Here is a 144,179-nt window from a genome sequence, read left to right on the forward strand (position 1 = left end):
CCTCTTCCAAATTTATTTATATAGGAACTTGGGCCCTATTAGGGACCACTATAGCTAAAAGTAGATATGCCTTTCTTCGCATTAACCACTAATTTAAAAATGAAATGGATTTTTATCAAACTCGATGTGTAACAATATCATAAGGTCTCCTGCTATTTTGTTACAAATGGGGATAGGGACCAATTTAGCTAAAAATATAAACACGTTTAATGACCTCTCTCGTGAACCGCTTCATGAATCTTCATCAAACTACTGCTGTAATTATTCGTCTAAGGATAAACGAAACAAAATTGCAACCCTACGAAACCATTGCGAAAAATTAAAATAGAACCATTTAAATTGTTAAAGTGCGGTGTTTAGTTTTGCAATTTGAAAAATGTTAGATGAAAGATGAATGTTAGACGAAAAATTCATAAACTTCTTTCCTTATTACAATTCGCCGACCATCATTTTTAAAGATATTTCTTGTTTCTTACTATATAAATGCTATACCATAAGGATACCGTTAGATGGGGCCTGTGGGTACGGTACTCCCCTCTTGACTGGGGGGTCAGGGGGATCCCCCCTGGAAAATTTTGAAATACATGTATGAAATGGTGGCCTCTGATGCATTTCTGGATCTAAATTTTGAGGTACATCTTTGATGAGTATAAGTCACTTCTCGGCTAACTGGGGGAGGGAGGGGGAGGGGGCACGGGCCCTCCGGTCGGGCCCTGGGTCCGGGCCTGACGTCGATTTGTCTATCCATTACCTCTTAACTTAGTTATTCAGTTTATTTCTTTTATAAGTATTTTAAATTACAGATTAGTATTCGCAAATTAAAAGATTGTGTTACGATCATTAATTTATACACTACAAGGAAAGATTTCGGTTTATCTCATTTCATTTCTTTTGCATAGGTAATTAGTACACCTATTCAGCTATGTTATGTAAATAAACGTGATGTGTCAAGCTACACAACTAGCGCTTACATTACTGATAAAGCTGGGACGTTTACCTCCCGTCGTATGTTGTAGAAAAAAAGATAAACTGTTAGTTGTTCTAAAAATTATTTCCATTAACACAATGCATTTGTAGATTTAGAGTAGGGTTTTTTTTTAAATGAAAAAAAAATGGTTATCTACATTTTACATACTATTGTTAGACTATCTTTTACTTTAAGAAATATAGATGTAATTGTAATTTTTCCTGTAAACAAAACATATTATATGAACACAGACTACAGACTACAGACGTGTTCGCGTCGCTACCACAGTAGCTTGACATGGCACAAATCAGCCACCATAGTTACGTATCAGCCAGTATATAATATGACTGATACATTCTTTAGAGCGTACAACATTGTGAGCATTATATTATGCTGTTTACTACGTGTAACATATGGCCAGATATCAGTATATATCTAATGTAAATGACCTAAAGCATTTGAAGGCATGGAAATGTGTGATAAAAATAATTTGGAATTATACCTGAATGATGTTTTTGAAAAGGAATGTGTGTTCAAAATTGAACAAAATGAAGTGGAATTCATTCAAACTGGCATAGAAAACCTTGCTCAAAGGATAGTAGACTTGGTTCTAGATGATTTGAGCAGAAATCAAGAAATGAAAGAAAGTTTACCAAAGAACTCACTTCTTCGCAATTCGGAAATTATAAAAGTGGGTAGTTACTACGAGGGAACAAAAAATAAATTCCCAGATGAATTTGATATCATTTTTTGTTTTTATGAGCAAAAAGGATCTACATTTTTTAGTTATGCACCCGTTACTAACGTTATTAAACAAGTGTGCAACAAACATAAACGTGTCTTAAGGTACACAGACACCCGTTGCGCAAAACAGAAGATTGACTTTAAGAAATATGTTGAAAAACATGGCCCAGCAACATGGCTGCGTTTTATTTACACGAGTAGAATGGGTGAAAAGAAATGCATCGATGTTGATCTTGTCCCTGCCAGTCGAGTGTGCATTACAGAAAGGGAGCATATATTAACTGTGACTGAAATTTGCCCATTGGTGCCTTTTCGGCCGGAAATTTTGTCAACCGGAAGTTTCTTAGTCGTCGAAGACAATTTCTCGTTCACCGAGACGGAAGTTCATTTTATGAGGAATGTATTGTCTAGAAATCACGCCAAGGTGTACAGAATCCTTAAGCAGCTGATAAACGGGCACAGCGCCGAGAAGGTTTACAGAGACGGTTCAATGTCTTGTTATACCTCGTATGTGATTAAGTCCATCATGATAGAGCATCACTATCGGTGTAAAAGATCCGTTACGGCAGATATCCTAGTCGGACCGTGTTTATTGCAGGTTTTAGACACACTAGGCTCTTTCGAGTACGATACCCACCTGCCCAAATTGGTTGCACAAAGGATGAGGGGACCATCGATCGTACCCGACTTCTTTTCAGGACTTTTTCTCAGGAGTTACCTACAGTCTATGACAACAACATTAAGGTCCATGCAAAACTCAAGAAGTGGATACGATTATGAAAGAGATCGAATTACGAAGTCTTTGTTGGAGCAGTACTTAGACGAAAATGGAAAACCGGAGATGCAGTTTGATTTTTGCACATTGTTATAGTTATTTGACACACATCCCGTCATGTGCAGCAGGATAGATTTTCTTAAAGACCTGCTCCAGTCCTACCTTTTAACCCTAAATTGTCACTGAAAAAGCATGAAAATCCTGACTATGAACAGTGACGCCTGTCAAATTTTATATAAAATTCTATATAAAATACCTGTGGTTTTGCGTGCTTAAATGTTGCGCGTGGCCGTTAACTGTTACCTATTGTAATCATGGGTCGCATACACATATAGAATTTGAATAGCCGCGGAGCAGGGCTTTAAACGCAACAGTAGTATAACGTTGATACTGTATAAACTAAAAAATTGCAAAACATTAATACATGCATTCTTCTATCAGAACTTTTTTAGTAATCATTTAATTAATACTACTTCAAATGTATAATATATATATATAACGAGAGTACATTTTTTTTTAGTTTATGTTCATTAAAACATCAATGTTGTTAATGAATCTTGTTGATAAGTGTTGTTTCTGCTGAACTACAAAATATGACTTTTGAAATGTATATGATTTTACATTGTCTATATACATATAATACAGCGCAGACATGCTTAATATATTTGTAGTATATCGTCGGAAAAAAATGAAGAACAATTAAGCTTAAAGACATACTTCACTTGTTTCATTCAGGGACCGAAGGAAATATTAAAATACTCGGTACTAAAATGCACATTTTGTTTTTTGTATTTGCTATTTTGTATTATAAATACAAAATATATTGGCAATAAAATTGATTTTATCTGTTGAACTTCCAAGTATACTGCTCAATGTTTTGCTTGTATGATTAGCTCAGTGAATAAAGCTTAAGATTTTCACGAGTTTAGTTCAGGGTCAAGCAAAGATTTTCTATTGACATTTTTACAATATTTTACAGCCGAATATAGGCTTTTCCCCTAGTCCTAGCCAAAAAAAAGCTATGTTTTCGCCTTAAGTTGTCTTTCCCTTGTAATTAAAACAAAAAGGTTCCGTAATGTACATAGTGAATCATTTTACGATTGTTGGAGTTTATACATTTTCAAACTCCAGTCATCAAATTAACGACTCGTGACTGCTATTTATGTCCCGCTTACTGTATTTACTTCTCATTACATGCCAAAGTTCAAAAGTAAATTGGCATCAGTTCTTCCAAATCATTGTAGGACTGTTTCTGTTATGATAACATTCTAAGGTCTATGTTTTCAAATTTGGATTTCCCCTGTTTGGAGTACGTAGCGCTCTATTCTTTTCAAAAGAAAGACACATGTCGTTTTAAAATATCAAAACCAATCACTTTCTGTGTAGAACCACTAACCCTCTGGAAACCAATTAAAAGGCTTCCTCACATGACGACCCGAGCTCATTGTCACAGGGGCAAATATTTTTTCAAAATTAAGTTTAAGTGTATATGGCTCATGGACCAATACTGTATCCTAGGTACGTTACTGCCACCTGTGTTACTGACAATTGTAAAAAAGGCATGCGCGCCATCAGCTCGATAAGGTTATAACATGAAATCGAACAATTTTTGTTATAATCTGTGAAGAAAATATAAAGTCTTTTTCTGTTCTCTCAAAAGTATTATTTTTTATTTTCGACCTTTTATTTCTGGAACGTCGATATGTCTATGCATTACCTTTTCACTAAGTTTCAGTTTATTTCTTTTCTTTTTTTTAAGTATTAAAATGCAGATTAGCCTTCGAAATTAAAAGATTTTGTATCGATCATTAACAATTTATACACTACAAGGAAATATTTCGGTTTATCTCGTTTCATTTCTTTTGCAAAGATGATTAGTACACATATTCAGCAAAGTAATTACACTATATTACATATTAAAATAAACGTGATTTGTCAAGTTATACAACTAGTGCTTACATTACTGATAAAGCTGGGACGTTTACTTCCCGTCGCATGTTGTAGAAAAAAAGAGATGAACTGTTACTTGTTTTAATCATAATTTCCATAAACACAATGCATTAGGACCTTTTTAGATGAAAAAAGTGGTTTCTACATTTCTACATACTATAGTTAGACTATTTTTACTTCAAAAGGTTAGAAATATAGATGTGATTGTAATTTTGAGAATTCATTTCATAATACTTTGAGAAATTGTTGTTTAAACGTTTGTGAGTCTAGTGCATAGAAAACTGAACTGATTATCAGGCGTTAATTTAGCACATAACTATATAACGTGCAAAAATATGACAAAGTCGTTCATTCTCTGGTTTGGCGTATTCTTCCATAAGTTATGGACAACTTCCCCACATTATTCACTGGAAGAAGACGAATAAATTCAGATGCATTGTCTTTTGTCAAATAGTTAAAGCTACTCGCCCACTGTTTGGGTTAAATTATTCAACATGTTAATTTCCACCAAGTTTGGCATACAATGATTATACGACACTGAAAAATGATAAAATGGGTGTAGATAAAAGTAAGATATTGGTGAAATTGCAAGAAGAATGTAAATAATCTGTATTACTTTTGCAAATATCTTGCTAAAATCGTATTGTTAGTTAGTCCCTTTTTATATATCATTGAACTTTGCACAACAACTTACTGAGAGAAATCTAGAATTATTCACGGAAGGTTTTGAATATTATCTGCAATGAAAACATTTTATTCCCGCGCATCTTTTATTGATATAAATACCAGTAATGCCGACTAGGTTTACAATTATTTTATCTTTTTGAAAAAAAAAATCCTGACATTTTTATAATTTTGTAGTCTGGGTTTATTTTTTCTTGGCACATAATATGCACAATTTGAATAGCCACAGGAGCTATATCCTATGAACAAAACAGTGTATGGACATAGACTACACGGAGACGTGTTTACGTCACTAACACAATAGTAGCTTGACATTGCACAAATCAGCCACCATAGTTACGTATCAGCAGTATATAATATGACTCATACATTCGTACAACATGATATATATGTTGATTACTGCGTGTAACATATGGACAGCTATCGGTATATCATTCACGTACGTTTTAAACTAAGCATTTGAAGGCATAGAAATGTGTGATAAAAATAATTTGGAATTGTACCTCAATGATGTTTTTGAAAAAGAATGTGTGTTCAAAATTGAACAAACGGAAGTGGAATTCATTCAAAATGGCATAGAAAATCTTGCTCAAAGGATAGTAGACTTGGTTCTAGATGATTTGGGCATAGATATAATAAAATGGAGAGGAAGTACAGCATACAAGACACTTCTTCGCAATTCGGAAATTATAAAAGTGGGTAGTTACTACGAGGGAACAAAAAATAAATTCCCAGATGAATTTGATATCATTTTTTGCTTTTATGAGCAAAAAGGAGATGCACTTTTTAGCTATGCCCCCGTTACTGAAGTTATTAAACAAGTGTGCAAGAAACATAAACATGCCTTAAGGTACACAGACACTCGTTGCGCAAAACAGAAGATTGACTTTGAGAAATATGTTGAAAAACATGGCCCAGCAACATGGCTGCGTTTTATTTACAGAAATAGAAGAGGTGAAAAGAAATACATCAATGTTGATCTTGTCCCTGCCAGCCGCTTTTTCATTACAGAAAGGGAGCATCTGGTAACTGTGACTGAAATTTGCACGTTGGTGCCTTTTCGGCCGGAAATTTTGTCAACCGGAAGTTTCTTAGTCGTCGAAGACAATTTCTCGTTCACCGAGACGGAAGTTCATTTTATGAGGAATGTATTGTCTAGAAACCACGTCAAAGTTTACAGAATCCTAAAGCAGTTGATAAACGGGCACAGCGCCGAGACAGTTTACAAAGACGGTTCAATGTCTTGTTATACCTCGTATGTGATTAAGTCCATCATGATAGAGCATCACTATCGGTGTAAAAGATCCGTTACGGCAGATATCCTAGTCGGACCGTGTCTATTACAGGTTTTAGACACACTAGGCTCTTTCGAATACGATACCCAAGTGCCCAAATTGGTTGCACGAAGAATTAGGGGACCATCGATCGTACCCGAATGCTATTTAAAACTTTTTCTCAGGAGTTACCTACAGTCTATGACAACAACATTAAGGTCCATGCAAAACTCAAGAAGTGGATACGATTATGAAAGAGATCGAATTACGAAGTCTTTGTTGGAGCAGTACTTAGACGAAAATGGAGAACCGGAGATGCAGATTGATTTTTGCACATTGTTATAGTTATTTGACACACATCCCGTCATATGCAACTAGATAGATTTACTTAATGACCTGCTCCAGTCCTACCTTTTAACCTTAAATTGTCACTGAAAAAGCATGAAAATCCTGATTATGAACAGTGACTCCTGTCGAATTTTATATAAAATTCTATATAAAATACCTCTGGTTTTGCGTGCTTAAGTGTGGCGCGTGGCCGTTAACTGTTACCTATTGTAACCATAGGTCGCATACACACAACAGAATTTGAATAGCCGCGGAGCAGGGCTTTAAACGCAACATTAGTATAACCTTGATACTGTATAAACTAAAAAATTGCAAAACATTAATACATGCATTCTTCTATCAGAACTTTTTTAGTAATCATTTAAATAATACTACTTCAAATTTATAATTTATATATATAACGAGAATACAGTTTAATATTTTTGGTTTATTTTCATTAAAACATCAATGTTGTTAAATGAATCTTGTTGATAAATGTTGTTTTTACTGAACTATAAAGTATGACTTTTGAAATGTATATGATTTTACATTGTCTATATACATAATACAGCGCAGACATGCTTAATATATTTGTAGTATGTCGTCATTTGCTATTTTGTACTATAAAATACAAAATATATTTGATATAAAATTGATTAAACTGTTGAACTTCTATGTTTATTGCTCAATGTTTTGCTTGTATGATTAGCTCAGTGAATAAACATGATAAAGCTGAAGTTTTTCACGAATTTAGTTCAGGGCCAAGCAAAGGTTTTCCATTGACATTTTTACACTATTTTACATCCGAATATAGGCTTTTTCCCTTAAACATAGCCAAAAAAGCAATGTTTTCTCCTTGTAATTAAAACAAAAAGATTCCGTAATGTGCATAGTGAATTATTTTACGATTGTTGGAGTTTATACATTTTCAAACTCCAGTCATGAAATTAACGACTCGTGACTGCTATTTATGTCACGCTTACTGTATTTACTTCTCATCACGGGCCAAAGTTCAAAATTAAATTGGCATCAGTTCTTCCAAATCATGGTAGGACTGTTTCTGTTATGATAACATTCTAAGGTCTATATTTTCAAATTTGGATTTCCCCTATTTGGAGTCTGTAACACTCTACTTTCTCCAGCACAAAGCCACAGGTCGTTTTAAAATATCAAAACCAATCACTGCCCGTGTAACTATTAACCCTCTAAAACCCAGTTGAAAGGCTTCCTCACATGTCGACCTGAGCAGGGATCGAACCCGCAGGAGTGCGGGTAAAGTAATTTGAAGACAGCAATACACTTAGCCCTGGAGGCTCCCTCACTTCGATTTAGGTTTTACAAGTACAATGTTAATATAATTATAATCATTATTTGAGTCATATCAATGTACATACAGTATATTATACAAACTTAAAAACAAAAAAGCAATATAAAAGTACATTGCCACTCGTGTAATGAGTTTTAAGAGGCCTTTGGAACACTTAACATTACATAATATCACTATACTATTTACATATTATTAAAGCTAAGAAGTAGACGCTAATCCATATATCAAGAGGATATTAAAATGAGCGATTAAAACACTGATGTTTTAAAAAATGTACTTTTGCGCTGATTCAAAAACGGGCTGAAAATCAGATATCACCCCAATCAGATCGTAGATGAACTGATAAGCACTTACTTTACAGGTACAAATATCATATAAAAAAGAAGTTACTTTATTTACATAGATGAAGCTGTCTTCTGTTTAAAATGTCATCACATGTTTGGGCACATATTCTAATGAGTGAATGATTTGTAAAAACATAATCGACATCTTACATATTATTGAAGTTTGGTTCTGTTAATAAAACTAGCACTGGAGCTGCTTCTGCTTCTTTTGCTGCTTCTGCTTCTGCTGCTACTGCTTCTCTGCTGCTACTGCTTCTTCTGCTGCTACTGCTTCTTCTGCTTCTGCTTCTTCTGCTGCTACCTCTTCTGCTGCTACTGCTTCTCTGCTGCTTCTGCTTCTGCTGCTGCTGCAGCTGCTGCTGCTACTGCTACTGCTTCTTCTTCTGCTGCTGTTACTGCTTCTGCTTCTGCTGCTACTGCTTTTGCTTCTTCTGCTGCTACTGCTTCTCTGCTGCTTCTGCTTCTGCTGTTGCTGCTACTGCAGCTGCTGCTACTACTACTACTGCTTCTTCTTCTGCTGCTGCTGCTGCTACTACTGCTGCTGCTACTGCTACTGCTTCTTCTGCTGCTGCTACTACTGCTACTGCCTCTGCTGCTGCTGTTACTACTGCTTCTGCTTCTTCTGCTGGTACTGGTACTGCTACTGCTACTGCTACTGCTAAAAGTGGTAGAACAGTATATTTCACTGTATTTCACTAAATAACAGTATATTTTACCTGTCTTTTAAGGGAAATCATCTAAAAATAAACTTTTACAAATATTCAGTTTTGATATTTCATTTGCATTAACAGGTCTGGTTTTAGCTTCAAAATTAATTTTTCATCGAATTGTGTTGGTTAAGCTACAGACATCCTCTTAGCGTTTTCTCTTGAGTATTTTTATATATATGTATAATATGGATGGAATTGTGTAATGTTTACGGAGAATTCAAATAAAAAAATTGCTATGGAAATGTTGATATTCAGAATCGAGCAAAAAACCCTACACATGTTGCATCTGCTGTTCATGTGCTCGTGGTGTTAGGGTTGGTCGGTTTATGTGTTTCCCGCCAATCCAAATATTTTTAGGCTTGCCTTGAGTTTTTTATTCGAAATCTTTAAGCTAATAATTTGATATTTTATTAGTTAATTATGTTACAATTTTCTAAGTGCAAATGTATCTGAACATAACTTTTACTACATGTTGCATTTTCACTATCAAATGGTAACATTATATTGGTTTTTCAATTTTTTATTTCACTTTAGAACAAATTAAACAATTAACAACATATACTATTCTATCTGACAATACAAATAGAAGATTATTCAGTTATATATATCTATAGTTCTGAACTAAACGTTGTAACAATGACAGACAGTAATAGAAATAAAGGACATGTATTTTGTTTTTGTTCTAAAATGTTTTTCTCTATGATGAATAATGGAAAATGATGATAAATGAAATGAAATGATGAGGAAATGTCGTGAAAAAGGAGAGGGTGTGTGTGTGTGGTGGGGGGTCTCTATTTGTAATATAATGTAAAAAAAAAAACAAAGAGTAATCAGAGTAGAGTATTTGTTTTGCTCACAAATTATATATATACAAATACTCTACTCTGATTACTCTTTGTTTTTTTTACATTATATTACAAATAGAGACCCCCCCCCCCCCACCTCCCCACACACACACCCTCTCCTTTTTTATATATATCTATATTTGTACATTGTATTTGGTACTGTTTATGCAACATCAAGAAATTATTTCCATTTCGCATTAAACGTGTCCGTTTTATTCTTTATGCTTGCAATTGTATATTCTATGTTTATTCTGTATTGAAGATATACTCTGAATAATTCAAAGCTTGGTGGAGATTTGCTGTATTTGCTTTTAACAATAAAATATTTTGCTAAAATTAGAATAAAATTAATAATTTTTTGTTTGAGTTTCCCAATGTTTCCATAGAAACCTAGTGAAATAGTTTTAAAGTTAAAAGGGATATCTGCGATACTTTTTCTTGAAAGATATGTCTTAATATAAGGTTTGAATTGATTGGCATTCCCAAAACATATGTATAAATGTTTCTGGTGCCATTGAACAAAATTCACATATATTTGATGAAGATAGTTTACATTTGTATAGGAATACATTAGTTGGTGCTATTCACATTAAGTATTTATATTGAAATGTTCACAATCTGGTATCAATTGTACTTATAATGGGGTTAGTATAAATACTTTTCCAATTTAGATTGTCGTTTAAAAAAAGTGTTTCCCATTTTTGACTTCGGGTATTAGTAATTTTTTTCGCCCTCACTTGTAATTGGTAGAAAAGTTTATTTACTTGAGTATCCTGTTTTATTTTTGAAACCAAATATTCTTGCTGTACTATTGTATTTATGTCTTCATGTTATATCTCAGTTTCCAATTGGCTTTTACTCCCCCTATTATTTTATGATATAACATAAAATCACATTATGATATATCGTAAAGATTTTTAACGAAATCGAAGGAATAGAACTTTTTAAATCGGTAACATTATATTAGAACTAAAACTGTGAATTTAAATTTTGCTACATATATAAAGCATTTATTACAATTGAGTATATCTTAGGACAGAAATTCATGTTTTCTTGAACTGATTTCATCTTTCAGTTAAAATTACCATAATATTGTAGATATAATATTTATTTGAGTCAGCAAGACAACAACAAATAAACATATTATTTTCTATTCTCCGATGGTCACTCCGCCCTGACCTTAACCTTGAGTATCCCGGTTTCGGCGAACCGTGAAGTCACGCAAAGATCTGTCATTAGGAACGGTCCTCTCCTTAAACCCCCAAAATGGGAAAACGACAAAAATGATGCTTTTATTGCAAATTTGAATCAAGACGAGTTACACGAAATAAACGTAAAATTACGGGATCTTACTATTAACCCTACGAAAAATGAAATAAATGAAATTGCGAATAGCATCGGAAAACTATTTAATGATTCAGCGATTAAAACTTTCAAACGAAACGAATTTCCGCAACATTCTTACAACGATCGAAATACGTCTTATCATAAACCATGGTTTGGGCCTCAGTGTAAAAAGGCGAGACGGAGATATCATATCGCGCGGAGAAAGTATTTCATTCATAAAAACGATCAATATAAGTGTGAATTGAACCGTGCCAGTAAGACATATAAACAAACGCTAAACACGTATATTCATAAACACAGAACGCACAACGAACGTAAGTTAATAGAGATGCACTCTAAACGGCCTAAAGATTTTTGGAAAGTCCTGCACAAATTAAATTCTTCCTCTACAGCCGAAAATACGCCCGATATTCAAACATTCTACGATCATTTTAAAAAAGTAAACGCCGAAAATATATACGAAGACACCGAGAATTTTGATATGTTAAATGTTCGTTTACAAAACAACGAGGATTTGAACTGTAGAATCTCGAACGAAGAAATTAAAAATATGATAAATAAAAGTAATAATTCGAAAGCCGCGTCCCCCCAAGATTATATATACAACGAATACATTAAAAGTACTAAGGAGTTTATGATCCCTATCTATTGCGACTTTTTTAATAAGATCTTTGACTCAGGTATTTTACCAGATAGTTGGTTAATTGGTACTATTATCCCAATATATAAGAAGAAAGGGTCCCCCCGGGATCCAGTAAACTATAGGCCAATAACTTTACTAAGTTGTTTAGGTAAAGTCTTTACTGCTATACTTAATGAACGAATTAATAACTTTTTGTTAAGAAATAAAATCCTCGACGAAAATCAGGCAGGCTTTAGGTCAAAATATTCAACAGCTGATCATGTTTTTACATTAAAATTTTTAATTGATAAAGTTAAAGCACAAAAGAAAAGGTTGTTCTGCTCTTATATTGATTTTTCAGTTGCCTTTGATAACATATGGCGGGTAGGTCTCTGGGAAAAACTACTTAAGACTGGCATTAATGGTAAACTTTTTCAGATCATCTATAATATGTACCAAGATATTAAGTCATGTGTATCTATCAATAACAACATTTCTCCATTTTTCAAAAGCTTCTGCGGGGTCAGACAAGGGGAAAATCTTTCCCCTATCTTATTTTCTATCTATCTTAATGATCTGGAAGACTATTTAGCTTCAAAAAACCAGGGTATTGATATTGAGAAAATTGATGACAATATAATATCTTATTTAAAATTGTTTGTGTTGTTATACGCAGATGACACTGTAATAATTAGTGAAAATCAAGATACATTTCAAAGTCTACTTAATGATTTTAACGATTACTGTGACCAGTGGAAAATGACCATAAACATGAATAAAACAAAAATAATTGTTTTCGGAACTAATAAACCAGACAAATATAAATTCTTTATTAACGGTAAACTTGTAGAAACGGTTAAAGAGTATAAATACCTGGGTACTTTGTTTTCGTCATCTGGCAGTTTTCTAAATGCTCGAAAATTGATTGCAAGCCAGGCAAATAAAGCCATGCACATCCTTTACACTAGAATTTATAACTTGGATTTGCCACTAGACATTCAGTTGAAGCTTTTCGATCAAACAATTTTACCAATCCTTACATATAACTGCGAAATTTGGGGTTTTGAAAATCTGGATTTGATCGAAAAAATTCATAATGATTTTCTTAGGAAAATTACAAAAAGTAAAAAGAGCACGCCACTCTTTATGTTGTACGGGGAGTTGGGTCGGTATCCACTCGAGATTATTGTCAAAACAAGAATGACTGGCTTCTGGTGCAAACTATTGACAGGTAGTTCCGATAAAATTTCTCGAATATGTTATGAAAATATGCTAAATTCTACTATTAACTACAAATGGTTAAATTGTATCAAAAATATTTTAAATCAAACTGGTAAAACGTATATTTGGACGCACCAAGGAACAATAAATTTGACTCATACGGAAAAAAGTGTTTAAAGAACACTTATTGACCAGTTTATTCAGAAATGGCACGGGCAACTTGCAAATTCTTCAAAAGGTATTAACTATAGACTATTTAAAAGTGAAATTAAATTTGAACCATATTTAAGTATACTGCCAGACAACCTCCGTTACTCAATTTTTCATTTTAGGACGGGAAATCATAGGTTCCCTGTAGAAACGGGACGGTGGCGTAACTCAAACCTCCCATATGAAGCCCGTAAATGTAATTTGTGCAGTCTGAATGAAGTTGGCGATGAGTTTCACTACCTCTTTGTATGCCCATTTTTTTTGCATCCAAAGAAAACATTTTATACCAATTTATTACTATAAGAGGCCGAATACTTTGAAATTTAAGGACTTGCTTTCAACAGGACACTTACATCTCCTTAGAAATATAGCACTATTTGTACGTTGTATTATGCAACATTTTAAAATGCAAGTTAGATAGAATAGAAAAATGGAAGTGTATTTATTTTTAAGGTGATGTCACTTTTTGAATTTCCGGTGAATAACAAAAAACCAAAGAATATTCAGTTCTTTCCAAAAACTGTTATATTATGATTCAACCAAATAGTTTCCATTGTCTACCAGAAAGGAACAATTCTTATATCTTAATATTGAGATTTGATACCTTTATAACAGACAGTAAACTAAAACAATAGACATTCATATGTGACGTCGGTGAGCTCAACAAAGCAATTTCAAGCACATATATTAATGTGGAATGTAAAGTAAGTTACACACTACAATATCCGTCCAAGATACTTTCAAAAACAATGCATTTTCAGAATAGAGAGATAAAAGTAATTTTGACAGCTCGTGAAAACTAATGACAAATTTTGACAGGTATATGATGACTCATGACCTAATTAATTTTTTTCTGTTATTTCTAACTTCCAGTTTGATTTTCAGAAAATGGGTATTCTTTATTGTAGCTTACAACTCGTACATTAAAACAATAAAAGAATATATTGTTACCTCACTGTCGTTTTGTCTATCCATCTCTCGTACGAATTCCTATTGTTTCAGTCATTTGTCAGTAATTAGAGCAACTCACAGTGTTGCAATCATACAAGACACATCCCTTATTTTCACATAGATATTGAGGATTTATCTAATGAGCACATGTATTGGAAACACAATTTCAATACCGACTGTGTATTGTAATAATGCTAAACTATCTCAGCCGTGACATCTCCTTAACTCACCCGAACATGTGTATGTAATCCAAATTAAGAATATCGTCTTCAAAGAATTAGCATTTTTCACTTCATAAATCATTCACATGAAATAAAGTCCCTTTTTTGTTTCGCTATAATTTTACTATATTGTTTTGAAATTATGTTCACAGAAACACTTGACACACTTTTTGTTCTATTTTAATCACTATCGAGAATGTCATTCATAAAACCCGCAGTAAGCGAGATTTTCGTGCAAAAGTACTATCGTAGCACGGTTGTAGATTTTTTTTTCCCCACGATAACTGACCGTATTTTGGCATGGTCCATTAAATCCTGTCTGCGCATGTGTATTCAATATTGCTGTGTATACCTGTATTTTAGTGAGACTGACACTTATTTTTCTTTTACCTTTCTCTTAACTTAACTTTTTTGACATCTGTAATTATCTGTAATTTTAAGGCGATTAGGATGTATTTATTTGCAAGATAATTCCATCAATCTGTAAACATTAACAATATGCTTTGTTGATGACAAAATAATTGTCCCCATGTTCATTACAGAAAATTATCTTATTGTATTATTGCTAACAAAAACCCACACTTTATTTACTTTATTCAGTCATACTGTTACACTTTGTGACCTGACTTAAATAAAAGTAATTGTTGTTGTTGTTGTCCAATTGGCTTTTACTCCCCCTATTATTTTATGATATAACATAAAATCACATTATGATATACCGTAAAGATTTTTAACGAAATCGAAGGAATAGAACTTTTTAAATCGGTAACATTATATTAGAACTAAAACTGTAAATTTAAATTTTACTACATATATAAAGCATTTATTACAATTGAGTATATCTTAGGACAGAAATTCATGTTTTCTTGAACTGATTTCATCTTTCAGTTAAAATTACCATAATATTGTAGATATAATATTTATCTGAGTCAGCAAGACAACAACAAATAAACATATTATTTTCGATGCTTTTCCAACCACCTATGATAGTAGTTATATGAAATTAGGCACTGCCCCAATCAGGAATCTATCCGATTTCAACTCACCCCATTACATTTGAAAAGAACTATCTCAGATTGAGTAATGACAGCACGGAAGGACACATTTTTTATTTGCTAGAGGCATCGATCTACGCGTAAGAGAGGTATATATTTATTTATAAGAACAAAGCTCACTAGGTGTTTGTTATTTACAAGTGCACACTACGTGTATAAATGGTTTACCATATATCCATATTTGTAATGATGTGCAAGACGTTGCGGTTCCGACATGTTATGTGGACGCTTATTAGGCACAAGGAAAAGCGTATTCTTCAAAACAAATAATCCAAAGTCAGAAGAGCGACGAAAATCGGTAAAATCGATTCCCTATTAACCAGTATCAATATAAGAAGTATAATAAGCTGTAAAAGATACTAAGAATAAGAATGATCTTAGTTATAATAGCAGCCAAGTGAAACAAATCTTCAAACATATAACTCAAAATAATTCAAATGATAATAAAATATGTAAAAAAGACCAGGTGGGGTGGGGGGGGGGGGGGGGGGGGGGGGTTGTCTGCCAATGGTAACAATGAGCAAAGGGTTTTTGTCCGCGGCGGGTTTTGTCCTACAAGCATCATTGTTGTTAACATTCATATTTTTATGCCCCCAAAGGTGGGCATATTAAAATCGCACTGTCCCGTCCGTGCGTCTGGTAAATTCTTGTCCGGGCTGTAACTCTTCCATCCATGAAGGGATTTTTGGCATAAATGTTCACCATAATGAGACGAAATGTCACGCGCAAGACCCAGACCCCTAGCTCCAAGGTCAAGGTCACACTTAGAGGTTAAAAGTTAATATGGTCTGTTTCGTGTCCGGTCCATAACTCTGCCATCCATGAAGGGATTTTGAAAGAACTTGGCATAAATGCTAACCATAATGAGACGGCGTGTCATGCGCAAGACCCAGACCCCTAGCTCCAAGGCCAAGGTCACACTAACAAGTCAAAGCTTAACGGGGTATGTTTCGTGTCCGGTACATAACTCTGCCATTCATTAAGGGATTTTGAAATTACTTGGTATAAATGTTCACCATAATGAGTCGACGTGTCATGAGCAAGATCCAGACCCCTAGCTCCAAGGTCAAGGTCACACTTAGAGGTCAAAGGTTAACATGGTCTGTTTCTTGTCCAGTCCATAACTCTGCCATTGATGAAGGGATTTTGAAATTACTTGGCATAATTTTATTAAATGTTCCGTATAATGAGATGGGGTGTCATGTGCTAGACCCAGACCCCTAGCTCCAAGGTCAAGGGCACACTTAGAAGTCAAAGGTGTTTCTTGTCTGGTTCATAACTCTGCCATTTATCAAGGGATTTGAAAAAAAATTTGCACAAATTTTAACCATATTGAGATGTTACACACTTACGACCGAGCCTCTTATGTCAAGGTCACAAAATTATATGTGATTTTTTGCGAATACAACTGTGCCATTCTTGGGCCTACTTCGGGCGCATTTGTCACCAATAGTGACAGCTCTTGTTTATTCTTTCTATATATTCATATACTCTTTTGCAAAGAACTTCTCCCTTTATATAACAATGTTAAATGTATAATATCTATATTATCAGTGTATTGTCATTTACTTCTTATCTAAGTGACATGTCAATAGCAGTAAGGTCACCAAAATGCTATTGACACTTATGGATTGGTATGCTGGGATTATAAAAATAATCTATGTATAGATCATGTAAGGATAAGATAATACTGGTCTGTATCACATTTCACAGTATTTCCCGGGAATTCCTAGTATTTCCCGGGAATTCCCTGTATTTCCCGCCGTCCTGGAAAATATGAGTATATCCCGCTTTAATGCCTACCATGCGTAGTGTATTGTTAATTATCCTGTTAATACTTATCAAATAATCCGAGTTAACAGCATCAAATCTGAATTTTGTTTTTTTACTACAGTTCTTCCAGAAAGGTCGCCATCTGAAATGGAAACGGAGAACGTGGAAACTGGGGATTCCGCCGACCCGGAGCCTCTGCCTGCTGAATCTTGGTTGTTCCCACGATACAGTTACATCCCATACGTATGGCGAGTTTCAGATCTACCAGTGAATGAGTTATACCCAGCAGAAATATCAGGTAGGTGTTAGATTGACGTTAAGATTATACGAAAAAAAAAAGAAAATAGAACCAACTCGGTTTAATAAAATGCATTAACCATTATCCTTATTGAGTATCAAACTAAAAAAAATAATAATAATAATATAGTTATAATGAAAATTTAAATAAGATGTACAGCCCGATTTTCCCACTTTCCTCTATAAATTCATTTTACACAGAAACAGTGAGTACAATTTTGTAATATGAATTACACAGAAATACAACACCAAATCATCATGATTTGAGCCGTGCCATGAGCAAACCAACATAGTGGGTTTGCGACCAGCATGGATCCAGACCAGCCTGCGCATCCGCGCCGTCTGGTCAGGATCCATACTGTTCGCTTTCAAAGTCTATTGCAATTAGAGAAACTGTTAGCTCAATAAAACCAAGACGTATTACAGAAAAAAAAACTCAGTACATTTTGTATTTTTCAAGTATCTACAGAATATAAAGGTACAAAGCACCATGAAACATTTCAACAGTTGGAATATAATAGTGTAGAAGATAATAGGGCTATTAAACCACTACTGGTTGAAAACCAGTTTCAGAGACTATGGGATTGCGCTTTTTCGCCGTACGTCATTCTTTCCGTTATTCCGTACGTCTGACCGCGATTTCGTGTCCGGTCCTAAACTAATCAAGGGATTTTAAATTTTTAATACAATGTATTACTTGACACAAATGTGTTATATAATAATAACCAAGACACGGTGACGTAGTGGTAAGCTGACTACTACGCACTTTACCACGAGTACAAAATCACCTCGGACCATTTTTTTTTTTAATTCAATGTAATCTTGTGATATTCTTTTGTGTGCATGTAGGTTATTTGCTGGTCAATAAAACAGAATGGTGGATTAATCTGCATCAGTGAAAATTGTATTCTTGCAGTCTCCAGAATGCGATTGTAATAGATTGAAATCTAAAAAGAACTGTCTTAACCCCTTGATTACGCCCGAGACAGTGAACGAAGAATATGGAAGAATTACGGATTCTGAAATTGATACAGAGAATATCAGCGCATTGCCATCTGATGACGAAGATAGTGAAAGCATTAGCACGTATTACGATCACTGTAAAAAGATGGAAAACAGAATTTTGAAGTCAGAAAAGCGCCTTAAACAATCTTCCAAACATATACGAAAACTTGATATGGTAAGAAGCTATCGAACTTCGGTATGCCCTTTTCGATATAAGGATGCCTATACCTACCGCAAACTTCTCCGTTGCTGCTGGCGACTATTATGAAGATTACTTCGAATGGCCGGATGAGGAAGATGATGATTACTACGCTGATGATTATATATGATGAAATAAAAGTAGATAATGACAATGATGATGATGACGATAATGATAATGATGATTTCTGTTTTGAGGAACACCTTTTATTTGTAAAACGCAAATACATTGGACACTGCTAGGTTTATTGGAGACACTGGACACTTGATACACTGTACCCTGTCATTTCTTATTGGTAACAAGTAATTTGAGCCTTAAACCACTGTTTATTTGTTTAATGTAAGTGACGTCTTCATCTAAAAGACTCTTCATTTAACACAGTGCACATTACTGCAGTATCTCGGGTTATTAAACCTGTGAGAATATCACATGCTGTAAAATACCAAACAGTAATAGATTAATTATTTCATCAAGAGCGGGTACCTGGGTACCTGGTTAGAACCACCGACCTTCCGTAAGCAAGCTGGATGGCTTCCTCACATGAAGAATTTAATGTCCCGAGTGAGGCTCGAACCCACGTCGATGACGAGCAAGTGATTTGAAGTCAGCGACCTTAACCAATCGGCTACGGAGGCCCCAGTTATACATTTTAATAGTGTACTGTTAAGCAAGATGGGCCTTCGTGGCCAAGTGGTTAAGGTCGCTGTCTTCGAATCACTTGCCCTCACCAATGTAGGTTCGAGCCTCACTCAGGGCGCTGAATTCTTTATGTCAGGAAGCCATCCGGATAGCTTATGAAAGGTCGGTGGTTCTACCAAAGTGCCCGCCCCTGATAGAATAATGCATGGAGGGGCACCGAGTTTTTTCCCACCATCGAAGCTGGAAAGTCGCCATATGATCTGTATGTCAATGCGACGTTAAAACCATCAACGAATGATCTTTAGTTTGCTGCGGCAAGTGATTTTGCCTTTGCGATCTGTACGGACTATGATCAGCCTGCGCATCCGTAATCAAAGTCTGCACTGTTTGCATATCAGTCAGTGAATTTACGATGAACTACCCTTAAATGAAATTGCCCAAACTGAATGATCGACGTGTCCATTTTAGAAATTTATCGAGCTAATGGTTAAGGTATCTGCATGTCCAGGCCCTGTGTCGCATAAAACATTTTTCGGTCTCACCCGAGTTTGAAATTTTAATATCAATTTTACTAAAACTTCAAGGTTAGATTCCAACCGAGAGTGACAATCAACATTGAATAGTCACTTGAAAATAGTTGTTTAGTTTTAACCATACCATTTAGATATCAAAGGCAAATAAAGTTTCACTATCAAACTCTGCTGAGACTGAAAATGTTTTGTGATTATTTATCTTTCTCAAGTTTCACTTATTAACAGCTCTACGGGTTACAAGAGCTAAAAATGGAAATAATAGTTTAAAAAAAACTTCTTCGTATAAACTACCGGATGGATGCTCATCAAGCTGAGTTTGTAGCATCCTTAAAAAGACCTCTGTGTTGGTGCGCCATAAAACCCAAATAAATAAATAAATAAATAAATAAATAAATAAAAAGACCTTTCTCAAGTTTGCTCAAGTCAATGGTCTTGCTTGACTGCACTTTTGAGCAGCCAAAAGAGACACCTTCCATTGGACTTTTTCTTATGTACCTCTTGATGGATGCTCGTATATGATCCACAAATAGGTAAATGCAGATGATTTTTGTTATCATTTGAAAGAGTTGTGTCTGCTGAACAATATTTAGTAAATAAAATGACTATAAATAATATGCATGAATCACTATAGACATTTTTGTGACTGTGAAATGATAAATCTTAAACTGTGATAACTGCCCCGGCGAAATGGAATTCATGAAATCATGAATTTTTCATCACCATTATGAATTATTCATGAAAGGTTCTGCATTACTTCTAAATCTAACTTCATGAAGTTTTATGCATGAAGTGTCGTTTGATCTACTTCATGAAGATATCAAGCATTATTGACAAATTCATAAAATTCTTGAAATATTCATGAACTAGTTTAAGAATGAATCAAGATTTTTTTATGAATGTCAATAGACCTATAGAATTCAAGAAAAATTCTTGAAAAAAATGATGAACATTTTATGAGCAGTTTAAGAATATTATATTCTTAAAACATTCTTTATGTGTTCTCAAGAAAAAGTCATGAATATTTAATGACTATATCTATGATTCATTAAAAGTACTAAAATTCAAAACCTTTTTCTAGTTCAGTACCAGTTCTTGAACCCAGTTGTGAGTTTCTGAACTGTCCATTCATTAAACATAAAACTTAGGTTTACCTTTTAAAATAAATAAATAAGTTCATGAACTGTTCATGAATGTTCATGAACATTAAATTCATGTCACATGATCAGTTTCCATTATTTTGTTGCATGCTGAGAATTTTTTTGCACATGTGATTCAACAATTTTTGAGAAGTTTTTGCAGCAAATGAGAAGGAAATATTTATCATACTACAGTTTGGAATGGTTTAAAAGGAACACGAGTATACTGAATATCAAATAAGTAATTATGGTGTTGTTATAAATAGTTCATTTTAAAAATATAAAATCCTTCTAAAATGTCACAAGTTTTCACGACCCTGAAGCAAAGCTAGTATCTAAATTTCAATCTTGAGATTAACCCTTAGCCTGCTGCAGGCGAATTTAACAGCCTTTGCAAACAGCTTGGAACCAGAGCTGTTTGCTACTCTGACAATATTTCTTCCAATTTTGGAGCAAATTGAATGAACTTTACAATTTTAGCAGACGACATTTCCAGCAGACGACAATTTATCTAGCATGCTAAAGGTTAAAGTAAATTACAGGTTGTTTAACTTAATGTTTTGTATCTATACAGCAATAGTTTACTTCTTATTATGCTTCCAATCCCACTCCAGTTTACTGTTTGACTCAACATTTCATTTGTTGAGGGTGGAAAATGTCATTGTCGCAGTGACTCAGCAGAGACTAAAACAATCTCTAGCCACTAACTGAACAATACTTTGACCTACAGGATTTTTTCTTGTATCAAGCTATACCAATATTGTTCAAAGAATCCCATTACATGCAGATCTCTCAGGTTTCACTCCTACCACTGGTTACCTCGACTAGTTCATGCAACATTTTTTACAAAAATAGTTCATGAATAAATATTCATGAAAATCAAAATTTATGTTTCATGAATTTCCATACATTATCTCAGCTCTTAATAACAAGTGCATGAATACTACTTAATTAGTACAGGTATTATTTAGTAACTGAAAATATGATGGATTACTGTATCATCTATGGCAAAGAAGTCCTTTTATAATGTTTTGTATTGTTCATGAAATATTCAAGAATTTAAGCACAAATGTCTTCATGAAGTTGTAAGAATATTTATTCTTGAAAAAACATGAAGTGCAAATGAGACATTGAAATAAAGAACAAAATATTATGCATGAATTCTTCATGAAGTATTTTTTCAGGAATATTTTCACGAATTCTTCATGAAGATTAATAAATACAAAGTTCATGAATTCTTCATGAACACAGCCTATGCATAATTTCATGCATTTTAATGCATTTACCTATTCATGAATAATTCATGAATCTGTTTTCATGAGCTGCTGATGCATTGGTCTCATTTGCACTTCATGTTTTTGTCATGAAGACTTCATGAAGTCTCCTCATGAAGAAGTCATGAATGCTTCATGAGTACTTCATGAAGTATGAATAAACATTTGACAGGGGCGGATTTCTGTTGAAGTATCATTGAAGACTATAAAGTAAAAAATGAAAATTCTACAACATATTTTTGTTACGTAATCTATATTTTCGTATTTCAGCAGACAATACACTTTCAAATTTTACCAAAATTATATGAGCTTACCAGACATCAAAATCTAATTTATTTTTGTAGCACTGTAATATATAGAACTTGCTTATTTATTGATCGGATACCTTAATGCATGTTTTCCTGTCTTAAAAGGGGATGATGCCTATTCGGGCCTCCTCTTTACCATTCCACTGAATTCAATGTATTGCATTAATTCAAAAGTTGTTTAAAATAAACCTACAATCAGGGTATGAATCACCTTCAGTTACAGATATTGAGGATAAATGAGCTGCGCCATGAGCAAACCAACATAGTGCGTTTGCGACCAGTATGGATCCAGACCAGCCTGTGCATCCATGCAGTCTGGTCAGGATCCATGCTGTTCGCTTTCAAAGCGTATTGCAATTAGAGAAACTGTTAGCGAACAGCATGGATCCTGCGCATCCGCGCTGGTCTGAATCCATGCTGGTCGCAGACGCACTATGTTGGTTTTCTCGTGGTGCGGGTCAAATATAGAAATTCATTCTTATATTTGACAAGGCGCTTTAAAATTTCTTGACTCTACTGTATGATCTAGCCATCAGGTTTTAACATTTTAGGCCAATTAGGCTACATGTAGTTTATACAATCGATTTGGTCAATTCTTCATGGTCATAAATACACAATGTCATGTCATTTGTCTGGTTCTCTTGTTTTGGTCATATCTAATAAGTTTCCATACTATACGGCTTAGAACTAATTTGGAATATTGCGGAATGCGGACCTAGTAACTAGTATGTTGGTTAAGCTTGTCATTCCGGACCTAGTGGGGCCACATGTAAAAAAGTCTTTGTTTGCTGTCTCCCGACCCTACATTTTTTTTTGGTGGGGGGGGATTATACTTTTACCAGTAGATATAATGATCATTTCTTACAGAATATTTCTTCTGTAAAATAAGACAAATCTCTACAATATGTTATACAAAAGGATGAAATTAAATAATACAATTTAAATTTCTTACTTATTATTTTGCTTACTTAAAATATATGCGGCACATGTCATATCGCAACTTAAAAAAAATATTTTGACCAGCATCGTCCAATAAAAACTTTTGGGGCACAGCAATTTAAGCGGGAAGGTAAGGTGACAGCAAACAAACATATTTTTAATTTTGGCCTGACTGGAAAATTTATCTGAGAATTGAACTGCATATGTTAAACACCATGAAATCTGTCAGAATTTTTGTGAATAAAGTTATCTGCTAGACTGCTTATACCCACTGGATAAATTTTTGAGCAGCTCTGTCCAGGCTGGCCTTTTTCAAAGATTAAATTAGAAATGGTTGAATTTTTTTATCCGCTTCTTTGCCAACCAAACGATTTCCCAGCAAAGCCAAGCTGAAACACATGTACATTCAAAAAGGTCACACGAGGTCTCACATGATAACACATATGAAAGTGGACCGAGTGGAATTAAATTTTGAATAATCACTGACACTGAAATGAGACAGTACGTCAAGTTGTACTAAAGGATGCTTTGAGGCTGTTTACACTGATAGGAAGTGACTACTCAGTGTTATATGTGAAGTTTAAGTCCCTGCTGTTGATGAAATATGGTATAATGAGTCATATAAGGATGTGGGAGTTCTAGGGGTAGCTCGAGTTCAAACATGTACCCAACATGGTCTGTAGCAGACTTTCATGGATCTCTCGGGGATTTGTTCAGATAGTTCTACTTGGCCACAGGTAATCACCAGAGACAAAAACAAGAGGGCCATGAAGGCCCTGTATCGCTCACCTGACCTATTGACCTAAAGATCATCAAGATAGTTTCATTAAGATATGGTCATAGATGTGGCCTCTAAAGTGTTAACTAACTTTTTCTTTGATTTGACCCGGTGACCTGGTTTTGACCCCACATGACCCAGATTCGAACTTGACCTAAAGATCATCAAGATTAACATTCTGACCAAGTTTCATTAAGATATGGTCATAAATGTGGCCTCTAGTGTTAACTAGCTTTTCCTTTGATTTGACCTCGTGACCTAGTTTTTTACCCTATGTGACCTAGATTCAAACTGGACCTTGAGATCATCATGATTAACATTCCGACCAAGTTTCATGAAGATACAATCATAAATGTGGCCTCTACAATGTTAACAAGCTTTTCCTTTGATTTGACCTGGTGACCTAGTTTTTGACCCCAGATGACCAAATATCAACCTCATCCAAGATTTATTCAGGGAAACATTCTGACAACGTTTCATTAAGACTGGGCCAAAATTGTGACCTCTAAGAGTGTTAACAAGCTTTTCCTTTGATTTGACCTGGTGACCTAGTTTTTGACCCCGGATGACCCAATAGCGAATTTGTCCAAGATTTTATTGAGGGTAACATTCTGACCAAGTTTCATTAAGATTGGATCAAAACTGTGACCTCTAGAGTGTTAACAAGCTTTTCCTATGATTTGACCTGGTGACCTAGTTTTTGACCCAAGATGACCCAATATCAAACTCATCCAAGATTTTATTGCGGTCAACATTCTGGCCAAGTTTCATTAAGATTGGGCCAAAATTGTGACCTCTAGAGTGTTAACAAGCTTTTCCTTTGATTTGACCTGGTGACCTAGTTTTTGATCCCAGATGACCCAATATCGAACTCGTTCAAAATTTTATTGAGGGTAACATTCTGACCAAGTTTCATTAAGATTGGGTCAAAATTGTGACCTCTAGTGTTAACAGTCAAATTGTTGACGACGGACACTGGGCGATCACAAAAGCTCACCTTGAGCACTTTGTGCTCAGGTGAGCTAAAAATTACTTCTCAAAAAATGCTTGGAGAGATCTTTGCCAAACTTGGTCTGCAGCACACAATGACATTCTTTTGTAGAGACGATCAATAGAGAAACCGTGTTTTTTTGAGTGCATTAATTCATGGAGCTATAATACAAATTTTATCACAACTCCCTGATTAATTTAAGTAAAACACGATTTTGCCGTACATTATTTCGATTCTAATAGGTCCTTAATCTAAAACAGAAGATAAAATTTAGTAGCGCTCTTTCTCGGTCGCAACAGAAACATTGACATCATCGTCAATGACCAAGTGAAGGTAATATGGCGACTTTCTAGCTTTTGATTGTGGAGGAAGACCTGGATGGTTTCCTCACATCAAGAACTCAATGCCCCGAGTGAGGGGCAAGTGATTCGAAGTAAGAGAGCTTAACCATTCAGTCACTGAGGCCCCCTGTCCAGAACAATAGATCCATTATGGTAATATGGCCTTTCATAAACTAAGGTGAGATGGCCAATAGCTATTCATAGTTAATGTTATAATGCTGACACCCGACTATAAATAAAAATTTGTATCTTGTAAGCTCTAACTCAGCATCAATGTTCAGAATGTTGGATATGACAAGATAGACACAAACTGATTTCTACTCTTTAATCATCTGTATATCAAAACATTTTACATATCTTTGTACAAACTGTACATATATTAAAGGATATTTAATTAATCCCTAATAAACACATAAGAAAAAATATTAGCTTTGCAATTTGTTTTTCATTTAAATTTCATTTTCACAAAACAAGAGGGTCATGATGACCCTAGATTGCTCACCTGAGTAATGTAAGCTACACTGACAAGAGTAAGAGATCAGGTAAGAAAGTCAAACGTAAGTAAGCATTGAAATTTTTTCCAAGTTGTGTGAACATGTTTCAAATGTTAAACTGATGCTTAAATGTTAAGAAAGTTGGTCAGTAGGTCACTTTCATGGTCAGTAGGTCACTTTCATGGTCACTGAAAGCCAGTTTTAAGATTGGTGTGCAAAACTGTACATGTTATCCAAATTTCAAAGCTGTATCTTAAAAAACAAGAATGTAGATCCGTAAGTCAAGGTCACAGATCTGATAATTTTTTAAGTATATAACTCATATAACAAGTGACCCACCGGGGCGGGGCCTCTTTTCACCCAAGGTCCATAATTTGAACAATCTTGTTAGAGGTCCACCATAAAATGGTACACACCAAAACTCGAAGGACTAGGCCTTGAACTTTCAGACAAGGAGTTTTTTCCTATACAAGTCTATGTAAAACTTTGGACCCCCAGGGCAGGGCCTCCTTTCACCCCAGAGGCATAATTTGAACAGTCTTGGTAGAGAACCACTATGAAATGCAACATACCAAATATCAAAAGCCTAGGCCTTGCAGTTTCAGACAAGGAAGATTTTAAAACTTTTTACCAATATAAGTCTATGTAAAACTTGGGACCTCCAGGGCAAGGCCTCTTTTCACCCCAAGGTAAAAATTTGAAAAAGCTTTGTAGAGGACCGCAAGGCAATGCTAAATACTAAATACCAAAGGCCTAAGTCTTGTGGTTTCAGACAAGAAATTTTTTTAAGTTTTTTCCTATATATGTCTATGTAAAATGTGGGACCCCCGGGCCAGGGCCTCTTTTCACCCTAGGGGCATAATTTGAATAACTTTCATACAGGACCATTAGATGGTGTCATATGCCAAATATCAAGACTCTATATGGTGGAGTTTTGGACAAGAAGATTTTTAACGTTTTCTTTTCGGTTGCCGTGGCAACACGAGTTCTATGTGAAATTCAATTCTTTGAACAACTGACAGGGGGCCAACCCAAGGATCATTCCTGTGAAGTTTGGTGTAAATCTGTCCATTGGTTTTTCAAGAAGTTTTTTTTTAGAAAATGTTGAAGGAAGTACGACGGACACTGGGCGGTCACAAAAGCATACCATGAGCTTTTGGCTTGGGTGAGCTAACAATGCAAAATAAATTTTACCTTTTCCTTTTTGTTTCTTCAACAAACAATATTATAATTGTCACTGATCCAGTCCAAAGAACTTCAAGGGTGGTAATAAGAAGTGTTTAAATTTTCAAAACATCTTGGCTAACTTTTGAATTTATCCTTAGAAAACATTTTGAAAGGGTGTAGTCATATTTTGGACAGCCTGATTTGTTGATAAAGCACACTGTCCATGTTAAAACTTTTGGAAATTTTTTCAGGAGTTAGAATTTTACAAAGGAAACTCCAAACAAGATTTTGGACATTGATAAATATCTTTAAAATTAAAATATGCTTCAACTACCACACCTAGAGACCTTTAGAAAGATAAAAATAACTTCAGTTATCGATCTTTTTGCTGTCAGCCACAATTGCATTCCTCTGTAAATCAGTCCATCTGTCAGTTCTGATTTGAGGTTATAAAACTGAGGACTGAACCAGTCAATCTGTCAGCTCTGATTTGAGGTTATAGAAGTGAGGGACCAGTCCATCTGTCAGTTTTGATTTCAGGTTCCAAAACCAAGGGACCAGTCCATCCTTCAGTTCTGATTTGAGGTTATAAAACTGAGGAACCAGTCCATCAGTCAGTTCTGATTTGAGGTTATAAAACTGAGGAACCAGTCAATCTGTCCGTTCTGACATGAGGTTATAAAACCCAGGAACCAGTCAATCCGTCAGTTCTGATATGAGGTTATAAAACCCAGGAACCAGTCAATCTGTCAGTTCTGATTTGAGGTTATAAAACCCAGGAACCAGTCCATCAGTCAGTTCTGATTTGAGGTTATAAAACTGAGGAACCAGTCAATCTGTCCATTCTGACATGAGGTTATAAAACCCAAGAACCAGTCAATCTGTCAGTTCTGATATGAGGTTATAAAACCCAGGAACCAGTCAATCTGTCAGTTCTGATTTGAGGTTATAAAACTGAGGAACCAGTCCATCCGCCAGTTCTGATTTGAGGTTATAAAACTGAGGAACCATTCCCTGAATGCAACACTGCTATTGATCAATGTCAAAAGTGCACTCTGTAACAACCAATCAACTGATGTTATGTTAAGACTGGTCCACTATTTCAACTTAATGACATAAGGGTGCAATTATGATACCATGGTGGGAATAAAGCCCACAACATACAGGTTGTGCAGTGAAAGACTTCAACAAAATTCAAACTTTATTACTGGTCATTTCTACAGCCAACTATATCCTCACTCACAAGCCCACCACTTCTCTAAATACTTCTGCAGTTAAAGGTGTACAGATTACAAAATTGTTGGCATCATATGCATTGACCACACTCTGGGTATTTAGATCTCAGAAAATGATATACAATGGTAGAGCATAAAATAACACTAAATTATAGATAGTTATTAAAGCAGATGTTTATATCACAGACAAATACATTTAAGTCTTATGTCTTACAAATAATACATTCAAAATAACTGTTCATAAGCAGAACATAACTGTTGTTCATGTCCCAACCACCATTTGTGCAAATATACACTTTGACATCCTATTATCTTTTCAATAAAACTTAACGGCATAATCATATAAGATAATCTGTAAGATGATTATTCTGTCCATTCAAACCAAATGTTTACACGATTACTCTGTCCACTCAAACCAAATGTTTACACGATTATTCTGTCCACTCAAACCAAATGTTTACAAAATTATTCTGTGCACTCAAAAAAAATGCTTAAACAATTATTTTGTGAACTCAAAACTAATGTTAACACTATGTTTAAAAATATATATTTATCACAATAACATCTTTGGAATTATGTTACTTTCAAACAACTTATTATAAATTGTGCTGATTTATAAACATTATGCCAGTGTTGCTGTTTCCATAGCAACACAACAACAGAACACTAGCTTTTTCAACAATCTCTGCATTCTACTTTTACTTCTTTTAGGAAATTATAAATGAGCCGTGCCATGAGAAAACCAACATAATGGGTTTGCGACCAGCATGGATCCAGACCAGCCTGCGCACCCGCGCAGTCTGGTCAGGCTCCATGCTGTTCGCTTTTAAGCCTATTGGAATTGGAGAAACTGTTAGCGAACAGCATGGATCCTGACCAGACTGCGCGGATGATCCATGCTGGTCGCACACCCACTATGTTGGTTTTCTCATGGCACGGCTCAAATGTTCATTAACTGATTGTGAAAATAAAGCTCTATATAATAGTACACTTAACTGAAAAAAAAGAGTTACACAACCTGAGTGAAGCGAAAATTAAAAGTATAAAAAAAAACAATACTCTCTAATACAAAAATTAAAACTATTGAATAAAAGATACAAAAAAAAAACTAGCGCTATCACTGGAAGTGATAAATACCCCCACCAGGTATTGGATACAGGAAGTTGTTTTTTTTTAAGTGAAGGCAGGGTTCATACAGATCTGTCAAAATACGAAATTCTAGGACTTCAAGTCAACTTGGCTGATCTCAGGTCCAACTGTTCTTCAGTACTTTATTATAATGCCAAAGGTCACTGACCTTTGACCTAGTGACTGCAAAATTAACAGAGGTCATATTACGGTCATGACTAACCCACCTACCCAGTTTGAGGATCCTATGCCCAAGTGTTTTGAAGTTATGGAGCAATAACCCAATATTTGACCTTGAATTGTGACCTTGACCTTTGACCATCAGGTATAGGTAATGTTATGTGACACATCTTCTTGTCATTAAGAATAATAATCCAAAGTTATATTATAACCCTCTCAGGCACATAGAAGTTATGGAGTAAAAACCAAATATCTAACCTTTGACCTTGAATTGTGACCCTGACCTTTGTGATGTGTTCAACATGTCATCTGGTCTTGATGAATAATGACGTGAAGTTAAATTAAACAACTGAGATATAGTGAAAATGCATAAAAATTAACCTTTATTTATTTATTTATTTGGGTTTTACGGTGCACCAACACAGTATAGGTTATATTGCGCCACACAGGACTACAAATTTTGGTTTCACATCTCATTTACATCGAAATAAAAACATGAGGTATGAAATCAAAATTTGCATACCTGCTGGAATCACAGAGTTACAGCAAAACCAAGTGTTAAGATCCTATTAGTTGCCTCTTACGATCATGCAAGGGTAAGGCAGTAATTCCAATTCTTTTCATACATAGATCATCCCAGAACCACAAGGGGCTAAATTTTCCTTAAATTCTATGTAAAAGGGGGCATAATTCATGAAAAACTGGTGTCAGAGTTATGCACCTTGTGTCACATGATGTGGGTGATAAGGTGGAACATCTATTTTAAGTTTGAATCAAATCCATTCAGTTATAACTGAGATATAGTGAAAATGCATCAAAATTAACCTTAGATTCTAAGTAAAACTTTCTAAAAGGGGGCATAATTTATGAAAAATTGGTGTCATAGTTATGCACCTTGTGTCATATGATGTGGGTGATAAGGTGGAACATTTATAATAAGTTTGAATCAAATCCATTAAGTAATAACTGAGATATAGATTTTGGGACGTGACGTGACGAGACGGGACAAAACTGACTCCTATATAGCCCCCCCACCACCCAAACATGTTTGGTGGGGGTATAAACAAAAATGACAAAAAACAATTTTGATCACAACTTGTTTTGTTAAAAAAAATAAATATTCCTTAAAAAAAGGTTACCAGCTGATGATTGGAATTTTTACAATCCAAAACTATAGTGCTCCTTTTTTCATCTGTTTTCAGCTGAGAGCTCTTTAATCCATTTTTTACATTCCTTTACATGTTGATATATAATCTTACATATCGTTAAAAATACCAGCAAGTTTTGATACAAAATGCATTCTTGTTTTTCCTAATTCTAAGCTGTTATACAAGGGAGGTAATTCCTTTTCTTTCTTTTCCAGCCAATTTATTAATCCAGCTAATAATTGTTCAGGAATTTCATTATTCAAACAAACTTCGTTTCCATCTATGTTAATATTAAAGACACCATCTTGCAATTTGTAGGTCACATGACTTGCGGCAGTCAGTGTCAAAGGTCTCCCAAATGTTTTGTTCCATGCCTGTTTAACTAGCAGAGACAAAGTTAGTAAGGTAGCTATTACTCTGTATACATTTTGCTCTGTCTTCACACCTGTAAATTCAAAATAAACAGATATTCAAAATGCAAAGCATAACATGAGCTGTCAGATGACAGCAGCACACTGCCATTAAAAGGCTTGTCATTGAAAACAGTCAAAATTATGAAAACATTTAGACACAAACAAAAGGCACAGCAATTTTGAATCTTAGAACTCTCTTGTCTCATGATACTTTCTGATTACAGTCAAAAAAGGGAAATAACTTTGTAAAACAGGATTTTTATTAATGTTATAAAATCATCCCTCACCATGCTAGCGTTAAGACAATTCCTGTCTTAAAACAATAAAAATTCTTACCAAGAGATTTTACACCCTGACTTGTGAGTATATGAATTATTCTTGACCTCTTTGCACCAATGAGAGAGCACAACTGTTCAGACAGCTCAAAGTAATGTAGTGGTCTTTCTGGCACTGAGTCTTCAGCAGTCTGAAAAATAAAGGCATGATTGTATATTTATATCAGTTCAAAGTCTATAAATAACTTTTCACATGTTTGATGTCACAGGTGCCAGACAAATTAAGTAAACAAGAGGGCCAAGATGGCCCTAGGTCGCTCACCTGAGAAACACACCATAACACATCATAACAGTGTAAACATGTTTGACCTAGTGATTTCATGGAAAAAAATATTCTGGCAGTTATCATTAAAATTGGAGCTAAAATCTTGAGTATAAACAAGTATTTTCTTTGATTTGACCTAGTGACCTAGTTTTTAACCCCAGATGACCCATATTCGAACTTGACCTAGATTTCATCAAGGCTATCATTCCGATCATATTTCATGAAGATCAATTGAAAAATACAGCCTCTATCGCATACACGAGGTTTTTCTTTGATTTAACTTAGTGACCTACTTTTTGACCCAAGATGACCCATATTCAAATTCTACATAGATTTCATCAAGGGAATCATTCTGACTTAATTTCAGGAAGATCAATTGAAAAATACAGCCTCTATCACTTACACAAGGTTTTTCTTTGATTTGACCTAGTGACCTACTTTTTGACCCCAAATGACCCATATTCGAACTTGAACTAGATTTTATCAAGGCAATCATTCTGACTTAATTTCAGGAAGATCAACTGAAATGTTTTTCTTTGATCTGACCTAGTGACCTAGTTTTTGATACCAGATGACCCATTTTCAAATGAAGCCTAGATTTCATTAAGGTTATCATTCTGACTTAATTTCAGGAAGATCAATTGAAAAATACAGCCTCTATCGCATATACACAAGGTTTTTCTTTGATTTGAACTAGTGACCTACTTTTTGAACCAAGATTCGATCTTGACCTAGATTTCATCAAGGCAATCATTCTGGCGAAAATTCATGAAGATTAATTGAACAAGAGGGTCATGATGACCCTGGATTGCTCACCAGAATAATATGAGCTACATGTTTCAAATGTCAAACTGATGATTTTTAGAAATTTTTTGGAAGATTTTCCGATGTACAATCAAGTAACCCTGGGGAGGGGCCAATTTTACCCCGGGGGTCATGATTTGAACAAAGTTTGTAGAAGTCTACTAGGAAATGTTACATATCAAATATCTAAGATCTAGACCTTCTGGTTTTTTTTAGAAAATTTATGAAGATTTCCCTATGTACAATCAAGTAACCCCTGGGGCTAGGTCAATTTGACCCTGGGGGTCAAGATTTAAACAACTTTTGTAGAGGTCCACTAGGCAATGCTACATGTCAAATATCTAAGCTCTAGGCCTTCTGGTTTATTTTTAGAAAATTTTGAAGATTTTTCTATGTACAATCAAGTAACCCCATGGGGCGGGGTCAATTTGGCCCTGGGGGTCATGATTTGAACAAATTTTGTAGAAGTCTACTAGGCAATGCTACATGTCAAATATCTAAGATCTAGGCCTTCTGGTTTATTTTTAGAAAATTTTGAAGATTTTTCTATGTACAATCAAGTAACCCCATGGAGCGGGGTCAATTTGACCTGGGGGTCATGATTTGAACAAATTTTGTAGAAATCTATTAGGCAATGCTACACGTCAAATATCTAAGATCTAGGCCTTTTGGTTTATTTTTAGGAATTTTTTGAAGATTTTCCTATGTAAAATCAAGTGACCCCTGGGGCGGGGTCAATTTTGACTCCGGGGGTCATGATTTGAACAAATTTTGTAGAGGTCCACTAGGCAATGCTACACGTGAAATATCTAAGCTCTAGGCCTTCTGGTTTATTTTTAGAAAATTTTTGAAGATTTTCTATGTAAAATCAAGTGACCCCTGGGGCGGGGTCAATTTTGACCCCGGGGTCATGATTTGAACAACTTTAGTAACTTTAGCTCTAGGGCTTCTGGTTTTTGAGAAGAAGATTTTTTAAGATTTTTCTATGTAAAATCAAGTGACCCCTGGGGCGGGGTCAGTTTTGACCCCGGGGTCATGATTTGAACAAAATTGGTAGAGGTCCACCAGGCAATGCTTCACACCAAATATCTAAGCTCTAGGGCTTCTGGTTTTTGAAAAGAAGATTTTTAAAGTTTTTCCTTTCGGTTGCCATGGCAACCAGAGTTCTGCATGGAATTCAATTCTTTGAACAATTTTTGTAGAGCTTCACCCAAGGAACATTCCTGTGAAGTTTGGATGAAATTTGCCAAGCGGTTTATGAGGAGATGTCGTTTGAAGTAAAAGTTTACGGACGACGGATGCCGGACGGTGACCCATCCTAATAGCTCACCCTGAGCCTTTGGCTCTGGTGAGCTAAAAATACAACCTCTATCGCATACACAAGGATTTTTTTAGATTTGACCTAGTGACCTAGTTTTTGATCCCAGATGACCCATTTTCGAACTTGGCCTAGATTTCATCAAGGTTATCATTCTGACCAAATTTCATGAAGATCAGTTGAAAAATACAGCCTCTATCGCACACACAAGGTTTTTCTTTGATTTGACCTAGTGACCTATTTTTTGATCCCAGATGACCCATTTTTGAAATCGGCCTAGATTTTATCAAGATAATCATTCTGACCAAAATTCATGAAGATTAATTGAAAAATACAGCCTCTATCGCATACACAAGGTTTTTCTTTGATTTGATCTAGTGACCTACTTTTTGACCCCAGATGACCCATATTCGAACTTGACCTAGATTTCATCAAAGCATTCATTCTGACCAAATTTCATGAAGATTAATTGAAAAATACAGCCTCTATTGTATACACAAGGTTTTTCTTTGATTTGACCTAGTTACCTAGTTTTTGACCCCAGATAACCCATTTTCGAACTCGGCCTAGATTTCATCAAGGTAATGATTCTGACCAAATTTCACAAAGATCAGTTGAAAAATAAAGCCTCTATCGCATACACAAGCTAAATATTGACAGACGACAGACAGACAGACAGATAGACGCCGGAAGTCGGACATCAAGCGATCACAAAAAGGTGAGCTAAAAAGTGAACACATGACAAAAAAAATCTTTACTTACATTTGTCTTTCCAAACTGAATTTATCAAACTTTTTAAATGAAAATGATAATTTGATTATGACCAAGCTTGGGATTTAGTCAAAAAGCAACAGCCTGAAAATCAACAATCCTAAAGCCTGGAATCCTTTTTTCAACAGAATTATACAGGGAAACTCCAGATGTCAAAAACCTGAAATCCTTTTTCAATAGAGTTATACATGGAAACTCCAGCTGTCAAAAGCCTGGAATCCTTTTTCAATAAAGTTATAGAGGGAAACTCCAGCTGTCAAAAGCCTGGAATCCTTTTTCAATAGAGTTATACAGGAAAACTCCAGCTGTCAAAAGCCTTGAATTCTTTTTCAATAGAATTATACAGGGGAACTGCAGCTGTCAAAAGCCTGGAATCCTTTTTCAATAGAGTTATACAAGGGAACTCTGGCTGTCAAAAGCCTGGAATCCTTTTTCAATAGAGTTATACAGGGAAACTCCGGCTGTCAAAAGCCTAAAGTCAAGACTAGTCTTGAAAAAAAATCTCAACCCTGTATGACACTTCGTGACAAAATCCTCCATTTGTCAGTAAACGTAAACAAAAAGGAAAAGCAAAGCGTTTCAGCAAGCTCTAAGCTGTAATATTTATAAAACACCCATGCAGTCTGTAAAATACATGTAAAGTCTATCTACTGTATAAGTGTCACAGTAATATGTTGATTTAAAACTGAAGGAATTTACATGCTAGGCTTCACTTCACACTCATACAATTTAAATATGAATGTTTATTATTACATCACGATTGGCAATAAAATCTTAAGAAGATCCTCATGAGAGGTTTTTTTTTTTTTTCTTGAGTTTAATGTCGCACTGACACAATTACAGGTCATAAGGCGACTTTCCAGCTTCAATGTTGGAGCTGGCACCTGGGTAGAACCACCAACCTTCCGTAAGCCAGCTTCTCACATGAAGATTCCAACGCCCCAACAGGCTCAAACCCACATCGGTGAAGGGCAAGTGATTAGAAGTAAACTACCTTAACCACTCTGCCACAGAGGTCCCACATGAGAGGTAGTGGAACATGCAACACCTCTCATCACCTAGCACATGCTTATGCAAAATTCTATTACAAAGGTATCGAATGACAAGAAAATATACCAACACTGAACACATGTGTGAGGAGACTTTTTACAGCTCTTTTTAAGTCGTTATAGAAGTTGTTCTCCTCAGAATTATGATGTTGTGATGAACACCCCAAGAGTGACTCTTTTAATTAGAATATTTTGCAATCATTTGAAATTCCCATGTTTTGTAATACAAACTGCCTGGAGATATTTGTCAAGAAAACATTCTACACAGATAAGCATATTTGGAAAAATGTTACACTACATAATATACAATTCTAGGGCCCAAGGGCTATTTCACCAAAAATGTCAACCTACCAGTACTTTTTCTACCATAATTTTTCATTAGGTTCATAATTGTCTGTCAAACATGTTTCTCCAGGTAGTTACAGTGGTTTTGAAAATTATGTATATTACACTTAAAATAAATAATGAACTTTTTAAGTATAAAATTCCAGAAATTCAATACAAGTGAGAGAATTAAGGGAATAATGAGAAACTAGTGTCATTCTTTTCTACACTACAGTTTTCAATATTACCTGTAAACATGTTCTCAGTGTAGAAAGCTGGGGCTGCCGAAGAAGATTCCTCACTATGGTACTGGTTCTAACCCCTTGCCATATCCTAACTGGATCTAAAATCACATGTGTGTCTAAATCTTCAAGAGGTAAATCAATCAAGTATGAATGCTGGAAAGAACCTCTCTTGGACAAAATCACCCCCGCCTCCCATCCCCCTGTTTAATTTCACCACGGCAGACAAAATCCCCACTTTGATATTGTGGTTTAAAAAAAAACAAGAAATGCGGCAATGCCACGAAACCAGGTTTTCAACACTTTTCATAAGAATAAAAAAGTATACTGAATCACAGTGCACCACTTTAAAGCACAACCCTAACCCTAACCTAACCCTAACCCTATTTTTAGTAACAATGACCTTGACCTTGATCCCAGAAACCCCAAAATCAATCCCAAGCTACAACTTTATATAAGTTTTCTATACACCAAGTTTCATCATGATAGCTCATTCCTAAGTTAAGTTATTGACCGGAAACCCTATTTTAAGTAATAGTGACCTTGACCTTGACCCCGGAAACCCCAAAATCAATCCCAGCCTTTGTCTTGATATAAGCTACATACATACCAAGTTTTATTCAAATATCTTTACCGAAACAAAAGTTATTGACCGGAAACACCAGTTTGACGCCGCCCGCCCAACCAATGACATACCCCAATCTAATAAAATACAAGAAATTTAGAAGTCACAATTTTTTAAATATGATAATATCAAAAACTTTTAATTTGGAATGAAGTGAAAATCTGGAAATAATTGAAAATTATAAGGGGGGATTTTGTCCACCATAATCAAAATCAGCAAAGGTAATTTTTGTTGGAGAGGGTGGGGATTTTGTCCATATCCTATATAGTACAAATCTGCAGTAAAGGACTGAAACAAATCTAGAATGATAGTAACTATGTGACTGATGTAAAATCATCATGGTGCTACATCTTTGAATAATGGCATTAACCATTTTATTGCAGTTAAGAAATCATAACCTCTGTAATAATTACAACTACTAATGACAATGAAAAAACTCAACACAAAAATTCATTCTTGATAATCTTATGGACTATATTTTATCACTCCTCAACATCCAATGCATATGATGGAGTAAAAGCATAATTAGCTTAAAAAGCTCAATAAGACACATTATGAAACACATTTTGTTGCACCAACATGTCAATCATTATACAGTAAACCTCACTTATAAGGAACTCGGATATAAGGAACACTCGTTTATAAGGAACAGTTTTCAATTCCCCAACCTAATTCCTTCTTTATTCAATGTAAAAATCCTCGGTTATAGGGAACTCGGTTATAAGGAACACTCGGTTATAAGGAACACTTTTTCTAGTCCCAAAGTAAGAAATTCAATGGAAAACCCCTCGGTTATAGCGAACAGACATAAAAAGAATAACAAGAGGGTCATGATGACCCTGGATCGCTCACCTGAGTAATATGAGCTACATGTTTCAAATGTCAAACTGATGATTTTTAAAAAGAAATTGGAAGATTTTCCTATGTACAATCAAGTAACCCCTGGGGCGGGCCAATTTCACCCCGGGGGTCATGATTTGAACAAAGTTTGTAGAAGTCTACTAGGCAATGTTACATATCAAATATCTAAGATCTAGGCCTTCTGGTTTATTTTTAGCAAATTTATGAAGATTTCCCTATGTACAATCAAGTAACCCCTGGGGCTGGGTCAATTTGACCCTGGGGGTTCAAGATTTGAACAAATTTTGTAGAGGTCCATTAGGCAATGCTACATGTCAAATATCTAAGCTCTAGGCCTTCTGGTTTATTTTTAGAAAATTTTGAAGATTTTTCTATATACAATCAAGTAACCCCATGGGGCGGGGTCAATTTGACCCTGGGGGTCATGATTTTAACAAATTTTGTAGAAGTCTACTAGGCAATGCTACATGTCAAATATCTAAGACCTATGCCTTCTAGTTTATTTTTAGAAAAATTTTGAAGATTTTCCTATGTAAAATCAAGTGACCCCTAGGGCGGGGTCATGATTTGAACAAATTTTGTAGAAGTCTACTAGGCAATGCTACATATTAAATATCTAAGCTCTAGGCCTTCTGGTTTATTTTTAGAAATTTTTTGAAGATTTTCCTATGTAAAATCAAGTGACCCCTGGGGCGGGGTCAATTTTGACCCAGGGGGTCAACAAATTGTGTAGAGGTCCACTAGGCAATGCTACATGTCAAATATCTAAGCTCTAGGCCTTCTGGTTTATTTTTTAAAATAACAAATTTTGTAGAGGTCCACTAGTCAATGCTACATGTCAAATATCTAAGCTCTAGGCCTTCTGGTTTATTTTTTAAAACATTTTGAAGATTTTCTTATATAAATCTATGTAAAATCAAGTGACCCCTGGGGCGGGGTCAATTTTGACCCCGGGGTTATGATTTGAACAACTTTAGTAGAGGTCCAATAGTCAATGCTACAAGTCAAATATCTAAGCTCTAGGGCTTCTGGTTTTTGAGAAGAAGATTTTTTAAGATTTTCCTATGTAAAATCAAGTGACCCCTGGGACAGGGTCAATTTTGACCCCGGGGTCATGATTTGAACAAATTTGGTAGAGGTCCACTAGGCAATGCTTCACACCAAATATCTAAGCTCTAGGGCTTCTGGTTTTTGACAAGAAGATTTTTAAAGGTTGAGTTCTGCATGGAATTCAATTCTTTGAACAATTTTTAAAGGGGGCCACCCAAGGATCATTCCTGTGATGTTTGGTGTAATTCTGCCCAGTGGTTTTCAAGAAGATTTTTTTAGAAATTGTTGACGGACGACGCACGACTGACGATGCATGACGGACATCAAGCAGTCACAATAGCTCACCTTGTCACTTCGTGACAGGTGAGCTAAAAATTATTGAAAACCGGAGAATCGCTGATGATGTCAGAGTAACGTCGTCACTTTCACGCGCTTTCATGCACATGAATAAACACAAATTATTTCATTTCTATGATCTTCAGTTTGTTAATTCATGGATACGATAAAAAGAAAATATATAATATCATCAAATCACCAAATACTAGACGATAGTAGAATTATATTTGCTCAAGATTATGCTCGAGAGCTACATGTATTAGGTATTTCATGTTAACAATAGTGAACGAAAATCAGTCACAGTCACGGTCATATTATCCTAAATAAATGTGCTAATTACACCTGATTAACAATAGCAAACAGTCCAGTTTACCAAATTTCCAATTGTAAAAATTATAGCAGGTGCTAAAATGGACAAAAGCAAAAATATAGGACTGGTATAATTTACACTTTAAATAATCCGTATGTATGGGGGCGTTGTCTAGTCGTAATACACTGTATGTCATAAACACCCTACTTTTAAATTTTAATGCGTAGTCTAATTTAACATTTTGTAATAAAAAAAAATTAACATGCAGTCAAGCAAGGTAAGGGGAGTAACTGCAACATATAGTCATTGTGTAGCACTCATTAAAAAGAAGATAGAAATAACCGACAAAAATTAACATAAATTACAGTCATTCTTACCGACAAACATTTTGGCTTGGTTTAGGTTTATATCGCCGTGTTTCAACACTATTTCAGTCATATACATGCAGGCAGTTTACCTTAATTACCATCTCTCCAGGAAAGGACCGGTGCTAAAAATGCAACATTCTCCCATAAAGATTCAAGCTCGGCCCGGAGTGTGAACACACAGCCCTTATCAAACAGTCATCAGTCATAGTGTTCGCTACACAACCTGTGTTTGTTATACAAACCTCGATTACAAGGAACTAGTTCGCTATACGGATATAAGGAACCTCGGTTATAAATAATTTTTAGAAGTCCCAAGCTGTTTCCTTATAAGCAAGGTTTACTGTATTTGTTTTTGGAATTAAATATCATATATACATAGCCCTGTATTCTTATGAACTAACAGAATAAATGAAATATTTTCATGAACTTTACCTGTATCTATGTGTTCCTGTGCTGCTTTTTGTTCAATTTTCCTGATCTCCAAGAGATTTGTTACATCTTTGAGACTATTGTTATCTTCGCCTAAAGCTTTTCCTTTGCTTTTCTTTGTTATTTCAGATTCAGGGTTGTTAGATTTGTTTCTATCCTTCATTTTGGTCTTCTGTTCTTTGTTTAAATCATATCTTGACAATGAAGAACTCCTTGAACTTCTATGGAACCTAAACATCCTTGCTCTATCTCTTGATTGGCTTTTTGTGTATGTTCTTCTCCTTTGTATTCTTCTTCTTGGAGAGTTACTTCTGGATTTTCCAATAAATCTGTCTCTTGATCTTGCATACCTGTGTCTTGATGTTCTTGGTGACAAACTTCTTGATCTTCTATGAAAAATACTTACTGGAGATCTTATTGATCTTCTTGGAGACCTACTTCTTAATCTTCTTGGAGACCTACTTCTTAATCTTCTTGGAGATCTACTTCTTGATCTTCTCATAAATCTACTTCTTAATCTTCTTGGAGATCTACTTTTTGATCTCCTCTGAGATATACTTCTTGATCTTCTCATAAATCTACTTCTTAATCTTCTTCTTGATCTTCTCATAAATCTACTTCTTGAACTTCTCAGAGATCTAATTCTTGATCTTCTCAGAGACCTACTTCTTGATCTTCTCAGAGACCTACTTCTAGATCTTCTCAGAGACCTACTTCTTGACCTTCTCCATGACCTACTTCTTGATCTTCTCGGAGACCCACTTCTTGATCTTATCGGAGACCCACTCCTTGACCTTTTCAGAGACCTACTTCTTGACCTTCTCCGCGACCTACTTCTTGATCTTCTCGGAGACCCACTTCTTGATCTTCTCAGAGACCCACTTCTTGATCTTCTCAGAGACCCACTTCTTGATCTTATCGGAGACCCACTTCTTGATCTTTTCGGAGACCTACTTCTTGACCTTCTCCGCGACCTACTTCTTGATCTTCTCGGAGACCCACTTCTTGATCTTCTCAGAGACCCACTTCTTGATCTTCTCAGAGACCTACTTCTTGATCTTCTCGGAGACCCACTTCTTGATCTTCTTAGAGACCCACTTCTTGATCTTCTCGGAGACCTACTTCTTGATCTTCTTAGAGACCCACTTCTTGATCTTCTCGGAGACCTACTTCTTGACCTTCCGCTAGACCTACTTCCTGATCTTCTAAAAGACCCACTTCTTGATCTTCTGAGAGACCTATTTCTTGATCGTCTCAGAGACAAACTTCTTGATCTTCTATGTGACATACTGCTTGATCTTTTCAAAGACCCACTTCTTGATCTTCTTGGAAGCCTCCATCTTGATCTTCTTGGGGACCTACTTCTTGATCTTCTTGGGGACCTACTTCTTGATCTTCTAGAGATCTACTTCTTGATCTTCTCGGAGACCCACTTCTTGATCTTTCAGAGACCCACTTCTTGATCTTTCAGAGACCCACTTCTTGATCTTTCGCGACCACTTCTTGATCTTTTCGGAGACCTACTTCTTGACCATTCTGCCGCAAACCTACTTCTTGATCTTCTCGGAGACCCACTTCTTGATCTTCTCAGAGACCCACTTCTTGATCTTCTCGGAGACCCACTTCTTGATCTTCTCAGAGACCCACTTCTTGATCTTCTCAGAGACCCACTTCTTGATCTTCTCGGAGACCCACTTCTTGATCTTCTTAGAGACCCACTTCTTGATCTTCTCGGAGACCTACTTCTTGACCTTCCGCTAGACCTACTTCCTGATCTTCTAAAAGACCCACTTCTTGATCTTCTGAGAGACCTATTTCTTGATCGTCTCAGAGACAAACTTCTTGATCTTCTATGTGACATACTGCTTGATCTTTTCAAAGACCCACTTCTTGATCTTCTTGGAAGCCTCCATCTTGATCTTCTTGGGGACCTACTTCTTGATCTTCTTGGGGACCTACTTCTTGATCTTCTAAGAGATCTACTTCTTGATCTTGAAGACTTACTTCTTGATCTTCTCAGAGTGTTACTTCTTGATCTTCTTGCAAATCTACTTCTTGATCTTCTCAGAGACCTACTTCTTGATCTTCTTGGAGACTTTGATCTTGATATTCTAACAGACTTTCTTCTTGATCTTCTTTTAGGAGATTTACTTGCTGACTTCAAAAATGTCTTTGCTTTATTCCTTTTCAATGGTAGGGTGATTTTATTTTTTACAAAGTCTTTTGACTTTGTTTGTATTTTAGTTAAGCATACCTGATGACTCCGACATCTTGCCATTTCGAAATCTGATTCATTTACCAACGAAGTATTCATAGAATAAGAGTATCCAGATGGTTCGGAAAAAGAGAAGGGTGTGTCTTCATTGATTTGTTTTGTTGAGTCAAATACATGACCTGTCTGTTTACCTCTCATTTGATCTGAGGACTGCATTTGTTCTACATACGTTTTCCTAAAATGATCACTTCTCTCTGGGGAGACAGCAGCCTTTCTATAATGCTTAGGACTATCATCAAATGTCTCCATTTCTGCTTCAGCTTGGTGGCAAATTAGTGGTTCTGGTGCTCTATGGTTGAAACGAGGAAGAAGTTTAGCACGTTTTTTTGCTAAGTTTGGCGGAAGCATGTCTGGGTCAAAATCCGGTGCATAGTATTTGGATAATGTTTGGGTGTGCTGATAGCCTTCTGTTGATAATTTCTGTATTGTAGAACTATCAAATGCTGGACTGTCACCACTAGGTAAAGTTTGACTACAATCTTGTGCCATTTCACTATAATGAGGTGAAGTTGGGCTATAATGTGGTGAAGATGGGCTATAATGCGGTGAAGTTGGGCTATAATGTGGTGAAGTTGGGCTATAATGCGGTGAAGTTGGGCTATAACTTTGAGCAAGTGAGTTATAACTAAATGTAACAATTGGGTTATAACTTGAAACAACTGGCTCATAATTTGGAGCAACTGGGCTATAACTTGGAGCAATTGGGTTATAACTTGGAGCAAATGGATTATAACTTGAAGCAACTGGCTTATAACTTGTGGCAATTGGGTTATAACTTGAAGCAACTGGGCTATAACTCGGAGCAGCTGGGTTATAACTTGGAGCTGTTGGGTTATAACTTGGAGCTGTCTGCTGGTAAGATTCTAACACAGATACTTCATTCAAACTGGATTTAACATCACCTTCTTGTGTTGGTGCTACAAATGGCAATTTCTCAGCTGTATAGACTTCTTCCTCTTCATCCTCACAATAATCCTCTTCTTGGTCATCACAATAGTCTAGTAATTCATCAAATACTTGTGCTTTGTTTTCATGAATTTCTTTATCATCTTTATCCTTTCTCATTTTTTCCATTATTGGTCCATCAAAGGGTTGATTTGTCTCAGTTTCAGATTCAGAACACTCTAAAGGAACGGAAATATGTTCTGCAACAGGTGCACTCTTTCTTGCTGCCCAAGTTGCTAGAAGCTTTCCTGATGCAGGATAATTCTTTTTCTTCAGTCCTACTGACTCAGATATTGGTGAATGTCTTAAATCAGTTTGCAAAGAAGTGCCAGAAAATAAACGCTGACTTTCACTCAGCTCTATCTCTGTCTTGGAATCAGAAGCCCAAGTTTGAAGTTCTGGTTCAACACAGAGGGATGATGATTTAACAGTAGTGCCCATCATCAGAGTATCATTATAACTTAGAGGAATGTCCATTAATGCTAAATCTTCTTCACTTTCAGAGTCTGGTATGTTCACGACCTTTCTATGTCGCTTAGCTCCCCCTTTTCCAAGACCTTTACCACCTTTACCGCCTCTGCTTGTCCCAGACATGGACATATGCTGAGATCCCCCTTTTCCTATCCCTTTTCCTCCCCTTCCTCTCCCTGATACACCAGAGCCACCACTGGCACTCCTTATCCCTTTTCCTCCCCTAACTGTGCTTGATAAAGGCTGGACAGAAGCATCAATAGAAGCAGTTGAAGTAATATTATTAAATAAAAGATCAGGACTATTAGTATTACTGGCACTACGATCCCTATCTCTGTCTGTGTCACACATCTTTTTTCTTTTCTTTTTCAATTCTCTATCGGAATTGCTAGATGATGATTCTGAACAACTATCATCTTCATCTTCTTCAGAGCCAGAACTAGAACTACTACTGCTAGAACTACCATGTATTCGCTCTATTTCACCAGTAGATGGGGCACTTTTTCGTGCTGCCTTTGTTGCTATTTGCTTTCCAGATGAACCTGTCTGTGAAGTCAATCTAGTTTTTGGATCAAATATAGCTGTTGAATAATCTAGATACTTTTCAGTTCCTTTTCCGTTTGTGTCCCATCCTAAAGCATCCTCTAGTGCATTGTCAGAGAATAAATCATCCTCTTCCAGCAGGGGAATTTCAGAGGCTTCTTTTAACGACATTTCCAATATATCTATATCCATATCAGAGATATTAATTTCTGGAGGCATTAAGCAAGGCATTTCAACATCTTCCATCAAACTTTTGTCACCTGTGAAAATATTAACGTAACACTATATGTTTTATTTTTTGAACAAATTTATTTCTCCTGTTTACTGTATTTCAGTCCTACTGTCACAAAACTTAAGTCAGCGTAATAATGGTATCAATTTACTTATAGATATTTTTCACTGTAAGTTGGTCATAAATCTGTAAAGTTTAATTATACTGACCTCTTTTCAATTATACGCAAAATTGATATAAGAAAACTACTCACCAAAATTTGAAAATAGATCTACATCAATACTTTTTGAAATTAATTACCCATGGTAAAAACAAAAGTTGACCTCATAGGAATGATTGACCAAGTTGTAACCTATATGATATGGATTGGACAGGGAAAAACCCTACTGACCTTTGATCTCAGTGTGATCCTGAGAATGAGCTAGGGATCTGCGTGTTGGGCATGACAAGTTGCCTCATTCTAGGAAACATTTGTGCCAAAAAATATTAAAATCCCTCAACAGATGGCAGATTTATGAACCACACAGGAAAAAAGAAACAAGAGGACCATGATGGTCCTGAATCGCTCACCTGTCCCCACATGAACTGAGTATGATGTCGTTTTTTCTATTATTTGACATAGTGACCTAGTTTTTGAGCTCATGTGACCTAGTTCTGAACTTGACCTAGATATCATCAAGATAAAAATTCTGACCAATTTTCATGAAGATCCATTGAAAAATATGGCCTCTAGAGAGGTCACAAGGTTTTGCTATTATTTTACATAATGACCTAGTTTTTAAAGACACGTGACCCAGTTTTGTACTTGACATAGATATCATCAAGGTGAACATTCTCACCAATTTTCATGAAGATCTCATGAAAAATATGGCCCCCAGAGAGGTCACAAGGTTTTTCTATTTATAGACCTACTGACCTAGTTTTTGAACGCATGTGACCCAGTTCAAAATTTGACCTAGATATCATCAAGGTGAACATTCTCACCAATTTTCATGAAGATCCATTGAAAAATATGGCCTCTAGAGAGGTCAAAATGTTTTTCTATGTTTAGACCTAGTGACCTAGTTTTTGACCACAGTTGACCCGGTTTCAAATTTGACCTAGATATCATCAAAATGAACATTCAGACCAACTTTCATACAGATCCCATGAAAAATATGGCCTCTAGAGTTGTCACAAGGTTTTTCTATTATTTGACCTACTGACCTAGTTTTTGACCGCATGTGACCCAGTTTCAAACTTGACCTAGATATTATCAAGATGAACATTCTGACCAATTTTCGTGCAGATCCTATGAAAAATATGACCTCTAGAGAGGTCACAAGGTTTTTCTATTATTTGACCTACTGACCTAGTTTTGGACCGGACGTGACCCATTTTCAAAGCTGATCTAGATATCACCAAGATGAACATTCTGACCAATTTTCATGCAGATCCCATGAAAAATATGACCTCTAGAGAGGTCACAAGGATTTTCTATTATTTGACCTACTGACCTAGTTTTTGACTGCAGTTGTTCCAGTTTCAAACCTGACCTAGATATCATCAAGATGAACATTCTGATCAATTTTCATGCAGATATCATGAAAAATACGGCCTCTACAGAGGTCACAAGGTTACAAATCCCAGTTTCGAACTTGACCTAGATATCATCAAGATAAACATTCTGACCAATTTTCATGAAGATCCCATGAAAAATATGACCTCTAGAGAGGTCACAAGGATTTTCTATTATTTGACCTACTGACCTAGTTTTTGACCGCAGTTGACCCAGTTTCAAACTTGACTCAGATATCATCAAGGTAAACATTCTCACCAATTTTCATGAAGATCCATTGAAAAATATGGCCTCTAGAGAGGTCACAAGGTTTTTCTATTTTTAGACCTACTGACCTAGATTTTGACTGCATGTGACCCAGTTTCAAACTTGACCTAGATATCATCAAGGTGAACATTCTGACCAACTTTCATAAAGATCCCATGAAAAATGTGACCTCTAGAGTGGTCACAAGCAAAAGTTTACGCACGGACAGATGGACGGACAGACGACGGACGCTGCGCGATCACAAAAGCTCAACTTGTCACTATGTGACAGGTGAGCTAAAAACTTAATGAACTTTGACCTCGAAGTGTGACCTTGACTTTTTAGTTAGGGATCTGGGTGTGTCAAGTATGTAACATCAAAATACTTTGACTGATGAAAGAGTTATGGGTTGGACAGGAAAAGAACCTACTGAACTCTGACCTCCGAGAGTGACCTTGAACTTTGGGCTAGGGGCATTTGTGTTGCCCATGAGACGTCAGCTCAATATAAGATACATTACTGCCATGTAATATTAAAGACTCTTCAAGGGTGATGGAGTTATGGACCCGACAGGAAAAAACAAAAAAAAAACATGTTTGACCTAAAAGTGTGACCTTGACCTTTGAACTAGGTCTCTGGCTGTTGCACATGACATGTTGTCTCATTATGGGGTATACTTGTGCCAAGTTATATTAAAATCACTTCCATGACCAGTAAGGAAAAACACTATTTCCATTTATCCCCGAGTGTGACCTTGTTACATTTGTTCCAAGTAATATTAAAATCCCGTCAAGGATGACAGTATTATGAACCAAACAAGAAAAAAATACTTCTGACATTTAACCTTTCAAGTGTGACCTTGACCTTTGGGCTAGGGTTCCAGAAGTTGGGCAAAACACATCATCTGATTACAGGAAGTATTTGTGCCAAGTAATATTACAATCCCTTGATGGATGGTTAAGTTACAGACCAGACAAGAAAATGCCAAGTTGACCTTTGACCTTAAGTGTTACCTTGACCTTTGATCTCCAAGTGTTACCTTAACCTTTGCACTAGAGGTTCCAGTCTTGTGATTATGGGAAACATTTGTACAAGTTAATATTAAAATCCTTTGCTGGATGGTTGCATTGCAGGCCTGACAAAAAATGCCCTGTTGAACTCCAAGTGTGAATTTAAGGATCTGGACACATCATCTCATTATGAAGAACATTTGTGCCAGGTAATATTAAAGTCCCTTAATGGATGAAAAAGTTACAGACCTGGCATAAATTTGGGATGACTTACAGGACATTTTACTATATGCCCAAGGGTGGTAGGTTGGGAAAGGCATTAAAAGTTCCTTTCTTATTATTTTTATTAATTATCATCCTTTTTAAAGGTAAAACAGCAGTTCAGATATATATACACAGCTGTTAGGTTGTTTTTCCTAGATTTCGTTCAAATATTTTACAACTTCTCCACATGCAACTAATAAGGTGGTGACTTCACAACTTATGACACACTGTCTTCAGTCAAATCAGGAATCATTTTCACCACCAAGATCTCTAAACTGACATTGCATGCTCTCTATTTCTTGACAACCTGGCAAACTTATCTATAGACACTTGTGTGGTGACATGTGTTTTTCAACCAGTGCTTTGTATTTCCTACTACAGTCCCTTTACAAAAGTCTGTAAAAATGCTTTACCTTGTTCTTCTGAAGGATCTAGGTCTATTTCACAATCTGTATCCTTCATCTGACTTCCCATTATGTCAAGGAAGTTACCAAAATTGACAGTACCACTACCTATAAATGTAAAAGATGAACTACCTTCAACTTTCAGAACATTAGTACATACAGCTGTTCTGTAGAGCCTTGCTCAATTCTTCTTTGAACATTTTATATTATATCATTTCATTTAATTTGTTATATAATTTACCAGAAGGGCATTTTCAACATCCATATACTAATTAATGAAACAAGAGGGCCCTGAAGGCTAAATATTGCTAACCTGACCTAGTTATTACCCCAGTCAACCTAGTATTTAATTTGACCTATACTTCACAGACAAACCTTAACACTTGGGGTCATCATGTAATTATAATTAAACAGTCTAGGAAATATGATCTGATAATTTTTTAAGTATTTTTTCCTATATAACTCATATAACAAGTAACCCCCGGGCAGGGCCTCTTTTCACCCCAGGGGCATAATTTGAACAATCTTGTTAGAGATCCACTAGGAAATGCTACATACCAAATATCAAAGGCTGAGGCCTTGAACCTTGAGACAAGAAGATTTTTAAAGTTTTTCCTATATAAGTCTATGCTAAACTTGCGACCCCCAGGGCAGGGCCTCTTTCCACCCCAGAGAAATAAATTTGAACAAGAGCTATCACTAATGGTGACAAATGCCCCCGCAGCACCTTGACCTTTGACCTGGTGACCTTGACCTTTGACCTGGTGACCCCAAAGTCAGTAGGGGTCGTGTACTCAATAAGTACTATCAGCATGTGAAGTAAACGTTAACATTGTAACGAATGAACGAACGGACAGACAGTTGAAAACTAATATGCCTCCCTTGGGGGCATAAAAATTTTGGTAGAGGAACACTAGGCAATGCAGCATACCAAATATCAAAAGCCTATGCCTTGCAGTTTCAGGCAAGAAGATTTTTAAAGTTTTTTCCTATATAAGTCTATGTAAAACTTGAGAACCCCTTGGTGGGGCCTCTTTTCAACTCAGGGGCATAATTTGAATAATCTTGGTAGAGGACCACTGGGCAATGCTACATACCAAATATCAAAAGCCTAGGTCTTGCAGTTTCAGACAAGAAGACTTTTAAAGTTTTTTCCTATATAAGTCTATGTAAAACTTGAGACCCTCCGGGGCAAGGCCTCTTTTCATCCCAGGTTAATAATTTGAACAATCTTGGTAGAGGACCACAAGGCAATGCTTCATATCAAATATCAAAGGCCTAGGTCTTGTGGTTTCAGACAAGAAGATTTTTAAAGTTTTTTCCTAAATAAGTCAATGTAAAACTTGGGACCCCCAGGGTGGGGCCTCTTTTCACCCCAAGGGCACAATTTGAACAAACTTCATAGAGGACCATTAGATGATGTCACTTGCTAAATATCAAGACTCTATGCATTGTGGTTTTTGATAAGAAGATTTTTAGAGTTTTTCCTTTCGGTTGCCATGGCAACCAGAGTTCTGCATTGGATTCAATTCTTTGAACAATTTTGAAAGAGGGTCACCCAAGGATCATTCCTGTAAAGTTTGGTGTTATTCTGCCCAGTGGTTTTCAAGAAGAAGATTTTTTTAGAAAATGTTGACGGACGGATGATGCATGACGGAGGACTGACAATGGACATTGAGCGGTCACAAAAGCTCACCATGAGCCTTTGGCTCAGGTGAGGTAAAAAGTGACTTCTTATGTGTAAACAAAGTTTTTTATGATTTGACCAAATGGCCTAGTTTTTCCTCAAGTGATCCAGTTACAAATTAATTTTATTCTAAATTTTAAAAAGACAAACATTCCAACCAAGTCTCATGAAGATCAGGTAGAAAATGTGGTCTATTGAGTGTTAAACTAACAGTGTCTTTCTATGACTTGATGCAGTGACCTAGTTTTTGACCTAGATATTACAATTTCAAACTTTACTTAGATTCATGGAGACAAACAATCTGACAATGTTTTATGAAGATCAAGAAGACAAAGTGACCTCTGGAAGTTTTTCTATGATTCGGTCTAGTTTGTTCTGACCTAATTTAAAACCTCAGGTATTCCAGTTTTGAACCTAACCTAGAAATCAAAGAGACAACATTCAGACAGATATTTATAAAGATCAAGTAGTTACTGTGGCCTCTAGATTGTGAACAATGTTTTTCTATGATGTGACCTAGTAACCTAGTTTAAAACCTTGGGGGTAACCCAGTTTGAACCATATTCTAGACTTTATAGAGACAAACATTCTGACATTTTATGAAGAACTAACAGTAACACAAACTAACCAGCAGCATCCACCCGAGTGATCATTTCCCGCAGCTCTGACTCAGTTGGACTGTGACCCATAGCTCTCATAACCATCCCCAGCTCCTTGCTTGAAATTGTCCCGTCACCATCTTTGTCAAAGAGACTAAATGCTTCCTTAAACTCTACAAGAAGGAGAATTAAATGTGGTCATTTTATCTAACCATTGTTCCCACATTGTGCAATAGTACTCACTTCTTCTCAGCAAATAATTGACAACTTTACATGACTAGTAAACACTTTTGTCTCTGTGGAACAAATTCATAGCCTCTTGATTGACTGCCATGCACCCTATCTCCTGAGATAACCAGATGGGCTCTATCTCCTGAGACAACCTGACATATCTTATGTCCTGAAATCACTAGATGGACTCCTATCTCCTGAGATAACTGGATGTGCCCTATCTCCTGAGATAACCAGATGGGCTCTATCTCCTGAGATAACCTGACATGCCTTATGTCCTGAAATCACTAGATGGACTCCTATCTCCTGAGATAACTGGATGTGCCCTATCTCCTGAGATAACCAGATGGGCTCTATCTCCTGAGATAACCTGACATGCCTTATGTCCTGAAATCACCAGATGGACTCCTATCTCCTGAGATAATCAGATGGACTCCAACCTCCTGAGATAACCAGTTGCCCTATCTCCTGAGATAACAAGATGAACTCCTACTTACTGAGTTAACCGAATGTGCCCTATCTCTTGAGATAACCAGATGTACCATATCTGGTACCCTATCTCCTGAGATAACCAGTTTGACCCTATCTCCTGAGATAACCTGATATGCCTTAATATGTCCCGAGGTCACTAGATGGGCCCTTTCTCCTGAGATAACCAGATGGACTCCTATCTCCTGAGATAATCAGGTGGACTCCTATCTCCTGAGATAATCAGGTGGACTCCTATCTCCTGAGATAACCTGATATGCCTTAATATGTCCCGAGGTCACTAGATGGGCCCTTTCTCCTGAGATAACCAGATGGACTCCTATCTCCTGAGATAATCAGATGGACTCCTATCTCCTGAGATAACCAGATGGACTCCTATCTCCTGTGATAACCAGATGGACTCCTATCTCATGAGATAATCAGGTGGACTCATCTCCTGAGATAACCAGATGGACTCCTATCTCCTGAGATAATCAGATAGACTCCTATCTCCTGAGATAACCAGATGGACTCCTATCTCCTGAGATAACCAGATGGACTCCTATCTCCTGAGATAATCAGATGGACTCCTATCTCCTGAGATAACCAGATGGACTCCTATCTCCTGAGATAATCAGGTGGACTCCTATCTCCTGAGATAACCTGATATGCCTTATGTCCTGAGATAACCAAATGTGCCCTATCTCCTGAGATAACCAGATGGACTCCTATCTTCTGAGTTAACTGAATGTACACTATCATTTGAGATAATCAGATTTACCTTATCTGGTAACCTATCTCCTGAGGTAACCAGATTGACCCTATCCCCTAAGATAACCTGATATGCCTTTATGTCCTGAGATCACTAGATGGGCCCTATCTCCTGAGATAACCAGATGGTCTCCTATCTCCCGAGATAATCAGATGTGCCTTATCTCCTGAGGTAACCAAATGGCCCTATCTCTCCAGATAACCAGATTCACAAAATCTCCCAAGATAACTAGATAAGCTCCTATCTCCAGAGATAACAAGATGGGCTCCTATATGGATTTCATGTTTATTTCATTCAGTTTTAACAAGAAATCTAAATATCTATTGATGTACTTATTCCTCTATGAAAGCAGTTATCCCAATTTATTAGTGGCAATATTTTATCAAAATACATGCAAAAACCTGAAGACAGTAAAACCTCTTTAAAGAGACACTACCAGTTTATTGTATAAGGGCTCTTGCATTCTTTTCTAAGCTGCTGTTATTATTGGTGACACTGTAGCCTGTTTTCAAATTTTTTAATACTTTAATGTTTGATAAGAATCATAATTATTTTTTACCCAAGTATTAGCTTGTTTGCCAGTTTGAAGACTTTTGCCTATTTCTGTAAAATTGTTAATTTCTCCGGAAGACCATTTTCATCATGGACCAGGATTTCATGGTTGCAATAATCCACAAATTAAATCCAATTGAACTGGAAAAGTCCTTAAATTTTCTTTTAAATCATTGAAATCCGAAAATTCCCCCTGTGACATAGTCATCTTGGCTAAAAACAACAAATTTCATGCCAATAAAGTTAACTGATTTCACAGTATGTTTAGAACTAGAAATTTGATGCCTTAAGCGAACAATGTCAGATTTGTTATTTGCTTGCAACCCATCTCCATGATTCATGCAAGTCAAAGTTATGATCAGAAAGACTTTGACCCCTTAGTTTGATCTTCGATGGAAACCTGTGCCCTGCCAAAAACAATCTGTTTCATTTAGGCAAACATTTTTGCCAAATACAACATAGACTACCAAATGCATGTCAAACTTATGGCTCAGACGAGCTCTTACATGACCTCTGATCCTAAGAGTGCCCTTGACCTTTGAGATGGGGACCCTAGGTTTGATTTTCTAAACATATAACTATACTGAAATGAACAAAGTGCAACTACCAAGGTATGACATTATTATGCCAGCAGCTGTAAAAATTACATAAAAATGCTTTTTATGGCTTCAACGAAATACCAGACAATATGAGCAATATCCTACCTGCTACTTGATCTTCAGTAAGGTTCACATCACTGCTTGACTTCATTTCCATACTATCTCTCTTGCACTCAGCCCTGCCACTTGATTCCATCTGAATTCTATCACTTTCATACATGGCTCTGCCATCTGATACCATTTCCATTCCATCATTTTGGTACCCAGCTCTGACATCTGATTCCATTTCCATTCCATCATTCTGGTACCCAGCTTTGCACAGCTGAAGAAGGTCAATGTCATTTCTGTTTCTCCATATTTTGTTGTCAAACCATTCAAGCACCTTCCAGAGATGTCGTTTAGAGCACAAAGTGTTTCTTAGATCTGACTTACATTTCACATATGCATCAATATCACAGGTAGCTAACACATCAAGTTGTTTAAGCTGATGACTTATTGTTATTTCTGAAGTAAAGAAAGAAACATCCTGATATTTTCTAACACAGCTGAAACTTTCATGTTAAACGTCCTTGTATAAGAAACAAAAGCTGTTTGCAAATCACAAAATGATTATCTCCTCCATTATAATCTGCCAGAAAACAGTTATTTACTTAAGAAAGAGCTATCACTAAAGTTGAGTAATACCCCCAGACACTGCTATGATACAGGGAAAGCAAAATGTTGTGATCATAACCTTTGACCTTCAACTGAACCTAATGACCTGGGCTGTACACAAATTTGAGCTATCTGATCCTTGACCTCTAAGCATGACATTGACCTTGCACTCTGCATGCTGTCTTGATGAAGTTAACAACTAATGCTAATTTCATGAAAAACCTTCCAGTGGTTCCCAAGAGCTGTCACTATTGGTGACAAATGCCCCCTAAGTGACCCAAGAATGCCACAGTTGTATTCGCAAAAAATCACATATCATTTTGTGACCTTGACCTAAGAGGCCTCGGTCATAAGTGTGACACATCTTCTCAATATGGTTAACATTTGTGTCAAATTATTTTCAAATCCCTTGATAAATGGCAGAGTTATGGACCAGACAAGAAACACCTTTAACTTCTAAGTGTGACCTTGACCTTGGAGCTAGGGGTCTGGGTCTTGCACATGACACCTCATCTCATTATAGGGAACATTTATGCCAAGTAATTTCATAATTCCTTCATCAATGGCAGAGTTATGGACCGGACATGAAACATACCCTGTTAACCTTCGACTTGTAAGTGTGACCTTGACCTTGGAGCTAGGGGTCTGGGTCCTGCGCATGACACTTAATCTCATTATGGTGAACATTTGAACATTTATGTCAAGTTATTTCAAAATCCCTTTATGGATGGAAGAGTTACAGTCCGGAGAATTTACCGGACGCACGCACGGACGGACAGTGCCATTTTAATATGCCCACCATAAAAAGATCAAATACAAATTTGAGCTATTTGATCTATGATCTTCAAGTGTGACCTTTGACCTTATGATATTGAGTTGTGCACTCTGCATGTCATCTTGATGAGGTTAACAACTAATGCTAATTTTGTGAAATTCCTTCCAACTGTTTGGAAGATATGGAGCTGACATAAATCCAAGCTGTCTTATCTCGGACCTCCAAGTATTACCTTGATCTTGACCACAGTGACCTGGGCTGTGTGCTCTGCATGTCATCCCAATAGAGTAAATACCTGATGTTTTATTTTACGGTTTAGAAGATATGTAGTGGAAATGAAGTTTTTCCACTTGACTATTGACCTCCAAGTGTGACCTTGGTTGTGCATATAACCTTGACCTTGACCCTAGTGACCTTGGCTGTGTGCTCCGCATTCTGTCGTCCCAACAGAATAAATACCTGATGTTTATTTTATAGTTTAGTAAATATGACGTGGAAATGAAGTTGTTCTATTTGACTACTGACCTCCAAGTGTGACCTTGGTTGTGCGCTCTGCATGTTGTTCGGATAAGGTAAATTACTGATGTTAGTTTATGAAAATCTTCCAGGCCATTAAAACGATATGGAACAGACAAAAAATTACACTAGCTGAACTTTCACCTTGACGTTTGACCTAGCAACCTTGGTTGTGTGTTTTGCATGGCATCCTTGATGAGGTAAATTATTGATGTTAGGTTTATGAATATCTTTCAAGTGGTTAAGAAGATACTGACAGACAGACAAAGGGATGGACATGTGTGACTCCAATATCAAATACAAACACAAATTTGAGCTATTTGATCTTTGACCTTCAAGTGTGACCTTTGACCTTGGATCTAATAACTTAGGTTGTGCACTCTGCATGTCATCTTGATATAGTTAACACTGTACCAGAGGGATGATTTAGCTCAAAAGGGAAAATTAACTCTTCATACTCCTATAAACTGAAAATATTTAACTGACTAAAGTATAGAGAGAAGAATTAACTGACATGAGTAACGCAACTTACCTTCTATTTGTGCCAAGATGTTCCCAATCGGTTCTGCATGGTTCTGTTCATAAAATTTTCCTAGTTTATCATACACCTGAAAAATAAATGTGTGACTTGTAAATCAAGTTGTCAACTTTATTACCCTGCTGAATTTCTATGATGAACTCTTCCATCTTTCAATATGGACTGTACCATTAGCTGTTAAAAGGAGTGCTTACCACAAAGATACTGACTGAATGGCGAACAGTGCAGATCCAGATCAGACTGCATGCAAAGGCAGAATCAATAGCTTTTAGCATGATAAGGGTTTATTGTTTCATGCAAAGAACCCATACCTCATAATGACATAACTTCTGTGTATAGACCCTGAATATCAAAATCTGACTCCAAAAATTGAAAGGAAATGTATTTTTGTATAGCTTATAGCAACTACTTGGCAGAATCTGGCAGCATGACCTAACATTCAATTATGATATGCAATGGTTTAAGAAATGAAATATAACAAAACTATGTTTTAATAATAATGTAAAAGAGCCGCTCTGACCCTCATACAGGATTTTAATATCAATACAGGAAATGAAAATATAAAATGTACACAACTGGGACAAACACTATTCATATTTTCAAACAGGAAGTTATCAATATTCTATTGTTTATAAATCTTGTTTTCTATTCTCATATATTTTGACCGATAGTGAAGATGATAGGAGTTTAAACACAAAAGGAAGTTATTTTTGGTAGTTAAACTAGATAATGATAGGATTAAAATGTTTTAATTGTACCTTTTGTGCTCTGGATATTTATCTACCTGCTGATAATATTACCCCTGTATTATGTTTGGTTTCTTGTCAACTGTTGGTTTCTAACGTAATAAAAAAAAAATGTTTTCAGTTTCAAGTAAAGGTGGTTATTTGTAGTCGACTATGAAAAGGAAATGGAATTCAAAACTTTAAAATTCCTCTAACCACTTCTGGTTTGTTCCGTAACGGCAGTCAAAATGTTAGCTGAAAACCTACAAAGGATTGAATCAGCCTCGAATACTTAATAGTGCTTGATCCACCTTTTGTGTAACAAACATTTCTTGATTTCTCCTTAAGGATGTACCAGTGTTGTTGTTTTTTTTTCAGGATATCCACCATTTTGAAAAATGTTTCTTCGAATATTTCTTTCTAACAACATTTTTATCAAAAATTAATGCTAAATTATCAAAATATGGCCAATTATGTACAATTTAACTCTTATCCTGCTAAATTTCTAAAATTGAATGGTCCATCATTGAATTTGGACAGTACCATTTATCATTCCAAGGGGTGTTCACTGAAAATTTACTAACTGAACAGCAAGCAGTGCATGCAGAGTGCAGAACATGTGCAGGCTGATCTTGGTCTGCACTGGTCGCAAAGGCAGAATCGCAATTGCCTTCAGCAGGCTAAAGGTTAACCAAACAGATTCTACTTGTTGTGAAGAAAAAAATTTCACCCTTATTTTTGCCTGGCATTTGCCTAAAATTGATGTGGATTAGTTTTGAATTTAGCACCAAGAAAAAAAAAATTAATGGGGTATTTTTCATTGTAATATGTAGCCTTTTTGAAAACAACAAATTTCAAAAATTAAATCTTTACTTTACTAGTGACTAAGATTGTTACAAACCTTTCAGGATATACAATCTAGCAAGAAAGCAACATTTTCATGTAAAAAATTCGCAAATTTTGCCTGATTTTCACAATGAGAAAAATACTTTTTTTGGCAATAAAACTGACATTATAATCAAAGGTATCTGAAAAAAACTGAAACTGTTCCTATTATCAACTTCATCAATCTCTACTCTAGTATGAAGTTTAACCCTTTCCATGCTGGACATGACTGGTTCTGCCTTTGTGACCAGTGTAGATCATGATCAGCCTGCAAATCCGTGCAGTCTGATCATGGTCTGCACTGTTCGATATTGATCTTTTTGGTAAGCACCCCTTTTAACAGTTAATGGTACTGTCCAAATAGGAAGAAGGGCAAGTTCATTATAGAAATTTAGCAGAGTAAAGGGTTAAAAAACAAGAGGACCATGATGGTCCTGAATCGCTCACCTCTTCCCACATGACCCAGATTTGAGTATGACGTCATTATTTGACATAGTGACCTAGTTTTTGAGCTCATGTGACCCAGTTTTGAACTTGACCTAGATATTATCAAGATAAAAATTCTGACCAATTTTCATGAAGATCCATTGAAAAATATGGTCTCTACAGAGGTCACAAGGTTTTTCTATTATTTGACCTATTGACCTAGTTTTTTAAGGCACCTGACCCAGTTTCAAACTTGACCTAGATATCATCAAGGTGTACACTCTGACCAATTTTAATGGAGATCCGTTCACAAGTATGGCCTCTAGAGAGGTCACAAGGTTTTTCTATTTTTAGACCTGCTGACTTAGTTTTTGTCCGCACATGACCCTGTTTCGAACTTGACCTAGATATCATCAAGATGAACATTCAGACCAATTTTCATACAGATCCCATGAAAAATATGGCCTTTAGAGAGGTCACAAGGTTTTTCTATTATTTGACCTACTGACCTAGTTTTTGAAGGCACGTGATCCAGTTTCGAACTTGACCTAGATATCATCAAGATGAACATTCAGACCAACTTTCATACAGATCCCATGAAAAACATGGCCTCTAGAGAGGTCACAAGGTTTTTCTATTTTTAGACCTACTGACCTAGTTTTTGATCGCACGTGACCCAGTTTCGAACTTGACCTAGATATTATCAAGATGAACATTCAGACCAACTTTCATACAGATCCCATGAAAAATATGGCCTTTAGAGAGGTCACAAGGTTTTTCTATTATTTGACCTACTGACCTAGTTTTTGAAGGCACGTGACCCAGTTTCGAACTTGATCTAGATATCATCAAGGTGAACGTTCTGACCAATTTTCATGAAGATCTCATGAAATATATGGCCTCTAGAGAGGTCACAAGGTTTTTCTATTTTTAGACCTACTGACCTAGTTTTTGAAGGCACGTGACCCAGTTTCGAACTTGACCTAGAAATCATCAAGGTGAACATTCTGACCAATTTTCATGAAGATCTTGTGAAATATATGGCCTCTAGAGAGGTCACAAGGTTTTTCTATTTTTAGACCTACTGACCTAGTTTTTGAAGGCACGTGACCCAGTTTCAAACTTGACCTAGATATCATCAAGGTGAACATTCTGACCAACTTTCATAAAGATCCAATGAAAATTGTGACCTCTAGAGTGGTCACAAGCAAAAGTTTACGGACGGACGGACGGACGCACGCACGGACAGACGGACGACGGACACCGGGCGATCACAAAAGCTCACCTTGTCACTTTGTGACAGGTGAGCTAAAAAAGCTGCAATTCATGAAAAACACTGTTACAGGTTACGTGGAATGTCAAATTCTATAATTCAGCTTCAGTTCTTTATATATCGGGAAATCCCTGAATTTTATTATTAAGAAGTTTTGCTACAGATGTAAGAATTCATTTTAAAGGATGTTACAATAGTTCAAAATGGCAGAAACAAACATTTGTTTCTGTGCAGCCTATTCAGATACATATTTTTTTGAAAAAGGAAGTTTCATTACCAAAACTACCTGACTATAACAAGGATTTTAAGATATAGAGGTAAATATAAATGTTGTGTTGCTTTCTTTAAAGGAATATGACACTGTTTAAAACCTTTTAAAAAGTGCTTGGAAATGATACTTACAATTAATTATTTAAATGAGCTAATAGGAAAACTCTTAGTGGTTTATTTGTTTTTGGTTAATGTACATTTTTCAACACTATTTCAGTTTTTCAGTTTAACCTAACTGGTGTCCCTGGATTCTGTACCAGTACTAACCTGTCCTCCACAAGTAACTGCCAACTTCTTCACATGAATAAGAAGTGGAGGATGAAATGACTTCAGAAAACTCTTAAGGTTTAAATAAAAAGAGTATGATACACAAATCACACTGCTATCTTGAATTTTAGTTCTTTTTTTTTTCAAGAGTAGACACATGTTCTTTACAAGGTCTTTGATATCTTATTACTTTAATTAAAGGGTATTTTGGTATTCTGGTATATTTTCATGAAATACAATGTTGATTTATGACTTTTCCTACTGTTAAAGCCCTGCTTCTCGGCTACTCAAATTCTATTGTGTGTATGCAACCCATGATTACAATAGGTAACAGTTAATGGCCACACTTTAGCACGCAAGACCACAGATATTTTATAGAGAATTTTATATAAAATAGACTCAATTTTGACAGGCGTCACTGTTCATAGTCAGGATTTTCATGCTTTTTCAGTGACAATTTAAGGTTGAAAGGTAGGACTGGAGCAGGTCTTTAAAACAGAGTTTTGTCCAGGAGGGATTTTGTCCAGCCCCCATGGTTTACTTATACTATTTTACTAAGCCAGTTAAAGGAAACAAAAATAGATTGTTATAATCATTTTATATGACTAGATGGGAAGTTGTGTGCACATGTGAAGAACTGTCTAATCAAGAATTCGACCATAAATCTCTAACTATCTTACTTTGTCTGTGAAAATTATAAACAAAGTTGAAATCAGACTTGGCACATGGTAACCAAAGTAATTTTATGAATTTATGAATTAATGGCAACCCATGAGTTAATTTATTAAAATGACAACAATAGTATCTTTCTAATGTTGAAATTTCGACACGCTAAATAATTCCAAATAACGACTTAAAATCAGCTTGAAATGTGTGGATCAGTTTAATAATGGGCAAGTATCTCAGAAACAAGCATATAGATGTGATATTATATTTCATTTCAAAATATCATAGATCATTATGTTTATTTACAACTGTGAGAAGCTTCATTAAACTGTATATTGTAGAAAAATTTCCATCCACAAAAATGTCATCAAAATTGTGATTTCGCCATGAACTCCAATTATGAAAACTAAAAGTGTAAAGTAAAATTTTTAAACCAGTCTGGCAAAAAATAAAGCATATGACCCCTCTTTTTTTATTTGCCAAATGCTTTAAGTATGTTAATTCTGAAGTTCTGAAACATCAGGGTTTAATCCTCAGCATGCTGGACACGATTGATTCTGCCTTTGCGACCAGTGCAGATCATGATCAGACTGCACAGATGTGCAGACCTGTCCTGATCGCTGTTGAATCAGTATCTTTTTGGTATGCACCCCTTTTAACAGTTAATGGTACTGTCCAAATTGAAAGATGGACAAGTTCATTAAAGAAATTTAGCAGGGTAAGGGTTAATCAAATTCTAAGTTATAGACAAAATTTTAATCTGAATGTGCAGAACTATCTTAAGTCTGTATTATTTTGTAATTTAGTAAAATATATTTCAGAAACAAGGAAATAATGAGTCAATTTAAGATTGGAATGTCAACACATTTCGGCCCATGTTACAGACACTTGATACAGAAAAAAAAGGCACTGATTTAAGAAACTATTTTTTTCTCCTACAGTGGGTAATTTTCCCAATTTGAAAGTCTAAGGCTTATTTCCAATATTTTGGGGAAATCTTTATTTCAAAATTGTCAATAATTAACACTGAAAACATGTGATTTCCAGAATTTTATACCTCTAATTGAATTTAAATATAACCGCAGTAAACAAGGGCAAGAGGAAATTATGGTTTGGTTTCTTGACTTTTATCCTTTTACAAAGTATATCTTATAAATTTTCAGAAACTACGGTATGTGTATGACTCAAGAGGTATTAACAAGGCATGTGTAATGAACAACTCAACAATCTTTGGATTTCCATAACTGTTTCTAGCCACAGATGAAGTGTCTTCTGGTCTTCACCACATTTCATTCTAGGTAATAATAAACACTCTGGATTATAAAGGATGACTTTACTGTAAAGAAGTTCTCCTCCCAGAAATGTCATGATGAAACATCTACATGCCTAATTACAGCCGAGATTATACCATTAACAAACTTTGGGACAGCAAACAGAAAAGTGATTGCTAAACTAACTTTCAGCGAAGCCTACAAAACTTAAAGTGAATTCAAGAAGATCAACAAACTACAAGCTGAAAGTCGAGCTTCACCCTGAAAACCATTCTGGAAATATAATGGCACACAACAACCAGATTACGTATCAGTTCAGACCTGAAACCGCTAATACAGGTATTATAGTGGTATGTAATGGAAAAGTTAGAAGTTGCCACAATCAACAATAAATTTCTCTCAAGCTTGTACTCTAAACCTGTAGCTGAAGCATCATGGTAAAGGACCGTCTTGCAGAGTTACAGGCGAAACATGCAGAATTTTGCCAGGCCGATGAAAAGACGGAAATAGATAAAAGTGTCGCTCACTTCTCAAATTTGGAAATTCAACTAGATTTGTGTCTTCACAAGGTGACACAAATTAGCAAGAAAATAAGAGCAGTTAATAATGATGTAGAACAAATGAAAGCACTGCAGAAAGACATCCTATCAAATCCTTTAGAGGATCATAAAGAGGTAATAAGACTCGAGAAAACATCGGATCAAATATTTAATGCTGCCTCAACAGTTCAGAAAGAAATAACTCAGTATAGACAAGAAGTGGTTGAAATGCTGATGCACAAATCACATGAAAAATTAATCAAGAATCACCTGAACAAATTAGAAGTTGACCTAACCAAAGCCAGAAATAATTTCCGAGCAGCACAAGTTGAGTATATTGAAAAAACACAAAAATTACACCAGAGGGAGTACAACATAATGACAGGACATGATGATCATGATGACCCTGATGATCCAGATAAAATACACACACCCTTACCTGCTGAATTTCTTGGAAATTATTTTGTCGAAGCTGAGAGGATCAAAATGGAGCTGCGTGAAATCAAAGCGCGTGACACACAGATAAAGAAAATTGAAGAAAGTGTGACAGAAGTAAACCAACTGTTTAAGGAAGTTAATGCATTACTGATGGAACAAGGGGAGAAGCTTGATACAATTGAAAAATGTGTTGAAAACAGCGTGAATTATGTTCAGGAAGCGAATATACAACTGAAGCAGGCAAGCAAATATCAGGACACTGCTCGAAGGCGAAAGATATGTTGCATTGGCTTCTTAGTCGCCATACTAGCTACTGTAGGTATTGTAATTGCCATAGTGATAATGTTACAGAATGATGAAAGTGAAATGTAGTTTTATTCATTAGTAAATTATTAACAGTTTAAACCTTTTTATTTCACATCATTGCAAATGAAGTAAGAATAATTTATGCTAAAAAGAAATTGCTATTTATAAGTTTATTTTAAACCTATTTATTTCAAACAACTGTCAATGGCTTAATGGCTGTAACTGTAGTCCTTGTTGCCGCGGTTATTATGTTCCGTTACGATGGAGGTGACATACATAAACAATAAATTGAATTTTTTCATTCCGGATAACTGAAGATGAAATATAAGCTTGTGTCAACTACACTCACGGACTCAATGCTAGACTTCTGACCACCCATTGTATCTAAGTGTGGAATTGTGAAAACTAACAAACATTAATTTCATTGTTACCAATATATTAAGAAGGGCTACTTTAAATTATATTTGAGTATTCTTACGAGTGCAGATTTATCAGTAAAATAAAACACTGTAGGCAGGGAATTCAGTGTATGCTGTATATTGTGAATTTAGTATTATTTGTGGGACAGTAATATTGTATATCTGTGATAGAGAAAATAGGAAAGTAAACATTAGAAAGCTATTTGCTCGTGCACTGAGTTACAGTGAAATTTTTCAACACATGTTCATTTGAACCAAGTTTTAAGGTAGGATGTAGAAATGACACTTAAAAATGATGACAAGTCTGAAAATAAGTGTTATATATTGGCAAACTGATTTTCTCCACTATTTTCAAAACAACATTCATAATTTATCAGCCCTGGTCACCTTTTGTCATAATCACATGTCTCATTTAACAGGCCAATTGTGCAATAAAATAGATTAACATCATGAGTATTTAACAATTTTGATGAACTTGACATAATGTTATGGTCTCAAGACCTTGATCTTTAAGTCAAAGTCACTACTAAAGTTGAGGGTCTAAAAATATGTTACTTATTATTATGATAATAATTGTCTCAGTTTTGTAAAATTTTGTTTTGCTATTGACAATATTAATATATAAAACTTTTGTTCATTTATCGTAACAAATTCTTTTTTTAAAAATCTGTTCATTCACCAAATTTCACAAGGGACTTATTTTAGCATCATTCACTATCTAATATTCACGAAAGTGCTATTACTGAAAGAAAACCAGACCAATTTTGCAAAAAATTCTATCTCATGCAATATTGTTAACTCATTAATATTCATGAGGGACTAATTTTCATGGTTTCTGTGGTTGCTTCAGTCCATGAAATTAATTTCTGAAGAATCAGCAATTTTTTTGCTTGATTCTATTTTTAACTAGAATGTTTCTGTAGGACACGGGGTGTGCCCCCACTGGTACATTTGTCACAAATAAGGGGCAATAATTCAAATGTTTGCAGTCTTAAGCGGGTATAGCCTCAACAAAAATTTTATATAAAGGTTTCATTATTCAAGGCCATATACTTTTTGAGTTATGAGCATCACAAACAAAAAATCCACTATTTTGGATATTTCAAGGGCCGTAACTCTGTAATTTGCGATATAATCTCAAGAACAAAGCCAAGTTTGCAAGATCACATCATGATAAAGACTCATGCAAGGTTTCATGAATTTACATCAAATACTTTTTGAGCTTGGTGTGTCACAAGGTGAAAATGTGCATTTTTAACTATTTCAGGGGCCATAACTCTGGAAATAGGGGGCGAAGCCAGATGAAAAATAGGAGGTGTGCAAGTTCATATCATGATTAAGACTCATGCAACATGCAAGGATTCATCAATTTATATCAAATACTTTTTGAGCTATGCGCATCACAAGGTGAAAATGTGCATTTTTGACTATTTCAGGGGCCATAACTCTGGAAATAGGAGGTGGAGCCAGACAAAAAATAGGTGCGCATGTTCATAATTATCATGATAAAGAGTCGTGCAAGGTTTCATCAATTTATATCAAATACCTTTTGAGCTAGGCCCGTCACAAACTTTTTTCAGATGGACGGACAGACAGGACCAAATCTATATGCCCCCTCCACTGAGTGGTGGGAGCACAAAAATTTGAAATCCAAAATTTTTTTGTCCACAAAATTAATAACTTTAAAGTAAGTAAAATTTAAAAATAAGTGGTTTTATCCTTGCAAAACTATCTGAATTCACAGTAACTCTACTATACTGAACAGCAAAAGAAACTATCCAGTTTTATGACTGGGATATTTTTTATTTAAAAACTTAATTTATAAATCACTTGTGTTTTTCATATCACATTACACTTGAAGAACTTCACGTGTAAATTTTTAAAACAATCAGTCAACAGTGAAGTCAGTAGTCCCACAATAGCCGTTTTGCACGAAATTTATGTGAGCCTGTAATTAACAATTTTCTTTGTGAAATTTTAATGTCACTGGAAATATTGATAATTGGCTAACTCGAAAAACAGCAAAAAGTTTAAAAAATATTGTTGGTTGCACCGCATGACTGAATCAAATTTAGCGCGAGTCCCCAATTGGGATGTTACAATGCAACTGACGCATAGAAGATATAGTCTTTCAAACGTCTATTGTGGGACAACAGACTTCATTGTTGATTGATTTTTAAAAATTTATCACGTGAAGATCTTCAAGTGTAATTTTGGTATGAAGAAACAATTCAAATTTGAAAAATTAATTTTTTATTTCGAAATATACCAGGTATACATCTGGATAGTTTCTTTTGCTTTCAGTATATTAACAGACTGACTACAAAACTACATTAAAACATCCATCACTCGAGGTCACAAGGGGATGAGAAAAATGCTCTAGTTATCCTTGGTTTTGAGTGATTCATACATAGAAAATATAAGAAAATAGCAATGTATCACTTAAATTACTGTGGCTAGCTTGGGTCCTCAAGCCATTAATGCCCAACTGAACAGTATTTCACAATAACACCAGTCTTACAACCATATCCTGACTGAGTTGAAACTTTTAAACTATACATATTGGTTTAGTAAATTGATGGCATCATTTCCAGAAAATATTATTATCTTTACAAAATGGTACAAAATTTGTTGTTTTGTTTATACATTATTTTTAAAAGTACCTTAACCTTTTTGAAACTTACTGGTATAAATAGCATTTGTGACTAGCAATTAATTTACTGAAAAGGCATTACTATTGCTTGGTTGTTTGTCATTAGCAATATCACTTTTCATGTCATTTAAAATATACTATAAATTATGTGTATTTGTCTATATATCTATAAAAGCAACCTTTTTGGTCACATGGTTTATTTCTTACTTTTATATTATAACCTTTGCTCAAAATATATATGACAGCTTCATAATGACTTCCCCCATAATCACATTTTTCAAACCAGTTGTTTCAATATTTATCATAGTATGTTGTGCTTGTTGTATTTTTAAAAAATAAAAACTACATAGAATTTCTAGCTTTAATTGTTTTGTATTGATATCAACAGATAATTTATTAACAAGAATGTATCTAAAAGTTTGAAATAAAATAATATGCAGTACACTTAACCTGTTCTAAAGTATCGCTATCTGACTTGATATCCTCCATATACTCAGAGAGCCCATTGTATGTTTCGAATCAGTACTTACCAGTTCTAAAGTATCACTATCTGACTTGATATCTTCTTTATACTCAGAGAGCCCACTGTATGTTTCGAATCAGTACTTACCAGTTCTAAAGTATCACTATCTGACTTGATATCTTCTTTATACTCAGAGAGCCCACTGTATGTTTCGAATCAGTACTTACCAGTTCTAAAGTATCGCTATCTGACTTGGTATCCTCCATATACTCAGAGAGCCCACTGTATGTTTCGAATCAGTACTTACCAGTTCTAAAGTATCACTATCTGACTTGGTATCTTCCTTATACTCAGAGAGCCCACTGTATGTTTCGAATCAGTACTTACCAGTTCTAAAGTATCACTATCTGACTTGATATCCTCCATATACTCAGAGAGCCCACTGTATGTTTCGAATCAGTACTTACCAGTTCTAAAGTATCACTATCTGACTTGGTATCCTCCATATACTCAGAGAGCCCACTGTATGTTTCGAATCAGTACTTACCAGTTCTAAAGTATCACTATCTGACTTGGTATCTTCCTTATACTCAGAGAGCCCACTGTATGTTTCGAATCAGTACTTACCAGTTCTAAAGTATCACTATCTGACTTGGTATCTTCCTTATACTCAGAGAGCCCACTGTATGTTTCCATCCAGTACTTACCAGTTCTAAAGTATCACTATCTGACTTGATATCCTCCATATACTCAGAGAGCCCACTGTATGTTTCGAATCAGTACTTACCAGTTCTAAAGTATCACTATCTGACTTGGTATCCTCCATATACTCAGAGAGCCCACTGTATGTTTCGAATCAGTACTTACCAGTTCTAAAGTATCACTATCTGACTTGGTATCTTCCTTATACTCAGAGAGCCCACTGTATGTTTCGAATCAGTACTTACCAGTTCTAAAGTATCACTATCTGACTTGGTATCCTCCATATACTCAGAGAGCCCACTGTATGTTTCGAATCAGTACTTACCAGTTCTAAAGTATCACTATCTGACTTGGTATCTTCCTTATACTCAGAGAGCCCACTGTATGTTTCGAATCAGTACTTACCAGTTCTAAAGTATCACTATCTGACTTGGTATCTTCCTTATACTCAGACAGCCCACTGTATGTTTCCATCCAGTACTTACCACCAGTTCTAAAGTATCACTATCTGACTTGGTATCTTCCTTATACTCAGAGAGCCCACTGTATGTTTCCATCCAGTACTTACCACCAGTTCTAAAGTATCACTATCTGACTTGATATCCTCCTGTATTCTCTGAGAGTCCAGTATATGTTTCCATCCAGTACTTACCACCAGTTCTAAAGTATCACTATCTGACTTGGTATCTTCCTTATACTCAGAGAGCCCACTGTATGTTTCCATCCAGTACTTACCACCAGTTCTAAAGTATCGCTATCTGACTTGATATCCTCCTGTATTCTCTGAGAGTCCAGTATATGTTTCCATCCAGTACTTACCACCAGTTCTAAAGTATCACTATCTGACTTGATATCCTCCTGTATTCTCTGAGAGTCCAGTATATGTCTCCAACCAGTACAAACTAGTTCTAAAGTATCGCTATCTGACTTGATATCCTCCTGTATTCTCTGAGAGTCCAGTATATGTTTCCATCCAGTACTTACCACCAGTTCTAAAGTATCACTATCTGACTTGATATCCTCCTGTATTCTCTGAGAGTCCAGTATATGTTTCCATCCAGTACTTACCACCAGTTCTAAAGTATCACTATCTGACTTGATATCCTCCTGTATTCTCTGAGAGTCCAGTATATGTTTCCATCCAGTACTTACCACCAGTTCTAAAGTATCGCTATCTGACTTGATATCCTCCTGTATTCTCTGAGAGTCCAGTATATGTTTCCATCCAGTACTTACCACCAGTTCTAAAGTATCGCTATCTGACTTGATATCCTCCTGTATTCTCTGAGAGTCCAGTATATGTTTCCATCCAGTACTTACCACCAGTTCTAAAGTATCACTATCTGACTTGATATCCTCCATATTCCCTGAAAGTCCAGTATATGTTTCCATCCAGTACTTACCACCAGTTCTAAAGTATCACTATCTGACTTGATATCCTCCTGTATTCTCTGAGAGTCCAGTATATGTCTCCAACCAGTACAAACTAGTTCTAAAGTATCGCTATCTGACTTGATATCCTCCTGTATTCTCTGAGAGTCCAGTATATGTTTCCATCCAGTACTTACCACCAGTTCTAAAGTATCACTATCTGACTTGATATCCTCCATATTCCCTGAAAGTCCAGTATATGTTTCCATCCAGTACTTACCACCAGTTCTAAAGTATCACTATCTGACTTGATATCCTCCTGTATTCTCTGAGAGTCCAGTATATGTCTCCAACCAGTACAAACTAGTTCTAAAGTATCGCTATCTGACTTGATATCCTCCATATTCCCTGAAAGTCCAGTATATGTTTCTATCCAGTACTTACCACCAGTTCTAAAGTATCACTATCTGACTTGATATCCCCCTGTATTCTCTGAGAGTCCAGTATATGTCTCCAACCAGTACAAACTAGTTCTAAAGTATCGCTATCTGACTTGATATCCTCCATATTCCCTGAAAGTCCAGTATATGTTTCCATCCAGTACTTACCACCAGTTCTAAAGTATCACTATCTGACTTGATATCCCCCGTATTCTCTGAGAGTCCAGTATATGTCTCCAACCAGTACAAACTAGTTCTACAGTATCGCTATCTGACTTGATATCCTCCATATTCCCTGAAAATCCAGTATATGTTTCCATCCAGTACTTACCACCAATTCTAAAGTATCACTGCCTGACTTGATATCGTCCATATTCTCTGAGAGCCTAGTGTACGTTTACGACCAGTACTTATCAGTTCTAAAGTATCACTGTCTGACTTGATATCTTCAATAAATTCTGAGAGCCCATAGTATGTTTCCGACTAGTACTCACCAATTCTAAAGTAGCACTGTCTCACTTGATATCTTCAATAAACTCTGAGAGCCCATATGTTTCCAGCCAGTACTTACCAATTCTGAAGTTTCACTGCCTGATTTGATATCTTCCATATACTCATTCAGCCCAGTATATGTTTCCGACAGGTACTTACCAGTTCTGAAGTATCACTATCTGGCTTGATATCCTCCATTTACTATTAGAGTCAAGTGTATGTTTCCAACCCGTACTTACCAATGCTTAAGTATCACTGCCTGTCTTGATATTCTCAATTTACTGTGAGAGCCCAGTATATGATTCCAGCTGGTACTTACCAGTCCTAAAGTATCACTGCCTGTCTTGATATCCTCCATATTCTCTGAAAGTCCAGTATATGTTTCCAACCAGTACTTACCACCAATTCTAAAGTATCACTGCCTGGCTTGATATCCTCCATATTCTCTGAGAGCCCTGTGTATGTTTCTGACTAGTACTTACCAATTCTAAAGTATCACTGTCTGACTTGATATCTTCAATAAACTCTGAGAGTCCAGTGTATGCTTCCTCTGCTTGGACCATGGAGTAACTTTCTTGTATCTCCCCCTTCCGTAAAATTTCCCTCACTAAAGCTTTTGGATCCTAAAATGAAACAAGAGCTTACAGGTATTAATGACTTCATCCCAAATCCTGTAACAACATTCTCTTACAGGTATGATCTTTAAAGTCACACAAAATCTGTTTTAACAAATTTCAAATAAGAAAATAATTTATAGCTCTGCAAAAAGACATTGCTGAGATTTCACTAATTCTTACTGAACTTTCTCTTGGATTGTAACATTTCACATTAATGGTATAATACATTAAGTGACATATTAAAATAACGACTTACTGCAAGAAGTTGCTAAGGTAATGTCAAGGTAATATGAAACTAAGTAGATCTGTTTTCTAGGGGAAAAAAATTCTTTTCTGAAGTTTCATTTTTTTCATTTCTGTCCAAAAATATAGGCTCTAAGTTAACCTTCACAAAATCTGTAAACCCAACAAATATTTATAACAGACTGGTTAACAAAACTTTTCTCAAATGTCTGGTTTACATACCTCGTCTTTATCCTCAACACCAGGTTCCCAGTCTATATATGGTAGAATGTCAACAGTTTCTTTCTTAATAAGATCATCTATAGAGGGAATGATTGAAACATCACATACATCCTGAAAATAACATACCAGTATTGTTAAATCAAATATTTACAATTACAGCTGGTACATAATACATATACTCCTAATTACATAATGAATAAGTACATAACCAATACAATATGAAGCAATAAGCCTGTATACCAAGTAACACATTGGAATCATGACAAATATACTGAAAGTATGGAAGTAATGGTTGTAACAAGATGGTCCAGCAATTTTTTCAAAGTTTCCAGTATATACATATGGTATATGGAAAAGTGACCACACCCTCTGGCAGCCATATTTTTGACAAACCAGAATAATTTGGAAAATATTAGTAGAGGCTCACACAACGACCATTTGTGTGAAATTATTTCAAAATGCAGCCAGCAGCTCTTTACCTGGAGATTTTTTAAGTTTCCACCATACAGATGTAAGGAACAGTGACCATGCCCCCAGGCAGCCATGTTCATTGGTGAATCAGAATAAGCTGAACAGTCTTCACAAAGGGTCACCAAAGGAACATTTGAGTGAAATTATTTCAAAATTGGGCCTGTTGTTTCTGACAAAAAGATTTCTAAAGATTCTAATATATAAATATAGGGCAAAAATTACCACGCCCACTGGCAGAAATCCTTTTTTGACAAATCTGAATAATTTGAATAATCTTGGTAGAGGCTCACACAAAGACCATTTGTGTGAAATTGTTTTAAAATCTGGCCAGCAGTTCATGCAAGAAGATTTTCACTATATAGTGACTTCACCTGGTGGCCATGTTTTTTGACCAATTGGAATAATTTGAACAATCTTGATTGAAGGTTATATAAGAATCATTTGTGAGAAGTTACCTCAAAATCAGGTTAGCGTTTTAGATGTCATTTGAAGATTTTTATATTTTCAGCTCTGGTGTCCCCTACGTGTAACCAAGCGGAATAGGGACAGGCAAATCATTTGGCTAGCAGAGATTACACTATGCCAGGTCTGCCCATCTGGATATGAATACAAACATCTCTTATTTCTGCTGACATACAGTAACTTTTTTTCTTCCATATCATGACAGACTTGGTCATAAATGATAGCCTTACAGACAGAAAACAAAATGAAGAAAGATCTAAACTTTTGAGAGAAGTCTGATGCAAACTGTTATTTTACTACAGCCTGAATTAATAAACATAAACCTGTTGTCTGTCCTCTATGGCCACAAAGCTGGTGTATGATGTCACAATGCTGTATTTCTTGCTCAGGTCAATAATGTACTGTTTCTTCTCATTCTTTAAAACCTACAAAATAATAAAACAGTATCTTAAAGTTATAGAAGGCAAAAAAAAGCTTAAACTACTTCACACCAAAACTTATGTTAACTACATATGTTCCGATAGCACAGTGGTGCCCCCACTTACTGACACTTTATGATCATATTACTTGGTGACAACGAATGACTGAGTAATCTTTCATATTACCTTTGGTTGGGAGTGTATGTTGGGAAGTTTGGTTGTCAGGGGAGGGAAACCAGGGTTGTCAATAAAATTTCATGGTTCGAAACAAAAAATGGAGGTTTTTGATTGTGTTTAGTTAACTTTTATTGCAATCTTCCATACAGCGAACCTTGAGAAAATACGAAACAGCTGTGGGTACTATGTCACCAGTAAGCCATATAACTAGCACAATCTATTTCCAAATCAAACTTTGATATTCGATATAAATTTCAAAAGGGCACACATTGCCCTGCAATATCTGGACCGACATTTAAAAATAATTCTTGAACCTTGTTTGTCATGTGTATGAAGTTCCATTAGAAAAACTCAGCTACCACCACAACTGTTTTTTTTTTCCAACAGACTATCAAACTGACCTTAATATGGTTTCAATATAACCCCTAAACCTTAGTTGCAGTTTAATAACTAGCCAGATAGATCCACAAAGTATATCTAAAATACTGGCTGGACACTTACCTGGTGTTTGACTCTGTCATCATCTAGAATACCATTCTCAAAATCTGTGATCACAGCCCTCGCTGTCAGCTGGTGTAGCATCTGTTAACAACAAGTGAATGCAATAAATTTCAGTATTACATAACAGATTTCAATCTAAAATTCAATAATATCTCTGTTGCAGAGTTAGACTCTGAATATATTTCTCAACACACAGCATATCAGCTTAATGCAGTTTCAATAGTGTAGTTCTATCAAAAAAAAAAAAAATGTTGTAAGGTTATCAAATATTTATTTTGACCTAACATCAGACCAAGTTTGGGAAGATATTTAAAGGATTTTCTATTTTCAGCTCTGGTGACCAAAAGGGGTCTCGAGGAACCATTGAACAAACTTGCAAGGGGTCCATGCCAGGATGCTATCCACTCTGACCTGTCGTTTCTGGGCAGAAAAGTTTTATGTAAAATGTTCATGTGGGACAAAGGATAAAGAACAAAGGGCACCAGACCACCAAAAACGACTTAGTAGTTTGTTACTTACAGTTCCTGATGTTATATTCAGATCTACTGTAGACACCATTGTAGATATTTCATTACCATCAATCTTGGCCTTTAGTGTTGCCTGAAATTATCATTGTTACAGTAATGAATTGTACTGAATCAACTTACACTTGCTATAATTACTCATTTATTAATAGATTTAGCTTGAAATCTTATTTAGAATATGAAAATACTCTGCTATTTAAGGAGGTAGGTTACCTTCATATTTGTATGTGCGCATGTCCAACCGGAAGCTAATGTGACGATTTACGACGACGTTTACGACAAACTAAATGTGTTTGTATATTCATTCTTCTGATAACAAATCATGAATTTGTCTTCGATCTGATGCTTTATGGTTTAATAATGCAGAAATAATGAATAAATTGCCGCAGAAACGCTTCAAAACAATGTTGCCTTAAAATGACGTCATTGACGTCATGACGTTACGTGTCAGTTACCGCGCAAAATTAATAGCTTTTATCTTGAAAGTACGTAATTCTGTACATTTTCTTTATTTTAACTATTTTCAACTAACCATTATTTGCTGAAATATTTTTTATGAGTCTTTTGCTCTGAATAATAATCAATATTTTGCTTCCTTTATGTAGTTATATTGAAATGTTATGCGGAATGTAAGAAAATGGATGATGGCAACCAATGTTATTTGGAATATAGTTGGGTGAAAGGTTACTTGTTACGGCCATTTTCAAATAGAAAGTCTAGCAGTTTGATTTGTAATACCTATTTTTCAGGTTCCATTGATAATTTTTTACTTACATACTAAAACTAAGATCTAAAATTGTTCAAATTTCAGTAGAAAATTGTGGTTTCTTGAATTGAATTGATGTTACCATGGAAACGAAGCCCGTGACCTATGTATCTAAATGTAAAATTCAAAAGCGTTGACACTGGTCTATTTAAGAAACACAGCTTCGGCTTTTTATTTTCATTTCAACAATATCCATGAGAATAACAGCAGCACGCGGAACGATTTTTCCATGAAAAATGGCAGACGAGGGGTACTGCTGTACGTATTCTAAGCTGTGAAATTTGTTTAAATAAATGTAAATAACACGAAAATGTAACCTACATTACAAATAGTATGTTTTAAAGCTACATCAACTAGAAAGATAATCTTATTCAATATTTTTTTTTTAAGAAATTACGACAAACAGCACGATATTCTATTTTAAACATCTCTGTTGCCATGGTTACTTTAAAATTTAAGAAAAATAGGGTACCATGTAAAGTGTTTGGTATTTTGCTAATAATATTACCCAAATATTTCATGTTGGTCATTAACAGAATGACACTGAAGCCGTCGAAAACCCCTATTTTTATACATAGTTGTTTAAAAATGAGAGAAAATGCGTTACCATGGAAACACGAGCCCCGCGACATATACATTTTAAGCTTTTATTAGAAAGATAACGTGCATACCAGTAAAATTATCAATTATGCAGACTTCTACGGATATCAATGAAACTAAAATACACTGAAAAGTGTTAAATATCCGTATTTTCCTTCTTCTTTCAATATGAAATACCTTTGGAGGGTCATGTTCTTTAAACCTGGATAAAAATTGAACTTGAAGGGACAGAGACAAACGAAATTGAGATTGTAGCAGTTAAAACTTCATATTACACGAAATACAAAAACATGCTGCGGTTCAACTAATTTGAATTTACCCTTGTAACAAGGTATCCTACCTCCTTAAGACATTTCAAAAGTTACTTTCTTTCATTCATAAGCTGTCTTAAAAGTGTAGAAAGAGTAGAGCTCAAGATTATTTCTTTAAAATATCAAAAATCTTTCCATAAATAACTTGGTATTAAAGTTGGAAACATACTTCTACAATGTACAGATGATTAAAAATTAAACAAATCAGGTGATGCAGTAAACAATTATTATACATGACAAGTGCAAACTTGAAAAGTACAATAAAAGCTGTGCTAAAGAACACCTCCAAGTAAGGATCATTATTATAAATCCTCCTTATAAAGGCCACTATTTTCTCTTCCTTTAGCCATAAAAAGTGTGAATTTACCTGTGCTGAGAGACCACCTGTCAACAAAGGGTGGTCTTTTCACACAGGTTTAACTGCACTTAATTACCTTGATTCATTCATATGAAAACTTGAAGCCTTAACAGGTGTAGAGGAAAGAATCACAGAAGCAGCGACATGACAATCATGCAAGTATAAAAACTTGTCACATTTTTCGAGTCCGCTATTATTCTACTTGGTTGCATTCTTTGCTTCCAGAGGATCTTTTTACAGATTTTATTTTACATTTGCCTCACCTGAGTACAGCTCTCTACAAATCCATACACAACTTGTCTACATCCACTGAAGAGACAAGGTATGTGACTGGGTGCTTGTGTTGGGGGTGTGGCCTTTTCATTGGTCTGGAGCCAATCAACATGCACATTAGATAAGCCAGGCTGACATGCCTTCTCAAGTTGGAAGAGTATTTTCCCTTGCCACTGTGATTTGGAATCAGTATTGTAATGTTGGTAGGTTCCTCCGCTGACAGTTGAAATGCTCCGCAATAAATGATGGTTCACTGTTGAGCTGAAAAAAACATGCCTTATCCTACTATATCAATTCAAAATTCAAGAAATTAACAAATATGTGAATTTGAGAAAATATTTTAGGACTTTTTTTTACTGCAGAGACGTGGTAGATCTAATTTCACTTTGCAATACTTCTAAGATATACTTAGCTGCCAATACATATACAATCATGAATACAATTACAGCGGAAATGCTCTATTGACACCTTTGACACCTTCAGTTTTTATCTTCAGTGCTTAAAAGACACCTCTGTCAATAATTTGAAAATCTTAAAAATTTAAGCACGTTCAAGTTGTTTATACTGATCTTTATTTAATTCTTCATTCATTTAATTTTGACTTGAAATTCATTTTGTTATTTGTATCACCAAAAAGTGATCTGGTTTAAAGACTAAGTTATACCTCACTCCAAGAGTAAATACTCTTATTTTTTGGGAAGTTGTCTTTACTGCCTTCAAAACTGAAGATTCCTGAGTCACATGACCATCTGATATGAGAAAGAGGCTCTGGCTATGTCCAATAGCAGACAACAGTATCTGTGTGGCATGTAAGGGTTCCCACAATTCTGTGGAGCCAAGATTGGACCTTGCTTCCTGAAAACAGCAAAGAGGTAACAATGTCCATTCGACAAGCATTCCCTGCTTTGTAATGTTAGTTAATTTGAATATCCATCAATGTATAAAGAAGTAATAGACGGACAAGAAAAATGAAATAACCTATTTTTCTATCTGAATACTGAACAGACAAGAAAAAATAAGATGTTTGGCCTCTATGATGTAGTAAGAACTTGAGATTCAGCTGGGGATGTAAGCCTTGTATGAAACATATTGTCCAGTTAAGATGAATGCTTCTGCCAATATGTTTGATAACACACTGATGCCAAAACATATTTAACCTCTTTGAGTAAGTAGGCTAGGTCTTGTATGTGACATATCATCCTGTTATGACCCTCAGTAATGATATCTTACCAAGCAAAATAAAGTTCTAGTCTAAATAGGAGTTTTGAATACAAACCTAAATATTTTTGCATGCACACACAACTATGCCCCTCACCTTTCAATGGTGATGGCATAAAAATCAGTTTTTTGACAAAAGCTTTGTTTCTAATCTGATTCTGACCTGTGTTCTCTTTCTGTCAAGCTCTCTCTCAACCTACTGTCTGTGATACTATAAAAATCTGTCAGATCCATTAACAATATAAAATTACCTGAATAAATTGTTTAGCAAGCTGTGATGAGAAGTTGTTGTATTTCTGTGATGAAGGGAATAATTCTCTGTATGTACTACCAAACACAACAATGTTGAACCTGCACTGTTGTGGCAAATGATCCATTGCTAAAAGGGCCACCTGAAACAGAAAAGAATTCTTAATTAATCATAAAAACATATCAGGTTGATATCAAATGGGTGTTGTTAAAGTATGGAATTTATTGGACAAAATGAATAAAATCATATTATTTTAGACTCTGGTCAGTCAGTCCAATACTAGAAACTACACAAATCTAAGATTCTTGATATTATAAACTCAATAACAAACAACCTAGAGTAAAACATGTTACCATGACAACAAAGACAGTTTGAGTGATATAGCTAATTGATCTTGAGCTTAATGAAGAAGAAATATTGGTAAAACTATAGATGTTCCCCAAATTATAATTATTGAATGTTAAAAGAACAAAAGTGCAATTCACTGACTGGGCAAATATCGTATGCAAATGTTGACTGATCAAAGGGCAATAACTCAGTGAAAAATTATCCGACCAGAACACAAAGATAATATGCACATCTCCTCTTGATAGTGAAGCTTCCTAGAAGTATCACTAAATTCAAACCACTGGTTGCTGAGAAATACTCTGGACAATAATATTGGAAAGATGGATGGACAAAGCGGCAATTATATGCTTGACAAACAGAAGTTATTTATTTAGGTTTACTCATTTAATTTATATACTACAAGTACAGCCATGAGATATTACCCTACAATAACAATCTTACAGAGTTATAAAATGTGCGCATTTATGAGATAATAAGTTTATCAACTGTCAAATTCTGATATCAGTTTGAATGTGGAATAAGATCTCAAAAGTGCAAAATAGATCTTCTTCTTCTTGGCGTTCACCAAAATAGATGTACCTGATATCTCTTCTCTACTGCAGAGTTGTTTCAGCAGGTCATAGGCTTCCCATGAAGGCATAAAATCAGCAATAACATGTTACAGTAAAACAATGAACGTCAAAGCCACAAGGTGATGAGCAAAATACTCAGGTAGTCCAGAGTTTCAAGAGATCCAGACATTGGTAGTCCAGAGTTTCGAAAGATCCAGACATTGGTTCTCAATTGTATTTTTACCTTTTTAGCTTGTTCTTCAGCTGCACCTTTCATTGAATTTGACATGTCAAGAACAATTGTAATGTCAGGTTCTGTAACAGATTCTGTCTCAAACTCTGGGTAGAATGTCAGCATACATGCCTACAATAGGTAAACATTTCAAAGTGTGACATTTTCTAGTTACATGTTGACATTTATATTGGATGTCTCTCAGGCCTAACTAAACTAAAGGAACCAGCGTGGGAGCCATCTGGTCTAGTCGGGTAATGGCTGCCAGGTATTTGAACACTAATTTTTCACTTGGCATGGCAACAGAGGTCTAAATTGTGGCTAGTTTTTGTTTAAAATTCATTGTGGATGTATTGTTGACATTTTGGTAGGAAAAATGGGAGAGCAGGTTGTATTTGGTGAAGTCAAGCTCAATTTTAGTATGAGTAGTACTTCCAGGTCACATCAGTGTGATTTTGATGTCAGTTTACAGTAAGTAAATGTGACCAGAGAAATCTCTCCTAGAAGATACATGACCCCTACTTTTCTCTTCATTTTATATCAGTTTTATCATAACTCTTTAAAATAAGGTAAGGATTTGTTCTCTGGAATGGGTCTAGCTATGTTTGGTAGCTCTTTGAAAAAGGTCAGTTTTATATAGAATATATAGGGAAAACTGTTTAGGCTATTGTGACCTATAAGAAAATGTGGGCAAAAATTGAGATTTGTTCAGATATTGATATAAATGAACTAGTGTGGTCAGATTTTGGTAAAAAATGAGCATTTCATTGATATATTGGTGCAAAAAATGATAAAAACCCAAAAAATCACATTTTCACTGTTTTGGGGGTATTTTTTTTAAAAAGTGCAAATTTGCACTCTAAATTATGCCCATCTATACCTTTCAGAGGGGACATTTGGTATATTTCAAAGTGTTAATGTGTAATTTGCTTGCAAATTATGGTGAAAATTTATGAAATAGGGCAAAAACCAGCTCTGGCTAGAACTGGTTAAAAATTGTCGCGACATCAGTTTTGAAGGAAAATTGGCGCAGGGACCCGCGTTACTGAAAATGTCATAAAACCTGGAAAACTGATTTAATTAAGCTGAAACTTGGTATTTTTCATGCAGATGTGTTACTGGTACTATACAAATGAAATTGAGACTATTACAGAAAAACAGTTTTTCTTATAGGCCTAACTAAACTAAAGGAACCAGCGTGGGAGCCATCTGGTCTAGTCGTGTAATGGCTGCCAGGTATTTGAACACTAATTTTTCACTTGGCATGGCAACAGAGGTCTAAATTGAGGCTAGTTTTTGTTTAAATTTCATTGTGGATGTATTGTTAACATTTTGGTAGGAAAAATGGGAGAACAGGTTGTATTTGGTGAAGTCAAGCTCAATTTTAGTATGAGTAGTACTTCCAGGTCACAGCAGTGTGATTTTGATGTCAGTTTACAGTAAGTAAATGTGACCAGAGAAATCTCTCCTAGAAGATACATGACCCCTACTTTTCTCTTCATTTTATATCAGTTTTATCATAACTCTTTAAAATGAGGTAAGGATTTGTTCTCTGAAATGGGTCTAGCTGTGTTTGGTAGCTCTTTGAAAAAGGTCAGTTTTATATAGAATATATAGGGAAAACTGTTTAGGCTATTGTGACCTCTCAGTACCCAAATATTTTGTATTGTAAAATATTAACTTCTATAACAGTAAAGAGAAGATATTATTACATTAGTGTCTTTTCATACTGAATTCATTAAACGTGTTAAATAAAATAATAAAATGCCCAGCTCTGCGAAGTATTTTATCAATTTTATTCAATGAGTTCAAAATTTAACAAATTTAATGTGGAAAGACACAAATGAAATATTCTTTTTATCACATGCAAGCTTTTCCTGTTGAAACATCAAAATTTCTTCTTTCTTTACCTATTATAGACAAATTAATTTGACCAACGTCTCCTATAAATAAACTATGACAACGTCAAAGCTTTATTACACTAGTCTAGTGTATTATCAAATGTATGTAATGTCTTTATTTCTATCCCACGACGTTAAGTATGTGATAAAACATAATTATATAATATGTTCATTGTAAATTGCATACAGAACTGCAAAAGTGTATGTGAATAAAGATGCAGATACAAAAGAACAGTTCTGTGATGTAGGAAATTATGTTATATTGTAATTTAATAAAATGATAAACCTGTGTATTATCTGTTGGATGTCTCTCCACCCACATTCTGGGAACATGGACCTCAGCCAGATATACATACAGCTGGAAACCATCATCAAATTTACTCTTCTTGGGAAGGGAGATAACTGCTTTTGTTGCTGTTTTCTGAAATATAAAGTTTTGTTAGGTTAACTGTCTCCCTTTCTCAAGTTCTCCAGAGGTATCTGGCAATTTTACAACACCCTTACCATGCTTGACATGATTGATTCTGCCTTTGCGACCAGTGTAGATCATAATCACCCTGCACATCCTTGCAGTCTGATCATGATCTGCACTGTATGCCATTCAGTCAGTATCTTTTTGGTATGCACCCTTTTTAACATTAAATGGTGCTGTCCAAACTGACAGATGGACAAGTTCATTATAGAAATTTAGCAGGGTAAGGGGCAGACAAATAACTTAAGACATATTATATTTAGACAAGATATCATTGTAATCTGTCAAACTGGGACATCATTTAAAATTTGCTGGGTCTCATACAATCTATGGTTCTATCATACTGACAACACTAGTAGGCAACAGCCTTTTTAAGGAAGAGATATTACTTCTACTACTTAAGGCTATTTCCTGATACAAAATACAGTCAAACCTGTAATAAGCAGCCAGCCAAGGAAGGGACACATCTCTCGCTACTTAAGGCAAGTGACTGCTTAAATCAGGTGGAAATATAACAAATATTAAGTTTAAAAGCTGGCTGACTGACTGCATAAGGTGGTAGATAAGGTATTCTTGCATACCAGATGGGGATTTCTGGTGATTTCACCGGTGCTGGAAAACTCCATCTTACACCCCGGGGCGACGTATAACGAACTACATATGTACAGATGATGTGTGTAGTAATAATAATGTTTTTCGTAAAACGGATAAAAATTAAATACCTTGATATTTCCTCTTTGTTCCTTATAGCATATTTCTCGATTCAAAAAACGTTATTTTAAGGAAATAACATAACGTTTCATTGCAGATGATAAAACAAAACCAGAACTCTTACATTGTTTTCGTCTCTGTAACGTCATGATGTACTTCCTGTTTATGGACGTAAAGTTCCCGCGCTTTGTTAATACGCTACTACAAGATTTGTTTGAATTTAAGTTTTACTCTTCTTTGTTGAATATGGTATGCAAGAAAAAGATTTTATCACTGGCTGTAGGTGCAGATGGGAATATCCGGCTCTCGGGTAACTGTTTATGCGGTCTCTCGGCTGGAGCCTCGTAACTGCCTAAACAGTTACCCTCGAGACCGGAAATTCCCATCTGCACCTACAACCAGTGAAAGAATCTTATAAAATGTGAAGAGAGCAGAACATTAACTTAAATGTCTGACCTTACACTTGACCCTGTGAGAAGGTGACTGTATCTTCCTGATGTCAAAGGGCATCTCTATGGCAACCATTAGAGAAATATAACATCTCTTGTTGTCTGACACTTTGACTGAATCAGTAGTGGTCTGTAAAAGGAGAGTAAATCTGTAAATATTAATTCAAACAAAGTTTTTCAAGCATGTGAGATTACTTCAAAGACATGTATTCATAAATATCTCAAAAGGATCATGTAATAATAAGAATTTAATTTATGACTTTTCTGTGCCTTCTAGCAATATTGGCCCACCTTGTGCCTTAACTGCCCGAGGTCTTTAGCCCAAGGTCCATTACAAAACTATGTGTGTTATTATGGCTAGGAGGCACACACAAGCCATTTATAGATCTTTTTATTATATTCATTATCTTCATATTTCTCTTAGTATTTTCATTCATCATATTTTCTACAGACTTATAAGTATAATGTATTGATTTTTTTTTCATCCACTATGCCATCAATATCTGACAATCTTATCTGAAAATGTTCAGCACTCTCTCATCTGCATTACTGACATTGCTACATGTTTTTAACCACAGAATGCAACAACATTACAATTGCCAAGGGCCACTTTGCTTATAGCTAAAGATGCACACTGCACCATTATGGATCCACAAATCATGGCCATAATGACCATTTTCAAGGATGTTTGTGTTACTATTTATAGTATCACATGAAATAGTAAATGACTATTTCCTGGTAAAAGGTATTTTACTTTTAATTAGATGTTGCTCCCTTGGTGCTAACCATCTAGACAATTATAATATAACACATGTATATCACTTATACAGTAAAACCTTGAATGCTTGGGGTCACCAGGGGGACAATCAAAATGGTCAAGTTACCCAGGAAACAAAGAAGATGTAAGCAAAAACAATAGTAAACCACATGATTTCCTTGAGCAAGCCTCGGTTCTTAAAGCATTGATGCTCATGCAAGCAATATTTCAATGTATTATGAAATATGGCCTGGGCAAACTCTACTAAAACATTAATAAGAAGACATAATTGCATTTTTCATAGACCTGAGAAGTATTGAATTATGTGTACAAAAGTTTTCTTTTAACAACTGCTTTAAAGAATGGAATATTACTTTGTTTTACTCAGTTTTATTTCACACTTACCTGTGTTTTTTGAGAAAGAGCTCCATCTCGTAACCATGGTGCAACTGATGCAGGAATGTTAAATGTGATTGCCTCCCCTTGAACTTGTAGCTCCGAAATATATGTAATCTTGATAAGAACATCTGATTTTGGTGGCAAATTGCCAACACTAACAGAGAACACATTCTGCAATGTACATTTTCTTGCATTTTTAAATTAGTCTTAAAATTTATTTGTTCATTAAAGCTTCTTGCCTACAGTTGTGAAGAAATATTTTCAACATGTTCATTTTCAGCAAGTGTGGCACAGTGTATATGACCCTGAAAAATGAAGAAGTGAATTGAAGTAAGTGTCAGATATTAGTAAAAAAACAAGAGGGTCATGATGACCCTGGATCGCTCACCTGAGTAATATGAGCTACATGTTTCAAATGTCAAAATGATGATTTTTAGAAAAATTTTGGGAAGATTTTCCGATGTACAATCAAGTAACCCTCGGGGCAGGGCCAATTTTAACCCAGGGGTCATGATTTGAACAAAGTTTGTACAAGTCTACTAGGCAATATTACATATCAAATATCTAAGATCTAGGCCTTCTGGTTTATGTTTAGCAAATTTATGAAGATTTCTCTATGTACAAACAAGTAACCCCTGGGCTGGGTCAATTTGACCCTGGGGGTCAGATTTCAATAAATTTGTAAAAGGTCCACTAGGCAATGCTACATGTCAAATATCTAAGCTCTAGGCCTTCTGGTTTATTTTAGAAATTTTGAAGATTTTTCTATGTACAATCAAGTAACCCCATGGGTGGGTCAATTTGACCCGGGGGTCATGATTTGAATAAATTTTGTAGAAGTCACTAGGCAATGCTACATGTCAAATATCTAAGATCTAGGCCTTCTGGTTTATTTTTAGATTTTTTTAAAGATTTTCCTATGTAAAATCAAGTGACCCCTGGGCTGAGGTCAATTTGACCCCGGGGGTCATGATTTGAACAAATTTTGTAGAGTCCACTAGGCAATGCTAAAGTGAAATATCTAAGCTCTAGGCCTTCTGGTTTATTTTTAGAAATTTTTTGAAGATTTTCCTATTAAAATCAAGTGCCCCTGGGCGGGTCAATTTTGAACCCGGGGTCATGATTTGAACAAACTTGGTAGAGGTCCACTAGGCAATGCTTCACACCAAATATCTAAGCTCTAGGCCTTCTGGTTTATTTTTAGAAAATTTTTGAAGATTTTCCTATATAAAATCAAGTGTCCCCTGGGGCGGGGTCAATTTTGAACCCGGGGTCATGATTTGAACAAACTTGGTAGAGGTCCACTAGGCAATGCTTCACACCAAATATCTAAGCTCTAGGCCTTCTGGTTTATTTTTAGAAAATTTTTGAAGATTTTCCTATTTGAAACAAGTGTCCTGGCGTGGTCAGTTTTGACATAACGGGGTCAGATTTGGGAATGTGAATCTTGTGTTTAAGAGGATTCTTTACAACTGTTCACAACCCCACACGACACGACATCTAAGCTCTAGCTCTCGTTTTGAGAAAAAAAGGATCATTAAGATTTTCTCATACTAAAATATAGTACCCACTCGGGTATTTGTTTTTACCCGGGTTCATTTTGACAAATTTGGTAAGCACCATAGGCAATTACACACCAAAAAATTAAGCTCTAGGCATACTGTTTTAGACAAACAGAACTTTTTTAATGTTTTTCTTTCGGTTGCTATGCAACAGAATGTTCTGTATGAATTCATCTTTAAAAATTTTGAAATGCTGCCATGCCCAGGATCAAAATTCATGTGAATGTTGGGTTTAATTTTTTTTTTTCAATGAAGAAATTTTTTTCAACTGTTACATTAGGACTGATCATATATGACATTAATACAAATATCACCTATCATTCGTTTGCAGTGATTGCGTAAACAAGGGATGTTGATTTGTCTTTTATTTCTGACAACATTACAGTTCCAACTCAAGTAGTTTTGTTATTTTAAATTCCTTTGCAAAATAAGGATAAGTCCAGTTACTTCATCCATTTTTTAAGACAAAAAGAATTTTGAAAAAAAAAAAAAACTGAGAACCAGTCACTTTAAGGCAGTGAATCAGTACTTTCCGTGCAACTGTGCATTATTCAAATCATTTTGGGGCATTCTTTAGTGGTTACACCAACATGGCTTTAACAGTGCTGTTTATTAACTGTATAGAAAAGTCAAAGTCAAAAGAATCATCATATATTCTGTTTAGACATCATATTAATGAGAAAAATGACCCTTGTCAGAAAAGTTGTTGTATTAAACTAGGTGCTCTTCAGATATTTATGTTAGGGACTTCAGACCATTACAAACTCTTTTTTTTTGCAAGAAACAAATCACTCTGTATCAAAATTCAGCAACTGTTTCCTGCAGAGTAATAACAGGCTTCTAAATCTGTGAAATATCTCCTCTGCAGAATTTGTGCATATTTCAAACCTATACTTACACATTACATATATTGAGGATATTTGTTTATTTCACTGTAAGATGAAATATCTTTCACGCGTGAACACCAGATGCAATATCTTCACGAGCTGCATAGCCACAAATGAAAATGTAAGATATGGTGTTCATGAGAGAAAGATATTTTTTTATCTTACATGTAAAACTTTATTTCACGTTTTGACTAAATTTACCCATTTCGCAGTTTCTTACCAGTGAAAAATATATTTTGATATTTTTGACTCGTACCAAGTTTGGTTTTAATATTCCTAAGACAGTACCACACAATTGCAGCATTATAATTGGTTATACTATACATACTGGTGTTTCCTCTTCCATCAAGTAGGCACCATCACCCCTGGCAACTGCCTCTTTGTACTCCTTCCTAGCTTTACTCTTCTCTTTTACCTCACCTACAAAATATATACAGGTATTGTACATCAAAATGAAAATCCTCTACTAGAAAAAAAGAGCTGCAAATCATAGCAAAACAGATCACATGCTAAACTGATGTAATAGCATAAAAACAGAAAGGAACTGTTTTGTCAACAAACATGGTTTTATTGAACTTATTTCGAATTTATACAGTAGACTAGTAGCGACAATCGGCCACTTCAGTGTATTTACTCATTTTGAAATACTATTCCTGAATTCCTTTGCCGCTGTATTGAAGCATATAGCTTTCTGTAACAATTGGCAAAAACTGAAAAGGACATACAGAGAATACTATGTAGTCACTTCAAGCTATTTACTTTAAACCTTCCAATGTGCATAGTAAATGTTAGTCAATTTAAAAGAAATACTTAATTATAATAACCCTTACCTATAATATGTTTCCCATTAATAAAAGCCTCAAATCCACACACGGCTGCAGTATCATCCAGTGGAAATACATACTTGGCTTCTATAGCTGTGTCATTATCATTCCTGTATGCTTGTAGTACCACAACCTATACAAATATAAACTTTATATAATCTCTGTTTATGTGTCATAAATCAGCAGCAACTTCTACAAACCTTTCCAACTGACTGAGACTATAGAAAATTCATATGCAAGGTGATTTAATTCAAGAACTTAAGGTTAGTATTAGCCCAACAATAATTGGATGCTTTTATAGTCATGGTTCAGCATTTCAGACAGAAGATGATTGAAATTAAAATGTAACTAGAGTTGCCACAGGAGTGACGAATCATACCCCCACAATATGGCCTTGTCATAGAACTAAGCCAATGTCAAAGCCAAACTTGCTTGACCTTTGACCTACTGACCTCAAAATCAATAGAGGTCATCTGCTGGTCATGATCAACCTCCCTATGAAGCTTCATGATCCTCAGCCCAAGCGTTCTCAAGTTATTGTCCAGAATCCAGGTCACTCTGACCTTTGACCTCTGGAAATCGAAATCAATACGGGTCATCTGCTGGTCATGACCAACCTCCCTTTTAAGTTTCGAAATCCTAGTCTCAAGCGATCTGCACTTATTGTCAGAAAACTGTTTAAATGTTCCTGATCACTGTGACCTTAACCTGTGACCTACTAACCTCAATATCATTAGTGGTCAACTGCTGGTCATAACCAACCTCCCTATCAATTTTCTTGATCCTAGACCCAAACGTTCTCATGTTACCATCCGGAAACCGTTTAACTGTTTTGTGTTATTGTGACTTTGACCTTTGACCTAGTAATCTCAAAGTCAAACTTGACCTGTATTTTATTAGTTACACCTGTGTACAAAAATTCATGATCCTAGACCCAAGCATTCTCAAGTTATCATACGGAAACCGTTTAACTGTTCTAAGTCACTGTGACCTTGACCTCTGGCCGACTGACCTCAAAGTCGAACTTGACCTGTACTTGATGATGTTATACCTGTGTTACAAAAATTATGATCCTAGGCCCAAGCATTCTCAAGTTATCATCCGGAAACTGTTTAACTGTTCAGGGTCACTGTGACCTTGACCTTTGACCTACTGACCCCAAAGTCGAACTTGATCTGTATTTTCTGATGTTACACCTGTGTACCAAAAAATCATTTAAATCGGTCAAGCCTTTCATGAGTTATCATCTGGAAAGCATTTAACTGTTCCGAGCCACTGTGACCTTGACCTTTGACCTATGGACCTCAAAGTCGAACTTGACCTGTATTTCATGATGTTACACCTGTGTAATAAAAATTACGATCCTAGGCCAAAGCGTTCTCAAGTTATCATCTGGAAACCGTTTAACTGTTCAGGGTCACTGTGACCTTGATCTTTGATCTACTGACGCCAAAGTCAAACTTAACCTGTATTTTCTGATGTTATACCTGTGTACCAAAATTTATTTAAATCGATCAAGCCTTTCAACAGTTATCATCCAGAAACCATAAAACCAACGGACCGACAGACAAGCTCACTCCTATATACCCTCCAAAACTTCGTTTTTTTGGGGGGTATAATCAGGGACACTGCTTGACCAGAATATATTATGTGTACGCTTAGACTGAAAGGGCTGTCTGGGTTGCATTTTTAAGGTTTTATCTTACAATGAGAGTTGTCCATAAGACAGATGAGGCTCAATTATTTAATAAATTTATCACAGTGTAATGAAACTGATATATGAACATTTGAACAAATTTGAGAAAGAAAGGGGTCCATGCAGAGAAGTTGTCTGTCATAAAGCACCTATCAGCAAACAATCCCTTTATCTTTTTGATAAAGTCAACATCCATGAAGTTTATACTTATCATATATCTAGTGTAGTCAGAGTGATACAATTGTCAGTACAGCTTTAATCACTGAAAGTGTCAATACTACATGTATGATTAAATCACTGATAAAAATCATTCTGTAAGAAATATATCTATCATGTTGGAATATATGACCTTGGACTTAAGAAGACATTGTACATTTATAAAATCATCACTTTTTATGCTGATATTTAAGAAAATTTATAAAGATGGGATGTGCATCATCTAAGGTAGAAAATAACCTTGATATACCTAAATGAAGTATATGAAAAGAGTGTGTGTTTAAGATATCAGATGAAGAAGTTAATTTCATTCAGGATGGGATAGAAACTCTTGTTCATGAAATAGCTAATGAAATATATAAAGATGAATCTTTTCAAGCTAAAATGAATAAGTATTTAATAAAGGCCTTGGGAGAGGGAGGAGTGAGACAGCTTATTACTGGTGTGGGTAGTTTTTATGAGAAAACAAAAAATAGTTTTCCAGATGAATTTGACTTCATTTTTCTTCTTGGAACATTTACTCAAATTTACACTTGGTCATACTTAGATATGAACATTTTTTTTACAACAATAACAGAATTAGTAAAAGATGACGAACATAAGATTCATAAAAGTAGAAAAGCCTTCACCAGAGTAATAAACCGAACCTGTGAGCTTTATTTTCTCTCAAGCTACTACAAGACAGGTCCAGCAATAAGTTTACTATTTCGGTATCAGAATGGAATTGATAAAGAGAGAACTATAAAAGTAGATCTTGTGCCTGCTTTTGCATTTCCAACAATACATTGTAAACAGATTCAACGGAAAATAAATGATATTTGTCCACTGAGACCATTCTGCAAGAAGATATTATCTACAGGATCTTGTTTACAAGTTTACAAAAGAGGAACGACAGTTACTGAAACTGAAGTAAATTTCATGAGAAATATCATGTCAAAAAATCATGTGGAAGTGTACCGGATCCTCAAGTATCTCATAAATGGACATGGCGATGGTGAAAAACTAGAAAATCATTTACTTCATACAGAAAAGAAACACTATTCCTCCTACAAGATTAAGACAATGATGATCTATCATCATTATAAGTGTATAAATCCTGATTCTGCAGATATTGGACCTTGTGTCTTACAGGTGCTAAATGAAATCTGTAAATACAAGCATACAGACACTTTTCCTTCAATAGTTTCAATTCAAAAGTCTTTTGTGGAGAAATATAGGCGTGTTTGAGGAAATATATTTTTTATCACTTGCAATGGATTTACAGAAAATGCAAGAACAGAAAGTTGGTTATGATTATGAGAAGTGCAAAATCAAACAATCAGTTTCTGCACAATATGTAGATTCAGTTTTATGAGAATAAATCAAAATAAAACTAGAGATGCTTTTGAGAAAAGCGCATGTCTCCCACAACTGCCTAATCATCTTGCGCATGTGCTTTCGTGCACCCAAAACGTACCCTATACTACATATTTCACATGCGCTTTCATGCAGGCAAAACACACCCTATACTACTAATTAGTAGTATAGGGTACGTTTTGCCTGTATGAAAGCGCATGCGAAATGAGGATTTTTCTGTAATTCAAGGGCCATAATTCCAAAGTGCTTGAGCTGATTTGGCTAGTTATCAAACTTAGGCGAGGTCTTATGGTCAGACACATTTTGTTTAAGTTTGGTAAAGATCGGGCAAGAAATGTTCGACTTAGAGTGCGGACAAGCTTTGTGACAGACAGACAGACAGACAGATACACAGACTGGAGTAAATCAATATGTCTCCCACACCACTGTGTGGTGGGAGACATAATGAATTCAGAAAGGAGAGGAAAATCTCTTTCTTTTACAAAATGAAAGGAAAATGTTGGGGGACCAGGCAAATCTGCTGCTTGAGCATGTGGTGTTTCACTGTATTATTGAAATGGCTTAGAAATATGTTATGGCTAATCTATAGCTCTGATTTCAGAGACAAACGTGAATGCTTTGGGCAAACTATAATTTGCTCAGCCTCAATGAGTTAATTGAAAACTGTTGTAAATTATTCTTCCAGTTATATGAGTGAGCACTTTTTAATATAACATATTATTAGTAGTACTTTTTTCTTTTTGTAACCTAGATTTCAGATATAAACCTGTTTGCATGCACATTTTTGCCAACAAAGTGACTGTATAATTCGAGGCCTTAATATGAAACTAGCCTAAGTGTACATAAGTAAAGAAGCAGATAAACTAGTTTTGCATTGAACCCACAAAATACTAATAGCTGACAATGGGCCAAAGCAACAGCCCATTCTCAGAACTTGAATTAACTAAGTAAGTTAGTAAATGCTAATCTTCCATAGGGCACTCTTTTGAAGCATATATATACATATGTAAGAACATATATTAAAAAAAGTTTTTAAGGAAATAGAAGAATCCTTTTGAATTTGTGCATTTGAGTTATTCCTCATTTGGTTTCAAATTACAAACAATATGGCATCATTTGACATCATCAATAGAAACAAGGAAGAATCGCTGTGAATAAATGACATCTAATTTACTTACAAAAGAAAACTGATTTGATATCATTGCTAAACATCTCTGTGTAGTATAATCTTTTATTTGTTTCTGTTTAGTAAGGGTTTAAGCTGTCTTATAAAAATCATATCTTTTTGTTTTTACTGACCACACTGTCCGTAAACATTTTGAAAAATGGAAATAATTTACATTTCGGGAACTTTGCTCCCCACAAATGTCAATAGTGACTACTTGGTACAATCTCTTTGCCTAAGAGTAAGATGTATGTGTTTATGTACCTGATGTTCCCTCGGCTAGCAATGTTCGTAACGATAATATGTCATTATATCTACTTACATTTGCCTCACCTCTTGGACAGATTTTGCATATGGATATTTCTATGACATCATTCTGCTCTCAGATTTGTTCTAACAACTGACTGTATAGATCAATACAACTTGATCTAAATTGTCTGAAGCATCATTTCGACTAACTAGTATGATAACATACCTGAATGAATGTAAATCGAACATGTGTATGCCATCAGAATGATATTGAATTTACCATTACCTGTGATCATTAACATCAGCGCAGGGAGAACTTTGCATGTACTGGTGCAAAACACCTGGGATGTTAAAGAACAAGCCTGCCTATTCATAAAGAGCTAGGCTAAGTTTGTCAGATATACCTGTACCCAAAAGGTTCTCTTATCCTGCTTAAGTTATTAAGTGGACAATGTCAATTTTTGTACTTTTAAAGTATTTCCTGGGTATCAAACTTGCCTGAGATATTATGCCTATGAACATTGTGACCAAGTCTGGATAAGAACTACTCAAGTTATAGAGCAGACACTGCAAATATTTTCAATTTTAAGTACTCCAAGGGCCATAACTCAAGGCCTTCGGTATCTGGCTGGTCACAGAAACTGCCCATGACATAATGCCCAAAACATTGCTGCTAAGTTTGGTGACCATTGGATAAGAACTGCTTAAATTAGAGATGGGACACTGTCAGTTTTCACAATTTTGAGTAATTCAAGGACCATAACTTTAGAAAGACTTTGAGGATCAAGCTAGCTATCCACCTTGGCCAAGATATTATGCTCATAAACATTGTGACCAACTTTGGTGAACACTGGATAAGAACTGCTCAAGTCAGACAGCAGACACCGTCAATTATTGCAATTTTGAGTAGTTCAAGGGCCTTAACTCCAGAGTCACAAGGATAATCCAGCTATTTATCCAACATGGCCAAAATGGTGTGCCTATAAACACTGTGACCAAGTTTTGATAAGAACTTAAGTGGACACGGATAGTCCACCTGTCCGTTGCAGGTATTCCCATAACATGTGTAGTTTAACAGGCATATAAAAAGTTGAGATATAAATCTGGTATAATATAATATTTCATTTTATGGAACAATACAACCACTAAATCAACGGAAATTAGTTTCATGGTACCTGTAACTTCTCAACATAACCCACTGGCATGCTTAGAAATTGCCTCGTCTGGTTACAGACAAGATTTATCTATTTCATTTTTTTTTAATTTCCTTAAATTCTTTTTTCTTTTTATTATATTGCAAAATTCTTCTCATCTCCCAAGTATCTATGTCTTGATGAGAGAAGGGACATAATAATGAAAAATCTGAATGGCTTTCATAGCTATCTCCTACGAACAAAGCAAAGAGTCTGAATGCAGTCTCAAATACTGTGCATTACAACATTCCTACATTTTTAGCAGCAAAGGATTGGGATGTTCTTAAATTATACTTTGAACACAAAATATGACAGACGGACAGATGCATGCATGCACCATTATTAAATATGTCCTGTTTTTCTGAAACAAGACTTTTTAAAAAATATTTCTAAACATGCTGTTCTGAAGGAAGGTGCTAATACTGGGTTTATGTTGCTTTAATGTTATTTTATTTGTTGTTGTAAACAAACCTTGGCAACCATATCCATCATTTTGCCTCTGATATGTACACTCTTGAGAGGAATGTGTTCTTTCTTGTTTCCCTGTAGTCCAGCTTTCACCTTGGCTAAAGGATCTGGGATATCTTTAACATCCGTTATATCTAAAATATAAACAAAGAAGGAAATGAAGTGCTATTGAGCTAGCTTTTACAGCGATGTAGTAGTGTCTGATTCCTGGGTTTGATTTTCGGTCTGGGCTGAAGTATTTTCAGCCTGTTAAATTTGACACCCAATGTAAATAATGAATAGACACCTTGGAACATCCCACAGAGGTTCAAACTCCTGGAATTCGAAAATGAATTCTAAAATGGAGGGAGTGTATGGAGTAGGGTAGAGTTTAAGGTTGCACTCTTATACTTCCTTGCTATTGAGCTAGCTTATAAAGTGATGTGGTAGTGTGTCCGCCTTAGGCGTTAGAGGTCCCGGGTTGGATTTCCAGTCAGGGATGAAGTACTTTCAGCCAGTTACTTTTGACACCCAACATAAGCAAGTCATGAGTTTGACACCTATGAACGTCCCACAGAGGTTCAAACTCCTGGAATTCCAAGATGAATTCTAAAATAGAGGGGGTGTATGTAGTGTGGTAGAGTAAAAGGGTGCACTTAAACTTTCGTGCTACTGAGCTAGCTTTTAAAGCAATGTTGTAGAGTTCCACCTTAGGTGTGACAGGTCTCGGGTTCAATTCCCAGTCAGGGCTGAAGTATTTTCAGCCTGTTACATACACTTTAACATCAAAATTGAGTGGCATACTGAGGGAAGAAGTTTCACATTTGGAAATCTTTGCAAAAATAAGATAAACTAAAGCAAGGTCATCATAGCCTAAACACACTCACCTGACCTTTTGACTTTAAAATATCTCAAAACACAGTTTTTCCAAAACATAATAAAAATGAAAATAGTCTTCAAACATGTAAAAATGTTGGATTCTTTTATCTTGAATAACTTTTTTGTGATGTATAGTTTGTAAATATTCATAATTCACAACATTTGAGTTGCCTGAGTGGCTCAGTCATTTATGTTGCTGACATTAAATCATCTGCTTCTCACCTTTGTTGGTTTAAGCCATGAGTCTGTATACATCAATGTTTAAAGTCTAAAACATAGTCTTAAGAATAACAAATACTAAATTTGAAAGAGCTCTGGTAAATTTAAACAGATGAAAGTGTGCAGTGTCTGTAACTGCAGGTAAAACATTTATGCATTCTCACTACAATCTGTGCTATCATGTTGAAGTATAAGACTAAATTTCAGACTTTAAATTTTGATAAGCACATGTACGTGCTCAGCTCATGTCATCATGTGAGACAGCCATCCAGCTGTCTTGCAGAAAATCAGTGGTTCTACCCAGTTGCCTACTTGTGTTCAGTTTAATGCCTGAAGGGGCACTGGGATGTTTTTCTACCTTTAAAAGCTGGAATGTCTCCATATGACCTGTAAAAAGAGCAGACCCGATGGTCCAACAGGAACATAGTCTAACTATGAAAACAGGGATCTTGAGCCTCCAACTCAAAATAACTAACATTGGGATAAGAGTCCAGCATATGGGTGCTTTACACCAGGCACACAAAAGAACCAGGAAAGCTTCTGGGATTGGAGCCTTTTCTGTATCTAGCACTATCCTCCTACTAAATGAACCAACTGTCTTCTTGAGGAGTTGCCCATATAGGCTACTACTGGCAAGCATAAATAAGCTTACACACAAAACAACCTGGATTGTGTTGGAAAAAATTAAAACCCATCAAAACATACAAACAGGAATCCTGTCCACTTCACAAAATATTTACCAATATCTACTCTTGTAGGTTTGTTTTGAGGTAGTCCACCATCAGCAGTATCTGTATCTTTAAGAAGCTGTATATCATTGTCAGTCATTGCTTTGTCTTCCTTTACAGTGTCTCCAGGAAGGGAAAACTCTACCAGGTATTTCATACACTGCTGACTTGCATTGTAAATGACAAATTCATTATCCTGAAAAATAGTACATACCTATCTTAGAGCAAGTTGTCAATTTATTAGTCGACTGTTTTTTTGGCATGATAATTTAATTAAAAGGAATGGAACATACTTCCTCAAATGAATAAGATTTTGATTGCATACATAGAAGTTGTGTGTTCTCTTCCCATTTAAGCATTTTTCCCCCAAAAAACAGTTGCAAAAATGTAGAAAGTTTTTGAAATACGGAGGGACATAGTATTTTTGATGCAGGAAACAACCCATTGTAGGGGTCTAGCAACACCGTGGCTGGAAGCCTAAAGCACTCTTAACTATAAGTTTCAAGACAGGTAAAGGATATAAATACTAATTAAAGGCTTGTTGCAGATTTTATGATGCACTTATATCCAGTGGCTAGACTGTCCAGCAGATAGCTTTGTTGTTTTCTGTAAATCATATATTGAGAAAAATACAGAACAACTCAGATTCAACATTTTTAAGGGCTTTAGTGTAACTTGACCAGATATTAAAATTTTTCACTCCATATTTTAAGAAAACATTTTAAAAATGTTGCCAAGTTGTTAAAAAGAAAACAAGAGCACCGCCTTGCGGGTGCTGACGCTCATCTGATTTTTTTGTATAACAGAAATATTGTCCTACCCATGATTTTCTAAGTCTAAAAAGGGCCATCATTCTTGCAAAAAGCAGGATAGAGTTATGTTTCTTGATGTACAGCATCCGCTTATGATGATGAAAAACTCTTGCAAGTTTTAAAGCAATAGCTTTGATAGTTTATGAGAAAAGCTGACTTAAACATAATACTCAACCAAGAAAACTGATTTTCTAAGTCCAAAAGGGGCAATAATTATTGCAAAAAGCAGGATGGAGTTATGTTTCTTGCTGTACAGGGTCAGCTTATGATGGTGAACAAGTGTTGCAAGTTTCAAAGCAGTAGTTTTGATAGTTTAAGAGAAAAAGTTGACCTAAACATAAAACTTAACCAAGAAATCTAATATTTTCTAAGTCCAAAAGGGGCCATAAATCTTGCAAAAAGCAGGATGGAGTTATGTTTCTTGCTCTACAGGGTCAGCATATGATGGTGAACAAGTGTTGCAAGTTTTAAAGCAATAGCTTTGATAGTTTAGGAGAAAAGCTGACCTAAACATAAAACTTAACAAAGAAAACTGATTTTCAAAATCCAAAAGGGGCAATAATTCTTGCAAAAAGCAGGATGGAGTTATGTTTCTTGCTGTACAGAGTCAGCTTATGATGGTGAACAAGTGTTGCAAGTTTCAAAGCAATAGCTTTGATAGTTTAGGAGAAAAATTGACCCAAACATAAAACTTAACCAAGAAATCTGATATTTTCTAAGTACAAAAGGGGCCATAAATCTTGCAAAAAGCAGGATGGAGTTATGTTTCTTGCTGTACAGGGTCAGCTTATGATGGTGAACAAGTGTTCCAAGTTTCAAAGCAATAGCTTTGATAGTTTAGGAGAAAAGCTGACCTAAATATAAAACTTAACCAGGCAACGCCGACGCCGATCAAGTGATGACAATAACTCATCATTTTTTTTCTCAAAAAATCAGATGAGCTAAAAAAAAATGGCATAGAATAAATTAAACATGAAAAGAATATAATCACCATAAATGTACTAAGCTTGTCATCTGTAGACTGGACTCCCTGTACACTGTCAAACCCTTCAGGTGCTGCTGTAATATTTGAATCAGACTGGTACATTTCACAACAATGTCCCAGAGCTACATCACAAAGCAGCAAAAACCTGGTACCAGTCTGAGAATTTTCTGTGGAATACTGGGCACTTTTCCTGGAAAAAGAAGCCATTCTCTACTAACAGAGCACCAAAACCCTAAGGACTAAATATATAAGAAAACATTTGTACCAGTCTGTAATTTTCTGAGAAATACAGAGAAATACACAAGTTTGTCATTAAGGCCCTGTACAGCTCAGCTGAAAAGGCCCAGTTTCCATCTTCATCGAAATCCTTTAAAGACAACTGTTCTGATAAATGTTTCAGGAAGATTATGTAGAAAATGTTATCTCTAATGTGTTAACAAGTTTTTCTATTATTTGACCTACTGACCTAATTTTGAAGCCCTGATGACCCAGTAAAAACCTTGTCAAAGATCATTCTGGCAAAGTTTCTGTAAGATTCAGACAAATCTGTGACTTCAAGACTTAGTGTACTAATGACAACTTTTGACATATGATGGACATATATCAATCACAAGAGCAACTGGTTAAAACTATAAGTAAAACAAAAATTTCGCCTTCAAACCTGCATTTAGATAAAAACATTGCTTTGAAACTTTTAAAGGTTTAAATCAAAGGTTAACCTTACAATGCAAAGGTTCAAAATGAAAATAAAAACTAGCAGTCTTTAGAGCCAGTAGCTGGTACCTAACATAGGTCTGACTGTTAATCTATCACCAACTTTACCTTGGATTATCAGAGAAGTATATTCCAGCTCCTAGGTTACCAACATCTGTCCTGGATACACCCAGTTTGTCTGTGACCATGTTAGGCAATAACAGACCTCTGAAAATCATATACATTTATGATGATATATAATGTCATAACTGTGTTAATAACAGTACCTGCAATATACTTTGATTTGGTAATGGAAGAAAGATAACAAGAGGGCCATGATGGCCCTATATCGCTCACCTGTTATCATTGCACTTGAGGACAAGAAGGTTCTCAGAAAAAAGTCCAAAGGACAGGAACAACAAAGGGAAGAAATTTAACCAAAAAGAAAAAAAAAATTTATAAGGTACAGATATGTCAAAATACACCTAAAAATTGGAGGTACCATCCATGTTGTTTTTGTTTGTTTTGGGTTTAACGCCGTTTTCAACAGTATTTCAGTCATGTAACGGCGGGACCATCCATGTTGTACCACAGAAAAGTGGTCTCGGTTTTTCCCTATGGCCAATAATAAAAAAGTTACTAAAAATAAGCTATTTATAGTAACGTAAAAGGGAAGTAATTAAAAATTAAAAAAAAAATTATTGTAAGTGAACAAAAGAAGGTATCTGCCAAATAAATCTGTTGACATAAATGAAATTTCAGATCAGTATCTTCATTATTCCATATTACTCGACATAAAATAAAAACATGTACCATTCTTTGTCTTTTATTTATCTCATTGTTATACTGTTAAATGTTTTAAGATCAGATAACACATTATGACGAACAAATGACTTAAAATACTTGATTTCTAAATTAATATATTCTACATCTGCTAAGGTAAATGCATCAATAGATCTGAGAAAAACATTGAAAAGTTAAGTTGGCATGTTTTTGGCCGCTCTATCTTCAAGCGAGAGGAGACCAGGCGCAAGCATGAGACAACACGCGATGCGATGACCCCTAAAAACCGCAGACGGCCCCCAGCACACGGACACACCCGAATGTATGACAGCAGACCTCAGCTCACCACGGTTCCGCACCAAAACGATGCCACGAAGCAAGTCAAGAGCTGCTACCAAACACTCAGTGCTAGAAAGCTGTCTGATATATGTCTGTGCTAAAACAAGAACGACAATATTGACATTATTGTCCACGAAAACGGCACGCGTTAAATATTCATGAGACAGCCCATTTCTTCAGCTAGTAAAACTAAAATACGGACTGACCGGGCCTACCACACAAAACATCAACTGATGCACCCCAGACACACTTCACCTTGCAAGAAGCAACGCAACATAAGCACCACACAACATTATAGTGAAGCATTAGTGAAGCATTACAGACAACGGAATGCAAACAGGGCCTCACCAGTACCATTGTGATGCATTACAGACACTTCATATCGCAAGAAACAACGCAACATAGGCATTACCAACACTATAGTGAAGCACTACGGACAACGGAATGCAACTTGGGCCTCACCAGTACCATAGTGATACATTACAGACACAACCTAGGTTTCGCCAATACTGTAATTGTTCACTATAGAAGCTTCACTACGCAAAAAAGCAAAGCAACCTAGGCATCACCAGAACCTATAGTGGTGCACTACAACCACTTCACAAGCAAGCAACGCAACGCAAACGCAATGCAATCTAGGACTCGCCAGTACTATAAGGACGAAATCCTAGTGACCCGAAGCAACTTCAGGTCAACAACCTTAAATAGCAAGGTGCATCTTTTGCAATGAACAACCTTTGGTGCATGTTTAAGACAATAATGCCCTTGTGATAGGCCCGATAAAGGCAAACATAGCTTCACCAAACTGAGCGGACCGTGTCCAAAAACTGACAGACGACAACGCAAATTACACTGAACTGTTCCGAATAAAATTCATCACACCAAACGCATAGATATATCTCTAGTTCGGCGTCTACCGTATAAATCGCCACAAAACAAACACCCAACCGGTTATTGTTTAGCAATCTAATTAACTCGATATCTCGCCTGATCCCCTCCATTCAACATTATTTGAGCGACAGTCCTAACATTTAAGGTATAATTACCGATTCATTAAAAATTACAAAACACATAAATAACTGCCAGTGAGCCTTATCTTTTATCTAGAAGCTAAGATATAAATGAAAATACCTAAGCCAAAGTAATACACAAGTTCATGTAATTTCTTTCCTATATATTCTTTTACAGAAAATGTCTTAAACATTAATTTAATTTCCGATATCCTAAAAAAGCAGACAGTTCCAGTTAAAAACATTCTAACGAATGCTGTTATTTATCAACACAATACACCTGAATTCCATAAATCGGGAACTATCCAAAAGTTAATTCCAAGGAAGTATCTACGGTACTTTGAAGTTCCTTCGACTTGGCTTCTATCACAGAACATTCATTTGTAACTTCTTTGAGTATGATTATAATTGGGATATCGGAGACTTCACAGTGTACGTTGCACTAACAGCTCACTGACATCTTCAATAAACGCCATATAAAAAATCTGTACCCTGAAAGTATAATACAAAACGCAGCAAATCTGACACAAATTTCTCCAGAATGTCAGGTCTTTCACCAAAAAAAAAAAAAAACTAAGTTAACCATAAAAAACTACTGCATTAGCAACTTAGGGGTGTGGCGGGAGGGTAAGTTTATCTTTACTGAACGACATGTAGAAGAACTGTAGATTCTGTCAGTCAGTGTATAATAACGGTCTATTCGCCCTTTCAGACGCAATGTGAGAAATCTGCACGGGCTTTTTGCTTTTATATCGAACAACTGGCTGTGTTCTCGGCTCGCTGAACATGCACATCAGTACTGTATTGATAAAACGAGAACCAGTTCAACTGAATAATAAAGGCCGATTAATCCCGAATCCTTAGCAACTAACAAACATTTTAAGTCTCGAGGAATAAATGAAATTATTTTAAAGAAATAATTTATATTTTTCCCATATTATCGACATAAAATAAAAACATGTACCATTCTTTGTCTTTTATTTATCTCATTGTTATACTGTTAAATGTTTTAAGATCAGATAACACATTATGACGAACAAATGACTTAAAATACTTGATTTCTAAATTAATATATTCTACATCTGCTAAGGTAAATGCATCAATAGATCTGAGAAAAACATTGAAAAGTTAAGTTGGCATGTTTTTGGCCGCTCTATCTTCAAGCGAGAGGAGACCAGGCGCAAGCATGAGACAACACGCGATGCGATGACCCTAAAAACCGCAGACGGCACCCAGCACACGGACCACACCCGAATGTATGACAGCAGACCTCAGCTCACCACGGTTCCGCACCAAAACGATCCCACGAAGCAAGTCAAGAGCTGCTACCAAACACTCAGTGCTAGAAAGCTGTTTAACAAACACCATGCGTCCCGTCTCCTCTCGATTTATTGATTTTTTCCGCCACAATAAATTTTGCAAAAATTTATCCCCAAAAAATCAACACAAAGAAAAATTAGACATTTAGAATTTTCTATTAAAGCATCTCTGTGACCGCGGCAAATCTCAAGTAAAATGCAATGAATCCGCGCGAAAGAAATTATAGCGAACGCATAAAATATAGGTAAACATTCAATCCACACGGCCAGCCAAGCGCTGGAGTCGAAAATATCATGCGGTGTTACCGAAAGATACTGTAATATTTCTAATACGAATGATCAGTACGTACAGGACAAACTAATTAAGCGTATTGATGCACTTATCCCTAATAGCATAAATTGAACAACATTTTTACCGGGAAAAAAGTTGCTGTGGCATAACACATTATAGTGTGATTTGGTTTAACCGTAAAAATCTTGGGCAAACTAGATCTTAACAAAATAATTCGATGTTAGGTTATTTGTGACGTCAGAACTTCTGAATCACAGTAAGTAGTCATGAAAAGTTATTTGTTTTATTTGCGTGTATACATGGTAAAAGTACATACATAGTTTCAAATCACCAAAAATTCGTAATTTCGGATATTGTTTAATAGTTTTACCTAAATCAATGAAGAATTGTATCAACTTTTGGCACACACAAGTTTTATTTGAATTTGTGTCCAAATTGTGAAATAATTGTCATAAATTTAAACCTCTAGCATGTAAAGCGTCGGTAGCGATGAACATTTTTCTCAGAAATTGCTTGAACTATTTGGTCTTTGAATGTTTGACTCGGGGGATATTGCCATAAGAAAATAGTATCTTAATATTTCATAGAATCGCGTTAAATTAATTGAATTATGGGGAAGCTACACTGGTTTCGTTTTGTATTTTCAACAAAATAAAATCCCCTTTCTGATTGTCTTAGAATTTATTAAACGTATAACCAAATACTGTCCGTAAAAGACAGGTCAGCCTCTTCTCTAAATACCGGATCCCACCGACGCTTGAATCTACCAGTACACGTAATTAATCTGGATAGGTGGCCTGCCAAAATAGGCTAATATGAAAACAACTGTAAACATCCTTTATTCGTAGTTATAATAAATCTGCAATAAAACAGGTTTATATCTACCGCCGCAAAAATGAATTTGATTCCGTATGACAACCCTGTAATAGATTACTTTAAAACACTCTCATATAAAAACTAATGAAAATAATGCTCGTAAGGTATGATAAACTTTGATGAGAACCCTTACAACTAAACCATACGTCATGAATAAACATGATGACGTATTCACTAAGTATAGGCTATACTTTTACCGGTTATAATTGTCGAAATATTTCAAATGCTTTTAAAAAGCAGTGCTACACATTATCAGAGAATCGGTAGAGATTTCCGACCAATAAAATAAAATGTGTATTTTATACTTCTTTGTTCTAAATAAAGAATGTCTTGAACTTTTCAATTCGAAGGCGAAGCAGGCCATTTCAAATGCCATTAAAACGACCAGGCACGTGATTGATTTGAATAAAATATTTATATGAAGGCACCCAAACATAATCGCCACTGAATTTGATTTCTTTAAATTCGACAAGTCGGTACCCCAGATAAATGGGGAATAACATAATAGTTCTAGAACAATTCTATCGGAAGTTATGCCACATTTATGCCACGTGTCAGGGAACAGTTTGCGTGACACCAATGACATTTAATCCAAACCTTCACCCAAGCATTTGCAGAAAAACAACTGTTTACCCTGATTGGTAATCCAAAATAGTCCTAAAAAAAACAAACGGATATACCGACTGTAATATCGCAAGAATCCTAGTATTGTTAAATCTAAACAAATCTCAACCCTTATGTGGTGATAGGCTTGTAAATCAACAGAATGAGCCGGATGAAGCAAAAGACGAAACATCCACATACATCTGCAGTCCTGAATAAAAATTATTCTGTGAAACAATCGTTTTTTTTTTTTTGTTTTTTTTTTTAATTTACTTTCTGAAGTGTAGTGGTCAGAATTCGGATCACCATCTGTAGGTCTACAATCAAGCTCTGAACCCCCAAATTTCAATCATTATTGCTTTGTTTTTTCGTTTGCCAACTGCTATCAACTCCTAAAATACATTTAAAGCCGCAAAACCACCTCCAGTAAAATCGTCTAGATAGTTCTGCTGTTTGCCTGATTTCATGTTTGATTTCAACACAAAATTCTTAAATGCCCCCCGACCTAGTAACCTTTTTTTTTAACCACGGAAACTTCATGAAAATCATTCTTAAATTACAAGTAATATACAGCCATGATGGATAATCAAGGCCTTTCCAAAATAAATGAGTTTTACAGCTTCATATGCAAAAACTTATTCAATCAATCTCTTATCATCATAGTTTTAAGAGCATAGCATAGAATGACTACTTTACATTGAAGAAACCAAAAGTGTTCGAAATTTAACTTAATACACTAATTTCTGTACATATTGTTACATTGATTAAATATGTATTAAATCATTAAACACCTTGTTTTGGCCTAATCTATGTCACCGTCAACTTGTTACTAATACTTATATATTTCAATTTTTTCATGCAAATCATGTAAAACTACCGTCATGGAAATACAAAAGAATACAGGTATTTTGTGGCGTATCTTTTAAATCCTAGCAAATTTTTGCAATGATATCCATTCCTCAAAAGGAAGTGTTGTATCAAAATAAAAACTTTCTGTGTCAGTCCAGTGTTTGTGTTAGCAGAGAAGACTATTAAACGTACTAGACGGTATGCGTTTTGCGTTTTTTGATGACAAGTCCCTTGACCTAGATCTTGACATATTTTAGAAATTTAACAGCTGTTATTTTGGGTCGATATAGTCTACATTGACCGGTGAATTTGCTAAGTTAACTATATCGATATTTTTTTTTTTTTTTGTTTGAGCTCTGAGACGAAATTTCATTTGAACTTCATCTCCGGGCGCGACCCAATCTTGACCCCTAAATGTCTCTGAAATGTTCTACTTGCAAATTATCCCGGGATGTGGGTTTTGTACTTCACTGAAAAGTTATACTGACTGCAGGACACTCCGAATGTGGAGCGAAGTATGTGCTTTTTTATGGAAAATTTGAATATTAATGAAGTAATTGCACATGCAGTGACGTGTACTCGCCCGAACCGTTTTCCGCCGCGTCATTAACCTGCACACATCGCCACCCCAAGTCTGTTATGTTTTAAGACCAGGATGCGGGCGATATCACCCGACGCAACTGAAACTGCCACCGTGCACACGCCATGCTAAAACTTGTACATGTAACAAAGCATTTTCTGAACTTTATCACTGATTGGTTAGATATGTCGCCGCATAAATAATGAACGCTTTCGACCACCGCATATAGAATTAATCTTGCCCGAATGTTTTCAGCCTGACCGTCGGTAGACAGTCTAAAATGTCTTTCTTACAAAAAACGTTTTGATAACTAAATGCCCCCTTTGACCGGCAATAATGCCAAATTGATATATTCGTCTCTGAAAATCTGTTCAAGGGAGGAAAGCAGATGTGCCGCCAATAAGACACTGGTAAGACTAACAGAAGGTATGATTTAATTTGCGCATCTTCCCACAGACTGTAACCAGGTCTAGGAAAGTGGAGTATTTACAGATTATCTGTAAATTTACAGAATTTCTATAAATTTACAGATTTTTCAATCTGTAAATTTACAGATCAAGTGTTTGAAAACTGCTAAAATTATATTTAGACACAAAATCGCAGCTTGAAATTAATTGATTTACTTATGGTATGTATAAATAAAGGTCATTTGTGGGTTTCAGTCATTTCTGTTGACTTTGATTTTTCTTAAAATGCCAAAAACTGAAAGTCAACAAAAATGGCTGAAACCCACAAATGACCTTAATTTATGCATGCTGTAAATAAACCAATTAATTCCAAGCTGCGGTTTTGAGGATAAATGTAATTTCATCAGTTTTCATACACACAATCCGTAAATTTACAGATTGAAAAATCTGTAAATTTATAGATTATCTGTAAATTTACAGATAATCTGTAAATACTCCACTTTCCTAGACCTGGTAACTTTTTGTTCAATATTAGACATGCTGACCATACAGACGAGCCTAGTATAGATGACCTATACACTTACACCGCCACACCCTCCTTGAAATTTTACCTCTAACCATGACATAGTCTTGTGAAATACACGAACCATGTAAAAATACTTAAAAATCAATAATATCATTAATACACCCACCAGCATTATCTTGTTACTGTCTGTTTCTTCCTTCTCGATATCGTTTGCACAATTACCGGTCCCTCGTGCTCCAAGGTCATGTGGAGGTATCTGATTCCGCACCTCGTTCCTGGCCGGCCTTTTGTTTCTCTCCTCTCGTCCTATGGTGATATTCCTGTTGTTGACGATTTTGCTCTTACATTTTGCCTGTGACCTTCGTCCTTCCTTTCCCGGCCTTGTCGTTTAGGTCTAACACGTTCATGCGGCATCTCAATTTAAGATTACTTTAAGTTTATCTTTACTGAACGACATGTAGAAGAACTGTAGATTCTGTCAGTCAGTGTATAATAACGGTCTATTCGCCCTTTCAGACGCAATGTGAGAAATCTGCACGGGCTTTTTGCTTTTATATCGAAACAACTGGCTGTGTTCTCGGCTCGCTGAACATGCACATCAGTACTGTATTGATAAAACGAGAACCAGTTCAACTGAATAATAAAGGCCGATTAATCCCGAATCCTTAGCAACTAACAAACATTTTAAGTCTCGAGGAATAAATGAAATTATTTTAAAGAAATAATTTATATTAGTTTTGGAGATATACCCATTTTAATTTGAAATAAAGGGAGGTAATTTGACATTATCAGTCCATAGTTATCTACCCTGATTGGCTCAGTCCAACTAATGACAATAATGAAATTTCAAATAAGTCCTATAAGTACTTACTGATATAAATCCATTTTGATTACAATCAGGGGAGGTAATCAGATATAAAATAACTCTGGAACCTATGATTGGATCTGATTTGTCATGGAATCCAAGATTTATTGTTGTTGAAGATATTTTGGAAGTTTGTATCAAATAAAACCATAAATGAAGTCTCTATATGGCTGCAAAAGCCAAAATAACCAATTTTGGACCTTTAAGGGGCCATAACTCTTGAACCCATGAAGGAATCTGGCCAGTTCAAGAAAGGAACTAAGATCTTGTGGTGATACAAGTTGTGTGCAAGTTTGGTTAAAATCAAATCATAAATGAAGCTGCTATTGTGCAGACAAGGTCAAAATAGCTAATTTTGGTCCTTTTAGGGGCCATAACTCTGAAACCCATTATGGGATCTGGCCGGTTCAAAAAAGGAATTGAGATCTTATGGCGGCACAAGTTTTGTGCAAGTCTGATTAAATTCAAATTATAAATGAAGCTGCTATTGTGCAGACAAGGTCAAAATAGCTAATTCTGGCCCTTTCAGGGGCCATAACTCTGGAACCCATAATGGGATCTCGCCAGTTCAAGAAAGGAACCAAGATCTTATGGTGATAAAAGTTGTGTGCAAGTTTGGTTAAAATAAAATCATTTATAAAAGAAGCTGCTATTAAGCAGACAAGGTCAAAATAGCTAATTCTGACCCTTTCAGGGGCCATAACTCTGGAACTCATAATGGAATCCGGCCAGTTCAAGAAAGCAACCAAGATCTTATGGTGATACAAGTTGTGTGCCAGTTTGGTAAAAGTCAAAGCATAAATAAATCTGCTATTGTGCAGACAAGGTCAAAATAGCTAATTTTGGCCCTTTCAGGGGCCATAACTCTGGAACCCATATTGGGATCTAGCCAGTTCAAGAAAGGAATCGAGATCTTATGGTGATACAAGTTGTGTGCAAGTCTGGTTAAAATAAAATCATAAATGAAACCACTATCGTGCAGACAAGAAATTGTTGATGGACGGACGGACGCACGGACGAACGAAAGGGTGATCACAAAAGCTCACCTTGTCACTATGTGACAGATGAGCTAAAAATGATGGACATGACTATTCACAAGCCATAGAATTCTCCTATCAGAAGGGGCATCTGTCAAATTTGTTGCTGTAAAAGCCATATATTTTTGTACTGAAACTAGCCTCAGGCCCTGCACATTCTCACAAAATAATCCATCATCTACAAGCTAGGTTTCACTGCAGGATCTATCTTTTGTGGCTGACATATGGACAGACAGACAGACAGATGAAAAGAACAAAGAAAGGAACAAAACGAAATGATGTAAATATTCTTTTCTATATCCAAGGTTTCATGAAAAAGTTCTGTACTTTCAAATCTATGGCAAAATCCTCCATTTGTGATTGACGGAAAAAAACAAAATAACAAGCATGTTCTACATTATTGTCTTTCACCTGCATACACCAAGTTTCAGGAGAAAACTCTAGTATTTAATTACCACAGAATCCATTTTTGTCATGTTTTAGATTCTTTATTAGAATAGGCTTAGCAACCACCTTTGCTGCCACATAAACAGATTATGAAGTGTGTGTATTTTCCATACTGCCATCTATCCATGTACCTAGTTTCATGAAAAAAAATATTTTGTTATAGCACTATCCCTTATAGTGTACTCACTGAAGGATGGACAGACTGCTTTAATTTTGCTGGTAGGGGTCTAATCAAAGCCTTTTTCTGCATATTTCAATATAATTTCCTTCTTATTTTTGGATAATTTGTTGCCACAGCAAGCAAAATTTAGCTACAAAAATAAAGACTTATAAATATTATAAACATATAATACATTATAAAAACTTACACAAAAATAACTAGTTGTCACAGGAGTGACGAATTATACCCCACCAATATTGCCTTGTCAGAGAACTAAGCCAATGTCAAAGCTGAACTTACTTGACCTTTGACCTACTGACCTCAAAATCAATAGAAGTCATCTGCTGGTCCTGATCAACCTCCCTATGAAGTTTCAAGATCCTCTGCCCAAGCATTCTCAAGTTATTGTCCGAAAAAGGTTTAAATGTTCCGGGTCACTCTGACCTTTGACTTTTGGAACTCAAAATTAATACAGGTCATCTGCTGGTCATGACCAACCTCCCTATAAAGTTTCGTGTTCCTAGTCCCAAGCGTTCTGAAGTTATTGTCCGAAAACAGTTTAAATGTTCTGGGTCACTGTGACCTTGACCTTTGACTTACTAAACTCAAAATCATTAAGGGTTATCTGCTGGTCATAACCAACCTCCCTATCAATTTTCATGATCCTTGGCCTAAGCATTCTCAAGTTATTATCCGGAAACCGATTAACTGTTTCGTGTTATTGTGACCTTGACCTCAATGTCGAACTTGACCTGTATTCAATCATGTTACATCTGTGTACAAAAATTCATGATCCTAGGCCCAAGCGTTCTCAAGTTATCATTCGGAACCATTTAACTGTTCCGAGTCACTGTGACCTTGACCTTTGCCCTACAGACCTCAAAGTCGAACTTGACCTGTATTTTCTGATGTCAAACCTGTGTACCAAAAATTATTTAAATTGGTCAAGCCTTTCATGTGTTATCATTCGGAACCATTTAACTGTTCCGAGTCACTGTGACCTTGACCTTTGCCCTACAGACCTCAAAGTCGAACTTGACCTGTATTTTCTGATGTTACACCTGTGTACCAAAAATTATTTAAATTGGTCAAGCCTTTCAAGAGTTATCATCCGGAAACCATGAAAAACCATCAAACTGACCGACCAACCGCCAAGCTCACTCCTACATACCACCTCCCCTCCTGCACATTTCACTATACATTAATGAAGAAGTGACCATTTTCCTACCCTGTTAATCATGTTCTACATAAATAATATGTAAGTCATGTTTCTGTGTTAAGACCATCATGATTGTCTTATGTCACTAAATAAATATGAATTTTTACATCGAAATATTACACCTTTGAACATATTTGCCCCAAGCAGAATGAAGCTCACTCCTCCATTATATAGTCAAATGTTGATAAAATTTTAATTTAAAATAGGTAGAAACATTCTTCAAACCTTGATAACAACCCAAGAAAGTTATAACATGGTGATGCATGACTCAGTAAGTTGATATTTCCAACATCTGCCTGGAAATTCACTTCTTCCACTGTTCTCTTAACTCTGTATATGCCATGTATCTTTCCTCCATCTTTAGAGAGTTTCTGCTCCATGAGACTGTATATTTCTGCTGAGTCATTACTGGACTGGTCTACATATTGTACATGACAACACATGGCTCTGTATTTGGCAATAACTGTAGCATCTGTAGACCAGTCTGTAGCTTCACTGACAGCAACAATGTCCGATAATAGCTGCAGAAATCAAAAATTAGTATTAGCATCATATATTAATTTCTTGACAAAGAATTCTGTGAAAAGTACAATACTTCTTCCAGGCCAAGTCTTTTTTTTTTAAACATGTATTTTTTTGTGAAAAAGTACTTTCTATGTCTTGGTCATAATTCTCATCATTTTACTAGCTGCTATTATAGCAAAATATGCATTTTCCACTGAAGTCATGTTGTGAAACATTTTACTAATAGATCTTCATAGATTCTTGGAGAAGGTTTTCTTTCTAACATAGTTCCTCTTAAAAGTATGAGAGAAAAAGGTTTGACAATTTCCAAATGTAATTTATATTCTCTGTAACCATGGTAATAAAAATCACCCTACAGAGGTCACACCTTATGAGTCCAGTTATAGGCTATTTAATTCTTGTTAGGCAGTACCACAGAAGAAAACTTATTTCTCCTTAACATAACTATTACCAGTAACCCGAATCAATAAATTATTACCTGACACAAGTCCTGCTTGCCAATCACTTCTCTGAGGGTCCAGTTGTAGGATCTAAAGTCTTCTTTATGAGGCAGTACCTCATAGAACTGGTCTATCAACTTCCTTACACAGTCATCTCTGTCACTATGGTGACCAAGAAATTTATCAGTCAACTGGGCAAGGATCACTTTTGCTTCGATTATCTGAAACACATTAAATGTGCAGTAAATATTAAACATTCTAGCATGCCAACTGCATGAGGGAATAACAGTCTAGAACTGATCATCTGGCATTCAAATGCGAGTAGAAACTCTGTACCAAAGGTGATTTTCATCATTGCTTCAAAGTTGTCATCTTGGGTGTTACAGATTTGGCTATGCTTCTCACTTTAAACACTCAAACTATTAGATCAAAACTGAGAGAAGTTGAAAGAAGCTTGTGAAATAAAAAATATTGTCAAAATATGTTAAGCTACCTTACTCAAAATAAGAAGTCAGTTAAAGTCTTTCTATTCAAAATAAGAAGCCAGTTAAAGCTTATAAAGTTATGAATGGTACATGACCATGGTTTGTAGATAAATCTAGAAACAGTCCCAACAACTTTTTTAATGATTGTACAACAGCTACTAGGCATTATTCTTGGCTTTCCAGATAAATGATGTTATACCATCACTTCCTGGTAATAAAACATGCAGATCTTCTTAATGTTGTTCTCAAAGCCAGGGTCTAAGGTTAAAAGTATGAGTTTGGAAACCAGTCTAAAAATTCAGCCTTGCCATTGGTCCATTTCAATATTGAGCTCAGAGAAACCAACCAATCAGTAGCTGGAGTTTTGAGACTTGTTTTTAAACTATGATCTATAATCTCAGAGTAAGTTGACCAATGAACAAATGCAGTCAAAAATAATCAAAGGTGAATTGTACTTGTTTTTCTTGTATATATTTCATAGGAGTTTCCAACATGGTGTCCACTTCTGTCAGAGCTTCATTCCAGACAAGTGATGTCAGTGCTGCCACCTGTGGGGAAATGTCTTCATTCAGGAGAGATAACTTCCCAAGAACCTGAAATTTTTAGACAATTTAATTCTGAGACATTCTAATTCAACCCAGTTTTATCAGAGACTGTCATTCTCGCACTCTCACATGCGCAATTTATTTATTAATTATAGCTTCGTTGTAAAAATCTCTCAGCTGGTTGAGTTACTATCAAATCTGTATCCGATATAAACAAGAACGAATATCTTATGTAATGACATTAAGGAAGTAGTCAGGGAGCTTATACTGACCATTCTGACCATCTACTTATGCTTGTATTTTAAAAAATGAGCCACATGCTATACCAGATCCAATAGTTTGCACCTAATTGCCATGTTAAGAGATAACATACCATTCTTAAGTTTGATGAACCAAAATTTTCCACTTCTACACTCCCTGGTTCACATGTAACCATACATGTAGGTTTGTTGGTGCACTGTCTGTATAGCTGCTCATAACCACTGAGTACCTCTGACACTGTGCTAAAGTACCAAACTATTGCATCCTCTATTTTCACAACCTGTAAGTAAAAATGACCACCGGTTATTGCTCTATTTTCTTGTTAAGAACCACACATTCTGCTATATAATCATAGTATTTATTCAAATATGATAAAACAACAAAGACTCGAGCTAAGTCTGATAAGTCTAGGTGAAATAAAATTCTAAACAAGAGCTGTCTGTAAGACAATGCACATCACTTAATATCTTAAATTTTGAAAAGGGGCCATAACTTTCAATGCAGTCAGACGAGACTTATTTAACCAATTTCTGACAAATTAAAGTTTTACTATGGAAACTATAACAACTTGCGGACAAAACTATAACCAAATTCTAAGTAATAAACTCACTATAAATTGAATAATTCTCATGAAGAGTTATCTAACTTGTTTATGTAAGTGCATTTGATTTAGATGCCTTGTCTAAACTGGAAGAGTGGCACTGTACTGCTGTTTCTATATCTTTCCTGTATCGTACTCTGGGTGACAACCATAATCACTGAAACTACTTTATATGAGCCACGCCATGAGAAAACCAACATAGTGGCTTTGTTCACTTTCAAAGCCTATTGCATGTAGAGAAACCGTTAGCGAACAGCATGGATCCTGACCAGACTGTGCAGATGCGCAGGCTGGTCTGGATGCATGCTTGTCGCAAAGCCACTATATTAGTTTTCTCATGGTGCGGCTATTATATTAAAATGCTTTTTACTAAATATATCTCCTGTTAAAATACATTACCTGGAAAAAACTGTGGGTAAAGCTCTATACTTAATTTTTACGTTTATACAAAAGAGCTAAAAAATTGACCTAATAGATTAGTTTGACTGGTACCTTATTGTTTTCAACAAGAGCATTCTGTGCATACAGTCTGTACTTGAACTTGCAGTTGAGTCTGGTTGACACATGTACTTCTAATGCTTCTAACTTCTTGGACTCCTGTGTAATGAACAGATAGTACTTTCACAACTCTTTTTATAAATATAAACTTCAGACAATAAAATGATCATGCCATTACATTTTAGCAATGCACTGAAAATCATACACCATGGAAAAATTCCTCTACATCTATATAGTCTATATAGAGCACTTTGATGAATTTACTCCTAACAAGGCAATAAGCTGTTTCAATAAATTTCATAAAATCTAGAAAAGGAACAAATTTGCATTTAATATTCTGTTAAAAGTCACATATTAATGTTAAGCTGCAATGAAAATTTTTCTGAAAGATCTAAAATAAGGCCAAGTTGTAACAAAAAGAAAACAATGGGGACATTATGGCCCTAGATCACTACTCTTGCCAATAATGCTAAGTTGTAGCAAAAAAAATGAAAAGAGCAACATGACTGTGACTGGCTGTTTCCTTGTGACTTCGCGTTTCATGGTTGACAAATGCTTATATGCTTTTTAAGGAAAGTGCAACTAACGTTTCATCACCTCATCTTATTATCACAAGAACTTTGAGATTTTGATCTATGTTCTTATACGAGGCTCAGATCTAATTTATCTATAGATTTATGGTTATTAAAAATGTTTAAATACATGCCGAGTCGTTCAGAAACAAGAAACAGTATTAAAACATCTACAACAAGAGTTACCAGTATACATAAAGCATTAAACTGAATTATTCCCCCAACTTACTTCATTGATAAGTAAAGCCCATTTTGGCAGTTCAAATGCATTTTCATCAAATTCTGGAGCATTTACATCTCCAAATAACCAGCTCGGATGACTGGTCAGGTTTACTGTAACAATCTTTTTCTTGACATGTTTACGATTTCTTTCTCCAAGAGATGCTGTAAAATAAAATTTAGCATTACTTATAAATAATATTTCAAGTTTTAAACTTACATAATCAAATATATTGATCTTTTCTGAAAGTGTATCACGGCTTTGCATAACATGTACTGCATTGGCTGCTGGAGCATACCAGCATTTCTGCTGACTCAGACAATTTAATCTCTGTAACAACAAGTGGGAGAACATCTGCTCACATCAATAATTTTTCATGTACACATTATACTCATAGTATAATCACTGGATTAGTTTTTTGTTTGTTTTTGTTTTTGTTTGATTCAGAGTCACGCTGACATATGATATTATAATTTGGTTCCAACGTGACAGTTTCGCCTTTTGACGGTGGAGAAAGACCCCAGCTGCCGCTTCCAGTATTATTTAATCACAGACAGGCACCTGGGTAGAACCACCAACTGTCCATAAGCCAGCTGATGGTTTCCTAGCATGAAGAACCCTACACTTCAAATGAGGTTTCGAACCCACATCAGCAGGTGGAGGGGGGTGAAGGGGAAGTCAGCAATCTGAACCACCTGGCTATGGAGGTCCCCTAACTAGCTCAATAGCTAGAGCATAAGACTACGAATCGATCAATCACAAGTCAGTTTCCCAGGCACAGCTTATGTTTTTCATGATGATCTGACAGAAGATACCGTGCCTGCAGACATTTGTCCATAGAGTCAAATTCATGTTGGGAAGCTGTCAGTTACTTATTAAGACTAAGTCAGAATCCTGGTTAACTGACCAGTTTTACATAGCTGAAATACTATTGAAAAACAAAACTAATCCCCATGCAATCAATCACCTCATCCTGTGACTAGATTTTTCTAAAGGTTTAAACTGGAAGAAATTTAAATAACTTCTCATACACCAGATGAGTACAGTCAAACTTGCCTCTTAGCAGCAACCTGTACTCAGCAGCCACTTGCCTTAAGCAGCCACTTAGCTGACTTTCTTGATTGACATTTAGTTCTAATTTCCACCTGACTTCAGCAGCCATACTCTATCACTCGCTTGGCTGGCTGCTTAATACAAGTTTGACTGTACTCCAATACTTACCTTTGATTTGATACTTACTCTGTATTTTCCCTTTCCCAAATTCCTGGTTACTATTTATGTCTGACAATCTGTAATTTTCTGTATCCAACAGTCTATTCTTAGTAACACACTGTTGCACATATTTTGGGCTCACCACAGGAATGTTATATCTGCTACACTGCCTCAATTTGAATGACACAATGCTGCCTTTCTTGTTGAAAACAACAAAAAAGGATGCCTGAAAAAGATGGCTGTACCACATGAATAATGCTTAAGAAATGCATTGCTGTTTTGCAGTTTCTGTTTGAATATGGAATATGTAGGCCAAATACAGTCATGCCTTTATAAAATTAATGTATAACTTATCTCTCTTTTAAGTTCTGGAAGAAAGGGCCTTACTTGAATACTGCAACATTATCAGATTTATACAAAAGTTATTTAAAACTACACTATGTATTTTTACCACCTCGGTATGCAATAATTAGTTTCCAGTCTGAAAATGACATCATCAATAGGCAAAAAGTACGAAAAAATCTTCTTAGTCAACATGCAGATTTTTTCTTCATAATAAGGGCCGTTAATAGGTCCCTTCCCCTCAGAAAATTTCTTTTAAATCATGCAGTTTTCCCCAAAAATTAACTTTACATCAGGATTTTAATTTCCCTTTGCCCAAATACCGAGTAATTTTTTCCCCAACTCACAGGCCTGGGCCTCTCCCCTTCCTGGTAAAAAAACCCTGACATGTCATTGGATAATTGGAACAAATACTTCCTGGACAGCTAGATTTATGGATGTTACGAGCACTTAATAGTTCGAATTATTAAAGTAAATGTCTCATGACATTGTGTTTTTTTTTTTAATTTTCAACAAATACAAGAAATACTTTAGATATTTCCTTGAAAATGTGCACAAACTGATCATGGTTTCATGTGTGATTGTCTTGTGGTTTTTAATTTTAATACTGACACAGTTTACTTCATTTCATAGATGAGGAAGAATCCTGTCATTTTTCACACTACATTGTAAAGAAGGCACCTTGGTAGAACTACTGACTCTCCCAGGCCTCCTTGTTCTAGCAGTGAAATAGGGTAATGATTTAAGATAGTCACATTTGCTATCATGATGGTTGACCATGAAGTTCCTATATAACATTGACAATTACCACCCTCAACATGAACTACAGTACCTATTTCTTCTTTCAATAATAACAGTTTTACATTTAGACATCGATTATAATTACCTTTTTAGTGAGAATATATGATATGACGCCACCATTGTCTGTGATTGTCTTTCTCCATTTACATTTTTCTTTGTATGATGTGGTCGCCTCAAACTCCACCACTACTGTGCAGTTAGTAAACACCTTCATTCTGTGCTAGGTCTCCTCATACCATTCAGGGTTGTGGATTCTTGCAAAGTTTTATCAACCTGTAAAAGACATAAAATTCTAAACAAAACTAGACCTGTGTTCATAGGACACAGGTGCCCCTCCACTCAGTCACTGTACATGGTTTCATGACTCTACTAAGGTGTAACATTTTTTAAGATGTTTGCATAACAAAATTTTACAACTTTATGAATATTGTTCACTAAGGGAAGGACCATCATTCTCGTCTAGCTGCATGAGGTCCCAAAGAGAACACCAGGTGCACAACTTCACATGATATAAACCGTAATAGAAACGTAACTCTATAGTCTGGTTGAGTGAAATCCCAGACAGAACACAAGATGTGCAACTACACATGCTACATGTATATAACAATACTCCTATTATTTAAGACTACAAACAGAATGAAATTCATTATAATATTAGATTATTTTGTTGTAATCAGTTTACAGTTAGTTCGCCGGTTCCGACGTTTCGTCGGTTTCGAAGTATTCGGAATTAATATCAAGTAAACAATAAGATATCAATGATCAAACTATTGCTTTATTATTCTCCATTAACAAGTAACTATTCCTAGAAATTTCATCTCCCGGAGTTGTTTTAAAGTTAAAAAAATATGAATTATATTGCGCCAAACCGGTGTAAATTGACGGTGTCCAAGTGACGCGTTTTGAGAGTAAATTTTACACGAAGCTGTTATTTTTTTGTAAGAAACAAATTCCATTTCATTTTTTATCAGATTGTACTTCTATTTTGTCTGTATTTAACACAGAAAAAAAATCTTCAGAAGTTACTAAACATGTGTATTTTTCAAATGTAACTCTTTCCTCCAGTTTCGACGGATGTGTTGATGAAATGCCATATGGAAGAGGTATCCAGAGGGGGGAACCAAAAAACAGCTGATTCCATTATTCTCTGGAAAGCATATGTTACAAACATTAACTTGCCTTCTTGAATTAAATTCTAATGAGCCAGTCTGCTTTCAAGCTTGTCTGTTTGTCTGTCTGTCTCACTCTGTCTGTCTGTCTGTCTGTGCATTATTAACAAATGTTAAAATTGTAATATGGCCTGACATATATTTGCTACTATAGGCATTTTAACACATTTTGTAATATGTTTGGTTTCTTTTAGATATGTCATGTCCATGCAACAGAACCCCTCCCCCTATAAAACTGCATCATAAAGTATGAGACTGGTCTGCACAGAGTATTATTATTAAAGCTGCACAAAAGAATGTATTGAAAGTGGTAAAGTAAATCATATTGGAAGGCTGTCAGTATTCATTTTAAAGCCATATCTGAATAAATCTTATGATGGTAATTTTGTAACTATAGCATCCAAGGATATAGACTTCCATGAGCTGAGATTTCTGAGAAGAAGACTAGGTCTAAATGATGAAGTACCAGTAGAAAATATAAATTGTCAAGGACCTGTATTTCAATGTATTCTTGAAAGAAAGAAAAAATGACATTATTTGTTACATGTTATTTCTCCATTTGATATCTTACCATATAGGGTTTTCAATTTAGATTGTGTTATTTCCATTTGTGATAACATTCTAGCCAAGGTTTGTTTCATACTACATTTTTCATGCTATATAATTAATATCAACTTTGCTTTAAGTAAATGACACTGTCAAGGGTAGAATTTTAAAACATGTTTTGCCGTCAATGATATGTATGCATGAAATAAAGGCATACACGTATAAAACGGTGGTATTTATTCTTGAAATACATTAAACATTGCATCCTCATGCAGATTCCAAAGACAGCAGATAAAGCCATCTTCATAGCCCCCATGTTCATGAGTATCTGGTTTAATAACATACTTCCATTGGCATTTCATATAGACCATGGACGGAAGCTCTGGTATGACTAGTGTTACTCATTTGACCTTTTCACTGATAAAGCCACCATATTGTTTTATATTAAAATTCACATTTGAACTGACAAACAGGAATTTAAATGTTTAAAATTTTAAAATTCAGCTGACAGTCTTTATTGAGCTTGGCCTTCCATGCATGTTTGATGTGAACCTTTCAATAGCTGGCACCCATACCAAAACAGCATTATCTTCATACATATCTGTTTTAGATATATTAAACTATATGTTTCTTCTGCAATTTTCAGGGTCGGAGCGAATAAATAAAATCTATTTAAACTACGAACCTCTCAGAAGAGGTTTCTTTTGTTTGTTTGTATTTACGTTTATTTATAGTCGCCATCGGTAATCCATACGGGCGAAAGACTATAAGTGTTTTTAATGGGAGGATAGTGTAAGATACAGAAGACGCCCCGATTCAAGAAGCTTCCCTGGTTCTTAAGTGTACCAGGTGTAAATCACCATGGCACAGGACTCTGGTAATTTTCAATTGAAGAAGCAGGGATCGTACTCACGACCCCAGGTGTCGTAGTCAAACACTGTGTTACTGGGCCACTGCGTCCGCTCTTACAGTTGAGGCTATCGCCGCAAATGCTAAAGTATAGAACCTCAGTCCTGGAAGGCAACCACTGACTAATAGGAGAGACTATAGGTTCTTTCATTTACATGTACATTTACATATTCCTAATGCTGTTCTCATTTGACTCGTTGTAGAACAGAATGTATTTTAAGTGTATCGTCCCCTACTCCCACAAAAAAAACAACAAAAAAACATAGTATACATTCGATTGAGAAGAACGAAATGATAAAGAAAAAAGCAGCTACTTCCAAAAGCAACAGTTTATATATCGAAGCTCCTGAAATAAAAAAGTCGTACTTTTGAGAACACTGAAAGAAGAAGAAGAAGAAAAAGAAGAAGAAAAAAATGAAGAAAAAAAAGAAAAAACTTTTTTTCAGATTTCTTACTGACGCTGATGACATAGATCTATACTGTTGTAAACGCAAAGCGAAAGCTTTTACATACTGACAGGGCCGGTGGATAATATTTGAGAAATTGTCAGTATACGCCTTTTTACAGTCGTCAATAACGAAATGTCGTATGTGCTGTCTATTTGCTTATAATAATTATTGTTGTATCCAAAATTTTATAATATGCAATCTTAAAATGTTCCATATATGCCAAATATGGCATTTTTCTTCAGTTGATATTTCAAAAACTGGCCAAAAAAATGGGGCGTAAGTAACAGGTACGACTAAATGTTATTAACAAAATGCCATTTTTGGCTTAATAAATAGGGGTCACGCAATTATAATTTTATGTTCAGGTTGCAGATTCGAAAATGAAGGCCGTATCTTGGGACCGTTAGTATATGCATGAAAATGTGTAATTAGTAACTGACAAATATTTGTTATAATATCATGCTCCCTTTCACCAATCATAGTTTAAAATCAGACAGACAGACAGCTAGACAATTTTATTCACGTAAACTATACATGTATACATATGAATATTTGTCAACAAGAAGACATGTAATGCGGGCAGTTTTAACAATAAGTAAATAGACGGAGGGTGAATAAAAGACATAATGTATATAAGACCCATGTTCTAAAAAATGTTTTTGAGTGATCATTAATAAACTGAGAATGTATGATGTCAAGTACAGTACTACAATAAACTTGATCTTAAGGATGATGCATAGTAAATAAACTTTGCTAAGTTGAGCATTATTCTATTCTTATCACATTTAAGGAGGTCAACGTATAAATTTTTGAACACTTGGTCTAAGGTTCTCAACCTGGTTTCTTTCCATCTTTTGGTTTAGCAGGACATATACCACCCAATTTTATATCAACCAGCATTTCCCAGTTTCCCCACCCAGCCGGATACCCAATCTGACAATATGCTTGAACTGATCCATGAAATGAACTCCAGACTAAAATCTATAGAACATAATGTTACAAAAATAGGTCCAACGGAAAAAGATTTAGCTTACCTCAAGACTCAAATGTGTGGGATCCAAGATTCAAATATTTTATTGTCCAGAAAGGTTTCCGAGATAGAGAAATCATGCCAATTCAATAGTTAGTTGTTTGACAGTGTAACAGGTCAGATTTACGCTTAAAATATTTTCTCTAACTTCTTGTTTCACTTGTTGTTGTAATTCATGGGCGCCGCCATATTGTCTTCTTCGCCGAATGTATTTTACTACGGATCATTTCATTGGTTTATAAATTGTTTCAAGTGTTTTCATTGGTTTATGTTAGGTCCAATTATAAATTGTTTATGCATGTCATGTTACTATGATCGGGAAATTCCATTTATATACCCGTGCATAGTATTTTGTTAGTTAGATATCTGTACCGGGCAACCGGTATGTCACAGAAGCCTAAGAGCTCCATTTGTTTAATTGAGATCATTCTCACATAATACTTGCTGATAGCAAATAGATCTCTAAAATTAAAACACTGAATTATTTCTCTTCTTCCCTTTAGACTTTGATTAATAATTAAAATTCTACTTTCATTCTTTAAGTTTCTTTGTTTATTTAAATTTAAATAAATTCTGAATAAATATAGATTTGTATAGATTAATTCTATAAATAAAATTGTAGCACTAAGTTGTTGACTCTTGTCTTCATTGTAGTGTAGAGAAATTCCCTAGAAATATATCGGCCATATAGATTTATAAATCTGGGGTGACTAACTCAAAGGTCGTAACGTCACCTTTTCTTGCTCGTAGGGATTTTTTTGATTACCTCAATCTTCTCGTAAGATAAGAGATACCTTAAGTAATGCCGTAAAAGAATTGGTGCCTTATCTATAGGCCTATCGTAAATAGATAGAAAATTGAAGAAATTAAGTTTTGTTAAACTTTCGGATTATTTTTTCATTTATAATCTAGCTTTTCTCATCCCTGTTGTTTTTTTAAATCGATATAGAGGTAATTTCCTAAAAAATCTCCTTCCTTTTTTCGTCTGCCTGCAAGGCAACTATCATTTCAAACTATGATTTAGACACGTTAGTAAAGAAATTTTAGTAATCTTCAAAAGATTTACCAGGATTAAGTTTCACGTCAAATTCTTCGACTTAAATTACTCAAATTTAGAATTTAAACCAACAACAGCAAAACTCATTCGGTCAGATGTGATGAACTTGGAACTGATACGGGAACTGGAAAGCGGCACTTATCTTATCTTATGCTGTCGTCCAACCGAAGCGTATGCCGTAGGTTATTCTGCTATTACTCACACACTTACGCCGTACAGTTTAACTCGTCCTTCAGTGAAAATTTGGGAAAACATTCGTATTAGACCTTCCTGGTTGAACCTAATGATAAATTCTTGTTACAAGGTATGCTTTGAGTTATCGAAATAGCGTTACCTTAGTGTTACCTTAACACTGTCGTAAATAACCTCGTAAATTCAGCGATATCGCGAGTTTCGAGTTAGCCACCCCAGTTCTAGACCACATACGATCATCCATATTAGAATTTTACTTAAAGATCTATTCCTCAGCTGAGGTTCGAGCCGGTCTAACTAGAGCCTGGTACATTGGTGCCGTGACCAATTGACTAGTAATACAGCCGACCAATTAGCTGGTGTAGAATAAATACAAATTTGCTAGTAGAAATATAACGTAACCTTTTCATTTTTCTGCGATTTTAATAATTTCGGTTTATAAACTCTACATACAGGACAGAGTCGTACAACTTTAAATTATCAAATAAAATTATATAAATAAGGGAAATCAGTGCTACAATGACTACTACTATAATAAATAAATAGTCTATCTGTTAAATTTGTATAAAATACATGTACGCTTAAATAAAGTGTATCAAGAAGATAAATTATAATTAGGTTGTACAGTGCATGTATAAAGTAGGGTAAAGTTATTGTGTATTAGTATGGCAGAACAAAGCACATCGTTTCATACCGACGGTATCGGTTATACAAATGTAGATAGTCATATGTATGCTAGTGCGTGCACGAGTTCTGTGTTTTTACCAAGGAGTGAGAGTTGTCCACATACTTGTGTGTTTTCGCCTATTAGACGACCTGAAGGTATCGTAACTTCTCATGTAAATTCTCCAAGAATTGACTTTGATGAAACATATTATGAATTACCTGCTAGATTACCGAATATAAATTATGCTGGTTCATATATAGAAGAACCCATTGCAAGTGACACAACTAGGTTGTATCGAAGCAGAAAACATGGCGTTACTTTTTGAATTAGGGCATCAACAAACACAAGGCAGCATTGAAAGTCGTTCTACCTCTCGACCTGTTAGTACTTATTTAAATAGTCAAACGTTGCTACATAGCAGTAAAGAACCAAAAGTCAGGTACTATGATAGGCAAACAAGATTATTACAACCTGTTGACTGTATTGGCAATATGTCTCCGCATTATATGCCCACGATTTTGAATGAGAACCGTCAGTATACGAATACACAAGTCAGGAACCCGGTATTCGAACCTAACAGAACACAGTTTGATTCTCTCAGAACAAATAGATATACAGCACCGATAACTGTAGATACAAGACAGACACCTCTATCCCATCCCATTGCACAAACAAACACGTTTGTACCTACATGTATGGCGTACCATTTGGGTCGAAAGTTTCCAGGTACCACGGGTATAAACTGGAAATGTACCCGCGGGTATAAAAATTGTTCCCGAGGGTACAATTTTATACATGCAGGTATAATTTTACACCCGCAGGTATGAAAATTGTACCCGCGGGTATAATTTTACAAAATTATACCCGCGGGTATAAAATTATACCTGCAGGTATAAAATTGTAAGTAGGTACACCATAGGTATAATTTTATACCCGCAGGAATACTTTTTATACCCGCATGTACAATTTTATACCCGCAGGTATAAAATTATACCCGCGGGTATAAAAGTGTACCCGAGGGTATAAAAATTATACCAGCAGGTATAAAAACTATACCCGCAGGTATAAAAATTGTACCCGACGGTACAAAAATTATACCTACGGGTATAAAATTATACCCGCAGGTATAGAAATTATACCCGCGGGTATAAAAATTATACCTGCGGATACAATTTTATACCCGCGGGTATAAAATTGTACTCACGGGTATAAAAGTATACCTGCTGGTATAAAATAATACCCGCGGGTACAATTTTATACCCGCGGGTATAAAAGTGTACCCGTGGGTACAAAAATTATACCCGCGGGTATAAAAATTGTATCTGCAGGTATAATTTTATACCCGTAGGTATAATTTTATACCCGCAGGTATACTTTTATACCCGTGGGTACAATTTTATATCCGCAGGTGTAAAATTATACCCGCGGGTATAAAAGTGCACCAGAGGGTATAAAAAGTATACCCGCGGGTATAAAAATTATACATACGGGTATAAAATTGTACCCGAGGGTATAGAAATAATACCCGCGGGTATAAAAATTATACCTGCGGGTATAATTTTGTACCCACGGGTACACTTTTGAACCCGCGGGTATAAAATTGTACGCGCGGGTATAAAAGTATATCTGCGGGTATAAAATTATACCTACGGGTATAAAATTATACCTGCAGGTACAATTTTTATACCCGCGGGTATAGTTTTTGTACCCGCGGGTACACTTTTATACCCGCGGGTATAATTTTATACCTGCGGGTATAAAAGTGTACCCGCAGGTACAAAAATTATATATAGAAATTATACCCGCGGGTATAAAAATTGTATCTGCAGGTATAATTTTATACCCGTAGGTATAATTTTATACCCGCAGGTATACTTTTATACCCGTGGGTACAATTTTATACCCGCAGGTGTAAAATTATACCCGCGGGTACAATTTTATACCCACGGGTATAAAAGTGCACCAGAGGGTATAATTTTTGTACCCGCGGGTACACTTTTATACCCGCGGGTATAATTTTATACCTGCGGGTATAAAAGTGTACCCGCAGGTACAAAAATTATATATAAAAACTATACACGCGTGTATAAAAATTGTACCTGCAGGTATAATTTTATACCCGCGGGTATAATGGTACAAAATTATACCCGCGGGGATATTTTGTATACCCTCAGGTATAATTTTTATACCCGCGAGTATAATTTTGTACCTGCGTGTACAATTTTATACCTGCGGGTACAAAATTATACCTGCGGGTATAAAATTGTACCCGCGGGTATAAAAGTATACCTGCGGGTATAAAAATTATACCTACGAGTATAAAATTATACCTACTGGTGTACAATTATACCCGCAGGTACAATTTTTATACCCGTAGGTATAATTTTTATACCTGCGGGTATAAGTTTGTACCTGCGGGTATAATTTTATACCTGCGGGTGTAAAATTATACCCGCGGGTATAAAAATTATACCTACGGGTATAAAATTATACCCGCGAGTACATTTCCAATTTATACCCGCAGGTATAAATTTATACCTGCAGGTATAATTTTATTACTACCTGTGGTACCTGGAAACTTTCGACCCAAATGGTACGCCATATTCATGTGTGCAGACAGGTAGCTCTGTGAATGACCTGTATATGCCCAATGATCGGAGTTTATGCTCAGACAGATCCTTCTTTACACGATAGGATAGGAAATACAGTGTACAATGTTGGTAATTTTCAGCCTACTAAACATACAATGTTTGATGACAGTATGCAAAATACAGTTTATCCGCAGTCAAACTATAATACTCCCCAGAAAACTAAGGAAATTAAGCCAGATAAGTTTGATGGTACCTCTAGTGAATGGCCAGATTATATTGTTCATTTTGAGCAGGTAGCTAGCTGGAATACTTGGAACGAAAGGCAAAAGGCGTGTATGTTGTCTATAAACCTTAGGGGTGAGGCACAAAGGCTTTTATCTACATTAAACCCGAACAAATGACAAACTACCTTGAAATTAAGAAAGTACTGACTCAAAGATTTTCCCCGCATGAGAGAGAATTAGCTTTCAGGTGTGAATTTCGAACTAGGAAAAGACTAAAGGGTGAGTCTGTTTCCGATTACGGATATGTATTACGTAAGCTCGGACAAAAAGCTTTTCCGTCTATGCCTAGTACTGCGCTAGAAACATGTATAATTGATCAGTATATCCACGGATTAGGCAATTTTGATTTACAAAAACATGTTCAGTTTTTACATCATGACTCGTTAGATAAGGCAATAAGTGCAGCCGTTGAGTATTGTGCTTTACAGGGTTTCGAAGCCTGATAACACTGAAGTCAGGGAGACAACTCCATCATCCTTGTTAGAAAAAGATCAAGTTGCGTCCCTTAGATCGAAAAAACTTAAACCGGATTGCAGTTTAGATGATTTACAAAAGATGTTATCCTCTCTGCTTGATCAAAAATTGACTGAAAAATTGTCGCATATACAGAGTAACGCTCATAAACGTATTCTAGCATAAAACTGCTGTTCTTGTCACTTTTTGGGGGTGTTTTAACAGGAGAGAAAACGTGTGTTAACAGAGAGATTCTCGCGCTCACGTGCTGTTATAACACCTTTTTATATATGCGCGTTCCGTGGCAGAGCGTTAACGCATTACGGCCCCAAAACGGATAATTCAAATTGAAATGACGTCAACGTGAAAAAACAACTCGGATATTCCCGCGCATTTCATGGAAATTTAATGACGTTGAGGGATAATGTATTCATTTTTTCACGTTTTATGCTAGAATAGCGTTAGCGCATGTTATTTTCGTGTTATAACATCTTCAGAATCCCTCGGGATACGTTGGTACCATCGCCCTACGGGCTCGGGCACCAACCAATCCCTCGGGATTCTGCAGACGTTATAACACGAAAAAACATGCGTTATCCCTACAATCAAAGCCCAAAAAGGACCGATCCTGTGCAACCGTACGCCACAAATGCACAGCAACAGAGTAAAGGATTCGAACCGAGACAAGGCCGAATAAGGAGGTCGGATATTGTGTGTGGTTATTGTAATAAGAAAGGGCATGTAGAGTCACGTTGTTATAATAACCCAGCAGCAATTCAGCCACAATATGTTTATTATACCCCGCAGGGACCCCAACCAAGACAAGGTTACGGACCAAAGTTCCAAGGACGCGAATTTTACTCAGAAACACAGCCTCAGCCATATCAGGGAAACTAATTGAGACTGGGTTTGCGGCCGAAAATTCAGTCAATATCATTTCAAATAGGCCAGAAAATAAAAAGTCAGATTGTTCTAAGCAAAATTCGGAATCGCAGATATCCGCAGGTTCTACAAATAAGCTTGCGAATCAGTGTATACCTTTTCTAACCATTTTTTAAAATATAATTCCTTGTGTTTGTATTTGTATCTATGATTATATATTTTTTTATGACACATTGCATTTTGTATCGCTAACAACAGTTCTTTGAATTGTCCGTTGAATGAATGAATGCTTGTCCGGTCCTGAAGATTTTAAACGACATTTTGTAGAACGGTTTTATGTACGTAGAAGAATGGTAATCGATAGTAGAGTATTTCGTTGATAAAACATGGTAAGTGTGACAAGTTTCCGTCTTTTACAGGTAAAATCATAAAAAGATAATTTGGCCAGTCAGAGGACTCGAACACTCAACCCTGAGATTAGTGGCAAAACGCTTTGTCCGTACAGCTATATCTGCACATGATACGTGATGGTATATAATTGGCTTTTCAATAGCAATATCATTGTTTGGGTTCGTACACCGAAAATTAATTTACGGAAACATACGGAATATTCATAAGTGCCAGGTCAATACTTACGGACAATACAAAATCTATTTTATTGCATCAACCTTGTCTTAACTGCAAACAAATACTGAGAAAAGGCTATCCCTCTGAAGTAACGGTATGTTACGCATTTTCACGTGTTTTTCGTGGGTTGTAGATATGTTTATGAGTTGGATAGATATTACAGCAGCATGCCTCCAGATTTGGCTAAAAATAATCTTTCTTTCAAATTGAACTTTGATCATATTATGAACATTAGAATATGAATTTTTGTTTCTAACATATCTTAAAAGTTTCAAATCAAGAAAAAAAGATGACCGCGTCTGGTCGGGAATCGAACCCCGGACTAAAGGTTTTAGCCTTCCATTTTGTGTCCGCTTTATATCTTCTAAACCCCTCGAAGAAATTTTATAAAACTTGGGTCAAATGATCACCTCATCAATACAATGTGCAGAACTTATGAGTCAGTTATGCCGGCTCAAGGTCAAGGTCACAACTTAGGGTTAAAGGTTTGAGTCTTCCATTTTGTGTTCGCCCTGTATCTCCTAAACCCCTTGAAGGATTTTCATCAAACTTGGGTCAAATGATCACCTCATCAAGGCAATATGCAGAACGTATGAGTCAGCTATTTTGGCTCAAGGTCAAGGTCACAACTCGGAGTCAAAAGTTTGAGCCTTCCATTTTGTGTCCGCTCTGTATCTCCTTATCCCCTTGAAGGAGTCATATGAAACTTGGGTCAAGTGATCACCTTAACAAGGCAATGTACAGAACGCATGAGTCAGCCATGTTGGCTCAAGGTCAAGGACACAACTCAATGTCAAAAGTTTTAGCCTTTCCATTTCGTGTTCGCTCTTTATCTCCTAAATCCTAAATAGAAATGGTCTCCGTCTGTCCTTCCGTCCGTCAGTCCGTAACATTTCGTGTCCGCTCCATATCTCCTAAACCCCTTGAAGAATTTTCATGAAACTTGGGTCAAATGATCACCTCATCAAGACGATGTGAAGAACTTATGAGTCAGCCTTGTCGGCTTAAGGTCAAGGTCACAACTCATGGTCAAAGGTTTTAGCCTTCCATTTTTGTCCGCTCTGTATCTTCAAAACCCCACGAAGGAATTTTATAAAACTTAGGTCAAATGCTTACCTCATCAAGGCCATGTGCAGAACTTATGAGTCAGCCATGCCGACTCAAGGTCAAGTCACAACTTAGGGTCAAAGGTTTGAGCCTTCCATTTTGTGTCCACTCTGTATCTCCTAAACTCCTTGAAGGATTTTCATCAAACTTGGGTCAAATGCTCACCTAATCAAGAACGCATGAGTCAGCCATGTCAACTCAAGGTAAAGGTCACAACTAAAGGTCAAAGGTTTGAGCTATGTATCTTTTATCGCCATCCTGTCGTGCTGATCGAAACATGTCTCTGTTAAGGTCGCTGACTTTGATCATGTGCCCTCTCCGATGTGCGTTTCGGGCATCGCTAAGGCGTTGAATTATTCAATGTGAGGAATCCACAGCTAGTCTGTGGTTCTACCAGGTGTCCTGTCATGATGAAATAATGTTTGGAGGATTATTCTAATCAATAGATTTTTTTTTATTATTTATCAATCTGAGGCTTTTCAAGTCAGACAAACTGAAAATCTGAAGTGCTTATTTTGAAATTAAGCACGTTACAACCGACAAAAGTTCTATTTTGAGGGAAAAATAAAATACTATATTACATTTACTATTCTCTGCCTGGAGTTTATTTTAATGTACAGAGAGGTATAAAATTTCAGCAACGACTAACTTTTTTAAAGAACACACATGCACACAATGACGTGTTTAACTTTATTTGTCATTCTACGAAAAAAGAAAAGAAATATGTACAAAATTATAAATCTATCTATTTGTAGATATTCTTAGATAATCTCTTACTGTCCAATGTTCCTCGTGTTTCATGCAGTTACGTTGAGAACGGGAGAATTACAAGGCTAACTCCATTTTCATTCAACGTTTCGACTATTTATTAAGTCTTCATCAGGAAGTCAACAAATATGATTTGAAACAAACAACGTCATGCAGTTACGTTGGTGTTTCTACACTTACCTAAGAGAAGTATCATTGAAACTATTCATTGTTGATGTCCGTTTAATTCCTAAACTATGTAGAGGATTTTCAGTTTACTTAAAAAAATAATTTAAGGAAAGACATTTTATGGAATTTCTACGCATAGAAGCAGGATTAGTTTGTATCCCCCCACTCCCGCCCACACACTAGCGATCTGTAAGTGGTTTACAGGACCAGTAGGTAAACATTATTATGACGTAGTGACTGAAGTTTTATTTTGACCTAGTATACAGCTTTCAAAAGGAATCCGAACTGGGCAAAACTTAATATACAATACACTTACTGTGATTTTAAGTGTTACATTGTATGGTATGAGTATTATATTTATCTAGTCCCTTGTAATTCTATATAGAATGACCATTTACTTGTATGATATGTGTAATTTCTATGTTTGTATATGTGTATAAAATGTAATAGACTCAAATAAATAAATAAATAAATAAATACCAAATAGTATGCTAGTGTACCTTTTTTCTTAAAACACAAAATACAACAAAGTGTGTGACAAATATAGCATAATTGTCAATTTTGACCGCGGGCTAAACTGTTCATTCAATCAAGGATCTATTATGAAATATATAATCAGAGTACTAACTGTATTCAACGCAATCATGTTGTATTGCTGTCTGATGCGTGTCCAGGTGATATTTTCCACCCCGTTCTCTTTGGAGGCCCGTCTATGCGAGAATCGTATTTCGGAATATAAATTTGAATGCAGCCAGTAACTCAATGAATAAAAGTAAAAATTACTAGTTTCACAACGGAAGTGGTTAAATCATTATTTAAAACTTTTGCTAATAAATCTCACCCAATCTACGATGGTTACACCCTTATATTTATGATTCTTTATACCATATCTTATCAATAACATTGAACTATATTCATTGAGTAGTCGGTTCCAGTTACACTCAAACGGATGGCAAAAACTAGAAAGAGTATGTTTGCATTGCCCACATGCTTGTGTTGCAATACGCTTGAATACAACACTACATTGCATGTCAAAAGTGCTGATTCCCTCCCTTCAATCTGGAAATCTATTTTAGTTACAGCGATATCAGAAAGTATGAAAACCACTTTGGAAGCATTGTATAGATACAGAGGCCTGTAGGCACATACATCCTTGAAATTGCTAAAATGTGAAAATAAAATATACAAAGAAATATTAAGACTATGCAGTTTTCCGAACTAGCTCATTTAAAGGGAGGTAATCACAAAAATACGATTTCATTGGTAATTCAGTTTGAAAAAGACCCAGTGCATGCAAATGTTTCTCTGTGGTACAAGCACATGTTAAAAGACGAGCGATGCTGTAAAATTGGTCCCGACGTGACAGTTGCTGCACATTGTCTACTCCCGTGACTCCCGTGGTCTTTATCATTGTATGTTCTGAAAAAAAAATGTTGTTTTTATGATGGAAAATTATGAATAACATTGCCAAAAAACATAACTTCTTTAATTTGCCTAGAAATATGATATGGAGTAAATAAGAAATACCTGGCAAAACTAACTGTCGGAAAGGTCTGGCGAATTTCAAATCATGGAGAAATTATAAGGAAGGAAAACGGCAAATAAAATGCATGTCGTGGTCACAACCAAGACTGCTGATTTTTTTTTGTGTACTAAGGCGGTAATAAAAACATATCTTAGTTAACAGTATCATGTACCCGGTATTTAGTTCAATGTATTCCATGTGCAAGTATATCCCAGAACAGTCAAGCATATAGTGCTGGGGAAAAAATGTGTGTTTTCGTTCTTTTGCGATCAAGATTGCCGGTCTCCGCTACTGCATGTTGTTGATGACCATTACAATGCTGGTCACATGGCGAATTTCCAGCTTAAAGGTGAAAGGAGGCGACTTTCCAGCTTAAAGGTGAAAGGAATGTCTAAGCGCTGGGATGGAGGATCGGGGTTAGTACCACCAATATGCCACGTAACATAACTGGATAGGTCGGCTGCAAACAGTAGGTCGCATTAATATGACTAAACATTCTGTGAAACATAACTCAGTATCCTGTCAGCTATTGACAGCATCCCGTCAGATATATGTAGAAACCCCTGAATCTGAAATATAAGTACACAATTAACTGGCTCTTTCCATGCCTTAATGTATTTTTAGTTAAAACTAAACTCGAACCATACTTCGATTCGGGCCTCACATGTCCAGTATAAAAGCACGTTTTTCCCGCGCAAACTTTCACACTTTGTGTCAGTTCTGATCGGATCATTTGCTGTATACTACAGATACACGATGGCGCTTAGACGAGTTTTTTTGGTTTTGGAGTGTTGTGTTGGCGAAGATGCGACTGTGGTTTGGTTCTGGAGTGGCGACAGAGGCAGCGGAGGTAGCAGCGGAGGCCGGGGACCTTGCGGGTGGGGGTAAGTTATGTTTTTTATCATAAATTTCATGCATGTTTTTACAGGGTATTTCAGTGAAACTGACCTCTAATGAGAAAAAAAATGAAATTACAAACTGTGTGTACCTCTTTCGTCAGAGTGTACCAGTTATTATGTGTATTAATGGCTCATTGTCAAAGGGGGGGGGGGGGGGGGGGGGGGGGGAAGAACTTCAAAATCACTTTTTGGTATTTTTTCACAGAAAGATTATTCATTGGAATAAATTTAATGATGTGCCTCATGAACCTGTACTGTGCCATAGATACGTTATTTCGTGGGTGTTAAATGTACCACTTTACTTATGGAGTAAATAGAGAAAATTTTTAATGATAACAATTATTGATTTTGATAACCATCAGATTCTGAGGTATTTGCAATCTTTAATTTTTAGTGGGAGGTTAGCCAGGGATGGATAAATTAATCTAAAACACTTTGCTTATTAATCTTAATAGCAGAAATTATTCTTATCCAACATAATGAAAAACTTAGAAAAAAGTAGCCATTTGTAAAAATTAATTCTATATGAAAATTTCTGAGAGACTGCAGAATGATAAAGCATGTCATTCTTAAGGTAGTTCTGCACATTTGAAACACTGGGGTGATGGTGAAAGGTCATTTATTTAAGTAAAACAGAATATGTAAAACCTGATCACAACACAGAAACAAAAAATCATTTTATGAAATAATGGCAAACTATTCAGTAGGCAATGTAGGTATAATCTTTCTGGAGATAAGATATGATATAAAAAAGTTTTACACATTAAATTGTTCTTATAAATAGCTGAAAATATGTGGTCTCATTTTTTAGCTGATTTTGCAGTTTTTGTGTTTGACAGAAATTTATTTTTCTTGCATCAAACATGACCCCCACTTTTCTTCTGATTTTTATTTAGCACTAACAATATTCTTCAAGAAAATGTAGGTTACAGACATTTAAAATGGGTCCTGATGTGTGCTGCGGCCAGTGGAAATAGAATAAAATATAGCATAAAGAACAACAACTATTTAGTGTGTTATAACCTATAAGATGACATATTGGTGAAAATTGAAATCTGACCAGATGATGGTGGACATGGGCTGCTTTGATTTAAGAATTTGATAGAAAATGACAAATTTATTGCAATTTTGTTGAAAATGAGGATAAAACCCCAAAAATATCACATTTTCACTGTTTTGAGTGTATTTTTTTCTCCAAAAACTACAGATTTATAGTATGATGATTACTAATTTATGGCCATCAGAGGTAAAAGTGAACATATCTAATGGTTTAAATGTGTAATTTGTTTGTAGATCAGAGTAGAAAATGTCAAAACAGGGCAAAACAAGGCTGCATTTAGGGCAACTGCTTCAAAATTATGTTGCAACAGATATTTTTGACAAAATCTGATGCTTTTTCTTCTGGTACTGAAAATGCCATAAAACCTTAGAAACTGTTGATATCAGCTAAAACCTTGTATTTTTTCATGCATTTAGATTTCTTGCACATTTCAAATGAAACTGGCACAGTGTCAGAGAAAAAAAAATGTCTTATAAACTATCAAAGCTATTGCTTTAAAACTTGCAACATTTGTTCACCATCACTAGCTGACTCTTTACAGCAAGAAACATAACTCCATCCAGCTTTTTTTGCAAGAATTATGGCCCCTTTGGACTTAGAAAATATGAAATTTCTTGGGTAAGTTTTATGTTTAGGTCAATTTTCCTTCTAAACTATCAAAGCTACTGATTTAAAACTTGCAACACCTGTTTAACATCAAAAGCTGACTCTGTACAGCAAGAAACATAACTCCATCCTGCTTTTTGCAAGAATTATGGCCCTTTTGGACTTTCAGATTTCTTGGTTAAGATTTGCGTTAGGTCAACTTTTCTCCTTTATGGTCAAAGCTATTGCTTTAAAACTTGGAGCAATTATTTGCCATTAAAAGCTGACACTGCACAGCAAGTACTGTTTTGCATTGCATTTTGCATTGAATTATGGACCCTTTTGGAATGGTCTAGCTATTCTACTCACCCTGGTGTCGGCATCGGCGTCTGCGTCTGTGTCACACCTTGGTTAAAGTTTTGCATGCAAGTACATACAGCTATCATTTAAAGGCATATAGATTTGAAACTTATTTTTTTTCTAGGTCAATTACCAACCTCACTGGGTCAAGTTCCAATAGCTCTGACATATATTTTGGGCAAATTATGCCCCTTTTGGACTTCTAAAATTCTTGTTAAAGTTTTACAAGCAAGTTACTATCTCCAAATCTAATGCAGATATTGAATTGAAACTTCACTTGTGTCTTCAGGGTTATAAAACTAGTTGATAGCTTAAAGTCCCATAACTCTGACCTGCATTTTGGCCAGATTGAGCCCCCTTTGGACTTCAAAAATCCTGGTTATAGTTTTGTGTGCAAGTACATACAGCTATTACTTAAAGGCATATAGATTTAAACTTATTTTTTCATTTTCTAGATTAATTACCATCCTCACTGGATCAAGTCCCATAAATCTGACATCTATTTTGGGCAAATTATGTCCCTTTTTGGACTTAGAAAATTCTGGTTAAAGTTTTGCATGCAAGTTACTATCTGCAAAACAAATGCAGATATTAAGTTGAACCTTCACATGTGTCTTCAGGGTTATAAAACTAGTTAAAAGCATCAAGTCTCATAACTCTGACACGCATTTTGGTCAGATTATGTCCCCTTTTGAACTTAAAACTCTTTAGATATTTTAACATTTTGGGTAATATTTTTCTGCTTCTGAGACAATACTTCGAATAGTCGAGCATTGGCTGTCTTATGGACAGCTCTTGTTTTGTTTAGGTCCTCCTTTTCTCAAAATCTATGGGCTACAGCTTTGAAATTTTGCACACTTATATTTCATCATCAGATGACTTAGTAGGCCAAGAACCATAACTTTGGTTTGCATTTTGTAAACATTATGGCCTATTTTGTACTTAGAAAATTTGAGTTTCTTGGTTAAATTTTTTGTTTATATATATCTATAGGTCCACCTTTCTCAAAAACTATAAGAGCTACAACTTTGAAACTTTGCATACTTGATAATCATCATTAGTAGACTATGTAGGCTAAGAACTATAACTCTAACCTGCATTTTGTTTGATTTAAGGTCCGTTTTGTACTTAGAAATTCTGAACTAAAACTCTTTTCTTCAATACAGACCAGCACTTGCAGACGAGTGATGGCACCTGTAGGCAGTGTTCTTGTTTTCATTACATGTAAAATTGTTTTTGATATAAACTCATCTTAATTAAGATATGGTTGATTACATTTGAAACACTTTCATGTCCTTTGAGTGTTTGGCATGGCTCATGTGCTTCTAACACGCCCATGTAATTCCTACCAAAATGGAAATTACTAAGCCGCTATTGATATCCATGTTTAAACTGATTCAGTAATGAATACTTTCGACCTAATACTTTTTAATCACAAAACTGTCAATTTGTGGCAAAATTAATGCAAAGATCTTTCCATAGCACTGATTCATTTCAAATCCTATGTTGAAAATGCTGTAGTTAATTTTGACTTGCATTTTGCAGTTTTTAGCTTCACTATTCAAAGATAAGGAGAGCTAATACTCAGCATGGCGTTGGCGTCAACGTTAGCATAGGATCGTCACGTTTTGATTAAAATTTTTGGTACCAATCCACATTTTGACAAAACCTGTTGACATATAGCTTTGAAACTTTCAACACTTCTGTGCCATCACCATGTCCAATTTTAGGCAAGAGTTCATGATTCCATAAGGATTTAGTCTGAATTATGGCCCCTTTTAACCTACATTTTTCATATTAGTCAAGGCAACTTTTGTTTTCTTTCTTACTATTGCTTATATCTTACTGTAACTTCAAAGAAACATTGTCCAGCATACAAACAAAGCATATGCAGGAGGCCAGGAGCTGGGCTCATGTTACATAAGATCAAGGTCACCATGGTGTTATACTTAGGTCATTTTTAAAGCAACCTTTTTTTTTCTGTCATCTCATTGTTGCTATTGCTTATATCTTACTGAAAGTCCACAGAAACATTGTCCAGCATACAAACAAAGTATGTGCAAGGGCTGGGCCCATTTTACATAAGGTTACCAAGGTGTTATACTAAGGTAATTTTAAATTTTAAAGTTTTTTTCGGCAACCTTTGTTTTTTCTGTTGTGTCTTTGTTGTTACTATTGCTTATATCTCACTGTAAATTCACATAAACATTGTCCAGTATGCAAAGTATGTGCAGGGGCTGGGCTCATTATACCCAAGGTCAACGTCACCAAGGTGTTATACTTAGGTTATTTTTAAGGCATCCTTTGTTTTTCTATCATATCTTTGTTGCTATTGCTTATATCTTACTGTAAATTCACATAAATATTGTCCAGTATACAAAGTATATGCAGGGGCTGGACCCATTTTAAATTATGATCAAGGTCAAGGTCACCAAGGTATTGTACTTGGGTTATTTTTAAGATTTTTTTATAATTAATTTAATTTATAATTAAGATTAAGTTTTCGGCAACCTTTGTTTTTCTATCATACCTTTGTTACTATTGCTTATATATTACTGTAGTTCACATACACATTGTCCATTATACAAACAAAGTATATGCAGGGACTGGGCCCATTATACCCAAGGTCAAGGTCACCAAGATGTTGTACTTGGAATTAATTTTATGTTATTTTTTTTCGAAAGCTTTGTTTATAGACATATCTTTGGTACTTTAAAAGATAATGACTTGAAATTAAATATATTTCTTCATAATTATCATCTGCATATGTGGTTACAAGCCCCATAAATCTAATTGTATTATTGACAGAATTATGCCCCTTTCATACTTAAAGCCTTTTTGGAAATCTTCGCTTTCTTGATATAACTTTAGTACAATATAAGATAAAGACTTGAAACTTTAAGTGTATCTTTATCATCATCATTTGCATGTGTAATTATAATCCCTATAACTCTGATTTGTAGTTTTGACCAAATAATGCCCCTTTCATACTTGAATTTTTTGACAAATTTCGTTTTCTGGATATATCATTGCTACTATATAAGATAATGACTTGAAACTCAAAATATATCTTTACCATCATCATTTGCATGTGTGGTAACAATCCCAATAACTCTAATTAGTGTTTTTGATAGAATTATGATAGAATTATGCCCCTTGGAGTATCTTCCTTTTAAAGTAGAGGTCTCTTATTGAGACATAATTATGTTCATTTTACTGTCAAATTGTCAAATAGTGGAGCGCGCATTAGGGCCTGAGAAAGTAAACAGTAATATTTTTTGCCTTAATGCTAGATTTGGGTCTGATGCATTATTACCCAATTCACATTACATGTTTCTCGGCAGGATTGAAATAACAGGTATACAGTTCAGCAGCTTGTTATTTTAGATACGCGCATTCATTTTGCCAAAAAAAAAAAACACACCAAAATTTGGATGAAAGTCTTGCAACCAGTTTATAATAGTTTATGTAAAGAATACTATGGTAATACTAATACTACTTAATAAAAACAACAGCCATGTATGAAACTTTTAAGCTCAACTGTTCAAAGAATAGTAGAGCTATTGGACTCGCCCTAGCGTCCACGTCCTCATCCCAATTAGATAAAGTTTTTGTATGTAAGCTGGTATCTCAGTAACCATTTAATGGATTGAAACTTCACACACTTATTTACCTTTTTTAATTGACTTACATTGCACAGGTTCCATAACTCTATTTTGCATTTTTTTTTACAAAATTATGCCTCTTTTTCGACTTAAAAATTTTGGTTAGGGTTTTGTATGTAAGCTGTTATCTCAGTATTCACAAATGGGAATGGATTGAAACTTCACATACTTGTCCACTGTCATGATCTGACATGCACTGTTTAGGTCCCATAACTCCACTTTGCATTTTTCAAACTTATGCCCCTTTTTCCACTTAGTACTTTTTGGTTAAGGTTTTGTATGTAAGCTGGTATCTCAGTATCCACTAATGGGAATGGATTGAAACTTCACACACTTGTTCACTGTCATGATCTGACGTGCACTGTACAGGTCCCATAACTACTTTGTTGTTGTTTTTTTTCAGAATTATGCCCCCTTTTCGAATAAAGCAGTTTTTGCTTATGTTTTTGTATGTAAGCTGGTATCTCATTATCCACTAATGGGAAAGGATTGAAACTTCACACACTTGTGCACTGTCATGATATGACATGCAGTGCAAAGGTTCAATAACTCTACTTAGCACTTTTACAAAATTATGCCCCTTTTTCAGTTTAGCAGCTTTTGGTTAAATTCTTATTATTATGTAAGCTGGTATCTCAGGTAACCCACTAATGGGAATGCATTGAAACTTCACACACTTGTCCACTATCATGAGCTGATAAGCATTATGCAGGTTCCATAACCCTGTTTTGCATTTTTACAAAGTTATGCCCCTTTTATACGCCCGAAGGGACGTATCATGTTATACCCTGGTGTCCATCTGTCCGTCCGTTCATCTGTTAGCAATTTCGTGTTCGCTTTGTAACTCTTAGACCCCTTGAAGGATTTCAAGAAACTTAACACAAATGTTCACCACACCTAGACGACGTGCATGTTTTGGATGTCTCGTTTCAAGGTCAAGGTCACACTTAGGGGTCAAAGGTCATATCAGTTTGTTTCATGTCCACTCTGTAATTCTTGAACTGCTTGAAGGATTTCAAAGAAACTTGGCACAAATGTTCACCACGACATGCAGAGTGTATGTTTCAGATAACTTGTTTTAAAGAGAATTCCTATAGTTTTTTTCCTTTCATAGAATTTTTTCAAATTCACATATATTATAGGAAAATGTGTACTGAAAACAATGAACAAATAAAAACAATGGTTCATCAGACTTGTTTTTGTGAAAAATAGTTTTGAACACACCCAATGTTGCTGGAACTGCCAGCGAGTTTTCAAAATTTTCATAATTTTCTGCTTTTCAGCTCGACTATTCGGAGAATAGGGGAGCTATCCTACTCGTCCCGGCATTGGCATGAGCGTTAACGTGAGCGTCGTACAAATGTTAAAGTTTGCGTACCACCCCAAATATTTTCAAAGTCCATTGAGATATTGCTTTGATATTTTGCATACTTGTTTACCATCATGACCCCAGTCTGTAAAAAGGAGGAGGCAACTCTATCAAGCATTTTGACTGAAGTATGGCCCCTTTTCGACTTAGAATAAATGTTAAAGTTTGCGTACCACCCCAAATATTTTCAAGTCCATTGAGATATTGCTTTGATATTTTGCATACTTGTTTACCATCATGTCCCCAGTCTGTAAAAAGGAGGAGGCAACTCTATCAAGCATTTTGACTGAAATATGGCCCCTTTTCGACTTAGAATAAATGTATAAGTTTGCGTACCACCCCAAATATTTTCAAAGTCCATTGAGGGCTAAATTTTTTGTTAAGACCGCTAGAATACAACACCTCTTCGGGCGGAAAATGGCACGAACCTTGCCAAATTGATTACATGTATGTCTGCTAGTAGATAAAAAAAGTTTTAAAAATTCTTAATTCTTTCTATAATTGAATACTAAATAATCTGAAAGGTGATATTGTCTTATCAGTACTAAGTCAATTGTCTTACATTATATGAACAACACTGTCTTTGTACTAAAATGCGATGTGAAAACACAACCACAAAAACGGCAAGATACCTGTCAGGCATGATGCTTGTCAATATAACTTAAACCAGTATCAACATTTAATTACTGATAAAAACTTATAAAAAATGTTATTTCCTTCAAGATTCCTCATATTTAAGATTGTCTGTCACATGTTTCAACAAATGCTGACTTAACTTCAATTTCCAATAGATAGTGCCGGCTGCGCAGAAGGATGCGCATAAAAAACTATAGGAATTCCCTTTAAAGGTCCAGAGTTTGCTATTTTGGCTTTTGCCATATAGAGACTTCATTTATGATTTGATTTGATACAAACTTGCAAAATAACTTCAACAACAATAAATCTTGGATTCCATGATGAATCTGTCAGATCCAATCATAGGTTCCTGAGTTATTTTATATCTAATTACCTCCCCTGAGGATTTATATCAGTAAGTACTTATAGGACTCATTTGAAATTTCATTATTTTCATTAGTTGGACTGAGACAGTCAGGGAAGATAACTACCGTATTTTGGTGTGTATTGGTCGCGGTAATGTATAGTCCGCATCTAATTTTTGCTCTGGAAATGGTCGGAAAATTTAACTTCTAGCGTATTAGTCGCAGTTAAATTTCGGATTTTTTCCCCAGCAATATTAATATTTACCGGCAAAAAAGTTATGGCGGCGGCCATATTGATGCCGCGGACTGAATTATTACCAGAACCTGATTGGTGGAAATCGGACAGTGTTGTTTTCGTTCCCAACCGTTTCGTACCAACAGTAGTATCGGTAACAGATTATATCAAGAAAAGCGGCTTTTGACACTAATTGGCAGCAGACGGTTTGCGTTTACATTCTGTTATCATGCAAGTTTAAGGTGTGAATTGTTTGCACAGCAATTATAACACCTTTCCGTGTCATGTAATTAACCGCGTTCTTTTGATTCTGAGTAAAAGATTAACAAAATATCTCTTTTTGGATTTTTTTCTTTTATTTAAAAATCAAAAGTAAAAAAATTATCTTTCAAGTTTTTTAATACGCTCAGAATTAGTATAAACAATGTTTGGATGGAGGACGGATCTGTCCAGATTTTATCCAACCCAGAGTACTGTCAATGGCGTCCAGTAAAACGAAAGTAGAAACAACGTAATTCAGTCTGCAAAAACATCTTTGAATTAAAGTCATTCGTAATTTTAATAGTCTGTATAGGTTATTTACGATATATTTTATTGAAAGAAACCCGCTATTGGTTGAAAAGCCGCCGATATTGATATTTTTTATCCATTTTGTTCGTTCGTAACAGATGCACGTAATTTTGCGAGAGCTACGGTCAGAAAATTTGCCCGAAAAAAAAAAACTGCTGGCAATGTTCTGTCGTATAGGTCGCAGGAACTTTTTCAGGCAGCAGAATGGGTAGAAAAAGTGCGACATATACACACTGAAATACGGTATGGACTGATTTTATGTCAAATTACCTCCCTTTATTTCAAATTATAATGGGTATATCTCCGTAACTAATGAAGATACTGATCTGAAATTTCATTTATGTCAACAGATAGACTTTGACAATCAGTGAAGATACGTATTCACTGAATTTATGACAAATTACCTTCCTTTATTTTTTATCTAAATGAATACACCTTAGCAGCTTCCAATAAGATTGGTTTTAAACGTTATTTATGTCTTCCATGGTAAGAAATAGTCATGTTAGATAACACTTGATTGAACATTTATCTATATGAATACTTTTCTCATATATTGTTGTATAGGCTTGTACTCTGTATCTTCCACATGCGTGTACCAATGCATGATTACCTCCCCTGATTTTAATAAAAATGGATTTATCTCGGTAAATATTTATAGAACTCATTTGAAATTTCATTGTCTTTAGTTTGACAGAGGCAATCAGGGTAGATAGCTATGGACTGATTTTTATATCAAATAACCTCCCTTTATTTCAAATTAAAATGGGTATATCTCCGTAACTAATGAAGATTCTGATCTGAAATTTCATTTATGTCAACAGATAGACTTGGATAATCAGTGAAGATACGTATTGACTGAATTTATGACAAATTACCTTCCTTTATTTTTTATCTAAATGAATACACTTTAGCAGCTTCTAATGAGATTGGTTTTAAACGTTATTTATGTCTTCCATGGTAAGAAATAGTCATGTTAGATAACACTTGATTGAACATTTATCTATATGAATACTTTTCTCATATATTGTTGTATAGGCTTGTACTCTGTATCTTCCACATGCGTATACCAATGCATGATTACCTCCCCTGATTTTAATAAAAATGGATTTATCTCGGTAAATATTTATAGAACTCATTTGAAATTTCATTGTCTTTAGTTTGACAGAGGCAGTCAGGGTAGATAGCTATGGACTGATTTTATGTCAAATTAACTCCCTTTCTTTCAAATTAAAATGGGTATATCTCAGTAACCAATGAAGATACTGATTTGAAATGTCTTTTATGCCATCAGATGGACTCAGTCAATCAGGGTAGATAACTTTTGACTGAATTTTTGACAGTTACCTCCCTTTATTTTATGTAAATGAATATATCTCAGCAGCATCTAATGAGATTGGTTTTAAATGTTATTTAAGTCTTCCAGGGTAAGGAATAGCCATGTTAGTACAAAAATGCAGCATTTGAGACGAGGACCCTCAAACTTGGTATGGAAATTGGCCGTGACTAGGTCAAAAGGGAGTGTTACAAGATAATATTTATCCTGATGATATTTAATGTGTATGTCTCTGACTTATGCTCTATGTCAAAACTTGATCATATCATTTTGAGCAATGGTACTCAGTTGAGCAATATAGGGCCATCATGGCCCTCTTGTTTGACTTTACAATATTATAAATATGTTTTTACATTGTAAGTTTTACTGTCATTCCAAGTGAAATTCTGACATATTTCTACTAATATACGTCGTCAACAATTGGGCATGCACAGTATCCAGTGTCATGTCTGATTACAGTTTCTAATTTGAGTATTTGAAGAATAGAGTATCCAAGAATAAAATCATTAAATAAGCTGTGTCAGGTATCCGGAGGGGTTGAAAGGCCATTAATTTAAAATGTAGGAGAAGAAATCAAATAATATATAAAATATAAAGGAATAATCTTAACAAGAAAAACCAAGCAATAAAGTCAGTGGAAAAAGCATGCTGTGTCAGCTCCAGTGTGCCAATACAAGGGTGTGTATATATACATATATTTCCCCCCCAAAAAAATTAATGTCTTTGACAGTAAATCTGTCTGGGGTTTTAATGAAATAAAGTGATATTGTATGTGTAGGCAGTACTTGAAACAAACATTTTAATGTTCTTTTTTCTATTTTCAGGTGTGGAGGACTTGTTTCCTGCTGAGGTCTTCAGGGGTGAGCCACAGGCCCGTGGCGAGGAGGTCGTGATGGTTGTAGATGAGACTGAGTCACTGGACGAGGTCAGGTCTGTCAACCAGGTGCCAGAGGTGGACCCTGTGGTACCAGCCCGTAGGACTGTTCTTGGGGAAAGGGAAGATCCTCAGTTTGCTGAGTTGGCTCAGCCTGAGGCAGGACCAGTGGAGGTTCCTGTACCAGAAGTGGCGCTGGTTCTTCCTGAAGTGGGACCTGTTTCTCCAGTTGTTGGTCTGGTTCTCCCGGATCTGCATCAGGGTCATGATGAAGAGGTTATCCCTACTGATGTTGTTTCGGCACCAGCTCCTCACCGGTTTTCCTGTAGGACACGCCGACCTCCTGAACGCCTTCAGGTAATTTGGGGTACCAAGAGGTATTAGAATTTTCCTTCATTAAAACTTGAATCATTTAAAGGGGCTCTTGGTACATTTTTCTTTTATTAGTTTTTTTTTTTGCCCTTCCTTAAGGTCCTTAATTTTTTTCAAGTTTTTTAGAGGTCCAGGCCTCCAAGGTTTTAAAAATATTATCAGTTATAGTGTGGTTAAGTGTGAAATAAAGCAGGTGGACACCAATATGAAGATAAGTCAGTTCAGTTATGTGTGGTGGTAACCAGTAAAAGATATTTGATATTTGTATTTTAAAAATGTACGACAGTAACCAGAACAGTCATTTCAGTTATCTATGATGGTAACCATAACAGTCATTTCAATATTGTATGATGGTAACCAGAACATGTATGATGGTAACCAGAACAGTCATTTCCATTACGTATGACTGTAACCAAAACATGTATGACAGTAACCAGACCAGTTATTTCAATTATGTATAATGGTAACCGGAACAGTCATTTCAATTATCCATGACAGTAACTAGAACAGTCATTTCAATTACGTATGACAGTAACCAGAACAGTCATTTCAACTATGTATAATGGTAACCAGAACAGACATTTCTATTATGTATAATGGTTACCAGAATAGTCAGTTCAATAATGTATGACAGTAACTAGAACAGTCATTTCAGTTACCTATGTTGGTAACCAGAACAGTCATTTCAACTATGTATAATGGTAACCAGAACTGTAGTTTCAGTTATATATAATGGTTACCTGAACAGTCGTTTCAATTATGTATAATGGTTACCAAAACAGTAATTTCAACTATGTATGATGGTAACAAGAACAGTCATTTTCATTATGTATGACAGTAACCAGAACAGTCATTTCAAATATGTATGACAGTAACCAGAACAGTCATTTCAATTATGTATGACTGTTACCAGAAGAGTCATTTTAGTTATGTATAACAGTAACTAGAACAGTTATTTTGATTATGTATAATGGTTACCAGAACAGTCATTTCAGTTATGTATAATGGTTACCAGAACAGTCATTCTAATTACGTATGACAGTAACCAGAACAGTCATTTCAATTATGTATGACAGTAGCCAGAACTGCCATTTCAATTACGTTGATGGAAACCAGAACAGTTGTTTCCATTATGTATAATGGTTACCAGAACAGTTAGTTCAATTATGTATGACAGTAACCAGAACAGTCATGTCAGTTATGTATTAGTGGTTACCAGAACAGTCATTTCAATTACATATGACAGTAAGCAGAACATGAATGATGGTAACCAGAACAGTCATTTCAATTATGTATGATGGTAACCAGAACATGTATGACAGTAACCAGAATAGTCATTTTAAATATGTATGACGGTAACCAGAACAGTCATTTCAATCATGTATGACAATAACCAGAATAGTCATTTCAATTATGTACTATGGTAACAACCATACATAACTGAAATAACTCATCTTCTGATTGGTGTCCATAATAATCAGAACAGTCACGTATGACAGTTACCAAAACAGTTATTTCAGTTATATACGATGGTAACCAGAATATGTATGATGATAACCAGACCAGTTATTTCAGTTATGTATGACGGTAACCAGAACATGTATAAAGGAAACCAGAACATGTATGACAGTAACCAGAACAGTTATTTCAGTTATATACGATGGTAACCAGAATATGTATGACGATAACCAGAACAGTTATTTCAGTTATGTATGACAGTAACCAGAACATGCATAAAGGAAACCAGAACATGTATGACAGTAACCAGAACAGTTATTTCAGTTATGTACGACAGTAACCAGAACCTGTATGATGGTATCCAGAACAGTTATTTCAGTTACGTAACTATGGTGGTATTTAACCAGAACAAGAGATTGGTAATATTTCACTGTATACTAATTTTGTTAACAAATACAAATTTGAAACTGGATTTTAAAATATGAATTCTTTGCTGAAAAGTCATTTCCTTGTGTGAAGTTGGGGGACTTCACATGAAGAAAAATTCTTTTTAGTACTTTGGCTCAAGAGGTGTTATGCAATACATTGCTGTACACTTCTAAAATTGTTCAGGTTCATTTTTGCATTTGATAACAGTCTGCATTGCATTAACGAGCAGGCATGATGGTCACAGAGGTCATCAAATTTTATTGTCTGGAAGTTGCATGTAGTGCAGAAAATCCATTTGTAAATGTGACTGTAATTGTTGTTATATAACTTGTTGTAACATAACAATAAAATACTAGTAATGTACCATAATTGTGCAATTTGTATTAATTCTTTTAACTTTTTTATGTATTTCAGTATGTTGCTTTTAATAGATCGCTATATTGTCCGATTCCGCTCGTGTCGTCTTCCTGCCCTCGTTTTCGTGTAATTTACCGGATGTTACCAACGGGTTTGCGTGTTTTTTTTGTGTGTGTTTTAAGAAAGCTGTGATATCAGCAACAGCAAATAAGCTGTTACAACTAATAAGCTGCGAAATCAGCAACAGCAAATATGCTGTTACAACTAATAAGGTAAATAAGATAGAATATATTTACTGTTATGTATTATTTGTTGCCCGAGTTGAAATTTGTGATATTTTACCAAATTGTCAGGTATATTATATTGCTCCCCTACTGTAGATACATACATTATATGTTTTTATAGACTTGTTTCATTTTTTTTTTGTAAATATTTTTATTGTTACAGTTATAATTAAAAGTAAAGAGTTCAGTTGTCAGCTGTGGAACTACTAAAATTGACTTCAAAGAATGTGAGATTCAGGAAGAATGTGTTACATCACTTGGCAGCAGTGGCGGACAGAGCAAAGAGGGCAATAGCTACAAATACTGAAGTTTAGGTATGCATATAAGTCTTCTTTTTAGCTCGACTATTCATAGAATAGTAAAGCTATTGGACTTGCCCATGCG

The 144,179-nt window shown here is 35.5% G+C and overlaps 2 protein-coding genes across 3 annotated transcripts; one reads left to right on the plus strand and one right to left on the minus strand.

Moving 5' to 3' along the window:
- Positions 1-26,097: 26,097 nt before the first annotated feature.
- Positions 26,098-118,784, minus strand: LOC123533425 (uncharacterized). Its single transcript, XM_053520618.1, has 36 exons — positions 118,649-118,784; positions 114,627-114,814; positions 113,426-113,624; positions 112,196-112,350; positions 111,389-111,493; positions 110,408-110,575; positions 109,945-110,082; positions 109,043-109,225; positions 108,265-108,560; positions 96,857-96,955; positions 96,041-96,224; positions 94,250-94,433; positions 92,436-92,566; positions 86,096-86,222; positions 85,594-85,685; positions 82,823-82,987; positions 81,668-81,790; positions 80,315-80,449; positions 78,140-78,259; positions 76,998-77,138; positions 76,193-76,383; positions 75,519-75,789; positions 73,216-73,296; positions 72,697-72,777; positions 71,923-72,024; positions 70,667-70,777; positions 70,067-70,207; positions 55,973-56,048; positions 53,601-53,999; positions 50,903-51,046; positions 48,597-48,695; positions 42,187-45,133; positions 40,643-42,033; positions 36,667-36,785; positions 31,889-32,018; positions 26,098-31,584 (listed from the first exon to the last, which is right to left on the minus strand). Exons 2-36 carry the CDS (start codon positions 114,753-114,755, stop codon positions 31,247-31,249), a joined length of 9,495 nt encoding a protein of 3,164 aa, XP_053376593.1. The 5' UTR covers positions 114,756-114,814; positions 118,649-118,784; the 3' UTR covers positions 26,098-31,246.
- Positions 56,540-66,550, plus strand: LOC123535193 (syntaxin-1A-like). 2 transcript variants are annotated; one of them, XM_045317756.2, is made up of 2 exons: positions 56,540-56,691; positions 61,654-66,550. In XM_045317756.2, the coding sequence occupies exon 2, from the start codon at positions 62,196-62,198 to the stop codon at positions 63,108-63,110; it is 915 nt and encodes a 304-aa protein (XP_045173691.2). In that variant the 5' UTR covers positions 56,540-56,691; positions 61,654-62,195; the 3' UTR covers positions 63,111-66,550. The 2 variants fall into 2 exon arrangements, with proteins under 2 accessions (XP_045173691.2, XP_045173690.2); XM_045317755.2 differs by lacking the exon at positions 56,540-56,691 and adding an exon at positions 58,883-59,604.
- Positions 118,785-144,179: the final 25,395 nt, after the last annotated feature.

This window comes from Mercenaria mercenaria, chromosome 12 (genome assembly GCF_021730395.1).
Source record: "Mercenaria mercenaria strain notata chromosome 12, MADL_Memer_1, whole genome shotgun sequence".
Taxonomy (NCBI): Eukaryota; Metazoa; Mollusca; class Bivalvia; order Venerida; family Veneridae; genus Mercenaria; species Mercenaria mercenaria.

Coding starts and splice junctions, on each gene's coding strand:
- LOC123535193 (XM_045317756.2), top strand. CDS start 62,196: ATGGTAAAGGACCGTCTTGCAGAGTTACAGGCGAAACATGCAGAATTT.
- LOC123533425 (XM_053520618.1), bottom strand. CDS start 114,755: ATGAAGGTGTTTACTAACTGCACAGTAGTGGTGGAGTTTGAGGCGACC. Junction 78,260..80,314: donor ATCCAACAGATAATACACAG/GTTTATCATTTT, acceptor TACCTATTGTAG/GCATGTATGCTGACATTCTA. Junction 77,139..78,139: donor CTGAAGAACAAGCTAAAAAG/GTAAAAATACAA, acceptor TTTCTGTTTCAG/GTGGCCCTTTTAGCAATGGA.